Below are 144,179 nucleotides of genomic sequence, written 5' to 3'. Positions count from 1 at the left end.
CTGGTGCCCTTTACTCCCCACCCACAGCCCTCTGCTCCCCCCAGCCCTGCTGGAAGGGGGCCTCAGCTGCCAGAGCTATGGGGCCAGGGACCCAGGTCCTCAGCAGCACCTGAACCCCAGATGCTGGGGCTGGAGCACACCATGGCTCCCCCTCCCTCATGGGTGGTGTGGCTGGTGTCGAGCCCATGGTGGGGGGTGTGGGCTGGTGGCTGTGGGCTTGGGACTCCTTACGCTGCTGCACTCCCTCTGGGGCCACCACAGACCAGTGAGTGAGATACAGGGGCAGAGCAGAGCAGAGCAGGCCTGGGTGAGGAAGCTCATTGCCACCACTGGCAGCTCTGCACCACCGCAGCAAAGTGCCTCCTGCCTGCCTAGCAGCAGTGAGAGGCACAACTCCATGCTTCCACCCCCGCTACAACTAGATAGGCAGGGGGTGCCTTGCCATGGTGGTCCAGGGCTTGCAGTGGCAGCACCGAGCTTCCCCTCCCCACTCTGCCCTGCCACACCAGGTCCTGCCTGCTGGGCTGTGGAGGTCCTGAGAGAGGGCAGCAGGGCAGGGAGCCTGAGCTCGCAGCCACCAGCCTGCCCCCACACCATGCACAGATCTTGGTGGAATGTATAACCCCTTCCCCCACCCCCAGGAGTGCAAACAGTGGCAGGGAGCCAGTCCCCCACCCCCAGCTTCCCTGGACAAGCTGCCCATAGCCCCATCCCACTCCCCACCTGGGCCCTGTGGCCTCACATTCTAGCCCCAGGCCCCAATCCCATGTACCACCCCAGCCCCAGCCCTGCCCAACTCCCTCCCTTCCTCATTATGGCGACTTCAACCCCCCCCCCCCCAACTTACCTGTGGGGAGCTGCTCTCCAGGTTGCCTAGCAGCCATGTGCATGTGTACATGTACACATGAACACGGTACCCCCTGCTGACCTCCCTTTTTTCACTCCCCCAAGCCTCTTGCAGGCTGGAACTCTGCCAGCCTAAAAGGGGAAACCCACTGTTTGCCACATTTTTCTCCTTTAAAAGGAGAAAATCCAGAAAATGAGAACATCCAAGTTCTGCTGCATTTTTCTATGGGGAATGGAAAACCTGGATCCCTGGTTATATGCTTAAAATGCGAGCATTCACACACTGAAGCAGGAAAATACATGTTAAGTATGACTCTACTGTAGCAAAGTTAAGACTTTGTGGAAGATGCATCTCCAGGGTGTATTAAATAACATGCATTTAACTATCGTCAGACTGCTCCACAGAAATGAGACGAGCACAGCTGTTGCTCCCTGCCTGGTACCACATCTGAGTCTGGAATCTGCCTCAGTGTATTGCTAGGGCTGGGACTGACAATCAGCTAATTGCAATGCACCAGAGACTTGAACCAACTCTGTTATAGTGCCAGGGGTCAGACCTGCAATCAGCTGACTATCAGTCCCAGGCCCTATATCACACCAGTCTGAAACTGGCCCCAGAGTCTCTCTGACAGAAGCAGAGACCCAGCTCTCTTTTCAGATCCAGTGGCATGTGTGGATCCAGCAGCAGAAGCATAACTCTCTCATGGGTTTGGCTTCCCATGCCTCCCTCCCATTGTCGCCAGCAGCAGAGACTTAGCTCACCCCTGAATGCTCGGAGCAGGCTCTCCTGGGCTGGGAAGTACTGGGTGCATAGTGGGGAGGGAATGGGTTCTGGGGGGGTGCACATCCTCATGAGTGCAAGCTGTGGTACCTGGTGTAGAGACAGTGTCTGGGTGGGAGGGGGCACAGCCAGCTCCAGCCTTCTCCAGTGTGGGCTGAGATTGTAGTAAGCAGTCCAGCATGACTGCTCAGAACACATTCTAACTTTTAATATGGCATGATAATGCTTACTGCATCTCAGATAAAACTTGTACTAAGTGTCCCATGCAATTTGCCCTTAAAGCTCTGTGCCTCCTAACCACATGTAAGATACTCAGCTCTGAGCCCTTTGTGAAACACCGAGAGAAACCACAGCAAGAATGACAGACCCCCTCTTCATTGTAGCCAGCAGCTCAAAGGCTTGGTCACTAACTTGGTAGGGGAAAGAACATTTAGTTCAAATTCAACACCCCTATCCTCTCTGTCACCCAGCTTGGAGCAGGGATTTGAACCCACACCCCAGAAGAAAGCTCTAGTTATCCTGCTCTTGAGTTTCCTAAGACTGAAACTATTGAAACACTTTCACTTTTAAACATTATTAAAATATCTACTAGAGTATAGATTTCAACTTGACTCTCCCACATCCCATGCACTAACTGTAGCCCAGTGATTAGGGCAATATCTCTTTCTGTCCATTTTCCTCTGGACCAATGAATATTTATGTATTTATGCAAATTGGAACACCGCCAACAGGAGAGACTGAGAGACTTGTGACTGCAAAATCCTGAATGCATATGGATCAATGTCAAGCAAAGCTCAGGAGGAGGGAACTTGTAGGAGCCTGTTATAGACCACTGAATCAAAGAAGAGAATAAGATGAGATGCTCATTAAGCACCTGTCTGCAATGAGTGGCTAGAATGTGTGGTTATTGGGCAGGACTTCAATTTGGGAAATGAATGCTGAAATCCCATGCATAATTAGAATTCCTAAACAGTATAGATGATAATTTTCTAAGACCCAACAGAAGGCAACTCTATCATGGATCTCATTATGATGGATAAAGACAATGCAATCACTGGACTGAAAACTGGTGGTTCCACAGAGACTAGTTCAATAAAGAAGACAAAAGACAGTCCTGACCAGGAAGGTCTATGTAGTGCTTCATAAAGTCTAATTGTCCAAATCTGAGAAAAATGGTAATAGGTTTGATGTTTTTTAACAATTTAACTGATGAGCTGGAAGTCAGTATATAATTGTTCCTGGTAACATCTGCATATTACACAAACTGTGGTGGAATGGTAAATAGTGATAAGGACAAAGCAGCTAAAACAAGGCATCTGGATCTCTTACTAGGTTGAGCTTATTCAAACAATGTGCATTTTATCAAATATTAAGTTCTACATCTGGGAATGAGGAATGTAGGCCATGCCTACATAATAAGAGACTATCCTATAAATAGATGTAGGAATCATAATGCATTAGCAACAGCTCATCTTAATGTGATGCTGTAAAAAAAAAAAAAAAGGGTTAATGCAATCCTTGGATACATAAACAGGGGAGTAGCAAGGGGTAGTTCTATCTCCACATAAAGGATTAGTGAGACTGTTTTTAGAAGACTACTTTGGTGTCCACATTTTTAAAAGATTGTTTAAAAATTGGAGAAGGTACAGAGAAGGACCACAAAAAGATTCAAGGGACAAAACATGCCTTCACAGTGAGAAGATAAATCGGCTATTTAGCTTATCAAAAATGGAGGTGTGACATAATTACAGTAGCAAAGTATTTTCTTTAGGAGAACAACTATTGGGCTGTTTAACTTAGTGCAAAAAACATAAAAATCAATGTCTGGAAGCTGAAAGCAGCTATATTCAAATTAGAAACAAAGAACATTTTTACACAGTTTTTAGCCGTTGGGGTAGATCTCCATTTCCATGTTGTCCAATCAATATTGGGAGCCTTTCTGGTTGCTAGTACAGGGTTAATTGGGTAAAATTCATAGGTCTATGACATATAGGAGGTCATAAAAGATGATCCAATAGTCCTTTTTTGGTTTTAAAATTTTAAGTGTTAGGTGATATACCCAGTATGTCCATATAACAATCTTCATTAGTAATATGTTTACTTTAAAGCACGTGAAAATCCTGCCAACTCCAATGGGACCTACATACATGTAACAGGAGGAGTGTCCTAAGGTCACCGAGCTCTACCCCAGCAGCTCCCTACCGTGCCCAGTTCATCACTAAAGCACCCTCAATTCTCTCCTGCCACATCTTTGATGTCACATATATAATAGGGAGGCTGCCTCTTCGTCTCCCTGGACATGGTTTTCCTCCTGTACAATGTCCCCGCTTCTGTAATGGGTGCTTCTGTGCACCCCAACCTTATGGGCTATGCATGGCTCCAACCACCCCTTTACCACACCCCAAGCCTCACTGATATACTGGACGTTGTTTGGTCTTACACTCTCTCTGACACACGGGCTTTCTGCCGTCCTGTCTCGTTCCGCGCCTCACCGGCACTTGGGCTCTCCACAGCCCTGCCTGGCACTCAGGGCTGCGGAGAGCCTGGGTGCCAGTGAGGCGCAGAGTGAGACAAGGCCGCAGAGAACCTAGCTTGCACTGCGCCCTGCTGAGCGCTTGGGATTGCCACACTCCCAATGTTGCCCTTTTCTGGGGCCTCTCAATTTGCAGCCCCCTTTTCTGGGGCTGGGGTCCCCACTCTACTGTGAGTTCCCTATGAGGCCTCCTCCATCCCCTTATAGCCTCACCCAAGCCACTGGTTTAACAGCAAACAAAACACAAGCCCCTGGGCTATAACATAAGCTCAAGCCACCCAGCTATAACAACATTCGAGCCACCCAAGTGTTCTCCATCTCTCACCAGTCGAGCTGCTTGTGCATTCAGGCCTCTTCTCTTTCCTCACTCAGGCAGAGCTCCTTCCCCCTTGCCTGCCAGCAGGGAACTGCCTCCTGGCCTCCGCCAGGCCCTGCCTCTTCCGGTCAGCTGACCAGGCAGGTGTGGGTCATTAGCCCCCTCTGGTTACCCTAGCAACCTGCACCTGCGTGGTTACCCCAGGTCTCCATGTAGCAGGGACCTTAGTTCCCTGCTACAGTACATATTTGAAGATAAACACTAATTTAAGGATTTGCTTAATTGGGGCTTGCGTGGTGTTTTAGCTAGATGAGTGTTCCCTACTGAAATATTTAGGTATATGCTGCTTATGTTCTCTATGATTCTTTCTTTCACCAGTTTATACTAATTATACTTCATTTTTACTGATAAGAGAGCGGAGAATGAGGCCCCAACTCCGTTTTAAGCATAAAAGGGATCCCAGTCATTAAGCATATCTATAGCAGGTAGCAGAAAGGATGCAAAAGAGGTTTGCAGCAGCAGGTAAGAGATAAGCAACAATAGAAGGATAAAACAGTTATAAATACTACAAATATCCTGTTTTTACACCACTTGCCACAGAAAAGAAACCAGGCAAGAGATTAGAGTGGGAGGTTAACCTTATATAAGATGTTGTAAAACAACAACAACAAAAACATAAAAACCAGGAAAACAAAAAAATCCTTATTTCAGCACTGGTAGCTGGAACATGGAAAGTTTGAAGCATCATGCTTAATACTGAGATTTCAATATGTCTTATTTCTCCAAGATGTAGCATTACTACCTCTTACCGTTACATCTAGTCAGTGATAAAAAACCAAGTCCCACCAGATCAGCCAAATGATCAACATTCTAGTCCCTTGATTTAATTACACACAGAGCCCGTCTACACATGTTGCTATGGCACTATTGTTACTCAGCCATCATTTAGTAATTCCTTAAGGAAGTACTAAAAGATAGCTCAATAACAGCCTGTAGTGTGTTGTGTGCACCATGTGTGGTTATTTTTAGGCACTATGTCGCTATAATGAGGTAGTGTGTCACTACAGTGACGTACCTGCAGTGTCACGGTTCTTGCCTGCAGATGCTACATAGTGTCACAGGTAAATGTGACCCCCTTGCCCCACTTTACAGAAATTACATTGTGCCAGCAAAAACTCACTGAAGTCAATCAAGTATACCCATGTAAGCTGAGGATGTTGGCTACCACTGTAAAAGTTATGGACAGGAGTTTTAAATGTTGTCAACATTGTCTTAAATATATGACTGGTATCAAACAAAAGTCTATAAATTCAGGAAAAGTTAAATTTAGTTTGAATCTGTAAAATTTCCTGTGAAGAATTAATCTATTAGAATTTCAGTTATATTTGTATGGTGATGATACACAACAACAAATGAAATAGCAAGAATGTTTCTTAAAATGTGGTATCTTTGTTTCTCACCATTTCTGACTCTCTTTTGGATTCTTCGACTTAATCCCAAGATTTTTCTGTATGTTTCCTAGCTATTGTTTGCAAACAACCTCTACATGTCCTTCAGTTCCTTATATTTTGTCACAAGTAATGTCACTAGCATGTCACAAGTAAAGTCTTAGCATGCCATAAAGTCTCTTCTTCACCCAGATAGGTGTCAATTTAATGGATTAAAGGTGTGATAAAAATCTACCTTGGTAAGATATGGAGGGTACATCTACATATGTGCTTTATGGCCAAATTGACTAATTAGCTCCACAGTAAAGTGTCACTGTCTACATGTGTGCCTGTATTAGGGCATAGTAAACTAATTAACTCCACTGTAGTCCCTGCCATTACTATTCTACAGTGGTGTACTTTACTCAGGGTTTGAATTACATGTTGACTGTTGAGGGAGTCTGCAAAAAAAATTAGGCTGCCCATCATGATGCCTCAGGTTATGATTTTCAAATCTTACAGGGAGCCTTTTGTCTCTAATGGGGAGAGAGCAGCTCCTCTGAGCTCCCTTGTAATTTAAACCTTGACTTTACTGTGCAGAAACACATGCTGAGATGCTGACTGGGCATGTTATTTGCACCTGGTCAGCCCAGCCAGCCAGGGGCTTGTTCTACCTCTGCTCTAATTGCTGTGGTCCTTGGTGCACATGAAGATGCTGCACCCAAGAGTTGATGCTGGCATCAACTGTGTCAGAGTTTATTGCATCACCTTAGTGGCATATGTAGATGCATCCAGATAGATTAATTGTTGGAAGTAGGAGGATAACTGCAGAGAACTAGAAAAGTCAGGGAAAGGTTCTTTCATGCTTTTCAAGTTTACCATTCTGCAAATGATATATGGTCTCTATTGTCTCTAATTAGATATTTCTAAACATATTTAGAAAACCAAGGGCATTACTTATAGTGAAACAAAATCCATTACAAGATTGCAAGACTCTGATGAAGTTGCAAAGGATCTTTTTACAGCTACACTTCAATCATTTTGTCAGAATTAATTTTCCACTTGTTTAATATTTCTGCCATTTAATTAACAGCGCTATTCAGCAAATGAGGCTTTTGCTAAACAGGAACTTTCTTTTGCAGATTTGAACTAAGGCCTGCTTTGTTTATGTAGGAAGGAATCCCTATATATCAGAGATAATGAAAGATGTATAAGTTTTATTGCATTTAGATAAGAACTTTTTCTTGTTGTGTGTACAGACACAAAGTAAGTGTCAACAGGTACATCTACATGTGCACTTTACTGTGGAGCTGACTAATTAGCTCTGCACTAAAGTGTCACCATCTACACATACACAGTATTAGGGCATAGTAAAGTAATTCACTCCGTTATAAGCTAGTTGATATTGGGGATAGTATAGCTTCCTGTGGAGTCATTAAATATAATCAAACACACATGAAGACAGTGAACACTGGGTGCAAATTGCACCTGGTGAGCCCAGCCAGCTAGGGGCCAGACCCCCAGTTCTTGCCAGCCCCTCTGCCTCCCAGAGCACAGGGCTGACCCCCCTGTACTCCCTGTAAGCCCAGGGCTGCTCTACTTCAGCTCAAATTCCTGCGGTCCCAGGTTTACGTGCAGATACTGTGACTGGGAGCTATTGACTGCAGCACGAACTGCTTCAGAGCCTATTGTTGCACATTAATAGCACATGTAGATGCATCCATTGATTCATAGATGTTGTGAACTGTCCCAAAAAGTTATTTGCAATTACAGTAGGTGGCATTGCTTGCTTCTGACAATTTAAGAGATATTAAGAATACAGAATATTCCTCTTCTTGTTAAACATAAGACTTATATTTTAAAGCAGTACCTAATGCTTTATGTTAAAAACAAGATTTCATGAGTACCTGCAATTTTGGGTGCTCAACTTAAGACAAGTTAAAGGGGCCTAGTTTTCAAAAGGTAGTACCTTTTGAAAATCAGGTTCCAAGGCATATTAATGTAGCTATTCCATAATCACCAGACACTCTTGTAAATCTTGGTCATATTCATAACTTTGAGATAAATACTCTCTTTTCCTGTGAACCTTAAACACTAAGGCTCTACATACAGTGAAAAATCTTGATCCCTTAACATTGGGGATGAGGTTCTAGTCCAAATATCTGATGGGGATCAGATGTCTCATTGCATGGCAACAATTTATACGATGAAGCAGCTATATGAAGAAGGCAGGCATGAACATTAACTCCATGCATTTTGCTAATAGCTAATTGAGAAGTCTTTGAGAGAAAAACTCTATAAACATGTCATTTTCCCATTAAGGTTAATGGGAAGAGGCATACCATGGTCTCTTACTGTCTGCTAATTACATTGATCTCTCTGGCTTTACTCCAGGGGCCAATATTTAGGTTATAAAACACATGGGTAAATGAAGCATCCTGACTGTCAGCAAAATCAATGAGCAAGTCATAGTCTGTTCAAATAGTGTCCTGTTAAACACCATGAAGGAAAAAAAGAATGAGTAGAATCTATTTACAACTGCCATGCACATTCTCTATAGAAATAGCTGTTTTGAAAGGAACCATTTAAGTTTTCAGCAATTTAGAATAGTTTATTAATTGTAGTATTTAAGCATTTTGCTATGCTAACTGCCTCTGTAGGATCATTATGTGAGAAATGATTTATTCCCGTTAAGGCCAACTAAAACCATCTTGTCTGAAACAGCATGCTTAATGTTGGAAAACATTACAGTAGAAATGAAAGTAAGCTTAAAAGACTGTTAAGACTCCCATCCCACAGTGAGTGCCATACACTGCAAGCCTCCACCTACCCACACTGACCTTATTATAGACCAGGGCTAAATTCACTCTTGCTCCTGAAGCGGGGACAAATACACGTCAGCTCCAGACTACTTAGAGCAGCTCCTGGCCTACCTGAAAGGTACCCGTGGAAGATGAACTTCGAGTCTGTTCTGCCACCTCTCTTCCACATCCAACACACTCCCTATGTTAGCAACTTGGGGAAGGAGATTGCAGTCTTCACAGAATATCTGTCCAGCCCACATACTCAGGTACAGAGTGCTCCTTCACCCTCTGGCAGTTTGAAGACACAGTGTCTGGCTCTTCTATATACTATGTGAATTGTGAAAAGGGACTCAGTGTTAATGAAAATCATTCCTTACTGCTTCACAAGACAAAACCATTTTTAAAAAAATCATTACACAAAAATGATCTTGGGATCATTTTGGACTAGAGCATTTGTTTTAAAAAAAAAAAAAAAAATTCATATTTAAAAAGCCTGTTATATCTTTTGTACTTTGGCCATTGGCAAAGCCCCCTTTGGCTTTGATGGAAAATTAAAATGATTTTAACTTAAGTATAGCTTGATAAAGCTTGAAAAAAGTCTAAAACTATACCAATCTTAGTTTACAAATTGCTCATGCGTACCAGAAGTGTGTACAACATCACCTTTGGGAGAGGTTTCTAAAAGCTTTAATGTGTCTCTTTTTAACATTACAAAGCAGCTGATTTCTACTTAAAGGGAAAAAGTACCAATTCAAATATTTTAGTGACTGATTATTTTAGTTCTAGGGCACTAAAGTAGCCAATGAAAGTGATTAAAATGTTAAGAAAGTGTAATGCCTATACATCAGTGGTTCCCAACCTTTTTTTGCCGTGACCTGCTGCTGAGAGCAGAGTGCAGTGGTGGCAGTAGTGGCGGCCTGCAGGCAGGTACAGGGAAGCTCCCAGCACATGGCATGGCTCATCCTTTGCGTGCAGTACCACTGGCATTGCTCCCACGACCCTCATTTGGGTCTCACAACCCAAGGTTGGGAACCACTGCTATACATAATAATTCAGTAACATGTTGAGCTGATCCTGATAAAGATCAAGATCTATTCCCCTGGAGATGGAAGCAGCAAGCCCACCAGTTAAGAACTTCCTAAATGGTACAGTTACCTAAGACAAAAAATTATATGACACTTAGTGGATTTGTGAAAGAAATAAAGATTTTTCATTTGTGGTCATGGGATCCAGCCTTTTTACAGAATTAAAGATATTATTATCATAAGTACCAAAACACAAGAATAGAGTGATAAAGATAGCACTCATCTAGGCTCAAAGAGGCAACTCCTATGGAAATAAGATAAATCTAGTGTTGAAGCTTTCAACACAGATTTTCCACCTAATACCTACCTACATTATAGCTGCAATTGTCTGGTAGTGATGTAGTACTTAACACTAGAGTTCACTGTTCATTTTGGTAAGGGAGAATTTGGGATTGTGGAGTGCTGTAGGCTGCATACTGACCTGTTACTGGAAGACCCTATCTATAGATAGGTAGCCTCTGGTTAACCTTTATAACAGCTCAAGCACCACACTCCTTTTTTTAATTTAAGAGCTATGTAATTTTAAATTATACGAGTTTAAACACTAAATACAACCTTGCCATGACTTAATAGGGTGAACAGCACTGAAAGCACTTCACATTTCCACTGCTATCAATCTGGCATTTTTCAGAAGTACTAAAGTCACATAAAATGTCATTAGAAGAGGGTCTCCTATGAGCAACCTCTCTCTGGAACTGACAGGTGTAAGATTGAATTCAGCTTCCTCAAAAATCAAGAGAAATTCTATATTACTTCTTTTAAAAAGTGGGAGGTTTTTTTCCTACATAATAGTGATGACTAGCGTGAACCATTTAAGCAGCTTATAATGGAAAAAGATAAATTTTGAGAACAGTTAACTTTGTCAACAATATTTGCCACTGTATTCTAGATTTATAGTTTTAAGAATTTCAGTACAATACTGTGACAGGTAATAGTTCAAATTTAATTTTATTCTACCTTGGGCATTTGTCAGTGTAGCTTGTTCATATTCAGTTTTCCTCCTATTGACTTCTGCAATCAAAAAATTCAGTACTTTTGGAACACAGTGAAACCACCAACACGAATTCTTAACTGATACAATAAAAGGATTGCTCCCACAATGTTGGAGAAAGTAGGAGTAAGTAATCTTTATGAAAGACATTTTTGCAACCCGTTCAGGAAGAACTCAAGGATAACTTGTTCTACATGATCAAAGGACTTACTTAGATACAGTAGGCAAACAAATATGAAGAGACACTTTTAGAACAAATCTATTTTAAAGAAGGAAATTAATTGTAAATGAGATACCTGCCTAGTGAGCTACTTCTACAGCCTCATCTCTAGAGAAGATGATGCAATCAAAGTAATCTTGTGACTAAAAGCTGTCAATGTGATTTCGGATGGAAGATGAAACAGTAATCCATAATGCACAATACAGTGAACAGCATTTGCTTCAAATCCCCAAATGCCTTGACATCTATAATTAGAAGGGCTCTCAAAGGACACAGACACAATCATTCTAGTAGGACTGGTGACACTTGAAATGGGGGACTGGAAAAAGACTTTTTTTACCCTGTAAGGACAGAAAGTAAAAGATAGCCAAATTCTACCTTGGATTTCACACTTTGAGATGGCACAGGCAAATCTAATGATCCTTTCTGCATCTAATGATCCTTTCTGCCGTAGCTTAATAGTTCTGATCTAAGGAGACTTCCTACACCTATTAATTCAGTATGTGACTTTACCATCCTCTTCGCAATATTCTAATAAATATTTCATTTTTCTCAAAATGAAATACAGTCTTTCAGTGAGAAACGTATGGTAGCTACTGACCAATACAGAATAAAAGAATGGAACCCTGACCTTAGGGAAGTTGCTTGCTGAATGAAATCATCTGCTTATTAGGTCTAAGGAAGAGAAGAGGGTATGGTCTTCCTCTTTGATGCTATTGTTGAGTGGCACCAGGAGACCAAATAGTATAGTGAGATTAGAAATGCATGATGGAGGTTTTTCCTTGTATCACTGGCATTTTAAACTATTTCTGCATGCAACTGGTATCTCATCCAATTCAGAAACCAAAGCATTTTCTCTCGAAGTTTATTTTGGTGCCCATAGCCTCAGATGTTATGCTGAACAGTTTTGTAGTTAAACAAAATAACCTTAATTTAGGGATATTAGAGCTTTGAAATATGCGTTTTATCCCAGGCAAAAGTAAAATTGCAGCACAGTTGAAGCAGAAAGGAAAACAAAAACTTCAAATACAACGGACATTTTATGCTAAAAGGTGAAATGAAGCCTAATAAGGAGTAGTTTCTACAAACACAAAGGAACACTTTCTCATTTTTTGGAGTGATACCAGTTTTAAAATATCATATGACTACAGTTGTTTGATTATTAAACACTCTTATGCTTCTACTGGTTAGACTTGTGCTATGACTTCAAGTTAATAAAATAATGTATTTTGATTTTATGAATTAATCCTTTCTGAAGCTTTTTGTGTTCCTGCATACTGATAAAACAGAGTCACTTTTGGCCGGAAACCAGCAGCCTGCAATCTTCCAAAATGTTTTTCCTGGTGAGAATCAGTAAAAAACAGATACTGTCTGTCACAGGTATTAGAGACACAGATAGAAGTAAAAATATATTTCAAATCACAGCAATTACTAAAGCTTGTAGATATCAAATTATAATAAATAGAAACCAATGGAATTATCATATGAATAATATTATCATATGAATCACAGAATAAGTTCTAACTATGCTGTAAACTTCTTGAACAAGAACAAAAACTTCTTGAACAAGAACAAAAACACCAGTACCACCTGACATGCACTATTCTTTTACCTGTGCAGACAGTAAAAACCTTGGCAATTAAACTAATACAATTGTTTGGTTTTTAACCTATTGCATCAAAAGGGTCCTACCTTTTATCTGTGGCTTGGTTCCCTTCTCTCTTAAGTCTTCCTGATGGGTATAAGATTCTCTGAGTCTCTTGAGTGATCCTTTCACTCCGAATAGCACCATGGTATTGCACTTTACTCATAATAAGGAAAAAAGTTATTACTTCCTAACCCAAGAACTTCAATATTTTTTGACCAAAACAATCAAAAAAGATTTGCACTTGCAGGAGGGACATTGCCTAGGCAAGCAGTTTTTGCTCATTCTGTCTCTTCTTCCTGCTCATCAATAGATGGCAGCAGAGAGCTCCTTCACATATGATACCAAGAGCACAGAACCACAATTAACCATGACGGAATGAATGGTCACCCTCAATTAAATTATTCCAAATTCCTTAGGGAGAGGTAGTTAGCTATGGTAGTCTCAAGTCAGGTTGAAGGCAGAGGTTTGTGGCATCTTAATTGATATGTAAGGGGCCACCCTGGCCTCCAAATTCTCTGTTAACAATGAGGAAAGAAGAGATTCTTGTTTTTTCTTTTGGTATTTAGTATGCATACTAGAAAGTATTAATAGTAGTCATCAATAAGAGAAGTGATAGAGATTGATGGGTCTACTAAGTATCTTTCATTCAGGCTAAATGAGGGAGCAATTAAATGACCATTGGCTTAGTGATAGAGGAAACAATAAAAAACTTCTTCCCAAGGCAGCCTAAGTAGGTCTATTTAGGCAAGATCTAAGTAGAAGTGAAGCTAAGCATTCTATTGGGTTTCCTACAGGATTCCTGGCAAAGGAAGGGTGTGTAGGGCAGGGGGAAGGGGTGGTAATTTTGTTCAAGCTGCCTAAGTGTGTCTATGTGCCTCAAAGAAGGCACTAAGCAGGCAGAAAGTTAGAACATGGTGTAAGTTGTAGTACATAACCCTAGGAAACAAAGAAAGACTGCTTCTCATTGGGTGCATCTACATGTTTTATTAGTGCAATGCAATAAAATTTCAGTGCAGTTCATGCCAGAGTCAGCTGCTCCTGGGTGCAGCATTTACATATGCGCCTAGGACCATAGGAGTCTGAACCAGGGTAGAGCAGCTCTGGCCTAGCAGGGGGACAGAAGGGTCAGCTCCTGGATCTGAGTGGCAGCATTGGCTGATGGAGGGACTGGCTGGAGCATGGGGGGGCTACAGTGTGGGGGTAGGTGGCAGGCAGCCCCTGTGCTTTAGTACCCTCATGCCCCAACCAGCCCGTCACCATCTACTGTGCATTTTGGCAGAGTAAATGACTGCACCATAGGATAGTACTGTTGGGAACAATACATTAATTTATGGAGTTAATTTACTGCACCCTAATACCAGCGCACATGTAAACTGTGATGCTTTACTGCAGAGCTAACTAGTCAGCTCTACAGTAAAGCACATGTGTAGATGCACCCAATGAGGACTCTTTCCTCAAAGGAAGAAGATGGATTTCTGAACATAGACTGCCTTCTGGATTGGTCTCCATTGTGTTCAAGGAAACAAGGCTTATAAATATTTCTTAGAAGTGTACAAAATTGTACCAAATACTAGGGCTGTGTGAAGCTTTAGTCTCAGATTTGATTTGATGGAGATTCAGCCTGATTCAGTGGCCAAATCTCTGAATCTGAATTGAAATCAGAGGAGCCTTTAAGTTTCCAAATTGAATCAAAACCCTTCAAATCAATTTGGAAAGATTCGGAGATTCGGACATAGACACAGCTTTAAATGTTTTTTCTATATACCTCTAGGTAGCAGGAGGCTCGTGAATGCTGAGATGTGGGGTGCATGGAATGTCCCACAGAAGTGCAGGGGGGTCCCCAGTGTGCTTGGCAGCAAACCTGGAAATGGACCAGAAGCGCTTCCAGTCCTTTTCCAGATCAGCTGGGGAGCACACTGGGGGCCCCTCAGCACCCCCTCTGGCTTGGCAACTGGTGCCTCCTGGGTCTGGGGGGACACCCAGGGTCCCCCCATGGCTGATTGCCAAGCCAGGAGGGTGCAGGAGGCCCCCCTCAGTGTGCTCCCCCGTGGACCCGGAAGTGGACCAGAAGTATTTCTGGTCCACTTCTGGGTTCACCACTGACTATGTGGGGAGGCCCTCTCCTCCACGCTCCGGTTGGATGCTCCATCCACCCCAGCATTGCAGCAATCACGAGCTGTGCTGGTACCTCGAGATATGTAGAAAAAAACATTTAAAACTGTGTCTATGTCTGAATCACTGGTTCTCTGAATCAGCATCAAATCTTCAGATTCAGATTTGGCTTAATCAAATCAGAGACAGTGAGCTGAATCAATGGATCAAATCACTGTCCCCGATTTGGGCTGAATCTGAATCAGATAGGGCCCACTTTGCACATCCCTACCAAATACCTGAGTCTTATCATCTTTTTTTCCTAAGAGCAGAAATAATATGATAAGACACCCAGTACTAGATACCACGTGGGCTAAAAGTGGCATTATCTAGGTAAAATGTAAGAAGTATTTTTCTTTCTATTAAAACTACCTACATTAATATATTGATAGACCCAAGATTAAAGCATCTCAGAGTACATTCTCAAGAAAATATTCAAATACTGAAAAATATATAAAGGTATTATAATTATTATAATATTATAATTTTATGAAAAACACTAAACATAATGTTTGCATAACTTTATTGCAATTCTCTAGAAGTCACTGAAAAAATATTGAGCACATTATTTTTGACACGACAAAGTATCATGATAAACTCAATATATAAAAATTTATGCTGCAGTGGTTCTCAAACTAAATCGGGGAGAGCTGGTTTGTCATCATGATTGACATGCCACAATTCTTTGTGGCCATTTCCTACAATCTCATGGGGTAATGAATGAAAAAAAAATTAACTGACTGATTATGTGAGACAGGTCGCAAGAGGTTGCTTCTACTGTGAAAGAGGATTGGATCCTTAGTGCTGCTGGAATGCAATAGATGGATTAGTTGGTGCTGGTGTAAGTGTCAGACAGGATCCTGAACATTTCCTGTGGCTTGTCCTGGCTGGGGCCTTTAAAAAGGATTGAGATAGTTCTTGGGTTAAGGATGCTTTTTCTTACTGTTCTTTAGGGCGCAGACAGAAGTGATAATTTTTGCCCAATCTGGCCACAGAATGCTAACTGTAGCTATGTTGCAGTGCACAGCTGCAAACCACTTTAAAAATGGCTGATCAGGCAAAAATATGAATGCTTATTGTATGAAGGTTCAGATGAAAATATTAATTCTTCCGTCTTAGTTGTGTCTGCCTGCCAGTCTCTAAGCTGTTTTCAGAACGGGAGGAGGGAAAAGGAATAGAGGGAATCCAGTTTGGGGTTTTTTCAGCCCCCACTGGAGGGTGGAGTGGGTTTATTGAATTCCTAGAATGAGCTCCTTCTGCTCCGGTTCCCTCCTCCCATTCTGAAAACAGAGCCAGGCTGGGAGGGAGGGAGGAGGCGCCGTCACTAGGGGAAACTGGCTTCGGGCTCCCAGCCAGCAGGTAGATTCCCCTCCCCCCTGGAACCAACAGTGAACTTCTGATTGGTCCTGGGGATTGTTGCAACTCAGAGCGCTTCCTGCAAAGCCTCCTCAGTTACAGCGGAGACCTGCACTTCTGTCTGCACCCTGCATGCTGACAAACTCTGCTCCGAGGGACACTAGTGTGAACACAGTGAGGAATTTGTTTAATGTTGTTAAAAGTAAAGCTAGCCAAAAGACACCTCCCACCTTAAGCAGAGCTTTTCAGGGATAAAACATGCAAGTGGGAAGAAAGGGAAAGGGACATGGGATAGAAACTTGCTGTCCATTGGTCTTCACAATCTCTACATTTTGCAGATTTCACTGTAGATCCATCCCTTCCTTGAAAAAAAAACCTCTTTGTCATCTGCTCAGAATTTTGAAATAGTGGTTGTGAAGAAAAGCTTGAAGATATTTAACCCTAACTGCTAAAAAGACAGAAGGCAGAGAGAAAGAACCCAATGTTTCTCATTTTAAAATCTCGTGATTTTTAAACCACTCACATGACTTTAGGGGGAGAAAGGGAGGCTCATGATCTCTGACAGCTTAGGGTGAGCTTCATTGCTAAACTAACACAACTACAGGATATAAACAGCACCCAAGTCCATTAGGTATATGATCAAGATCAGACATTTTTTAATGTGTGTATATGCAATTTAAATAGGCTGTAACTCAGGCATGAGAGACATGTTCAGAAAATGCCTGTATATATTTTCCCTCTCAGTTTGATACATAAATTTTGTCAAAAGCAACTTTATTCAGAGATGAAGGGAAAAAGCCAAGGCTCTCCCACATGTGGTGGGGTGGAGCATGATGCATGTGGTATTTTGACTCAAGACTAAAGAATGATGAAATTTTCCTTCTTTTGTGGCTGGTTGTGATTTTTTTATGGCTACAGTGAAGCTACTGGTACAATTTATATAGAACTGTATTTCTCAAATTAATTCATTTCAAACTTCCTTAGTTTTATATTTCTGCATTTAGTTCGTCATTTCTGTCCTAAGGTATTGTGCACCTTTGCTAGATTGTTTGTATTTCATGTCACACGTGGTATATTTAAGCAACGACTTTATATAAAGTATACACACCCCCATATAAAATGTCCATTGGGTTCAGTGGGTGTTACATTTGTGGAAGGTGACAAGATTGGGTTCCAGCTAACTGTAAACTATACTGGGTTTCTTTCTAGATCTAAATTCATCTTTCAAAAATATAATCATTGGGAAATGTGGACATATTTCAAATTGTCACTTATTTTTCATGTAATCTGATTTGATAAATATACACACCTTTAATTAAACAATTTCAGCTGGAAACATATTTCCATCTGGATTCTACAGCAGCAGGAAGAGTGAAGTAGTAAGTTATGCAGATAAAGACAATAAAAGGAGAGGAAAAAGGACAAAACCTTAAAATCCCTCACATTTTGCAGGACCTGGCTTAGAGGCCACTGAAATAAGTGAGATTTTTTCCAGTGATTTCAATACGATTTGGATCAGGCCTCTTGTCACTGCTTTCCCTAAAATAAGTTAGCACAGTATACCATGCTCTTTTTTGTTACTGCCTTCCTATCTCTCCTCACATCTTCATTCGCCCTTTAAAGCCACTCCCTAAATGCTGTTGTCTACACATTGACCCTCATCCCTTATCTTTCATCTACCATCTCTATTTGCTTTCATTTCCCTCTACCACCCCCAACACTATCTACTCCTTATCCTTACACTGTCCTTATGTTACTCTTCCTCCTACAAGTGTAGAGTCTCTACTTTGAAATCTTTCCGGTCCCCCCCGCCCAACCACTAATGTCCATTGTACCACTAATGTCTATCAACACGTAGGTAGAACATACTTATTATAGGCCATGTCTGAACCATAATGTTACCATGGCCAGCATCAGTGCCTTGTACTATGCTTTGCTCTTCCATGTGTGCTACCCTCTGACTAAAAACAATGAAGCCACACCCCCATGGCTCTGAGTTTGGGACAATTAGTATTGCTGCATTAAAGTACAGATTACCTGTTCCTGACACTGCACAGATGTGGCTATACTACTGATTGGAAGCATAGTGCATGGATAATAACATAGCTCCACGTGGTAAGTTTGTACATTGCATTGCAAATAGTAAAGATTAGGATGGATAAGACCTAATATATACAGTAGCTTTGCTGTTCCAAGGAAACAAAAGTAAAGGAGATAAAGAATAATGCTAATACTTGGTTCTTACATAGTGCGTCTTTGCATCCAGAGATCCCAAAGTATTTTGCAAAAGGCGATAAAACAATCCTCAGAATAAACCATCTTTTCAGGTTTGTCTGGAAGATACAGAGATGGCCTGAACACCAAAGGAATGTTATGGTCAATCACTTGTTCAATATAGTTAGATAAATTCACAAAGGAGAGATTGATTAAAACCCCATGTGTATTAATCATTAGAATCTCTGAAGGTCACTACTTGTCTATTCCTGCAAAGGAACAAAGAATTCCTATTGAACTAAAATAAAGACAAGTCCAAAGTTGCAGCATACAGAGGAACGTTAATTAGCAGCCAAAGTGACCTCTCTACCAAAGACAAAATGGGCTTGATAACCAATGTAACAATATATAACTAGTTTTACTGTCTCTGGGATGACCTATTGTACATGACAGCTAACATTTTCAGGAAAAAATATGAGACAGAATATTCTTTTTACCAGATAAGCACCTCTTATTCATGGTGTGAACAAACCACTGCAGGCGGGAAAATGCATATGCTTTGCCAGTGATTCACACACTGATTTGCTAAACTATAAATGAATGTTAAAACTTAAAATTCATGGGTTCTCTTCTAGACCTGGGAAAAAAGGAGGTTTGGTGGTTACAAATAGTACATCCAAGACCACAAATGTGGCACATTTATTCCTAAAATCAGGATGCCTAAGTAAGTCAAGTCAGCCACATTCCCAGTGCTACTAAAAGTTATTTTTAAGATAAATGTGGGGCCTTGTACTTCACAGCTGTTAACACTAATAAGTGGACAGTCTCCTGGTGGTTTCTAACCAAATACATCTGTCTTTAAATTAAATAGAAGGCAAGTCATGCATACAGTTCTAGCTCTCTGTCTACCATGTAGGAGGCTGAGCAGTTATGGAAGTGGGCATGTAGGAGCTGGGTTTACCTGGAGCAAGCTAAGTTTAGATGGAAAGTTCAGAGATTTTAGCAGTCAGCTTTGAAATTGAGCATATATAAACTTTCAGAAGATAATAATTTGACTAAGCCTGTAATTATTGTACCTGGCATTACTGCTGGATCGTTACATGGCACTGTGTTAACACCCAGTTAAACATTCAACTAATATAGGGGAAAGGGCTCCATAACTCCTTCAGTATATGAAAGGATATCAGGGGCTTATACAGACAAAGATTCCAGAAGTAGCATGTAACAGTAAGTAGAAACTCAAGGTTGGAGATTACAATTTAGGAGTCGGCTGGAGATAAGAGGCTGAGAGATCTCAGTTAAAGACTGTAAAGTGACTTGATGCTAGGAAAAGGCTTACAACAATTTAGTATTTAGTAATGGCTTCCAAAAACTGTCACATGGATGGGTCTGTCTGAACTAGAGAAAGAATGGATAGGACCCTGACTAGGAGATTTTCAGTCCAATGCATGTTTTTCCCTCCCCGAAAGTGACGTCTGGAGTGAAATTCCCTAGAACCTCAGAAGTGTCATTTTTTTTATCTCTGTTCTAGACTGCATTTTGGGGTGAGTGTGGGCCTCTTGGTTTATCTTTTATTTGGAATTTTTAAGCTATCATGGCAAAGATAGTTACACTGTTTGGGTGCGTTGTGGCAAGCGCATGTGTGGTTTATGGAGCTTCAAAGCCACTGAGGTGCTGCAAACTGCACGCGGTACATGTGCACCTGTTCGCTGCACTGCTAATCTGCAGTGTGGTGAGGGTTTTTTTTGACACTTGGAGATCCTGGTGTCAAAAAAACTGCTACTAAAAAAAGGCATGGCATGGCACAGCACAGCACATGCCGCAGCAGCATGCACCACCAGAGACAGAGACTGGCCATCCAGAGCCATGCTCTGGCTGCCACCCTAGCTCTGAGCAGCTGGCTTGGCTCTACTGCTGCCCTGAGAGGCCCTCAGGCACGGGCAACTTGTGCCACCTTAGTCGGGGGGGGGGGGCACATGCCCCCTCAGCAACCAGTCAGCAACTAGGGTGGGGGGTCAGACACATAAAACAAATATATGCCACTGCTATTTGTTCCACAGGAAATGTGTGCTCCTGCATGTGCATGCTCATTGGGACATGCTCTTTATTTCTGACAGTCCTTGTAAAGCAATCCATGTTAGTAAATCACACTCTGAGTGTTTACTGGAACCCGCTGAAGGCTAGAGACTGAAAGATCTAGTCCAGGGGTAATCAAAATATGGCCTGGGGGCCATATCTAGACCATCAGGCCATTCTATGTGGCCCACAAGGCCCCTAAAAAATATAGAAAATTAATATTTATCTGCCCCTGGCTGCCTGTCAAAGATGACAAGGCATCAGCAGCAGCAGGACCCAAGAGAAGCTGGTGGCAGGACCCAGCAGCAACAGTAGCAAGGCCTGCCCAGCCCTGCTCCAACCCCAACCCCAACCCCAACCCCTTCTGGTCTGGGGACCCTGGGCTGTTCCTCTGCCCTCCCTCCATCCGAGAGTGGAGAATCAGATAAGAACAAGTGGAGGGACTGGGAGAATCACTAAGACAGCAGCAGCCAGCCCAACCAGCACCTTGCACTTCCCAGCTGGCTTCTGTTGTGCTGTGAGGTCTTGGCTATGCAGTTGGGAACTGTGTGCTGCCAAAGTGGCAGGAGGGAAGCAGGGGTAGGGAACAGCAGGCAGGTAGGAGAGGTAGGAGGGGAAAGGGAGCAGGTGGAGGGTGGGGAGCAGGGGTGGGTGGGGAAGGAAGGGAAACAGCAGGGGAAAGGCAGTGATAGAAAGTGCAGGAGGGAAAATGACAGCGGGTGAGAGAGCAAGGCCCAGGGGTCACGCCCGGCAGCAGCAGGAGCCAGATGGAACCGCAGGGGCTAGGCTGACTCCTGCTGTGTTCTTCAGTCTTGGCACTGTAGCCGGGAACTGTGCACTGCCGGCTCTGTGCCATGCTGTGTAGTTCCCAGCTGCAAGTCTGGAACTGCAGAATGCAGCAGGAGCCAGCCCGGCCCCCACGGTTCCCAGCTGGCTCTGACTGCTGCCTCTATCATGGGGGCTCATGCACCACGTGCCTGCAGCTCCCACCCTGCACCAGGGGAAGCCCCATGCTGGAGCTGGCTGCCTTCCCTGCCCCCTGCTGCAGGTCTGTGGACTCTACCAGGAGTGGAGGGAGCCCCGCCCCCTACATCCCTGCAGAGTCCAGCTCAGGACTTCCCCCTGCACAAATGTCAGAGCTCAGAGTCACAGCACAGAGCCCCCATGACAGAGTGCAGCTGGAGAGGCTGCCCTCACTCTCCGCTGTGCACAGCACTGGCCAGAGCCATGCCCTGCCAAGCCAGTGCCTGTTCTGGGCATGAGCCACCTGAGCCCCCTCACCTGCTGCTGCTACTGGCAGTGGGGCTGTGCACCATGTGGGGGAGTGTGTAGGGGGCTCATACCCTCCCACCCTCCCTCACACCCCAGAAATCTTCACACACCCACACCCTGCCCTCACAACCCCCACCCACATATACACACACTCCAACATACTCTATGCCACCACACAAACGTCACACCCCACCATACGTACACCCTGCCCCACCCCCCCCCATGAGACAAACCCCCACACAATATAAAAGAGAGAGATTTTATTTTTAGTTATTATACAATCCCTTCTACATACAGTACACAAACACAAATCATGACAAATAGTTTTTTGTAATAAAATTAAAATGTTTTAGTAGGTGTTTGTTTCTAGTGTATGATTTGTTTTTTTTTCTGGTTCTAAGATGGCAAGCCCCCCCCCCAAAAAAGGAGTATTTCTGGGGGGCAAGGGGAGGGACTTCTGGTGGCAAAGGTCAGGGGTTAGGGGGTGGGAATTCTGGTCCCAATATGGTGACTAGGAGACTAAGTAACTGTCAAGGGGTGGGGCTACCCGTGCAGCCTTCAACAGCTCACCAAAACTCGTTAAGCAGCCCTCCAGCCAAAATAGTTGCCTGCTTCTGATCTAGTCCTTGGTGTCCCCACAGTGCTTGTCTTTGAGCTTGATATACACAAGGATTTTGGTGTAACACAGCACCCCGATGAAAAGAAAACATCATGAATGATAACAGTATTTCACAGGGACAGCAAAACAAACTATTCTCCCCCTGTAAGATTTCCAGATTTTGCTCAAAAGCTTGGAGAACTGGGACACTTAAAAATAAATTATTTACTTCCCTTAACTTTCCTCTTTGAAATGACCAAACATTTTTTACCAAAGATCCAGCCTGCGAGCAAACTATAAGCAACTGAAAATCAGGGTAATGGTATATGTTATGTTGCCTTTGTTACAGGCATTGCTACTAGCTCCAACTATAATTCTAGGTATTTTTCCCCACAAATGCTACACTAAAGTGCTGTTTCATCCAATATATATGATACTTTATTCAGCTGGTACTGAAACCAGTTTCAAACTTACACATTTCCAACACGAACTGAAAGCTTGATTGACAAGGAAGTAAATTCAAAGCCGTGCCAATGACAACTTACACTTGGTGCTTTTTTACTGTAAAAAGAAGCAACGTTTCTCAGTTTTTCCCCTGCTGTCTGTAGCTGCAGAAAGCATCTTTACATTTATTTCCCATGAAATCATTTGGCATTCCCCAAATAAGCAATACATATGAAACGTGCTAAACAACATACTGAATGTAATTTTGCTGCTGAGGCACTGATATAAAAGGGGAGTAAAAGAAATGGTATTTTGGTTTCCCTTTGGTGTTTTTGCTTTAATCTCACTCCTGGTGCAGTTGATTTGCAGGGCTTCAGTGTAATAATTTTCACAATTTCAGACAAATGCAAATGAAGAGGAGACATGGGGATGTATATAGAGTTCAATAAATAATTTGTAGGGAACATATTTCACAAATGAAGCTTCTTTTTCTACTTGCAAACTGTAAGAATAGTTTGTGATTTGAGTTAAGTCATTCCCTGAATATTTTAGATAATTTCTATGAATAACCTTCTGTACAGATTTTAGAAGTGATTAGTAGAAGATATCCTGTATTTGAATTTTAATCAGTGTAGATAATTTTTATTTGAGACATATAAGATGAACTGTGTTTCTATTTCAGTACTGCCAACCGCAAGTATTTAAAAAATCATGAATCTGGCACCAAAAGAAGAAAAAAGAGAATTGATTTAAAAGCATGAAATTTTAACTCAGATAAAGCTTGGATATTGTAGTAAGAAAAAATGTGACTGAGCCAATGAGACACAAATGCAAAAATTCTTACTCTAAGTCAACCCAATATTAATTTTCTTCCTTTTTTTTGATGCTATAGAATAGGGTCAGGGGAAGCTGTTCAGGTAAAATTAAGAATAGATTAAATTCAGGAATATTGAAATGTTGACCATTTTAACATTTCACAAATTAAAATATACTGTTTCACTTGGTTGAATTTTTGATTCAGTTTAATACTAAACTGCATTTTCCCCATAATGGGTACATTACCAAATGGGAGCTCTAGTTAGGCACTTGTATATGCATAGTTAGAGTTATTTATTAATGTGCTATTTTGCACTTATCAAATGCTAAAGTCTATCTACCACTTTCTTGCCCTTTCATTTAGTTTTGTGAGATATTCCTGAAACTCTTCATAAAGGAGCTTCACCCAGAATAATTTCATATTGCATGAAACTTTTGCCGCCTCACTATTTACTCCCTTTTTCAGATCCCAACAACAGGTTGAATAACACAGGTCCCAAACCAAATTCTCCACTGTGAAAAAATTACATTTAGTCCTACTTTTTTGTTTCATATCTTTTAACCAGTTTTCAGCCCATGAAAGAACCTTCCCTCCAATTGCATAACAGCTTACATTGTCAAAAATGTTTTGAAAAACCAAGTATACTGCATTGCTGAAATACCTTTTATCCACGTTTTTGCTGATACTTCCAGAGAACTCAAGCAGATTTGTGAGATGTGATCTCCCTTCACAAAAGCCATTTTAACTCCTCCCCAAAATATATTTACTTGGGTTATGTGAGAGAGTGCTTATGCTAAGCAAGGCCTAGCATTAAAAAAAAGCACTAAAACTCCCAGAATGCTTCAAGGAGGTTGAGGAGTCAGCGATTGACATTCTGGTAATCACTTTCTGACCCTTAGATGAAAATACTGAACTTCTGACCTTTAAACAATGATAAAAATAGCAGACATGCCGCTTACATTGTTAAGAATAGGAAACTGCATGGCTAAACTGCAATGACGAAAAAACAACCGCATATTATGTCAGTTTTGACATTTTAACCCTGCAAAAACAAGCAAAACATATAGATGAATAATGTATTTAGGTTATAGAAAATTAGCCTAAGAAATATAAAGGTCATTAAGAATTAACGTAAGAAGCGTAATGATTATAATACAAAGCGTATCACCTGATATTATAATATAGATAAGTTAACTAAATAACCAATAGAAGTAAGAATTAAAAAATGCATATGTATAAGTGTTATCATATATAACTAATAGTAAAGTTATGTTAGATGCCTCACTTCCACCATGGGGACAGTTTTGTATCTTTTGCCTAAAAAAAGATAAGGGACTCCTTTTAAAAGAGCTGTTGACCAGTTCTGAGACTACTGAATCAGGCAGCCGCACCTAGCCTCCGGGTTAGAGAGCAAGGGCTTGATCTGGGAACCTCGTGAACCTCCATTAGTTTATGACTTTGTGAAACAATAAATGTTTTAAATTGAACAGGTCTGAGCCTGTGCTTAATTCAGTCCTATATAATTCGGCATCGAGCTCCCACAGGTTACTACTAATTCAATTGTTTATAATATGTGCCATCATTGCCTATTCACGGGAGTGTGAGTAGGGTTACCTATTGTAGGGACTACAATAGAGTAATTACGGAGAATTAGAATTTTATAAGAGGACTAAGATAGTCAGAATTTAGGAAACCCGGGAATTGGCAAGAGAGGCTTGCCATTCAGTATTAAGTACTAGTGGATGGGGGTCCACGCAGAAGAGAAGTTGTGATAGGATACAGTTATACCCTTTAGGGAAAAGAGTATAGCAGGCCTAGATGACTAATTGGCCTTTCAGAATCCTGGAGAGGAGAGATTAGAAAGCCTAGGGAAAAAAGGCAAATAGGAAAGCCTATGGAAAAAGGGCAAGATTAGAAAGCCTTACAGAAGGCAGGCACAATACCGGGGTAGAGACAACATAGAGCTCTTCTGTAGGCTGTATGTTGTTAATGCTAATTGTGATAGGAGTTTTACCTCTGACTAGCTCCTACATGTTAGCATTGGCACTGTATAATGCCTCTTATCCATAGCTACAGGATCAGAAGCAGATGGTTTCTGAAATAGCGGTCTCTGGATAAAATCCGAAGGTATAAATTCCTCTTAATCATAGGGGGAACCGGGAGCAGAGAGCCACAAAAGGAAATCAGTTCCTATTTTTTGGGGGTGATTAGTTTTCACTCGAATTATAGTTTTGGGGACAGTTTAATTTTCCATATTGGTATCCACAGGACAATATAGGATAGTCTGGCTGAAAAATAACAATCCCGCTCTAGTAAAAAATTATTTATTACCAGGTGAATGGTGTGTTGCCACAGTGTATAGACCTCAAGGAGAAGGAGAATACCAATTGTGGAAGAAGGAGAAAAAGGGTTGATAATATAAGAACCTAGTTGTGTTAGGATTGCTTAGATTGATAAAATAAGAATCTAGAGCCCTAAGGAAGCTAAATGGTACAAATTTTGGGAGAAGTCATTAAAGCAAAGATTCCGAACCCATATGGAGATTTAGGAGAGGAAATTCAGTGTTGTTGTCATAATCCTGATGATCCTGATTGTCCTTTAAATGGACAAAGGACCCGGTGGGATACACAAGATTGGTTTTGTGGGGTGCGGTTGTGTATTCATCTAATAATCAGGATCTTTGCTGTGGGCATGATACTTTGGTTAGGTCTCATTTACTGGGAACGAGATGGTTATTATTGTTACCAATTATTAAAGATTTCATATTATAATTCGACTACTCAGGCGTATTCAGGCAACGCTCAATGTTCCGACGATTACTTAAAGTGTCGTAAATTCATTGAGTGGTTGGGACAGACACAATTAGGCTGGAGGTAGAAGATCAAGGCCTGTGAGAAACCTATTTACAGATGTAGGCGATGAATACAAAATAACTTAAAGAAATTCTTATGGGTCTCGTGGGAAAAAATGTAAATTGGAAGGGGGACAAAGAAAAAGATTGTCTACATTGTCAGTTAATTGACAAGTGGGAAAAACAAAGACAATGGGAAAATTGAGAGCGAAATAAACTTTGTGTAGGGATAGGTATCATTAGTGGCATAGGAATTGGGATAGTTATAGGTATCATTTTTTACTTTGAGTATGGACGAGGGGAATAATTTTCCTTGAGATTTAGGGTATAAATTCAGGGACCATTGGGAAATGATTGTGATCTGACAGGTTTATAGGCACTCTCCTATGTTAAATGGCCCAGGTAAGTGAGTGGGGACCTTCTTTTCCGGTACTCCAGGTAGGAGATTACCCCAAATTACGCATTCAAAATTATTTTAGCCCTTATCCCCATTTACCTTTCCCCTTGATAGAACCTTTGGCCGAACCAAGTTTTATGGGAAAGATCGTTTATAAACATTACTTGATAGATTCAACTTGTTTTAAATTAATAGTACAAAAAGAGAATGAAACTCTTGATATGGATGTCGCAGCGCGATGTTGAGACTTTAGTTTGTTATTCCCTGCATGGAAAAATGAGGGATGGAGGACTAAGTTGTGGGTGTGTGCTTCTTCACGACATGTATTTAACTCATGCATAACTACCAATTTTGATCAAGTTATTAGTAGTCAAAATGAGCTTCATGTGTTAATATGGGTGGCCTCCCAAGATAAAGTAATAAAATTTCTTAGATGGTGGCCCGAACAAAAGAGTAGGGTATATTATTTAGCACCTACACCGGGTTGCTATGGAAAAATAATTGGTACACCTTTTTCCAGAGGCCGTTTCCATCGCTAAATCTGGAACAGGAGCCCTTTCCTTCCTGTTTGATCTGTTGGCTTCGATTGAATCAGGTGTGTGACCTTTGTCTTTTTTCCTTGCTTCCCATCAAACCTCCACCCAATACTGTTTGTTGCCTTATCAGGGATATTAGGATTGATGGCTGGGTAAGCGGCTCTTTATGGGCTTGTGAAAAACATAATGTAGAAATCTTACAAAAGAAAATTATTATTGTTTGGAGGGACTATTAGAGCAGTACTTCCTGCTGTACAATCTTGGATTCTACTTTTAATAGGGTCTCAGCAGTACCCTTGGTGTAAGATAAGAATCCCCAGGATTTTTTGCATCTTACACCCTTTGAATTTCATCCCACAAATTCATTATGAATATGAAATAATTCATATTTTGAATAATTGTAAGAAGATCGGGCATCTAAGCACTGATTTTAAAGTGCTTAGTCCTTTGGCTACCCAAGAGCTTCTGTCTTTATCATTCTTATCCAAGTTTGTACTTTTGAAACATTTTCGTTTCAAAGATCTTGTTTTTTTTAGAGAGAATCCTTTCGGGCCTAGATAGCCTTAAATATAAAGAGAGAGTAGAGTATGGCTTGTTCGAACCCCAATTCCATTCACGGACATCAGCCTTTACAAGATCTAATGGAAGCATTACAAAATCAGATGCCTCCTGATACCTCCTTTAGTCAATGTGAATTTTTATGGAGTAATGCTGATCATTTTGCCAATAATTTAATTGGAGTACTGCAAGTGGTAGGGAATGATATAAAGTTAAATCATATAGTTTTCCATCATAGAGCTATCCCTAGTGGTAACCCGATTTTGACAGACTTGCGTTGCAGAATAGTATATCTGCAACAAACAGGGACAGCAGCGGGCAATAACCCATCCCAGATATATGTCACTCTTAGCCCCCCAGGACTATCTGTGTTGTCAGCTAAATGGATGCTTTGATGACCCCAGTATTTTACTGGTAGCTACTCAAAAGGCCAATTGGGATGACCCAGCAACAGGAAATATTCATGGAGGATCGGGCGGAGCGCCAGCTTTAGAAGTAATAGTAAAGGATGAAAAAAAATAAAGGGGAAATATTTTTGTTACTAAAAGGACAATTGTTGAATGAAGTATAAGCTAGTGGGTAGTCCTATACTGCCTCCAAAGGATATGGAAGGCCACAAACGCATAGTAATTGCCATGTTTAAGGTTGCGGAAAAACGCCCAGACGTACCTCCTTTGATTAAAGAGGCCAAAGGAAAATATCAGTTGGCCAAAAAGAAACTTACGACCCTTCTGTTTGAAGCGTTAAGCAATCAGATAGTCAAGGATGTAAGTGATACTAAAAAAGCCCTGATATCCATGACTAAAAAAATTGTTACAATTATCAAAAATGCCAGAAAAACTAATGGTAACTAAACCACACTATTAGCCAGCCAGCTACAACATAACACAAGCCCCAGGCTTATCATACAAATCCTGCTCCATGCTGGCTCACAACCATACCTCCCTCAGGGTCCTCTCTACCCCTGCATCATTGCAGCCAGTCAGCATGGTCAGGCAGCAACCATCCACTCAGGCTGCTCAGCTCTCCCACAGAGCTCCTGCTCCTGCAGCTGCCAGAACAGAACTGCTACTTAGGCTCCAGCCTGGGCTGTTTATAAAGGCCTGGCCCTGCCCCCTTCAGGTCACATGACCTGCCTGGTTGCCCCAGCAACTGGCACCTGAGCTGCCCTGGTGATTGGCAGCTCTCTTTATTTCCTTCAAGGCACGGGGCACCCAAGTGCCCCCATGACACATGTAATGGAAGGAATTTGGGACTTGTTCTCAAAAAAGAACAAGTCGCATAAGTCCTCCAGACAAGTAATGGTCTTTAGCAATATGGGGAAAAGAGAACACACATTTAACTCATATAGAAGCAACGTGACAGTTACCCCATTTAAAAAGATTGATCCCAGACGAAATATATGGAGGAAATTTCTTAAAGGAAAAGGGGATGACATGACCACCTGGGATGGAAAAGCAGATTGGCTGCTTGAGTGCAGAACGCGACAGTTAGGGTATAAGGATATTTCTCAGGGGCCAAATCCTAAAGGTCTGCCTAAGGAAAACAGAAAAGTTGACCAATTAGATAGCCAGGAAGCCATGGATTTATTGTAATAGGATAGCCAGGAGGGGTGTTGTTGCACCTCACGCTGGATGGAGCAACTTTCTCTGGCTATAGAACCCGGCAATGATGGTGATTTTAGACCTTTTGCTTTTTTACAATGGGAAGGAAAAAGTAAATTATTCTTATTAGACACAGGCGCACAAATTATGGCAGTCACTGAAAGAGGAGTAGAAACACGGAAAGTTAGCGGAATCCCAGGCATGACAGGCCATAGAATAGCATATGAAGTTCTCGGCAATCTAGAAGGGCGACGAGTTAAAGCTTATAGGGTAAAGGGACTCAAACACTGTATTTTAGGAATAGATAATATGTAATATAATTTTTCAGCTTTTGATTTAAGACCTTTGCAGAAAAGTCAAAATGTCGCCAATGCCCCTGTTATCCCGTTATCCCATTAAAAAAGGGACCTATCTATACGCCTCAGTTTCCAATTAAGAAAGATTCACATAAAATAATAGATCAATGGTTATTGGATTTACAAGAAAAAGGAATACTCTGTACTGAGTGGAAAGAAGAATGCTTGAAATTAATTGATCAAGTTGAGAGAATTTTAAATGCCCATAACTTTCAAATCAATCTAGAGAAAAAACAAGGACCGGCCCAGATGGTGCAATGGTTAAGGAAAATATGGACAGTAGAACAAATTAAAGCGGATTTAGCATGGCAGGCTAAGTATCAATGGCAAATGGAATTACAAGTTCCAACTACTAAAAGAGAATGCCAAAAAATTAGAGGGATACTCAATCAATTGCGAGATCAACATCATGAAGTTCCCATGGCCGTTAAGTTATTATCTGCCAGAATTCATAAAACTGCAGATTTTTCAAAGTTAGCTTTACAAGAAAAATTACGAGAGGGAACTCGATTGGCCAACTGCATCTTACATTCTGCTCTAGAATTAACACATCCACAGCCTCTTGTTTTGGCTGATGTTTACATTTTGGTATTTCAAGGTATATACCAAATTAAAGTTTTTCAAAAGGGAAAGTTGGTCTGGATAACAGGTGCCAACATTCTGCCTGTCTGGAAAATCCTTACTTATGCAGAACAAGAAGCTTGTGTTTTGACAAAACATGGCAGTGGCTTATTAGAATTAGAAATTTGCCAATATCAAATATTTACTCAATATTTAGATTTACAATTAATCTGGAATTCAGAATGAAATTATATTTGGCCTTGTTTTTCCAAATTAAAGATAGCTCGGCAATTAGAAATGTTAATAATTTAATCTTGTTTCGGTAGATACTTTTTTGTCAGGTTTTGTGGAATGGCAATGGGCCAGGATGGTTAATGATATGGATCCACCTTCATGGATTTTTTTCAGATGGAAGTAATAACGAGTGTGTGACAATTTGTCAAAGATGTCAACTACAAGCCCGAAAATATAACAATGAAAACGCACAGTACAATGAGGGATTCGGTATCCTGTGCACCTTACAACACTGCACAATTAATCATTCTTCAGAACAGGTTGTTCTAGGAGTAGATACCCAATATGGGATCAACAGATTGTTGATTATCCATAAACCAGAATTCTCTGAAATTGCACATAATCATCAGAAATTATGAATGAATATTAAAACTCAAATACAAGGATTAGATAAAGTTTTGTAATTATGTAAATTTATCTCACACAAAGATAAGGCCTTTGATCAGGTAATAGAACCAGCCTGGGACATGATGACACTAGACTCTGATATTGAATTAGCCAGTAGAATTATGGATATTCATGAAAGATTGGGACATCTAAGACCAGTAAGATCATATAATTTAATAAAAAAATATGAAACTGGAAAACCAGTACCTACGGTTCAACAGGTAAAAAATGTACTAAAATGGTGTAATATTTGTAATAAATGGAATATACAAGGAACCTACAGTAACTGGCAAAAAGGGGCTTATGACCCAGCTAAATATATTTTAAATTAAGTATGGCAAATAGACCACATAGGGCCGTTACAAGGAGCAAATGACTATAAATATGCCTTAACATGTATCGACTTAGCTACACATACCCTAATGGTAGTGCCTCAAAGAAATTTGAGTTCTTCTAATACTATTAAAGCATTACAACTGTGTTTAGCTAGCAAAGGACAACCTGGGCAGAATTTATGTGATAATAGCTCAGCTTTCACTTCTAGGAAACTTCAAAATTATTGTGATAACATTTATCCTCGAATCCAACTACAATATGTTGCACCATATACTCCTCAAAGTAATAGGGTAATAGACAGAGCTAATAGAATCTTTAAAACCTTACTTCAAAAAGAATTAAATTCGGAAAATTTTAAAGGGTAAACCAAAATTTATTTACAGTGTGTAATCATTTATAATCTAAGTTATGGTTTAAACCATGTACCTTTTCCTGAGACGATAGCACAAAAACATAAAAATCAGGTAAAATTTCCTCCTGGTACTGAGACTTGGTTTCGAATTCCTCAGTCAAAGGCAAGACAATTGGGAAAAGTCTTGAATGGCTGTCACCTACTATTGTGCAGCTCAAAGATTATGCAGGAAAGGAACATATTGTACATATTACAAAATGTAAGTTCATCCAAAAGTAATCGAGAAGTGAGCACTTCCCTTGTGTTTAAATTGCAGGAAGAAGAAAAGATATCGTCATTATGGAAGGCATCAAGATATTTCTATGTATCCTGGGACTGTTTGTCCTAATGAATGCTGAAGATAAGTGTACAGATTGCACACAAGATTTGATATGTTGGGTTAATACGACATGTTTTATAGTACTCAACGGAACTAACTTTACTGCTGACCTCTGTACTCAATGGGTTAATGATTCAGGCATTCCTGCTGGATGTTTTGAACATTTCTACTGTAAGTTGGACGGGAATAAAACTCGAATTTATAATCTTACTGGAATGGATGGACTGACTTTAAATACACCCAATGGAAAGCTTACAGTTTTTTGGACTATGAACCAATGTAATACAACCGATGCAATTCTTCAGAATTAGAAGATTCCTTGGACATTTTCAATGTTCAGTCCCAGTGATTCAGCACCAAAATAACCCTATGCAAAGATACTGTAATAGTACTTGGAACCCTTTATGCTCCTATAATGTTACTAACTGTAGGGAAGGAGAGGAGTTAGGCACACGTGTGTCCCGCACGCACGTGTGCCCCATAACTAACTTTTGACCCGAGGCAGTGGCGGCGGCGGCAGCAGCAGCAGCAGAGGAATCGGCAGCGGGGGCAGCAGCAGCTGATCCCCCGAAGGTAAGTGGGGCGGAGGGCCTCGGCACAGCTGAGCCGGATCCGGAGGGGAAGCCCTCCGGGTCCCATATAGCTGAGCCGGTAGGGAGCCGCGCTCCCGAGCCGCGCAGCGCGAACAGAGCGCGCAAACAGGCGCGCTCTGTAAGAGCGCGCCGGCGTTTGCGCAGGCGTTCGCGCCGGCGGGCGGGCTGGGAGGGCCAGGAGTGGGACTCCTGTACGGGTAGGACGTAGACACCACACAGGTCTACAAACAGCAGCTTAGAATGGTGTCTACGAGGAGTGCTGCTAGGGCCTCTGCCCAGGGGGACAAGGCTAACCGGGGCTGGTCTGAGGCCTCCACCCAGACCGAGCCCATGGGGAAGCTGATGTCCCCCTACCTCCCGGCTTGCGGGGGATCCCCAGCAGGGCCGGGGGGGGGCAGAGATTGGGAGCCCCCACACCTGTCCGGCAGGTGCCCGGCTTAGGGCTCTGGAGGCACAGGTGAGGGAGCTCCGGGAGGAGGTTAGCAGGCTGAGGGGGATCAGGAAGGCGGAGGAGGAAATTGACAGTTATTTCCTTTCCCTGCAGGACCAGGCACCCAAGGAAGAAGCAGCCCAGGGAAGGACCTCCACGGCAGAGTGGCAGACGGTCACAGCCAGGACCGGAGCGGCTCGCAGCGAGCAGGTACAAGCTTCTCCAGTCCGACTGGAGAACAGGTACGAGGCCTTGGCGACTCTGCAGGAGATGGAAAGGGAGGAGGAAACCCTTGGGCAGGAAGAAATGCCACATTCTTCACATTCCAAACAGATCAAGAGATCTGAGAGGACCCAGAAGAGGAGGAGACGCGTGCTCGTCATAGGCGATTCCATCCTGAGAGGTATGGAAGGGCCCATTTGTCGCCAGGACCCTTCAGCACGAGAGGTCTACTGCCTGCCTGGAGCTAAGATTCAGGATGTGACGGAGGTAATCCAGGCCAGGATCAAGCCCACCGATTACTACCCCATGGTCCTTGTCCATGTGGGTACTAATGATGCGGCCAGGAGAACCCCCGATCACCTGATGGCGGACTACCAGGCTCTCGGCAGCGTGCTGAGGGAATTTGGTGCACAGGTGGTATTCTCTTCCATCCTACCAGTGAACGGACGTGGAAGACGGCATGAGAACTGCATCCGAGAGACCAACTGGCGGCTTTGGCAGTGGTGTCTCGAGGCAGGCTTCGGCTTCCTGGACAATGACCCACACATTACAACGAGGGACATGCTCAGCTGGGATGGGCTTCACCTGTCCCCCAAAGGTAAGCGTGTGTTTTCTTCCAGGTTGGCGGATCTCCTCCGGCGGGCTTTAAACTAGGCTCGTCGGGGGGAGGGGAAGATGAGGGTGGGGGAGGCTGTGGACCACCAAACCAGGTGGCACCCACAAGGACAGCCCAGCCTGAAGAAAGAGAGCTTTGGGAACGTGAAAGGCAGGGGGTGGACAGCAATACGGCACAGGTAAGGAACGGGAAGGTTAGGGACAAAAAGCCCTTTAGGACTTGGAGCGAGGGGGTAGCAAAAGCACCAGTCACAGGGCTCAAGTGCCTATATACTAATGCTAGGAGCATGGGGAACAAGCAGGATGAACTAGCGCTCCTGGTTGCACTAAACGACTACGACTTAGTGGGGCTGACGGAAACCTGGTGGGATCCATCCCACGACTGGGCGGTACATATTGAGGGCTATAGATTGTACAGAAAGGACAGAGTGGGGAAAAGGGGGGGAGGGGTTGCGCTCTATGTTAAGGAGCAATATACATCAACCCTCATCAAGACAGAATCAAAGGATGAGGAAGTAGAAGGACTGTGGGTTAGGCTACATGGGGGGCAAGGAGAAAAGGATTTGGTGGTAGGGGTCTGCTACAGACCCCCACATCAAGGGGAAGAAATAGATTTGGGGCTCCTGAGGCAACTCTCAGAGACCATAAAAGCTAAAGAGGCGGTGGTCATGGGGGACCTAAACTACCCGGACATCTGCTGGGAGACACAGACAGCAAAGTCCCACCGCTCACGCAGGTTTCTAACCTGTGTACAGGACCTCCACCTGACGCAGGAGGTACATGGTCCCACTAGGGGGAATGCCTTACTGGATCTGGTATTGGCAACGGGGGATGACATAGTAGGGGACCTACAGATCGGTAGCCATCTGGGGGACAGTGATCACCTAAAAGTACAATTCAACATAAGGCGTCGAGTGGGTAAGGTAACCAGTAGGGTGAACGTGCTGGACTTTAGGAAAGCTGATTTCAGCAAACTCAGGCGATTAGTGAAGGATGCACTGCAGAGTAGTAGTTTTGAAACGATGGGAGCCCAAGAAGGGTGGCTGTGCCTTAAGGAAACTATCCTTCTCGCACAAAGCGAGACGATCCCCGTGCGAGGTAAAAGAGGGAAAGGGGCCAGGAGGCTTCCCTGGCTGACCAGAGAAATCCTGGGGAGACTAAGGGCCAAAAGGGGAGCACATAAAAAGTGGAAACAGGGAGAGATCACCAAAGAGGAATATACCTCTTCTGCTCGTGCTTGTAGGGAGGCAGTTAGACAGGCCAAAGCTACCATGGAGCTGAGGATGGCAACCCAAGTAAAAGACAATAAGAAATTGTTTTTTAGATATATAGGGAGTAAAAGGAAGGCCCAGGGAGGAATAGGACCCCTGCTAAATGGGCAGAAACAATTGGTGACGGACAGAGGGGACAAGGCTGAACTCCTCAACGAGTTCTTCGCCTCAGTGTTCCTAAGCGAGAGGCATGACAAGTCTCTCACTGGGAGTGTAGGGAGGCAGCAGCAAGGCACCAGACTTCCATGCGTGGACCCTGAGGTGGTGCAGGGTCACTTGGAGGAACTGAATGCCTTTAAGTCGGCAGGCCCGGATGAGCTCCATCCGAGGGTACTGAAGGCACTGGCCGACATCGTTGCAGAGCCACTGGCGGGAATATTTGAATGCTCGTGGCGCACGGGTCAAGTCCCGGAGGACTGGAAAAGGGCCAATGTGGTTCCCATTTTCAAGAAGGGGAGGAAGGAGGACCCGGGTAACTATAGGCCAGTCAGTCTCACCTCCATCCTTGGCAAAATCTTTGAGAAAATCATCAAGGCTCACATTTGTGAGAGCCTGGCAGGACAAATTATGCTGAGGGGAAACCAGCACGGGTTCGTGGCAGGTAGATCGTGCCTGACCAATCTAGTCTCTTTTTATGACCAGGTCACAAAACGCCTCGACGCAGGAGGAGGGGTGGATGTCGTATACTTGGACTTCAGGAAGGCCTTTGACACGGTATCCCACCCCATACTGGTGAACAAGTTAAGGGGCTGTGACTTGGATGACTGCACAGTCCGGTGGGTGGAGAATTGGCTGGAGGGTCGCACCCAGAGAGTTGTGGTGGATGGGTCGGTTTCGACCTGGAAGAGTGTGGGCAGTGGGGTCCCGCAGGGCTCGGTGCTTGGACCGATACTCTTTAATGTCTTCATCAGCGACTTGGACGAGGGGGTGAAATGTACTCTGTCCAAGTTTGCAGATGACACTAAGCTATGGGGCGAAGTGGACACGCCGGAGGGCAGGGAACAGCTGCAAGCAGACCTGGACAGGTTAGACAAGTGGGCAGAAAACAACAGAATGCAGTTCAACAAGGAGAAATGCAAAGTGCTGCATCTAGGGAGGAAAAATGTCCAGCACACCTACAGCCTAGGAAATGACCTGCTGGGTGGCACGGAAGTGGAAAGGGATCTTGGAGTCCTAGTAGACTCCAAGATGAACATGAGTCGGCAGTGTGACGAAACCATCAGAAAAGCCAATGGCACTTTATCGTGCATCAGCAGATGCATGACAAATAGGTCCAAGGAGGTGATACTTCCCCTCTATTGGGCGCTGGTCAGACCGCAGCTGGAGTACTGCGTGCAATTCTGGGCGCCGCACTTCAAGAAAGATGCGGATAATCTGGAGAGGGTCCAGAGAAGGGCCACTCGTATGGTTAAGGGCCTGCAGGCCAAGCCCTATGAGGAGAGATTAGAGAAACTGGACCTTTTCAGCCTCCGCAAGAGAAGGTTGAGAGGCGACCTGGTGGCTGCCTATAAGTTCGTCAGGGGGGCACAGAAGGGAATTGGTGAGTATTTATTCACCAAGGCGCCCCCGGGGGTTACAAGAAATAATGGCCACAAGCTGGAGGAGAGCAGATTTAGATTAGATATTAGGAGGAACTTCTTCACAGTTCGAGTGGCCAAGGTCTGGAACGGGTTCCCAAGGGAGGTGGTGCTCTCCCCTACCCTGGGGGTATTCAAGAGAAGGTTGGATGTGTATCTAGCTGGGGTAATGTAGGCCCAGCACTCTTTCCTGCTTATGCAGGGGGTCGGACTCGATGATCTATTGAGGTCCCTTCCGACCCTAGCATCTATGAATCTATGAATCTATGAACTATGTAAATACTACAGGTACTTTTGTTGAATTACCTAAAACCTGTTATTCAACCTTTGAACAGGTATTATCTCATAAATGGTGTCAAAAGGCCAATATTACTGTTAAAGTAGTTAATTTACCATTAGGAAAAAGGTGTCAGATACATAACTTTTCTCTTATTGCAGGAACTTCTAAGTATGAACAGAGTAAAAACTATTCAGGTAGTTTTCCTGTAGTAAATAGTACAGACTCATCATGGGTCTGGTATAAATCTAGTTGTTGGGAACTAAATAGAAATAACTGTTCACGATATAAAAATTGTTCCCCATGCTTTTACTTAAATGATTTTACGTATGTGCATGGAGCTACTGGTATGGTATTAGAAGCAGATCAACCATATCAAATAAGACAAATGGAAGGATATTATGTTAAAGAACCCAATACATGGCAGATAGATTCAGCTGTTGATGGATGGAGTACTACCCAAAATGAGACATCTTTGAATGCTTCATTATGGTATGCTCAACAACATTGGAAATTAAATTTAACGTTAATCTTGCCTCATAATAATTTGGCAGAACTACATTCCATTGCAGATTGCTACCGAAGTTCTATGAACCCCCCGCAAAGAATTACATTAAAAGTGGTCTGTAAACAAAAAACATCACTCGCTCGAATAAGCCAATTGGCAACGACTAAAAATAATGTTGAGTTATTACAGAGCATTGTTACATATACCCAGAACTTAGGCAGAAAGGTTCAACAATTTAGATTTAGATCAAGCTAATCGAACTTCAATATATGGAAGGGCATTGTGAAAAATAATTCAGGAACAACCTTGTAATCAATTAGTTAAAAATATTACAGTTTGCAAACTGTTATTAACGGCTGTTATGGCAAGAACCCCCAGAATAGATTAATTAAATCCATTAAGAATTTGTACACTGCCAGGAAGTATCTTAGAAGAATCAGCAGGTCAAATAACCACTGAGTGTATTCCTGATGGAATAATGTGTCGCTTATTTACTCCTCAAATGATACAACCAGTATTAGTTCTATGTAATCAGGATAGTAAAGCCAGGTGTTTAATCAACACCACTTATACCTTATGTGTACATCAAGATCTGAGATGGACAGCAGATGTCGCTTCCATATCAGCAGTAGAAGCTTGTCAGATACCTCTAAATTTAAAACAAAGAGAGGTACGTACATGGAAATTTACTTCAGGTATAGTCCTATGCCTGGATTTTAATTGTTCTGTTATTCAAGGGAGTTCCTTAATTACATATCAAAGACAAAGTATTTATATTCATCATGGAAAAGCACATATGCTAATACAAGAACCTAATTCCATTCAAGCAGATTTTTGGCAAATTTTATTGAAGGATTTAGATTTAACTTTACATAAACAAGGAATTAATGTTTTAAGACTCCAAAGGTTGGGCAATGAAATAGAAATATAGCTCTCTTCCAAAGAATACATCAAAAAAGACTTGACTAAGTTTATTTCTGTAGTTTATCAGAATCTTTCAACAACTGGTCAAGCTCCCGACTACTTGACAGCTGTCCTGGAAGGACTTAGTAAACCTTTGAATTGGCTATGTGATATTGCCCAACAGGCTAAAGAAACAATTATCAAACATATGCAGACCTCAAATAGAGTTACAGAAGGAATGTCTAATATTATTTGGCAACTGGGAGATAGTGTGTGGATTTTTGTTATCTTTCTAAGTCTTCTCATAGCTTGCATTACAGTTGGAGTTTTGTTGAAATATTGTTATCCATATTTGAAAGGATATATTAAGCTTTCTGAGTCGGAAATAGCAATTTTTATCAAGGAGGAAGAGGTGATGTGAGATAGTGCTTATGCTAAGCAAGGCCTAGCATTAAGAACAATGCACTAAAACTCCCAGAATGCTTCAAGGAGGTTGAGGAGTCAGCGATTGACATTCTGGTGATCACCTTCTGACCCTTAGATGAAAATGCTGACAATGATAAAAATTGCAAGCAAGCAGCTTATACTGTTAAAACAGGAAACCACATGCCTAAACCGCAGAGAAAATGATATATTTAAGGTCAAGCACAGTCTAGAAAATGTTATATTTAAGGTTATTAAGAATTAGCATAAGAAGCATAAAAATTATAATACAGAGTGTATCACCTGATATTATAATAAAGATAAGTTAACTAAGTAACCCATAGAAGTAAAAATTAAAAATACATATGTATATGTATTATCATATATAAGTAATAGTAAAGTTATGTTAGATGCCTCACTCAGGTCGAAGTGGGGACAGTTTTGTATCTTTTGTCTAAAAAAAGATAAGGGACTCCTTTTAAATGAGCTGTTGACCAGCTCTGAGACTACTGAATCAGGCAGCCACACCTAGCCTTCGGGTTAGAAACCAAGGGCTTGATTTGGGAACCTCGTGAACCAACAGACCTCCTTAGTTTATGACTTTGTGAAAAAATAAAAGTTTTAAATTGAACATCCAGGTCTGAGTCTGTGCTTAATTCAGTCCTTACATAATTCAGCACAAACTCACACAGTCATGTCAGACCAACCTGATTGCCTTTTATGATCAGGTCACAAAAGCCTTGGATGCAGGTGTTGCCGTGGATGTAGTCTTTCTGGACTTCAGCAAGGCCTCTGACACCGTCTCCCACCCCATCCTCATTAAAAAATTGGGCGACTGTGGCATTGATGCCTACACAGTCAGATGGATAGCAGATTGGCTCAAGGGTCGCACTCAGAGGGTGGTGGTGGACGGGTCATATTTGACCTGGGGGGAAGTGGGCAGTAGAGTCCCCCAGGGCTTGGTCCTTGGGCCTGCACTATTCAATTTCTTTATCAGTGATTTGTACAATGGGGTGAAAAGCACCCTGTTTAAATTCACCTATGATACCAAAATTTGGGGTGAGGTGAGCATGATACTAGGGAGGGAAAGACTGTAGCAAGACCTGGATAGGTTACAGGGGTGGGCTGGCAAAAACAGGATGCGCTTCAACACTGACAAGTGCAGGGGGCTGCCCTTAGGCAGTAGAAACCAGCACTTATAAGATGGGAAACTCCCTTTCTGAGAGCACAGAGGCAGAAAGAGAACTTGGAGTCATTATTGACTCCAAGATGAACATGGGCCGGCAATGCGAGGTCACGGTTGGCAGGGCTAACCGGACCTTGTTGTGCATCCACAGGTGCATCTCAAGTAGGGCCAAGGAGGTGATCCTCCCCCTCTATGCGATGCTGGTCAGGCCACAGCTGGAGTACTGTGTCCAGTTCTGTGCACCCCACTTTAGGAGGGATGTGGACAACATTGAGAGGGTCCAGAGGAGGGCCACCCACATGATCTGGGGACAGCAGGGCAGACCCTATGAGAGACTGTGGGACTTGAATCTGTTCAGCCTTCACAAGAGAAGGCTGAGGGGGGACCTGGTGACTGTCTATAAACTCACTAGGGGGGACCAGAAGGGTTTGGGAGATACCTTGTTTCCCCTAGCGCACCTTGGCATAACAAGGAATAACGGCCACAAGTTGTTGGAGAGTAGGTTTAGATTAGACATCCGTAAGAACTACTTCACAGTTAGGGCGGCTAGGATCTGGAACCAACTTCCAAGGGAAGTGGTGCTGGCTTCTACCCTGGGGGTCTTTAAGAGGAGGCTTGATGCCTACCTAGCTGGGATCATTTGAGCCCAGTTTTTTCTCCTGCCCAGGCAGGGGGTTGGACTTGAAGATCTACAAGGTCCCTTCTGACCCTACTTCTATGATTCTATGATTTTGGTCATTATTCCAGACTATATGTATAGATTTGGTTTGAACCAGATCCTGTGTGCTACTCAAAAATAAATAAGAAGTTTCGTCTCTATTCATTGGTTCCAGGAGTAGTTGCTTTACAAAGCAGTCGTTTATACTGTATAGACCAGTGATCCTCATTCAGGGTACTGGGCTACCTTGGAGTGCTGCCATATACTTTGAAGGGTGCTGCAGGGTACGAAGAGATAAGCTAGATATGAAGAGATAAGCAGAGAAGCTAAGTAAATAAATGAAGTCTCAGGCTTATCCCTGCCTGATTGATTCACTGCCCCAAGTGCCTAGCCCTTTTGCATGGAGGTAAGCTATGTAATACATAAATTAGCTTTTGAAACTAGGTGCCACGCAATTTACAAAAGTTATGGAAGGCTGCCTGGAGTCGAAAAAGGTTGAGAACCACAGATATAGATGCTTTGTCTCTGCATCACACCCTGATGAAACATTTATCCAATGTCTATGAGACTAATAGAAGTTACCCAGTATTACTGTGGATCCTGCTTCTGTAGCTTCTTTAAGCTCCCCTAGCATTTCAGCATTACTTTTTCTGTCTTAATCAGATGGTCAAATTCATAGCTCTAATTCTACTGTCTTCTTATTTAAGCACAGAGTTTCTATCCATAGTACAGTATCTTTTATTTAAATTATAATATTGATGCTGTTTGAGCCTATACTTTCTTTCTGTATAGCACTACCACTTCCACCCTCCTGGCACATCTTATTTTGTCATTCCAATATGCCTGGTACCCTGGTATTAATATGTCCCACTGATTTCCATCCTTCCATCAAGTTTCTGAAATACCTATTACATCAATGTCATCATTTAATAATAGGCATTCTTGTTCACTCATCTTATGTTTTAGCATTTGTACAGAAGCACTAATACATTTTGTCCTTGTCTAGTTGCCTATTCTTGTGTGTCAAGTTTACCTCTATTTGTTTTGACTGTTTCTTTGTATCTCCTGTATGTTTTCTACTTTCCTATCCTCTTTAATAGGATACATAGTTTTTATGACATCTCTCCAAGGGATGTGTCAATCAGAACCATGTGCTCTTCCACACTTGTCAGCTCTTCTCCAGTCTAAATTGCAAAATCTTCCCAATAACCTTCTCCTGTCCCCATGGGTTTTCTAGTTCCTAATAAACCTAAATCTCTCCTCCTCATACCATCTACACACTGAGATTGCTCCTCTACCCTTCTGGTCCTGTGCACGGAAGTAGAAGAATTTGAAAGAATGCAACCACAGAAATCCTGGATTTTAACCTCTTAAATGACAGCCTGCATGGTCACTTGGAGAACCACCCCAATCTGAAAAGCTAAGACACTAGCTTGAATCTAAAATGCATTTCAATCCAGAATGAAGGTGCATGGTTCCTAATCTCTGTCCAAATTTTCTGAAGAAACCCAATCTCTTAGCCATGATCTACTGTACACTGAGCATTTTCTGGTATACTACATGGCAGCCATGGTCATTTTCACTCAAGAACATAGAATCATAGAAAATTAAGGTTGGAAGGGACCTCAGGAGTTCATTTAGTCCAGCCCCCTGCTCAAAGCAGGATCATCCCAGCCAAAGCTTTGTTTAGCTAGGTCTTAAAAACCTCCAAAGATGGAGATTCCACAACTTCTCTGGATAACCTTTTCTAGTGCTTTACTACCCTCCTAGTGAAAACCTTTTTTCCTAATGTCTAACCTAAACTTCCCTTGCTGCAACTTGAGAACACTGTTCCTTGTTCTGTCATCTGCCACCACTGAAAACAGTCTACCATCCTCTTTGGAACCACCCTTCAGATAGTTAAAGGCTGCTATTAAATCCCCTCTCAGTCTTCTCTTCTCTAAACTAAATAAATCAAGTTCCCTCAGGCTCTCCTCAAAAGTCATGTGCTCTAGCCCACTAACCAATTTCATTTCCCTCCCCTGAACTCTCAACTTTCAATGATTTGTCCACATTTCTTCTGTTGGGGAAGGAGGGAGACCCAAAACCGGACACAGGACACTAGATGTGGCCTCACCAGTGCCAAATAGATGGAAACAATCACTTCCCTTGATCTTCTGGCAATGCTCCTACTAATGCAGCCCAGTATGCCTTTAGCCTTTGCAACAAGGGCACGCTGTTGGCTCATCTTGAGCTTATTGTCCACTCTAGCCCCAAGGTCCATGGGATTCTTTCATCCTAAGTACAAGACTTTGTACTACCCTTTATTGAATCTCAGGCGATTTCGTTTGGTCTAATCCTCCAATTAGTCAAGGTCTCTTTGAATCCTAACCTCCAGCATACCTAATGCTTCCCCCAGCTTGGTGTCATCTGCAAACGTGCTTAGGGAGCACTCCATCCCATCTTCCAGGTCATTGATGAAGATATTGAACAAAACCATCTCCAGGACCAAACCAACGGCACTCCACTTGAGACCTTAAATGGCCAACTAAAATGGCCAACTAAAAATCCAGCCATTGTCTACCCTCTGAGCCCAATGCTTCAGCCAGTTTTCTATTCACCTTCACAGTCGATTCACTCAACCTGTAATTCCTTAGCTTGTTTGCAAGAATGTTGTGTGATAATGTGCCAAAAGCCTTGCTAAAGTCAAGGTATATCACATCCACTGCTCTTCCCATATCCACAAAGACAGTCATCTCATCATAGAAGGAAATCAGGTTAGTGAGGCATGACTTGCCCTTGATGAAGCCATACTGACTATTCCTAATTACCTCCTCCAGGTGCTTAGAAAAGGATTCCTTGAGGAACTATTCCATGATTTTTCCAGGAACTGTAGTGAGGCTGACTGGTCTGTAGTTCTCTGGATGCTCCTTCTTCTCTTTTTTTAAGGTGGTCACTATATTTGCCTTTTTCCCAAACATATGGTACCTCTCCCAATCACCACAAGTTTTCAAAGATAATGGTTAGTGGCTCTGAAGTTACATTGGCCAAATCCTCCAGGACCCTTGGGTGCATTATGTCTGGACTTGTATACATCCAGCTTTTCTAAATAGTCCCTAAGCTTTTCTTTTGCCACTGTTGGCAGCTCACCTCCTCCCCAAACTGTGATGCCAGGTTCAGTAGTCTGAGCTTGCCTGTGAAGACTGAGGTGAAAAAGGCATTGAATACTTCAGCCTTTTCCACATCATCTATCACTAGGTTTGCCTCCTCCATTCACTGAAAGACCCACACTTTCCCTGATCATCTTCTCCCTCTGATCTTCCACAGCTGAGGAAGTGCCACCCATTTCTTATGAAATGGCTCAGTGGTTAGAGAAAAGAGAAGACCTGAGAGGATTTAAATCCATGTCTCCAACTTTCAAAGAAAGAGGCTTACTTTCCAGGCTATAGACTACTTTGCATCCTTTTCTCCTTCCATGACATCATATAAAAAGGAATGCAAAATTCACACACTCTGTGTGTGTGTGTGTGTGTGTGTGTGTGTGTGTGAGAGAGAGAGAGAGAGAGAGAGAGAGAGGGGAAAGAGAGAGAGAGAGAGAGAGCGCGCACAAGAGCACTAAGCGGGACTACAGCAAGGTGATGAGGGCTTTCCCCTCACCTTGGTCTTAGAAGTCAGTTCCTACTCTAAGTACTGTTTAATAATTTTACATTATTTCCCTGGACATATAAGAGAAGGAATCCTGAGCCCAAGGATCAGAATCCAATGGTTTCCCTTACTGAAGGAATAACCTAATCTATGGGCCATAGAGTCATGTCTCCTCTTGTTTGCTTGCTCTCTCTCTTTCTCTCTCTCTCTCCCCCTGGCCACCTGAACCCTGTTTTCTTTACTACACAGTGGCATAGATTCAGTAGGATAGGTAAGGAATACTCACACCCAGGACAACTTCCTTGGCAATGGCAGCTGTGGATATTAGTCCTTTCATTTGAGAAGGGCCTAAGAGCCCATGTTCAGCCTTGCTGAATGATGAGTGTTAGCTGAGTGTTCTAATTTCATAGATTTCATAGACATTAGGGCTGGAAGGGACCTCACAAGATCATCGAGTCCAACCCCCACCTGAAGGGCAGGAAGTCAGCTGGGGTCATAGGATCCCAGCAAGATAAGCATCCAATTTACTCTTGAAGGTGTTCAGTGTAGGTGCTTGAGCCACCTCCCATGGCAGGCTGTTACAGACCTTGGGGGCTCAGACAGTAAAGAAATTTTTCCTTATGTCTAGCCTGAAATGGTCTTGCAGCAGTTTATAACCATTTGACCTGGTCATCCCTTGGGGAGCTCTGGTGAACAAACATTTCCCCCAGATACTGCTGGTCACCCCTGATAAACTTATAGGTGGCCATCAGATCACCCCTGAGCCTGCGCTTTTCCAGGCTAGAGTCCCATGGCTCTCAGCCTGTCATCGTAAGGTCTGTTTTCCTGACCTCTGATCATGTGCATGGCTCTTCTCTGGCCTCTCTCAAGCTTCTCCACATCCTTTTTGAATTGTGGAGCCCAAAACTGGATGCAGTACTCCAGCTGCGGCCTCACCAAGGCTGAGTACAAGGGGAGAATGATGTCGTGGGATTTGCTTGAGAGGCATCTATGGATGCACGCCAGCGTTTTGGTCGCTTTACTGGCCGCAGCATCGCATTGCAGGCTCATGTTCATTTTGTGGTCAATGATGACCCCCAAGTTTCTTTCTTCCCTAGTACTAGCCAGCATAGCACTTCCGAGCCTATAAGGATGCTGCAGGTTTTTCCTCCCAAGGTGGAGAACCTTGCATTTTTCAGTGTTAAACAACATCAGGTTCTCATCCACCCATTTGCTGAGCCTGTCCAGGTTAGCCTGGATCGCCCTCCTGTCTTCAGGAGTAAATGCTTTACCCCAAAGTTTGGTGTCATTGGTGAACTTGGCTAGTCCGCTTCTGACTCCAATGTCCACATCATTAATGAAGATGTTGAACAATATGGGTCCAAGGACAGAGCCTTGGGGTACCCCACTGGTCACAGGGCACCATGATGATTGACTTCCGTCAATTACCAGCCTCTGGGTCTGACCACGGTGCCAATTTCCCAGCCAGCAGATCATGGTGTACTCAAGGCCATAATTGGCCAGTTTCACCAAGAGGTGATCATGGCCCCAGATTGAAGGCTTTTTTGAAGTCAAGTTATATGACATCAATCTCTTCTCCCTTGTCCAGGTGATAGGTCACCTGGTCATAAAAGGAAATGAGATTGGTCAAGCAAGACCTACCAGCAACACACCCGTGTGGCTATCCCTCAGGATGTTGGCGTCGGCCAGTCCATTAAGGATGGCCTCTTTAATAAACTTTTCTAAGACCTTTCCTGGGATAGAAGTCAGGCTGATGGGCCTATAGTTAGCCAGATCCACTTTCCTCCCTTTCTTGAAGAGAGGCACCACATTGGCCTTCTTTCACTCTTCGGGCACTACACCAGAGTGCCAGGAGTTTTCAAAGATCCATGCCAGAGGCTGGGCTATGATGCTCGCCAGCTCCTTGAGTACCCTGAGGTGTCAGGGCTGGTTGACTTGAAGGTATACAGCTTCTTAAGGTGTTCCTTCATGAGGTCAGCATTTATGGAGGGTAGGGGACCCCCATCACCCGGATCTCCCGGATCTCCCTGTCCGGCAGGCATGGGCGTCCCATGGGACTGATGAAAGACTGACGCAAAGTACCTATTTAATAGGTTGGCTTTTTCCTGGGCGTCAGTTGTCCCATCTGGTTCAGCAGGGGTTCAATGTTGCCCTTACTTTTCCTCTGGCTCCCCACATATCTGAAAAAGGACTTTTTGTGGTCATTGAAGCTCAAAGCTAGTTGGAGTTCAGTTGCAGCCTTGGCTTTCCTGGTTTGATCCGTGCAGGACTGGACCAGTGCAGGATATTTCTCCTTGGAGGAGAATCCCATCCTCCATCCTTTGTAGGGCTTTCTTTCTAGCCTCAGGAGGTCTGCTAGATCCCTGGAGAGCCAGGGAGGCTGCTGTGCCCTTTTGCTGCATTTCCTCTGAGATGGAATAGAGGAGCAACCACTCTTCCTGAACTCCCCTCCCCCTGGGGTCATGGTCCTTTAGGGCCTCACTGACAAGCCTCCTGAGCTTGTCAAAGTTGGATTTCCTGAAGTCAAGGACTTCTGTGTTGGTGACCAACTTGCCAGCTTCATGGCAGGTGATGAAAGTGATCAGCTTGTGGTCACTGTCACCCAGCTTCCCATCGATCACTAGGACGCCTATTAGGTCATCCCCAGTAACCAGTACCAGGTCAAGCAGCGTTTTACCTCTCATTGGCCCATACACTTCTTGAGTCAGGTAGAGGTCATCCATGTATGATAAGAAGCTTTGTGACCGCTCGGATTTTGCTGAGTGATCCTCTCATGAGATGTCTGGGTAGTTGAAGTCATGCATGACAACCATGGTGTGTGTGATGAGTGATGCTGTTACATCAAAGATGGGCATGACCAGTGAGTTCTGCTTCTTTATGTGTCTACCTTCAAAAGAAGGCACAGCACTCTGAATCCCAACTGGACAGAAGCTTGTGCCCATGATTTGGGTTGCTAAACTCCGGAGAGGTGTGGGGGTTCAGACACCCTGTTGTACTTAATGTTTCCTATTGGCAGCTCCCTGTTCAATGTGCAGGAACGCTGAACTAGACTTTGGAGGTGCCTACTCCTCTGCATTGACTAAAGATGAAGTCCACATACCCAGCCATGTTTCTTTGAATTGCCAAGCTGGGCCAAATGTCTAATTGTAAGGTGCTATAACACCTAAATTGGAGGTGCTTATGGGATCAAACTGGATTTTGTTCTTGGACACTTGTGACCCAGATTTATGAAGGTATTCAGGCACCTAATGGTAGCAGCATAACTAGAGGTGGAAAGGGGGAACCAGAACAATAGCCTTTGGGGTGTCTGCACTGGAGCAGTAACAGCCAGGGTTTTGAGTCTCTCTATTTCCTAGTTCTCTGGTGCTCAGTATTCTCTCCCCTGCCAACTCTCTGGCATCTCTGCCTAGGACACCAACATTCCCTACTTATGCCTTTGCCCAATGTCAAGCCTTGTGCAATTTATAAATATGGCAAGGCAGATGAGATGCTAACCTCCATCGAATTGCATGGGAATAAGGTCGTGTCTAAATGACAAACTTACCCTGTAAAGCAATGGTGCCCTCAAACACACCATGCCTTCCACGTGTCATCTCCTGGACCAAAAGTTTTGTCATTTCAATGGTGTGTTACTGAGTGGGAGCAAACTCCCCTAAATCTCAGCCGTTAACACTGCTTCTAGTCCAGAGAGCTGTCACATGTTTTTAGGGTGGTGCCTGAACATAATTTGATAGCACTCTAGACCTGGTTTTTGGGACCTATACATTTAAAGATCTGGGATCTCATACTTACATTATTTCTGAAGCTTTTAAGTTATTAAGATGCTTTTGATAATGTTACCCAACATCTACACTAATTTAGAGAAAACACATTGCAAAATCAGTTCTTGGCATTTTACCTCAGTAGCTGAATGTCATTTGGGATAAGAAAAAAGGAGTTATAAATATAAACCAGTGAAGAATAAAGATTCTGTTAGGTACTAGATGATCATAAGCAGTAATAGTTACTTGTTTTAGGCTTTTTTTAATAACATTTTTCCTTTTCAGTTTCCATTAGTTAATTTAAAACAAGCTTACATTTTCTCTAAGCTATTTTCTTTAAGCTATAATGGTTACCATGGTTATCAGGGAGGCATTTTAAATTGAGAGAAGTACAACATTGATTTTTTTAGGCTAAATTTGAAAATGCCAAATTTTTAGAGCCAGTAGATTATAGCCGTAACTAATAAAAACTGGCTCTGTTCAGATGTATTTCATCTTTTTTTTTCACAGAGACTGAGTAATGAAATCTACCAACTGCAGATTTACAGGATCTTGGTGAATGCTCAATTCAGTGCAAAATTCAAATATGATCATAAGAAACTATATTTTTTTGCCCATTGCAGATAGTGACCACTCACCTAGGATGAAGCAGCACAGTTCTTTTTGTAGACTGCATGACCAAAATTCTTGTTTATTATTTGTGTTGCAGAAGCACCTTGTGACAGACCAAAGCCCCATTTTGTTCGGTGCTATACACATAACTACAACTCAACATCTGCCCTAATGAGCTTACAATTTAATATTTCAGCTAACCTTGCAGTTCTAGGAACAGATGCCAAAGAAAAGTAAGCTTTGGGTTTAGCTGCAAAACTGGTGGACCATGAATTTATTTATATAAATACATTCAAACCTTAAAAATGTATATTTTCTAACTAAAATGTATGTAAAGTATGGCTATCAAATGATTAAAAGTTTTGATTATGATTAGTTGTGCGATTAAAACAATTAGTTGCAATTAATCACAATTTTAATTGCACAGCTAAAAACTCAAAATTATGTGCATGAAAACTTCAAAATTATGCAAAATTATGCAGGTACTTTGTATGATTGGGGGGTAGGTGTGGGGTGTGCGTGGGGAGGGAATTTGTGAAGTTATGGGGGGCTGTTGGTATCTGTGGGTTTTGGAGCCCGGGGAAGAGGGGGTCCTCACACACCCTGGCAGGCTGATGGGTATTATGGGTCAGGAGTGAGGGGCAGCAGCAGGGCTGAAGGGGCTGTGGCTTGGGAGTGAGGGACAGATGTGTGTGCACACACACACACACGCACGCGCGCGCACACACACACACACATAGAGTGCCCAGCAGGTGAGTCCGTGGGGTGTAGGGCAGATTGAGGTCCCACAGTGAGGGAGGGAGAGGAGCAGGGGCTGGGGTGAATGGGGCCCCAAGGCCAGGGCGCGATGGAGCCATGGGATAGAGCCATAGGCGGCTCATTCAGGGGGGTGGGGGGGTGGCTCTCTGCCACTGTGCGAAACCTTTAGAGGAATCATGGGTGGCTTTTGCCCCCTGGATTTGTGTACAGGGCAGAGGCAGGATGCCTGCTGTGGTCTGGGGCTCTGTGCCCTGCTGCCTTTGCCGCAGGAGCTGCTTGATATTATATTGTGCCTCCCACTTCTGGGTGGGCAGGGGATGCATAGCACAGCCAACACATGGATCCCAGGGCAAAGGAAGCAGGGTGTAGAGCCCCAGCCTGCAGTGGGCAGCCCGCCTCCATCCCACACACAAATCTGGGGGGGGCACATACCCCCCATTATTTCTCTGGGAGTTCACACTGCAGCAAGGGGGCACACCCTCCTACGCCTAGGACAAGTCACCCATGGCTGTCCCATGACCCACCCCAGCCCCAGGGCCCCATTCACCCTAGCCCATGCCCCTCTCCCTCCCTCACTGTGGGGACCTCCCTCACTGCCCCCACCCCATTTCTGACTTCACCATGGGGGCCTCAATCTGCCCCCTAACCCCTTCTCTCTCCCCCACCTCTCTACAGACTTACCTGCTGGGCACTGTTCTACATGCAGCCATGCTGTGTTCCTGACCATGTGCAGGCTGCAGCTGTTCATCTTTGCCTGTGCCTGTGCAAGCACCACCCCTGCTGCAGCTGCTCAGAGCCTGCACCGGGGTGCCTTGTGGTCTTCTACACTGCAAGTGCTGCCCTGCTGGCAGCAGAGTGGAGCCCAGGTGCAGGCTCCGAAACCACATGAGTGATTAAGGTGGTCAAAGAAATACTGCAAGATCCGATTAACATATTAATCACATATGTTAACTGAGATTAATTGACAGCCGTAATATAAGTGAGTTATATGGTCATATCACTACAGAACATTGAAACAATCACCACTGTGTCACACTGTCACCATATTACAGCATATATTCTGGGAAGAGTACTAGAAACTAGCAAGGTCTGGGGGGGCAGGGACTGGGGACTCCTGCACCTGTCCTGTAGGTATCCGCCTTAGGACCCTGGAGAAACGGGTGTGGGGGCTCCTGGAGGAGGTTAGCAGGCTGAGGGGAATCCGTGAGGCAGAGGAGGAAATTGATAGGTATTTTCTTTCTCTGCAGGGTGGTACGACTGAGGAGAGGGCAGCCCGGGATGAGCCCTCCACTGCTGAGTGGCAGACGGTCTCCCGTGCCAGGGCTATTAACCATGTTGCGGCACCAGTTCCTCCTGTCCATCTGGAGAACAGGTACGAGGCCCTGGCAGCCCTGGAGGAGGAGGGAGCAGTGGAAGATACCAGGGAGGAGACTCTGCGCACACAATGTCCTGTGCGGGCGGCGGGAGTCAAGAGGCCTAAGAGGAGGAAGCGTCGCGTCATCGTGATTGGTGACTCCATCCTGAGAGGTACGGAGGGCCTCATCTGTCACCAGGATCCCTCAGCACGTGAGGTCTACTGCCTGCCTGGAGCGAAGATTCAGGATGTGAAGGGGATGCTCCAGTCCATCATCCAGCCCACCGATTATTACCCCATGGTCCTTGTCCATGTGGGTACTAATGATGCGGCCAGGAGAGCCCCTGATCGCCTGATGGAGGACTACCATGCTCTGGGAGGCGTGCTGAGGGAGATGGGCGCACAAGCGGTCTTCTCTTCCATCCTGCCAGTGAGCGGTCGAGGCAGACGCCACGAGATGTGCATAGCGGAGACCAACTGGAGGCTACAGGAATGGTGCTTCGAGGCGGGCTTTGGCTTCCTCAGCCATGACCGGCACATCGTGATGAGAGACATGCTGGGATGGGATGGGCTCCACCTTTCCCCTAAAGGTAAGCGTGTGTTCTCTTCCAGGTTGGTGAACCTCCTTCGGCGGGCTTTAAACTAGGTTCGTCGGGGGAGGGGGAAGATGAGGGCGGAGGAGACGATGAACTACCAGGCCCAGCAACAGCCAGCGAGCCCAGACCAATGGTCAAAAGGGAGAAACAGGTAAGTGATGGGGGACGGGGCATTGCTGAGACTAGGGGGTCAGTGGGCACAACCGTTGGAGGCCTCAAATGCCTCTACACGAATGCTCGAAGTATGGGGAAGAAGCAGGAGGAACTTGCCCTCCTCCTAGCTGTCACCAGCCCTGACATAGTGGGGATCACAGAAACGTGGTGGGACTCATCGCATGACTGGGCGGTGAGTGTCAAGGGCTATAGGCTATACAGGAGGGACAGGATAGGAAGGAAAGGTGGAGGAGTAGCACTCTACATCAAGGAGGAATATACTTCCTCGTTAATTAGCAAGGGGGTAGAGGGGGGGCACTCTGAGGTGCTCTGGGTTAGAGTAAAAGGCAGTCCAGGGGATAGAGACTTAACGGTGGGAGTCTACTATAGACCTCCCAACCAGGGAGAAGAGCTCGACCAGGAATTCTTAGGTCAGCTCGCAGAGGCAGTGAGGGCTAAGGATGTGGTCATCATGGGGGACCTGAACTTCCCAGACATCTGCTGGGAAGAGCAGTCAGCCAAGTCTGATCGCTCACGTCGGTTCTTAGCCAGAGTGCAGGACCTCCATCTAACCCAGGAGGTGCACAGCCCCACCAGGGGAGACGCCTTGTTGGACCTGGTGCTGGCCACGGGTGATGACCTGGTGAGGGGGCTGCGGGTGATGGGCCACCTGGGAGACAGTGATCATCGCTTGCTGGAATTCACCATCCAGCGTAAGGTGGCAAAGGGCTGCAGCAAGGCAACAGCCCTAGACTTTAGGAGGGCTGACTTCAACAAGCTAAGGAGGATTGTTGGGGAAGCGCTGAGGACCCAGAGGGGAAGGGAACCAGATGTCGAAGGTGAGTGGTTGCTCCTTAAGGAGACGATCCTCCATGCCCAAAGGGAGGTAATCCCAACAAGGGTCAAAGGGAGCAGGAGGGCACATAAACCCCCATGGCTCACTAGGAGCATCCGGGAATGTCTCCTTGCTAAAAGGGAGGCATACACCCAATGGAGGGATGGGGTCATCACCAAGAAGGACTATGTTACAGTCGCCCGAGGATGTAGGGGGGCAGTCAGGAAGGCCAAGGCAGAGATGGAGATAGGACTAGCTTCCCGGATTAAGGACAATAAGAAGTCCTTCTTCAAATACATAGGGGGTAAAAAGAGGGTCCCGGGTAATGTGGGGCCCCTGCAGGACACGATGGGCAACTTAGTCATCACGCCAGATGACAAAGCTAACATATTTAACGATTTCTTTGCCTCTGTCTTCCTAAGTAGGGACCAGTTCAGCCACCTCCCTGCTGGGCCCCCCTCGGGCCCCGGGAGAGACACGCCTGGGCCAGGGGTTAGCAAGGAGTTAGTTAGGGTACTTCTGGAGAGGCTGGACGTGTTCAAGTCTGCTGGTCCGGACGATCTTCACCCTAGGGTTCTACAGGAACTGGCCGAGGTCATTGCGGGACCCCTGGCGCGGCTCTATGAGCACTCGTGGTGCTCTGGTGAGGTGCCGCAGGACTGGAAGAGGGCCAATGTGGTCCCTATCTTCAAAAAGGGAAAAAAAGAGGACCCGGGAAATTACAGGCCAGTTAGTCTTACCTCAATCCCGGGTAAGCTCTTTGAAAAAATTATCCTGGCACACATCCAGGAGGGCCTTGCGGGGGAATGCATGCTCAGGGGCAACCAACATGGGTTCATCAGTGGCAGGTCTTGTCAGACCAACCTGGTGGCCTTTTACGATCAGGTCACCAAATCATTAGACGCAGGGATTGCTGTGGATGTAGTCTTTCTGGACTTCCGGAAGGCTTTCGACACTGTCTCTCACCCTGTCCTCATCAAAAAGCTGGGAGACTGTGGTGTCGATGCCCACACAGTCAAATGGGTCGCCAACTGGTTGGAGGGCCGCACCCAGAGGGTGGTAGTGGATGGGTTCTTCTCGACCTGGAAGGACGTGGGCAGTGGGGTTCCGCAGGGCTCGGTCCTCGGGCCCGCACTGTTCAACATCTTCATCAGTGACTTGGATGAGGGGGTAGAAAGCACCCTGTTCAAGTTTGCTGATGACACTAAGATGTGGGGGGATGTGGGTGCACTAGAAGGGTGCAATAGGCTACAAGCTGACCTTGACAGGTTGCAACGGTGGGCGGATGAGAATAGGATGGGGTTTAACACTGATAAGTGCAAGGTGTTGCACATGGGGAGGAAGAACCGGCACCACACTTACAGGTTGGGGAACTCCCCTCTTGCCAGCACGGAGACGGAAAAGGATCTTGGAGTCATCATTGACTCCACGATGAACATGGGCCGGCAGTGTGGGGAGGCAGTCAAGAAGGCCAACCGTACCCTGTCATGCATCCACAGATGCATCTCGAGCAGGTCCAGGGAGGTGATCCTCCCCCTCTATGCGGCACTGGTCAGGCCGCAGCTGGAGTACTGCATCCAGTTCTGGGCGCCACACTTCAAGAGGGACGTGGACGATATGGAAAGAGTTCAGAGGAGGGCCACTCGTATGATCAGGGGTCAGCAGAGCAGGCCTTATGAGGAGAGGCTACGGGACCTGAACCTGTTTAGCCTCCACAAGAGAAGGTTAAGGGGGGACCTTGTGGCCTGTTACAAACTGGTCAGGGGGGATCAGCAGGTATTGGGGGAGTCCCTGTTCCCCCGTGCGCTGCCAGGAGTGACCAGGAATAACGGTCACAAGCTGGCGGAGGGTAAGTTTAGATTAGATATTAGGAGGCGCTACTTCACAGTCAGGGCGGCTAGGGCCTGGAACCGGCTTCCAGGGGAAGTGGTGCAGGCTCCTAGCCTGGGGATTTTTAAAAGGAAGTTAGATGAGCACCTTGCCGGGGTCATATGACCCCGGTGCTCTTTCCTGCCAGGGCAGGGGGTCGGACTAGATGATCTACCTAGGTCCCTTCCGACTCTAGCTACTATGAAACTATGAAACTATGAAACAGAAAAGATTATTCATATGGGGATATAACTGCCTTTCTTCCTCAACCCTGCCCCCCACTAGAATGGCAGGGCTCTTTCTAGCCATTCCTGCAATTTTCCTGTTCTGAAATGTTGTTTGGCTACAAGAATTTACCCCATGCTGTCATATATTTTATAATCTTGGCACCTGAATGGTGTTATGTTGCAAATCACACCTGCAGTGGTTGCCATGAAAATGCTGGCAGATGCAACCACCAATCATGCAGTGATATCTGAAAAAGGTTTTCCCCTCAGGCTCAGAAAGAAAGTAAGTACTGCTGTCTTTTTAACAGTGACCAATATAACTAAATTACTGCACTAATTGTATTAGGACCTTCTGCTGAAATCATGCTCTGTAATGTGATAACAAAATACTACAAGTGAATAGAGGGGAACAGAAGCCAGTGGAACTGGGCAAAGAGGAAGGGAAGTAGCTTGCCTGTGGAAGCTTGTACCTCCCCCCTGCTCCTGCTAAAGTCCTTTCATGGCATAGCTCTGAGACTTATACTGCACATAATAGGTAAGAGGTCACAGATGTCAGGTGGAACAGGTTCACAACATTAGATATACTATGTAGTATTATGTTATAGCAACAATGTGTATTACAGTAGCATCTGTCACTCTAATAAAGACCACATTTTCATTGTAAGAAGCCCTGCATATAGTCTAGTAAAGCAAGACAAAGTATGAAAGAAATGAAGCATCATTGCTAATGCATAAGGAAGTGAAGAAAAAAACTGAGTTTTTCAGGAAGTCAGTAAACCCAGGAATTTAACCAAGATGTCCCAAATCATAGTTCACAAGACCATCCACCCTTTTGAACCTCAATTTTTTTTGCAGTTAATTCAATGATCATTAAATTCCTCAGAGAAAAGAGGTTTGATATAGGCAGAGAGCCACATCAGTTGAGAGCTGTTGTTACCAAAGGAAACCTAGTTATCATAATGAGAACATTGCAAAAAAAAATGCAAAAGAAGTAAGGTATTCTGGGATTACTGCTGGTGAACTTCCTGTGTTGTAGACCTCCAGCATGCAAGTAAGTTCCAAACAAGCTATGGGAAGGGGTGAGCTATAAAGAAGAGGAGGGGAAAGCTTCCTGCCCAGGAAGTTCAGTATTGCTTCTAGGGTTGGGCAGGACTGCTTTCTTGGGGTTTCTTGTGTATGAAGTGGGTGTCATGTATTGACTTGACGATGACTTTAAGGCTGACCCTACCTATCAGTATAGATATGGCCTTTACCTCTTTGTGCTTCAACTTTTCCTGTGTTAAAAATGATAACTATAATTGATCAATATTTTGGACAAAAATCCTAAAATCTGATTCCTAAAACCTGACTTTTTGTGGGATAATATAGGTTTAGGAGATTTTTTTTCTCTGAAGAAAAATCAGAACAAAATGTTCAGTTTTATATTTGTCTACATTGCATTGTCAGAGATGTTTTCTGAGTTGATACAGGGGTTGATTATACAAGCCAACCTAATACAATACATTCTGTTTTGATTAAAAATTAAGAATGAAACACATGGGGTACATTTGAACTACACAATACAATGTTGTGCAGAGATATCCCAGCTAGCTCTGAATAATCTGGCTGTGTACTGAAAACAATAATGCTAAACCAGTTCAGTGTTCTTCCCATTTGCTTCTTAACAGGGCTAATTCAGAGCTAGCTCTGGTATCTCTGCACAGCCCAACATTATGTTATGTAGCCATATCCTCTAATATTCCAAAATTCATTCTGCACAGAGTTTTAATGCTTTGAATTTTCGTCTCAAATTGGGTCAAAAATAAAGCATGAAGCACTACAGTTCCCTGAGGATAAAAACAAAGCTTTTCATTTTTCACTCATCTTTTATAATACTTCTTTCTTCCCCATCCTTTGCCTGTCTTGTTTATTTAGATCATCAGCTATTTGAGACTGGGGCTGTCTCTTGGGCTAAGTACAGACAGTCAAAAAGCCAAAGCTGAATTGATTCAATCTTTGCAGGTTAGTCTAAACTGTGGAGATTGAACTGATAAGCAAGTGAACAAACATTTACTTCTGATTCTGGAAATGCATCCACATGCCTGTAGTAGCCCAGGTCAGAAACTGGGGGGCACTACAGCACACCTCCCTGCTCGGCTGGGGCAAAGAGGCTAGAGCCTGTCCACCCTGCAAGGCTAGCCTGTCCAACCTACAAGGGGAGACTCGTAGGGGGGTGCAGAGTATCCTGGGATGCTGGGGTACTATGAGTCAACTTGAATCTGGAGGGGATCTGGCATAGAAGTTCAATAAACTGATTTAACCTAATTCAGTTAAGTCTGATACTACATCCTTCCAGGTTTATCTTAAACCAGTTGCAGCTATTTTGAAAGCTATTTATGTGCACTGAACTTCTGTTTTATTACAGATTTAAACTGGTTTCTGATAACTTATACTGGTTTATAAGTAATTTCTGTCCCTAGCTTTGAAATTTGCAAGTACAGTGACTGGCATGGTCTATGACCAGAATTTCAGCTGGGGCCTGGAGGCAAAAAAACAACAAAATACAAAAATGTATTTTGAAGTGAAAATTATTATGATTATAAATTATGAGGATCAGCCAGCCAGAAGGGAAAAACAATGCATTACACATAAGAAAATGAAGGTATACAAGACAAGTATGCACTGCCTTGATTAAATACCAGAAACATTACAATTGTTACAACATGATAGAGAAACTACCAGTTCCTTAAATGAACATTTTAATAAATTACTTATATTTAATTTCTTTCTCATGCTTTTCAAAAGCATTCACTGCCTAAAAATAAAGTGCTAAAAGAAACAAAAGGATCATATTTACAAAAAAAAAATGTTGCAACAATTTAAAGTTTTCAAAATGATTTTTTAAAATTACTCATCAGCTAGATATGTAATTTGGCACAGATTTGCCTGTAGCTAGAAACAATAAGCCCATTTTCTGTAAACTCTTCTGTGTAACCAACCTTGGAAGTTATAAGAATGGATGACATGAGTGAGGGATTTAAGAGATCAAGCATGCAGAAAATGCACATTAATATAATACACATTTCTATTCAGGGCAACTCCATTAGTTTGGTATCAGAAGAACTGCCACTGATTAACTGAAATTAGTCAGTGAAATTGATTTTTATACCAGACCCACTGGGCTCACTTATCGTTAGCATATTTGACTTATGGACAGATCATTTGTGAGCAATATGGAAACTGTTGAACAGAATGAGACACTTTGTCTACCAACATTTTGAAGTGTTTGGGTCATATTTTATGTTTGAAATGGCTTTTGTGAATTAAATACATTCTGGATTTTGGTTTATTCCTGCATCTGTGTAATTATAATATGGACGATCTCGTTGGCAAAGCACTCAACAGGATCTCAGGAATTGTAAATGCAGTTCCTAGCCCAACCACATAACGTCATCAGTAGCATAATGAAGGTGGGATGTCTAGGTCTGCAGACCCAAATATTACGTTGTGTGTATGTGGAGGGTAGGGGGTATGGAGAGGTAGAGAAATAGCAGTTGCCACTGCAGCCTTATGGCTTCACCAATAACACAATAGCAGCTGTGAATCACTGGTGTCCTGGGCACCCAGCTGCCTTGTTATGCCTCTGGAGTTCACTGTCATCTTGGGTAAGTCATTTATGGCAGGATATTTTAAATACCACCTTCCCAGTAGAAGTCCATCCAACCCTTAACTTCTATCTCACCCTGTCCCCTCTCCCACACACATATATCTGTAAAGTGTGGATAATATTATATCCATTCTTGCTTAAGACATGCTCAAAAACTATGGTTATGGGGGTAGAATTAAAATAGGTAGTGATATTAGTGATTTCACTGCCACTAGCTCTTCCCTATCTCTCCTACTTATTGAGGGGTTTCTGTGGCTTTAGGAGCACTAAGCCTGAATTTTCAACCCTCTTTCCATACTGACAGAAGGGATGATTTGGGCCACTATCTATTAACATGACTTCAGTATTTTGGAAAATGTACAACCCTATACATGTAGGATATTTTAGTATTGATATTGATACTGAAAAGTAGCAAACTTCATTGTAGTTTTGATTTAATGTTATATCTCTCCTGACCTCACTGGCAAAACTCGCATTACCTTTCATGAAGCCAGGATTTTACCTATGCTTGGGCTAAGTTCAGACAGTCAAAAAGCCCAAGGCCGAATCAATTCAGTCTTCGCAGGTTAGTCTAAACTGCATAGATTAAATCAATAAGCAAGTGAAAATACATTTGCCTTTGATTCTGGAAATGCTTTCAGTGGCCCAGGTCACAAGCTGGGGGACACTAGAGCACACCTCTGTTCTGCTGGGGCAGTCAGCTTGAGCCAAGGCTAGCCTACCCATCCTGCAAAGGGGAGTTTGCAGGGGAGGTGCAAAGCATTTTGGGTTGGGGACTGAGTTAATTTGATTCTGGAGGAGATCTGGGACAGAAGTTCGATAAACCGATTTAACATAGATTTAATAGATTTCATAGACATCAGTGCTGGAAGGGACCTCCGGAGATCATCGAGTCCAGCCCCCTGCCCAAAGGGCAGGAAGTCAGCTGGGCTCATAGGATCCCAGCAAGATAAGCATCAAATTTACTCTTGAAGGTGTTCAATGTAGGTGCTTGAACCACCTCCGCTGGCAGACTGTTCCAGACCTTGGGGGCTCAGACAGTAAAGAAATTCTTCCTTATGTCCAGCTTGAAACAGTCTTGCAGGAGTTTGTGACCATTCAACCTAGTCATCCCTTGGGGCGCTCTGGTGAACAGTCGTTCTCCCAGATCCTGGTGGTCACCCTGATAAACTTATAGGTGGCCATCAGATCACCCCTGAGCCTGCGCTTTTCCAGGCTAAAGAGTCCCATGGCTCTCAGCCTGTCATCGTAAGATCTGTTTTCCTGACCTCTGATCATGCGCGTAGCTCTCCTCTGGACTCTCTCAAGCTTCTCCACATCCTTTTTGAATTGTGGAGCCCAAAACTGGATGCAGTACTCCAGCTGCGGCCTCACCAAGGCTGAGTACAAGGGGAGAATGACGTCCCGGGATTTGCTCGAGAAGCATCTATGGATGCAAGCCAGCATTTTGGTCGCTTTATTAGCCACAGCATTGCACTGCAGGCTCACGTTCATCTTGTGGTCAATGATGACCCCCAAGTCTCTTTCTTCTGTAGTGCTATCCAACGTAGCACTGTCGAGCCTACAAGGATGCTGCAGGTTTTTCCTCCCAAGGTGGAGAACCTTGCATTTTTCAGTGTTAAACACCATGAGGTTCTCGTCTGCCCATTTGCTGAGCTTGTCCACCCGCCTGCCTGGATCACCCGCCTATCTTCTGGCGTGGATGCTTTGCCCCAAAGTTTGGTGTCATCAGTGAACTTGGCTCCTGGCATTAGTGTACAGGCAGGCAAGTGTGCCCTTGGGGGCTCTTGCCTTGCCCACAGATTGTGCCAGGGCTGGGGCAGGGGTGGGCTCCCTTAATGCCTTGGTCTGCTGGCTTTGCAAGGGCCGTTCAGCGGGCCAGCAGGGGCAGTAGTCCCCCCATCCCCCAGCGGGCTTAGTTTAAAGCCCGGTGGAGCAGGTCAGCCAGCCTGGCTGAGAAGAGCCTCCTCCCCAGGGGGGAGAGGTGGAGTCCATCTCTTCCCAGCAGCTCGCTGCCTCTCTCGTCAAAGAGCGGGCTGTGGTCATGGAAGCCAAAGCCTTCCCGATGACACCAGCGCCGCAGTCTTTGGTTCACTGCGTGGATCCTCCTCTCCCTCCTCAGCCCATAGCCTGAGACTGGGAGGATCGACGAAAACACTACCTGAGCTCCCAAACCCCTCAGCCCCGCTCCCAAATCCCTGTAGCGCCTCATGACCGGGCTGGGGGTGCTCTGAGCCGTGTCATTGGTGCCCACATGAATATGGAGCATGGGATAGTGGTCTGTGGGCTGGAGGAGCTCTGGGATCCTCTCCGCAATGTCTCGGATGTGGGCCCCCGGGAAGCAGCAGACTTCCCGGGCTAAGGGGTCAGGGCGGTAGATTGCCCCCTCAGTCCCCCGCAGGATGGAGTCTCCCACAACAAACACCTTTTGTTTTGTCTTGGGGAGAGTGGGGCCAGTAGCTGTGGTTGAGCCTGGGTTGCCTGCAGGAGCTGGCAACTGAGCAGGCTCTGCTGGGGCTGCAAGAGGTGCGAACCTGTTGCTAAGCTCCGGCGAGGGAGAGGCCTTGGTGCGGCAGGCCTTAGGGCCCTTGACCACCTTGGTCCATGCCCCTGACTGGGCAGAGCGGGAGGTCCCAGAGTCCTCCTTAGTCCTGGAGGGAGACGGTGCTCTACCCTGCGGCTCCCGGGGTAGAAGGGCCTGGCAGTAGGAGTTGATCTCCTGCTCACAGTCCCTGATGGCACGCAGTCTCTGGACTGTGGCCTGGAGCTCCTCCAGCTGGCGCGCCAGAGACCCCAGTAGGGAGCAGACCCCGCAAGGGGAGGTGGCCATGCTCCTGGGCCCTAGAGCCTGAAAAAGAGACAGGCAGCCCCCACAGCCAAGAGCCAGGGACTCCATCTGCGTGGAGCCCGGAACCATGGGCTCCGTCTGGGCAGCCGTCTCTGAGGTGCCCAGTGGGGGGGCTGCAGAGCCCGAGGGAACCCTTGAGGTGCGGCGCGTGCCCATCCGTGTCATGCCTCTGATAGGCTGGCTGTGGCTGGGACTGACCACTCTGGGGGGTTTGCAGGCAGGGTCTCGTGCCCTCCCATGCCCTCTCCTGCGCTAACTCAAGCACCTGATTATGCAGTCTGTTCGCATGGCTCCCTGGGGGGGCTGGGCCAAGTAGGGGCCTGGGCGGGGGCTTGACCCGGCCCGGCTCCATGCAGCCACCTCCTCCCAGGGAGCAAGGAGTTAACCCCTTCCCACCACGAGCCCACTTACCTCCGGCTGTGCTGGGGGTCGGCAGGGGGCTCTGCGGCTGCTGAGGAGGTGTCTGGGGGGCTTCGGGGCAGCGGGGGCGCAGCGGGCTTTTACCCGCGCATCTCTCATCGCTCTGGAGCCTAACTGAGCTATATCAGTTAAGTCCGATACTACATCCAGGTTTACCTTAAACTTGTTTCAACCATTTTGAAAGCAGTTTATGTGCACTAAACTTCTGTTTTGTTAGAGTTGAACTGGTTTCTGATCACTTATACTCGTTTATGTGTAATTTCTGTCCCTAACCCTGGATTCCGATTCTGTTCCAGTAACAGAGTGGTAAGTCTGGAGTAAATCTATTAAGGCTATACACTTTATATCATTATTCCCTCATGTAACTGGAAACAAAATTTAACACGCTTTCTTTTTATAAACCTAACCAAGTTGTTTGATTTACACCAGAATAAAACTGGATAGTGCGGTAGACAAAGAGAGCCCTTAATTTTATCATGAAATGCATGATCAGTTTAGTGCCAGATTCTATTCCACCTATTTGGTGTCTAAATGGACTTAAGGGTGATTCTATTTCATCCTGTTCAAGTGCTGAAAATCCATTAACACATCTATTGGTGTTACATAACATTACCATACCCATAAGACTGCCCCACAAGAGACCTAAGGAGGGCCCATACACCTTTTGTATTAATATTTTTCAGAGTCCCAAACAAAGTGGATTAGATTCATACCTGGGTGCCTAAGGTCCTTGGCATATGTTCATTTAAGGTGCCATGGGATCTGAGCCCTGATCCCAACAATCACATCTCCTGCCATGTTATGTATTTTGTTTTAAATCCTCAATTTTCGGTTAAAAAAACTAACCCCAAATCCACATTTTTTCCATGAATAAAATGAAACACCACTATATACGTATCTATATATTAGTAGTGTGTCATTTAAATCACAGAAAAATGTGGATTTGGGGTAACTTTTTTTTAATAAAAAATTGGGGATTTTTTAAATCAGAGAAAACTAGGCTCCCTAGTGATCATCATGACTCTTCTGCACTGGCAAGCCAAAAGCCTGGTGCCTGCAGTCCTGGGGCTGTGACTGACAATCAGCTGATTACAGGACTGAGCCCTGAGGCAGCCCAGGACATGTTCAGTTAAAAGCATGATATAAACTAATTATAAACATGTTCTATATTGTGTGTGTGACACTTTTCTGGCTGGTTGATATTTCATGATGCCTTAAATTTGATGCATATGTAGCACCCTTGCCATTTATGCTGTGATTAGCACATTAATTGAAGCATCAATGTAATGTGTAAAGGGTCCCTAAGTCACTTAGGTGCTTAACAAGTGAACTAGAATCTGGGTCTCAGTCTTAGATGTTGGAACTAATCCTAGTATCGTTTAATATTCCCATGCACTGGACTGAAAAAAGTACAGCAGAAACATAGTAAAGATTAAATATTATAGTCCATTCTATTACATCACTTTTATTAATACAAAACTAGATTAGAGCTATCCTGTATTCAGCTAATATTGTAGAGCAACATTTCATGCAGTAGCATTGTATTATGTGCTGCCTTAAATTATATGACTCGAATCAAAGCTTTGTGCTATGTTTTTAGTAAATGGGGCAATTATGTCTATGCAAGTGGTTTATGCAAATGTAATATATTATAAAAAATAAAAACATTTTAGCTTTCTACTTTTGGATTTACACAAGTGTTCTTTTATGTTATGAATAGGAGTTTATCTCTTCAACTAATAATTTCATAGATTTCATAGACATTAGGGCTGGAAGGGACCTCGGGAGATCATCGAGTCCAGCCCCCTGCCCAAAGGGCAGGAAGTCAGCTGGGCTCATAGGATCCCAGCAAGATAAGCATCCAATTTACTCTTGAAGGTGTTCAATGTAGGTGCTTGAACCACCTCCGCTGGCAGACTGTTCCAGACCTTGGGGGCTCGGACAGTAAAGAAATTCTTCCTTATGTCCAGCCTGAAACGGTCTTGCAGGAGTTTGTGACCGTTCGACCTCGTCATCCCTTGGGGAGCTCTGGTGAACAGACGTTCCCCCAGATCCTGGTGGTCACCCCTGATAAACTTATAGGTGGCCATCAGATCACCCCTGAGCCTGCGCTTTTCCAGGCTAAAGAGTCCCATGGCTCTCAGCCTGTCATCATAAGATCTGTTTTCCTGACCTCTGATCATGCACGTGGCTCTCCTCTGGACTCTCTCAAGCTTCTCCACATCCTTTTTGAATTGTGGAGCCCAAAACTGGACGCAGTACTCCAGCTGCGGCCTCACCAAGGCTGAGTACAAGGGGAGAACGACGTCCCGGGATTTGCTCGAGAAGCATCTATGGATGCACGCCAGCATTTTGGTCGCTTTACTAGTCGCAGCATCGCATTGCAGGCTCTTGTTCATCTTGTGGGCAATGATGACCCCCAAGTCTTTTTCTTCGGTAGTGCTAACCAACGTAGCACTGCCGAGCCTATAAGGGTGCTGCAGGTTTTTCCTCCCAAGGTGGAGAACCTTGCATTTTTCGGCGTTAAACACCATGAGGTTCTCGTCTGCCCATTTGCTGAGCTTGTCCAGGTCAGCCTGGATCACCCGCCTATCTTCTGGCGTGGATGCTTTGCCCCAAAGTTTGGTGTCATCGGCGAACTTGGCCAGTCCACTCCTAACTCCAATGTCCACATCGTTAATGAAGATGTTGAACAGTATGGGTCCCAGGACAGAGCCTTGAGGGACCCCACTGGTTACAGGGCACCATGATGAGTGACTGCCATCAATCACAACCCTCTGGGTCCGACCACGAAGCCAATTTCCCAGCCAGCAGATAGTGGTGGAGCCAAGGCCACAACCGGCCAGTTTGGCCAAGAGGTGATCATGGGATACCAGATCAAAAGCTTTTTTGAAGTCAAGATATATGACATCAATCTCTTCTCCCTTGTCTAGGTGATAGGTCACCTGGTCATAGAAGGAAATGAGATTGGTCAAACAAGACCTACCCGCAACAAACCCGTGCTGGCTGTCCCTTAGAATGTTAGCCTGGGCCAGTCCCTCAAGGATGGCCTCCTTAATAAACTTTTCTAAGATCTAAGATCTTCCTCAGGATAGAAGTCAGGCTAATGGGCCCGTAGTTAGCCGGATCCACTCTCCTCCCTTTCTTGAAGATCGGCACCACCATGATAGTCTGGTTTTGTGACACCAGAATTATTATAGCTAGTTAAATAAAAAAGCAGTTCAACTACTATGGTGAAGTACTGAATTTGATGTTTGCACTTAGCAAACATGAACATATTACAGATCTACTATGTTTATGTGCTAATATGCTAACACACTATTTCTGCACTTGGGGTCCAGAAAACACCAAATAAGTGTGAGCCTTAGATGAGAAAGATTATGGACAGACCTCTAATGAGAAGTAAGTTTGTATGGGGACAGTCCCTGGAAAGCTAGACCTAGGTCCTGACTTGAAACCATTAGAGGCATACTCTTGCTCACAGGTGACCCCTTTTCTCATACCGAGCTCCAATGAATTCAGACACATACAGTCTTTAAAAATCTCAGCACAAAGCCCCTGTAAGTAGATTCAGGTTTGAAAAGGGACTTAAGTGTGATCTAAGCTCAACATCACCATGCCTAACTTTTAAGTACCTGGCTCCAGAAGTGGACTTCATAAACCCACATTAGTCAGCACTGCACCTTTACAGCAAATAAGGAAAGTAAGAATTTGTCAACCCCACAGCTGTAGCAGGTCCTGGCAAGAGCAGAGCCATGCTAGCTCTCTACCCATGTTCTGTCCACCCACTGTGACACTCCAAAGCCAGAACTATATCAGTGAGGTTGCATCATGCTAATACCTTTGTGCTCTTTCTTGTGGCCTCAGTGGTTGGTGTGCCTGAGAGCACTGATTTGGGACAATTCTAGAGCAACTGCCCTGGTGAATTTTCAGGTATGGAGGCATGTGTGAATGGGAGATGGGAAAGGCATTCTTGGCCCTATCCTCACTAGGATATACCAGCAACACAACATAGACAAGACCTGTACCTTGTACCGGCATAGTCTAGCAAAGCAAAACAAAGTGCAGAAAAAAAAATTAATCAACTTTGCTGGTGCATAAGAATTGAGGGAGAGACAAGCTAATTGAGTTTCTCAGGAAGTCTAGAAAGCCAGAAATTTAAACAAGGTGTTGTAAAACATGAGTCCACAAGACCTCATTTTGTTTTGCAATTAATGCAATGATAATTAAATTCTTTATCTCAAAGAGAAGATGTTTGACACACAGGCAGAGGGCCATATCAGTTGAGCTGTTTTATGCAAAGGAAACCCAGTCGTCATAGCGAGGACATTATGCGTAAGCTTCCTAAGAAGTGGATGCTGAATCGATAGTATACTGAATGGGGGGTACACCTAAGGTGGACATATGAAAATGCTAATGAGAAGAGTGTTTCTGAAATCCCACCTTTCCCACACCCGACTGCACATCTGACTTGGGCTTCATGTGAGACTGGGATTCACATCCCCAAACTGCTTCCTAAACATGGGCACCTAAGCCACCCCCTGGGCAGGTGGTGATATTGCCTGTTTCAAACAGAATCAGAAGGGACCTCCAGGAGATTACGCCCTACTCAGAGCAGGACCATCCCTGTCTAAACCATCCCAGTCAAGTGTCTGTCTAACCTGCTTTTAAAAACTTCCAAAGATGGACATTTTACAGCTTTCCTGGGTAGCCAGTTCAGATACTTAACCACCCTTGTGGTGAGACAGTTCTTAATATCCAACCTAAATTTCCCTTACTGCAATTTGCTACCATTGTTCCTTGTCTTGTACCCTGCAGCTACAGAAAAGGATATCACCCTCCTATTTATAACCACCCTTTGGGTATGATCATAAAGACTATCAAAACTCCCCTCAGTCCTCTTTTCTCCAGATTAAATAATGCCACTTCTTTTACCCTTTCCTTGTAAATCATGTTTCCCCTAGCTCTGATGATATAATATCCTAATGGTTGGAGCACTTGCCCAGAGGACAGACCTAGTTTTAGGTTCAAACGTTTTAGTCCAGACCTAGTTTTAGGCTCAAACTCGCATCTGCCACCTCTCAGAAAAGAGTCCTATCACCAGCAGATAGACAAAGGTTGTATAGGTGCACTCTATACCCCTCCTGTTGAGGCTGAGCTGTTCTGTGGCAAGAATCATAGGGCCAAAGAATGACTAAGCTAGAGAGTCCTGAGAGCAAATATGACTTTGTAGTCTAAGCAATGCAAGCACCATTTTGGGAGGAAAGGAATACTGCTTTTTGATCCTTGCCCAGGGACTCCTCAAACATTTTGTAATTAAAGAATCAGAATAAAATACAGAAGCAGTGGTGCAAGTGCCTCATTATCTCTCCCTGGCTTTCCTTTTGCACTCTCAGATCCAGCTCTCCAGCAAAACAGGAGCCAGCAAGCTACCCTCTCTGCTGTCCTCCTTCTCCTAAGCATTTTCCTGCCCTTCAGCTTTAGCTCTTAGCAGCCTGGGGAAGCCACCAAGCCAACCCTTCTGCTGTTTGCCTAAGTGTCCTCTGGCTCTCCAGCCCAGAAAGCTCTATGAGAAACTTTATCTACTGCTGTCTCAATCCTCTCAGGAACTTCCATGAGATCCCAGTTGCCCACAAGGATTCCTAACTGATTCTGCTTGGAAACCCTTGCAAAATTGTTCCAAATAGTTGTTTCCTTAGGGAACACTTAGAGATATCCAGTTCCACCCCTTCCTTCCTTTTTTGATTTATTATTCCCAATCTCCTTGCAAGATTCAGTAGGAGTACACCTGCTCCCTGAGTTGAGAGACCTGTACTTACTTTAGTTACTGGATTCAGTGACCCTGTGATGGAATATTACAGTTTTTGCACAGGTATAAATTAAACACAGTACTTACAGGTGTAGCAGGCATACCTTTTTGGGGCTTGGGTTGAGTCCCAGGCTTGAGAGGCTGCTGTTTGATTGGTGGAGCCCACCCACCAACCCAGAGGCAGAACAATGAAAGCAATGCCCTGCTGTTTCCAAAGGGAGGGGGCAAGGAGCAGTTGGACCTGAATCAGAACTGCACCAGCCAGGTCCAGAGAACTTCAGGGGTGGAGGCCCTGAAGAGTATGAAAGGGGAGCATGCTTGGCACACTGGGGAGAGACAATGACGGATAGCGAGGAGATAGGAGCTCTGGAAATGGCCGTCCTCGGGACCCCGCCTGAGCTTCAGCGTTGCTCAAATTGGTGCACGCGGAGCAGGCTCTAGGACCATTTGAGGTGGCTTGAGCCTGTGAACCTGGAAAGTGGCTGGGCAGTCAGCACGCAGATCGGCACACAGAGAGCTGGCCCTGGGAGCAGCTTGAGGCTGCTTGGGCCCCACACGGTGTGCAGATCAACCTATAGGTCTATATTGCTATGGGTATTCTTTAAGGGAGTTTATATGGTTCATGTGTTCTTAAGGTATTAATATGTATATTTGTATTTGTACTTGGTAGGTCTAGGGAATATTATTATTAACTTATTTGGGTTATATAAGTTGATTCCCCATATGAGTTTATCATGTAACCTTAACTATCTTGTTTAATGTGTTAATTATTATATATACTGTAAGTTATATGGTTTACATGGATTGTGGGATATTATATGTAGTGTTGTATGCTAAGCTTTATTGTAAATATTTCATGGTTTATCTTAAGTATATGCATTTATTATAGTAATAATTTGTATATAGTCAAGCACTTGGTCTCGGTCTGGCTCTGTAGAGAGGAGAGGGAAGTGCTCTAGTAGCCAGCCCCTCCATCAGCACACTGCCTGACCCCCAGCACAGTCATTGGGGGACAGGGCACACCCAGGCTACACAAGCAAGGGTGGATCAAGGGGAATGTAGTACTGCCCTTCTGCCATTGCTGCTCCCAGCTGACCTGGGCACAGGGGAAGCCCCAGAGCTGCTCCTGCCCTTCTCCATCTGTGGGCTGCAGGAAGCAGCTGTGTGAGCTTCCTTCCACAGGATTGTTGTTCCACAATCGGCCAGGAACAACAAAGGCAGCAGACATAGGAGGTTTCCTCCCTCTGTACTTGCTTCCTGCTGCTGCCTCTCTGTGATCACTCCTGGTCAAGAGCAGGTGTTGGAAGGAAGAACTTGGACTCTTCTGCTGCCACTGTCCCCAGGTAACACAGGCAAGGGGGGAACACCAGAACCACAGCTATGCGATGCGTAGCACACCAGTGGCTGCACACAGGTTCACCCTTCCAGCACCTACTCCCAGCCAGCAGGAGACACCCTGGAACGGGGTGTGCAAGCAGCAGACACTGGAAGGAGCAACCTATGTCACACTGCAGTATCCCTAGTGTGGGCCAGGAGTGGCACCTTGCTGCAGCTGCCTCCCCAGTGTGGGCCAGGAGTGGCTCTGCAGCTTCCCTGCATGCTGCTCATGCCTGGGTCAGCCAGGGATTGTGGCAGCGGAAGCAGCAACAGCAGTGTGCACTTTCTTTCTTCATGTGCCTGTTCCCTGCCTACCTCCCTGGTGTGCCCCCTTGGCCTGGAGGCTCCAGCTATGCCCGATCTGAGGAGTGGTGTGCTGCACAGCTCCTTCAAAAAGTCCTAGATCAGGCATGTTATTCAGGGCATTATAAAAATATACAAGATGCTATAAATTACCAATGTTTCATTTTCTAAGGAAACATTACATTCTGTCTTTTACGAAAAGATGCAACAAATAAAACCAGATAAACTCAAGGCAAGATATAGATTAATAATTTGAAAGAGGGTGAGAAGAATATTGATTTTAAAAAGTGGTTTCTTGGAGGCACAGATTTTAAGAAATGATTACAAGCATGAAAGAAGGCACAAACATGGAAGTGAGAAAAAAGAGCTTTTGCCAGTCAATTTTTGCAGCAGATTCTCTAACCAAAACAGAATATGTGGTCAAGCAACTAATGTTGCCCAGTCAAGCAACTCATGTTGCACAGTGCTCCCGGTACAGCTACTTGGAATATGTATGGTGCTTTACTCATATAATAACGGGCATATCCATGTGAACGTAGCATCCCCATCAATCTACCCTTGCCTGTAAGTGTCATGTTTAATCTATACTTGGGTATCAGCAAAGATCGAAACATATGATAATGATGATACACTGATTTCATCCCCTGTTTGTTATTTTGTTATGTGATTGTAGTTTCAATCCATTTAAGAGTAGCGTATGTTACTACAGCTGACATTACTAAAAAACACACATCTTTCCTACCAGAGAAATAGAATTGCAGATATACATTAATGCTGTACATTGCTAGCAGTAAAAACAATGTTTCAAATACAAGTTTCATGCATCACAAACATAACAGTTTATGCACCGCATCCTGCGCTTTTAAACTGGTGAAACACCATTGCCTTTAGCAGAGCTACACCAATGGAAGATCTGACAAGAAAGGTATATTATAATTTTTGTAAGTGAACATGAAATGCCCATTAATAGGGTAAATGGAACTATGCCAATATGTAGTAGCTGAAGAAGTGACCCATTATGTGGGTAGATGTAATGACCAGATCATTAATAATGTAGACAAATCTGCAAAATCCTCAGGCTCATCCTGGATCATCTCTTTATCCCTCTCCACTTACACAATTTTTCTCTCTGCTTCATTTAATCCTTAAAAAAAGCAGTTTAGAGCTAATGGCATTTCAAAATTTTGAATTTTCTAAATGATACATCGTGATTTGATTTTATAGGGACTTTTTTCTGTTACACTTTTGCTGATTAAGGTCTGTTGAATAATGAACTGTGGGTCTCAAACATTATTCCAGTACTGTCTCTGGTTCTTATAAAAGTTACAACACATGAGGTACATGCAAACATTTGCCACAACCGGCCTAAGATTATGCAGCTTATTTTAAGGTTAACGTTACTAGTTAGGCCAACTTAAATGTAATATCTGTATGTACTCATTTGTGGACAGAGTTTACAAATACAGTGTGAAAAGGTCTCACTGATTGTAAAAATCACACCACAATTCTGTGTTCAAAAAGATAATTCTTTGCCTCTGGTATTAAAAATCTACACATGCCCCCAGTGCAGGAAACACATATCTCCTTGTTTACGATATGACTTTCAAAGAAAGCATAACAACACGCATCTCAAACCTCGGGGGTAAAGAAAGTTTTATATGTATAACTTTTTCTCATTGGTTTATCAGAATAACTTAGACTGCACAGTATACAAGATATCTAAGGGAAAATTTGCATGTGATAATTTAAAAGGGATGTAGTAAAAAAAGGAAAAAAATGTTTCAATTTTGCTAGATATCTGGCTGTTGTCCCCAGTCCCTTCATTTTTCATACTACCTGTATACTAGTCTTTTTTTAAAAATATGACGGAGGCAATGCTCTTAAGTTGAGCTCATGAAAGGCAATTTAATGTTGTTTTTATTGGTTTTAAATCAAAGCTGTATGCAACAGTAAGCCAACCTCAAAGAATTTATTTCAGGTAAGACCACAAAGTTTATTTATATTACTTTAGCTTTCAAACAGACCTTTTAAATATGCTCTTTATGTAGGAACTATAAGAACTGTACGTGCTTCCATCGTTCAGAAAAAATGTGTATTTATACAGTATGATGAAAAAAAATTCCCAAGAGAGGAGACATTTTCTCTCTTGATCCAAATCTAAGGTCCATCCCTGAACACCTGAGACACACAAATAATTTTACCCACATGAATATTCTCAGCTAATTCAGCACAGAGCCTGGCACCTGCAGAGCTACAAAGATAACTAACATGAAACTTGTCAAAGTCATGGAGATCTCTGAAAGTGATGACAAGGAACTTGTAATTGGGTACAGGGTCTGGACACAGCTCGCAGAGAAATTCAGAGAAGGGAAGTGATCTGACTGATCTAACTGACAAAGATGACTTTTTGTGTACTGAAGGGAGACCAGAGGAGGACACTGTAGTAGTCTAGGCAGTGTATAACGAGGGCCTGAATTAGACAGTTAAGATTGCTTAGTTTTAAATGATCTCACACCCATCATTCAGAATAATGTTCTTGGAACACCTGAAATTATATTTTAAAAATGTAAACAGCATTTCATAAACATTGCTACTCCCTCCCTTTCTGATCCTACATTTCACAGTTTAATAACTTGTTTGGAGTGCAGAAAAAGCCTACAGCTATATTTATAACAGTGAGTAGCTGGTACATTTAAACAGCAGGTGCAACGAAACAACCAGGCTTGAATTTTTATACTCCATTAGCCTTGCCAGTAAACATAATCTGTTTCGGCCTAGAATTATGCTTGGCTGTGGGATGGTAGGTGGAGTAGAGGTCTTAACAGAGAAGGTAAAAAATGATTATAGACTTTGGATCTGGGCAAATGCTTAAAATGCTTATATTGACAATGGGAGAACCAGTTTGGCTAATACTTATTTCTTTTACTTAAACTAAGCCTGTGGAAAGATGTAACTTTCAGAAGGAAAGGGGGAGTTGCTGCTCAGCTGCACACATTTGCTGTTTCGGTGCAACTGTAACTGTGCATGCTCCTAGAGTGCTATGTATGAGCAAAACACAGGGCTAATGGTATGGTAAGGCAAGACATTACATATACACTGGTATAAATTATTGCAAACCAGTTCAAATCTGTAACACAACAGAAGTTCAGTGCATATAAACTGCTTTAAAACTGGCCCAAACCTGTTTAAGATATACCTGGATGGATGTGGTACTAGACTTAACTGATTTAGGTTGAGTTGCTTTATTGAACTCCTATCCCAGATCTCCTCCAGATTCAAGTTAACTCACAGTCCCCCAGCATCCTAGGATGCTTTGCATCTCCCCCACAAATCTCCCTTGCATGGTGGGTGGACTAGCCTTGGTAAAAGCTGTCTGCTCCAGCTTTTCAGAGAGGTGTGTTTTAGTGGCCCCTCCCCGCCACCTCTGGCTTCTGACCTGGGCCACTGCAAGCACATGGCTGCATTTCTGGAATTAAGAGTGAATGTCTGTTCACTTGTTTATTCATTCAATCTCTGCAGATTCAAGGCACCCCTTGGAAACTGCCAGAGCTTAGTTTTCACTCTTTTTGCCTACAAAAAAATATGAAAAATAAAAGAACAGGTTTTTTGTTGCAAGGAACTCAGAAAGAACACAGCTATGGATTTCTATTTTAAATCTCTGGGTTTCATCTTGTGAATCATGTTTATTAACCTAACAGTGCTGGCACCCTACAGCACCCTTGAAAGGATCTCAAGACACCTCAGGGTGCCATGACACCCCAGGGAGAATCCCCACGGCACGGGGTCAGACTCGATCTGCTCAGGTCCCTTCTGACCCTAGAAACTATGAAACCAATTTATAATCTAATTAGGTGATTCTCAAGCCTTCTTAGACTCAAGCCTTTTTAGACTCAGGCACCTAACCTTAGATTCAAGACACCCCACAGAAAATGCCAGCTCTTAATTGTAACTCATTTTTTACTATGGGAAAAACTTTGTCTTTTCTTGCATGCTACATGAGTCCAAATAAGACATGCATCTTTTTTTATGGAAGACAGAATAAAGAAAAAGTTATGGTTGCACAGATCAGAGACAGAGACTAATCTTCAGCTCACTCACCCTCCCTTTCCTGCTTAGCCAGAAGATGAAACCATAGCTGCTACTGAAGAATGGTCTTCGTAGGTGGATCTATGAATTTGAAAAGAGATAAAAACAGTCTGCAGGGTTGTGAAATAGAAGAGAGACCAGGAGTAGCTAAAAGACAAAAAAAAAATGCTAGAAAAAGATGTTTATCTGGATTACTGGAACATCATGACCATTAAAAGGGAAAGGTGGCCATTAACACCTGTGGAGTAAAGAGCAATAAGCCATTAAATCAACTGACTCTATTCAGTTTTCTGAATAGAAATGCCACTGCTGCTGCCAGTCAGTTGGTTTTAAACTTTGGGTTTAAACCAAGGAAGCTAGGAAGCTTTTTTTAAAGCAAGAAACACTATATACTTAAATTTGGGGCAGGAAATCGGCTTCTCTTTAAAACATACTTCCCAGTTTTGGAAGACTAATTTTTAGGGAAAGAGCGGTATGTGTTGTGTGAGTAAATACAGCAATAGAGCAGTTTCTCTGTTGCAAAGAAGGACTACAACAGATCTGACTGTTTTTGACACTATGAATTTTTTTCTGAAACCTCTGGGTTTTTCTTGTGAGTTACATGTAGATGCGTACATGTAGATATGTAACCATGCACATATTGCATAGCACCCCTTAAAGGATCTCAAGGATCTCGCCATAAAGAAATAAGGAGTGTATTTTATAAATAGGCTTTAAAGCTATTTGCTGACTGCAGAGGAATGTAGAGTCTCAGTACTCCTGGTTTCAGATCAAGGTCTGGAAGGAAGTGTTCTAGATTCATTGTCCCCGTACCTTCACCCTGTTTCCCTCTCCACTTTCCACTCTTTTTCCAGTCTTTCCCACTTTTTCCTCAGTGTCTTTCTAACCCCCATAATGTTTCCTTAATCCTAAATTCTCTGCTTCTTAGTGTCTATCAGTTCTCCTTAATCCTCTACCCAGACACCTCTTCCCCTTGTGTTCTTACATAGACTCCATCCAGGTCCTGTCTGATCTCCCACTCTGCAACTACGGTTTCCCAACACATTCTCTTCTCCACCCTCTAGCCTGTTTCAGTTCTCCACCCTCTTTCCCCTTCTCCAATTCTGATTTCTTACCATTGTACATTGAACGAAGTAAGTTTTGACTTCCTCCACTCTGCCTTGACTTCAGCCGTGAGGCATTAAAGGAAAGCAAAGAATCTTTCTGCTTGAATTTCCTATGAACATTTCACAATTGCCCTTGGCAGCAGGGAAGGTTAATAGCTAAAATGTCCTGCTTGGTCCCTGCATTTGCAGGCTACCACTGTCATACCGGTGCATACACAATCCAATCAGCATGTAAGAAACAAGAAGAGATGGGGCAGGCTCAGTCCTCAGAATTCAGTTGCCGATCTCAAGCAGATTCTGTACTGAGCAGGTACAAACTGATCTTTTCCGAAGCTCATGGTTTGATGGAATCAGGATAATTTTTCACAGGGAAGGAACATTGCATCCTGAATAGATAAAATTTGGCAAAACTATAATCCACTGGTTTTATTTTAAGGAAAATATTCATACAACCTCGATGTTTTACAGTATTTGCACTCCTATGCCTGATGTGCCTGTGCCTGAAAGCTTGCAAATAAAGACATTTTCTTGTAAATACCTAGTTGGTCTAATAAAAGTTATCATCTCTACCACGAGTTTTGATTCCTTCATACATCCTTAACATCTGACAGCAGTACAAAGCTCAGCTGGTATTATAATACTCCTCACCTTCTTGACAATTGAAATCCAAACGTCTCTGCTGAAAAGTTAAAACTGAGTAGCACCTAGCATTGTGTAGTGCCAAACCTAGCATTGTGTAGTGCCAAAGCGGATGGAGATAATAATGTTTTAACACAATGAATTAAAACACCTCTCTAATTAAAGGTGACAAGTCCTTCTGCTCACATAGAATGGACAAGACTTTATTTCCTTCTCTACTGAAAGAATAAAATAAGAGCAGATCTTGACTGAAAATAGTGCCCAGTATCAGGACTCCTGGCTGTGGCATTTTTGGGTCTTGCAAAGCTGTGAAATCAAGGCTTTGTTGTCTTAAGTTGGGTACTCAAAAGCTGAAGAGCCAGAAATCAGAGGCCACTTTTCAAATGTTGGTTATAATAAGCTAAATTTGATGTCTGAAGAATAAATTATTTTTTATTTTTAGTCTGTGCAAAAGGGTGATAGACATTAAGACACAGTACTGGAATTCAGGGTAATCACTTGTAGTAAAATTCAGAGTTATTACTAGCAACTGCGTACAATTCTAACCCGGAGAGGGCAAAATGGCAGATCCACCTGCAGCCAGACTCCATTTCCCGGCAGCCCTGGCTCCTTTGGCTTCCATTGCAGGACCCAGCCCTGCTGACTAGGCACCCCAGCCTGTCTGCCCTACACCCACTTCTGGGGGTGGGACCCACATGGGCAGGGCATGCAGCTGGCAGCTAGGATGGGGCCATGGCCAGGAGCAAGATAGTCAGGCAAGGCCAAGTAAACCACAGGATCTTGGGGTGGTGACAGTGCAGGGATGAGGCAGAGCCGTGATCCACTGCCCATGTGTCCCTGCAACAGGCATAGGTTCCATTGGCAGGGGCATTGAGGGAGCATATCATGGCTCTGCCCCATGCTCTCACTGCCCTAAGATCCCAGCTCTGGCCCCAGGCATGGCTCCCAGTCAGTCTCCGTGGAGACCTCAGGATCTTGGGGCAGTGACAGTGTGGAGCCAGAACCTGCACTTGTCACTGGGATATGTGGGCAGCAGATCATAGCTCTGCCATGGCCCCATGCTCTTACTGCCCCCAGATCCTTGAGTCCATGGAGGCTGGCCAGAAGCTGCACGGGCAGGGCACATGGCTGGGTGGGGATCTGTCCAGGGTTGGGGCTGGGGCCATGGCCAGGATCCTGGGGCAGTGACAGTGTGGGGCTGGGGCAGACCCGGGGCAGATCTGCTTCCTGCATGCCTGTGCATGCAGAGCCCACTTATCTCGCTCCCAGACATGGCCCCATTCCAGCCACCCGGCTGTGCACCCTGTCCATGCACATCCCTCCCCCAGCAGTGGGTGTGGGGCAGAAAGGGCCAAGGTGCCTGGAAAGTGGGGTTTGGTCTGGTGGCAGCAGAAGAACCTGCCACTGCAGGGGTTGCTTGAAATGGAGTCCACTGAAGATCTGATTTTGCCCACCCCTGTTCTAACTAGAGACAAAGACACTGAAATGTCCATTTGGGCCTAAGGAACAAATGTCAGGAAGGAAGTATGATCTGAGCTTTTCTGTTGCACAACTGTGGAAGAAGTTAAGGTTTAAACCCCAATTCTGGGTATAGATGCACTCTTGAGAAAGTGACAGTGACTAGGCCCATTCTTAGTTAGTTTGCTTCTATAATTTTCTGGTTTCAGCAATTCTAGAAATGCTACTAGGACCCTGTATTAGCAGCAAAGGACATCAGGAAAGGTTTATCTCATGAAACTTCAGCTAAATTTATGGTTCATGGAGGTTTTGTAATAGTTCGTCTAAGCTCATGCCAAACCTACAAGCGTTTTGAAGTTTCATCATCAGAAATTTATATATTAAAATAGAAATGATCTGGAAAGCTCTGTATGTTCTAGGGCATTTGTAAAGCAACTGGCATAGTGGGACCCTGATTGCAATTAGGCTCTTTCTGTGCTACTGCAATCCAATAATTATATCATTCTTGCAGACTGTCTCCACTGTCCTTTCTTCCCAGCAGCCAGTAAGGAACACTGCTGTATTATCTTCAAGGAACTTAATTTTTTTTACAACACTGGAAGCCAGTAAGGACTTTTAACAGCCTTTGAATTCAATTAAGGTTATGCTCATCTTGTTCTTCTCATTACTATATATTTGAATAATGGGAAGGTACCAGCTGCTTTTCCTTCAATCCTGATGTGATACTTTGACAACCTGAGTAGGATATAAGACAGCCAAAGATTTATACATAGAAAAAACATTTTCCTCGAATCTAAGATGCTAAACCATCATTGAGATCAAATTATTCTCTGACAGAGCAAACCATCAAGTAACCATATTTCAGCTTGGAAAAACAATTCTACCTGAAATGGAAAAGAAGAAGTTTTGCTAACACTGTGAAGCATGTGTTGGTGACAAATCAATGGCCTTCAGGTTATACTGTACAGGTGACTATGATCTGTAGAAACTTTCCTAGTGGTTTGTAGCATCAAGCTTCTTGCAGGACATGGCCTGCTAGAAGATCTGTTTACAAAATTGTCCAAAGAATGAAAATTTCAGAGATCCATCCTTTACTTAACCAAGAACCTGAGTGTAAAAACTGAAAGGCTTGCTTAAAACTTTTTGCAGAAGAAGCAATCTTGGAAATTAGGTGCAGTTGCTAACCATCAGTAGGGCTTTGGAAGAAATTAATAACAGGGGTAGTGGGTGTAAACAGCTAACATATTTTATGAAAAAAACTTAATCAGGTTATAAACAGGATTATAGAATTAGGTTGCCTGCAGCAAGCACAGGACTGGACTCAATGGAATAGGAGGGCTCTTCCCCAAAAAATTACAGGGTAAGCACTCAAATGGATTGTAACTGAATTCATTTGGGCAATACTGCTTGCTGGAATTCAACGCATTGAAAACAGCCTGTGCTAGGTCATACATGCTATATAGCTGTGTTGATATGACACTGTGCAATATAGTGCAGAGCCACCCAAGCAGCTGTGAATGGATAAAGGAGATCTGCATTAGTGTGGCATTTTGCCTTGGCTAAGGTGTCATGTTTCTCAAACAGAATGATTAACCCAGGCAGAGTTTTTCACTATTGCATCTGTATTGCTTCCAGGTGAATTTGAACATTGTTACACCATCACTTATTTAGGAGTCAAGTTGGGCCTGGCTTTGTATCACCAGCATTTGGAAGGGGTCCAGCATAAGGTTAACAACAGGGGAGCTTTTATCCATCAACTTGCTGGCACCAACTGGGCTGCTGCAAATTTTCAAGCACTTCACACCGCCACTTCAGCATTTGCGTATAATCTAGGGCTGCGCGAAACAGCACTGTTCTGTTTTGACTTCCGTTTTGATGTTTTGACAGGACAGTGGGTTTTTCTGAGTTTTGTTTCATTTTGAAACCGCTGTTCCGTTTTGTTTCGTCAAAGCTATTTCGATGCTGTTTCGACGTTTCGCCCATAAGCTATAATGGGGAAGCACAAAACTGTCTATAACATTGTCATTTCTTGCCTGATTCACATGAAACTTGCAGAGATGGTAGCCCCTTCTGAAGCCATGAAGCCTGCCAGGGTTCAAGGAGATAGGTGCAGGAGTTTCTGTAAAACTGCACCACAGGCTGCTGACAAGCAAAACTCATGATGTGGGTGACACTGTGTGCGTGTTAAGGCACAGTGGGGTGAAAACTGCAGACATGCTAGGCCCTGCTGAAGCCATGGAGCCTGCCACGTTTCAAGGAGATAGCTGAAGGGGTTTCTGGGAAACTGCACTTCAGGCTGCTGACAAGCAAAACTTGTGACATGAGTGACACTGTGCATGTGTTAAAGCATGCACTCACTGGTGCTGGGGCCTCTACATGATACAGTAATGGGTCTCTTCCTCCCCTACAGCCTCATCTCAGTCCACCACTCTCCCTGCCAGCCTTAGCCCTGGGGCTTAGTTGTGCCCAGGGCCTTGCGTCCTTCCGGTCAGGTCCTAGAGGTGTTGGTCTAAGGACATGACATTGGCAGACAAGGTCCTTTCCTTTGGGTCAATCTAATTTGGTATGTTTTAGCAGACCAACTGACTAATTAGTTACAGAAATATATCTTAGCAAGCTTTTGGGTTGAAAAACCTTTTGTCAGGCTGAGGAAGCACCTGCAGTTGGTGTGAGTGTGCATTCCTGGATGGAAGGAATAGTAAAGAAGCCAGAGGCTGGCATGCAATGCAGGCAAGAAAGCCAGTCAGTGAAAAGGAAATGGAGGCGTCAGGGGGTGGGGGACAGGCTGGGGTGGGAGGGAAAGGGGGATGTAGCAGCACAAATAAAAGTGGAAAGGTACCAGGGGAGTCAGATGTCCGGCAAGTTGTATGTGTCAGAATTCTAATGTCTGGGCTTTCCTCAACCAGGACTGTGTGCATGTGGTAGCTGGAGGTTATGGCACCTCCTACCTGCTTTTCACCAGGGGAATCCTCGGTCCTGGCATTTCCTGGGGCTGCTGCATCACCAGCAGTCCCACCAGGCCTCTCCAACCCTGGCAGAGTGCAGTTTTAGTGGTCATGCCCAGGAACCTCCTTCCCCATAGCACCAGCCCATACTTCCAAGTTTGTCTTGGCACGGAAGCTCAGCAGGAATATGTTCTTCCCCTGCTGGCTGCTGATGCAGTGAGTGCCCCCTCCAGCTCTGAGAGTGGGGCATTAAATAACTTTTAAATAATGAAAAAAGGAAATAGGTATGGATGGAGTGAGGACGGTGGCATTCACTTCGTCTGCACCTGGAGCTTGGGGAACTGAAGCAGTGGGAGGTTCAGCTTGAGGAACACCAGCTGCTCCACCAAACCAGGATCCAAGCAGGTGTGGTGGGGTGTCACTACATCCCCAGTGATGCTGAACACCCTCTCACTTGGAACACTAGTCGGTGGATAGGACAGGTGTTCATGGGCAACTATGGCCAGATTCAGCCACATTTGGTTGCACATTGCCCAGTAGGCCAGGGGGTCACACAGCAGCAGCGTCACATCTTCGGCAAGATAGGTAGCCATCAAGACCTGAATGCTACCTGCCTGATGGTAGGGTCATAGTTTCATAGTTTCATAGTTGGTAGGGTGGGAAGGAACCTGAGCAGATCATCAAGTCCAATACCCTGCCACGGGCAGGAAAGAATTCTGCGGTCAAATGAGCCCAGCTAGGTGATTATCTAGCTTCCTTTTAAAGACCCCCAGGGTAGGAGTGAGAACCACTTCTCTCAGAAGTTGGTTCCAGATCCCAGCTGCCCTGACTGTGAAGTAGTGCTTCCTGATGTCCAGCCTGAACCTACTCTCAGTCAACTTATGGCCATTATTCCTAATTACTTCTGGTAGTGCTTGGGGGAGCAGGGTTTCTCCTGTTCCCTGCTGGTCCCCCTTGATAAGTTTATAGACAGCCACCAGATATCCTCTCAGCCTTCTCTTGTAGAGGCTGAACAGGTTCAGGTCCTGTAGCTTCTCCTCACAGGGCCTGCCCTGCTGCCCCCTGATCATGTGAGTGGCCCTCCTTTGGACCTTCTCAATGCTGTTCACATCCCTCCTGAAATGCGGTGCCCAGAAGGTGCCTCTGGTTTGGTGCCTCTGGACCCCACCATAGAAGCCATGCCTTTGGCCAGATTGGTAGTATCTGTGGTGGAGGAGGAGACTGGATGGTAGATGAAGTGCTAGCATAGAACAGTGGATCTCCCTCTTCCATGTATCCCCTCCACCTCTGCCATTCTGCCTCCATGACTATCTTCATCAGCACCCCCATCCACTGATTCAAGCTTTGGCTACTGCATACACTGCTCTTCACCCTCACGTCACACCATACTGGACTGCAAGGGATCAAGCTGTTTCCTGATGTCCTCCTTCAGCTGCCTCACCAGTGCTTGGAAGTCTGGTGACAGAGGCTTGCCCTAGCTAGTAACATTGATCCCTTGGAAACTCTCCATTTGGCTCTGAAGCACCCTCACTATGGGGATCACCTGGCTATGGAGGGCATTGGCAGCTCTGAAGGTCTTGGTGGTCTTGAGGAAGGGCTTAAGGACCACCAAGATCTAGGAGATGGTATCCCACACAGCTCTGTTAAGGGGGCCATTGATCCCAATCTGTCCAAGCAAGGCCATCTCATGGATGGCCTTCTGTTGCTCCACCAGCCTCTCAAGATCAGGTATGTGGAGTTCCACCAAGACTCCACATCCTGCATGATTTTGTGCTGCAGGATGTTCAGCTCTGCTCGTTTGTCCCACAGCATCTTTCCCCCCCTTGATGCTCTGGTGGAAGTAGCCTGCCATCTTCCTGCATTTGAAAATGAGCTTGCTGGTGGTGGTCGCACCACCACCATGAACCCTGGCTCCCCTCCAAGGCATCCTTGACAATGAGGTGGAACTGGTGGGCCACACAATGGATGCCAACAAAGTTGACATCACAGACCACCTTGACCATATTGGCCCCATTGTCAGCAAGCATGAACCTGAGGGTGCCCAATGAGCCAACCCTGCACCAAGCGGTTCATGGCCTACATGATCTCTGTTGCCATGTAGGACTCTTCTGTCACCTTGGCTTGAAGGAGAGCCCACCAATGGCCTGACTGGTTGCACCAGTGCCCTGTGAGGGAGAGATAGGTGTGATCTCCACCCTGGCTGCTCTAGATATTCGAGATGAATTGTAAGGCCACCTGCAGACCTGCCTTGCACAGCTTCTCCCTCAAGTACTCCTTCCATGTCTCCTACAGGGAAGGCAACACCCTCCTAATGAAGGTGGTGCATGCAGGCACTTGGTAGGGTGGGTCCATGAGTGCCATGAGCCACCTGAATCCTGGCCACTCAACTAAGGAGAAGAGCTGGCCATCCACAGCAAGCATCTCCCTAGTGCTCTTGGTGATCTTGCTTGCCCTTGCAATGCACCGTGCTTTCTGTCCACCTTTCCCCCACTGTTCCAGGGTGGACTACCTCTGCTTCTTGGGGATGGTGGCTTTGGAGTGAAAGAGGGACCTCCCTTTGGGCACACTTCCACTGGTGCCAGGCTGAGGAGGAGCAAGGGCTGTCAGATGGACCCAAGTCTTTTTCACCTTGTTTTTTACTTTGTTTCTTAGCACGGTCTGTTTGCTTATAACAGCATTGGCATGGTTTCTCAAAATTTCAGGGTGTATGCACACAAAAGTGTCACATTAACTATGAGTGCAATTTATTCTATAGGGGACAAATAGCTCTAAAAGTTAATGACATACTCAAGGTATACAAGAGTTCCTAATGGGAAACAATACGGAATGACATTTACTGGGGAGGAGAAACAAGGGAAAACTATGTAATCAATATGGTAAATGGAACATCAAATGAATTGCTCAGCAAATAATGATAAATAGTTTTAACACCACTCATAATATTAGCCAGCTTTTAAAGTTACTACAACCATGGAGTGCAAGCGCTGTTATCGTTCCAGCTAGTAAATGGGCTCAGCTATTCTATCCATTCTTTCTATTCTTCTCATGGTCTTATGCTGCACTCATCACTACTACTTGGATATTTTCCGATAGTTTATTATGTGACATATTACGTGTCATGCTGAGTATTTTCTGGCAAATATTTTTTTCACCAAAAACTGCAATTTAGCTTTTCTGAACCTGTTTGCACATTCTAGTTAAAGTTATTTTTTTCTGCTGAAAAAAAACAGATTGAGCTAGATTCAAAAAAACAGAAAAAGAAGGGCAGGAACAATGAAGCGTGCATTCACCAATTACATTGAAGGCTCAGATTCAAGTCCCTTCTCTAACTGATGAGATTGGAACCCACATTTCTCACCTTACAAGACTGTAATCTACTATACCTTAGGACAGGACTGTCCAACTGCTGTGTTCAGGGGACTACATGTTGCACTTGTACATGGCCCCCAGGCCACACACCATGTGGGGAAAGCCTCTTGGGATACCTTCAGTGTGTAGGCTGTGGCAGTGGCACATGTCCCCCTTCCCCCCCCAGTCCCCCACCACGTAGGCAGCACAAGCAGAGTGTGAACCCCAGGGCCTTTCCCTGCTGCATGGAAGTGGGGGACACAGCCACTGGGGCACACAGACCACGTGTTAACTGCTCACAGGTTGCATGTGGCCCACAAGCTGCTGCTTGGACAGCCTTGTTATTTGGTGTTCGGGAATGAGAAGCTCTCACTTTCCTCTTCATGCTGTTCTGCTTCTCAAAATATTTATTTATTTGCAGCAAGAGTTGAACCCAACTTGTCTTTCATCCCAGGTAAGCGACTAGACCAACTGACTATAGAAACAGTCTCATTCTGTCTCTGGTTGAATTAACTAATAAAGTATTTCATTCAAAGCTGAGCAGCATCAAAAGAAGATATTGAGAGCAACCTATTCTAGAATATCCTGTAGTTTATAGACACTTACCTATAGGGTAGAGAATATGAGTTCAAATTTCCTTAGCCAGAGGAAGGACATTGCACAATATATCTGGAACAATCTGGAATAGAAGACCTTCTGGAGTCTGAATTGTAGTGAAGAAGATATTGTATAAAATTAAAACTGCAAGAGGAATTTAATAAGACAGAATGTGGTTATCTGTCTCAGTAGGGATGAAGTGTTGTTGTAGCTGTGATGGTCCAATAAACGTGGCTAGATACAGAGAGTCAAAAAGCTTGCGGCTGAATTGATTTAGTCTTTGTAGGTTAGTCTAAACTGCACAGATTAAATTGAAATACAAGGGAATGGACATTTACCTTTGATTCAAGAAATGCAGCCACCTGCCTGCAGTGGCTCAGGCTAGAAGCTAGGGGGTGCTAGAGCACAACTCTTGGGCTGTGTGTTGATTTCCTTTTCCTGTGACTCACAAGGTCTCCAGGATTTGTAGTCCAGCATCACAGCAGCAGGTCTCTGCAGGGTTGCTCATCCTGCTTCTAGGTTCCTCTGGGATTGTAGTCCACAGTTGCAGCCAAAAATAAGTTTGAGTGGGGGAAGAAATGTTTAACCCCCCACCCTGGCCCCAGGCACCAGCTGGGGTTTGACTGGGAGGAGCAGTCCTCCCCCTCTCCCCCATAGACTGAGCTGCATCCCCAGCCAGGCTTTCCCCACCTCCCCTTGTCAGGCAGCCCTCACTGCTCCAGCCAGGTAGTAGAGGGGTGCAGCCTGCCCTGCTTTTTGAAGCAGACAGCACAGCTCAGCTCAGGGATGGAAAGCATGCTGGGATGCTGGAGGACTGTGATTTAACCTGAACCAGGAAGGGCTCTGGGACAGAAGGCTCATAAACCGGTTTAACCCAAATCAGTTAAGTGTGATATTACATTCACTCAAATTTATCTTAAACCAGTTTCAGTCAATTTATGTCAAGGTCAGCTTGGACTACTCCCCTGTCCTCGGTGTGGATGCTTTACCACAAAGTTTGGTATCATCAGTGAACTTGGCCAGTCTGCTTTTGACTCCAATGTCCACATCATTAATGAAGAGGTTGAACAAAATAGGTCCAAGGACAGAGCCCTGAGGGACCCCACTGGTCACAGGGCACCATGACAATTGACTTGTGTCAACCACCACCCTCTGGGTCCAACCATGGACCAATTCTCCAGCCAGTGGATCATGGTGGACCAGAGGCCACAGTTGGCCAATTTTGCCAAAAGGTGATCATGGGATACCAGGTTGAAGGCTTTATTAAAGTCAAGATATATGACATCAATCTCTTCCCCCTTGTCAGGGTGATAGGTCACCTGGTTGTAAAAGGAAATGAGATTGGTCAAGCACAACTTACTTGCAACAAACCTGTGCTGGCTATTCTTCTGGATGTTGCCATTGTCCAGTCCATTAAGAATGGCCTCTTTGATAGTTTTTTTTTAAGACCTTCCCCAGGATAAAGGTCAGTCTGATGGGCCTGTAGTTTGCCAGATCTACTTTCCTCCCTTTCCTGAAGATAGGCACCACATTGGCCTTCTTCCAATCATCGGGCACTTCACTCGAAGCTCCATGCCAGGGGCTGGGCTATGATACAGGCCAGGTCCTTGAGTACTCTGGGGTGTAAATTGTCAGGGCTGGCTGACTCAAAGGTGTCCAGGCTCTCAAGCTTTTCCTTTATGTAATCAGCATTGATGGAGGGCAAGGAACCACCCTCACTCAGGTGTTCCTGTCCCGTAATGGGCAGGGGCATCCATGGGACTTGTGAAAGACCGATGCAAAGTACCCATTTAGTAAGTTGGCTTTTTCCTGGGCATCAGTCATCAGTTCTCCCTTCTGGTTTATCAGGGGTCCAATGTTGCCCTTGCTTTTCCTCCAGCTCCCCACATATCTAAAAAGAACTTTTCATTGTCCTTGATACTTGTAGCCAGTTGGAGTTCAATGGCAGCCTTGGCTTTCCTGGTTTTCTTCCTGCTGGTCCAGGCCAGTGCAGTATATTCCTCCTTGTAGGTGGATCCCATCCTCCATCCTTTGTAGGTCTGTCTTTTTAGATGCAAGAGAATGGCCACTTCCCTGGACAGCCAATGGGGCTGCTGTGCCCTCCTGCTGCCTTTCCTCCAAGATGCAATAGACTTAGCTTGCGCATCTAGGATTGCTCCCTTGAAGAGCAACCGCTCTTCTTTGATTTCCCTCCCTTTGGGGTCATGGTCCCTTAGGACCTCACCAAAAAGTCTCCTGAGTTTTTCAAAGTCAGCCCTCCTGAAGTCGAGGACCTCTGTACTGCTGACTGACTTTCATAGATTCATAGATTCATAGATTCATAGATGCTAGGGTCGGAAGGGACCTCAATAGATCATCGAGTCCGACCCCCTGCATAAGCAGGAAAGAGTGCTGGGCCTACATTACCCCAGCTAGATACACATCCAACCTTCTCTTGAATACCCCCAGGGTAGGGGAGAGCACCACCTCCCTTGGGAGCCCGTTCCAGACCTTGGCCACTCGAACTGTGAAGAAGTTCCTCCTAATATCCAATCTAAATCTGCTCTCCTCTAGCTTGTGGCCATTATTTCTTGTAACCCCCGGGGGCGCCTTGGTGAATAAATACTCACCAATTCCCTTCTGTGCCCCCCTGACGAACTTACAGGCAGCCACCAGGTCGCCTCTCAACCTTCTCTTGCGGAGGCTGAAAAGGTCCAGTTTCTCTAATCTCTCCTCGTAGGGCTTGGCCTACAGGCCCTTAACCATACGAGTGGCCCTTCTCTGGACCCTCTCCAGGTTATCCGCATCTTTCTTGAAGTGCGGCGCCCAGAATTGCACGCAGTACTCCAGCTGCAGTCTGACCAGCGCCCGATAGAGGGGAAGTATCACCTCCTTGGACCTATTTGTCATGCATCTGCTGATGCACGATAAAGTGCCATTGGCTTTTCTGATGGTTTTGTCACACTGCCGACTCATGTTCATCTTGGAGTCCACTAGGACTCCAAGATCCCTTTCCACTTCCGTGCCACCCAGCAGGTCATTTCCTAGGCTGTAGGTGTGCTGGACATTTTTCCTCCCTAGATGCAGCACTTTGCATTTCTCCTTGTTGAACTGCATTCTGTTGTTTTCTGCCCACTTGTCTAACCTGTCCAGGTCTGCTTGCAGCTGTTCCCTGCCCTCCTTGACAGCTTTTGGGAGGATGGTGAAGGTGATCAGCCCATGGTTGCTGTCACCCAGCTTCACTTTGATCATTAGGTCTCTGATTAGGTCATCCCTGGTTGCCAGGACCAAATCAAGCAGCGCTTTGCCTCTTGTTGGCCTGTAGATTTCTTGAGTCAGATAGAGCTTATTCACGCACATGAGGAAGCTATGCGACCATTCAGATTTGGCCGAGCGCTCTTCCCACAAGATGTCTGAGTAGTTGAAGTCCCCCATGACAACCATGGACCAGGAGCACGCAGCCTCAGCCAATTCCCTGGCAAAGTCCTGGTCAATCTCTTGATTCTGGGAGGGAGGTCTGTAGTAGACTCCCACCATTGTATCTCCTGTGTTGTGTTCCCTATGTATTTTAATCCAGAGGATCTCTAGTCATCCACCCTGGGTGCTTATGTCAGCGTGTAGGAATGCATAACTCTCCTTGACATAGAATGCTACACCTCCACCCCTTTTGTTCACTTGACCCTTCCTGTACAGGGTATAGCCATCTATACCTGTGGTCCAGTCATGGGTGGAGTCAAGTTCCTCCTGTTTATTTCCCAAGCTCCTGGCATTGGTGTACAGGCATGCAAGTGTCCCCTTGAGGGCCCTTGCCTTGCCTGCAGCTCTAGAGCTGGGGCAAGGGTGGGCTCCCTTAAGTGCCTTGGCCTGCTGGCTTTGGAAGCATTGCTAAGCAGGCCAGCAGGGGCAGTAGTTCCCCCCATCCCCTGGAGAGCTTAGTTTAAGAAATATTGTTCAAATAAAAGCTCTGCTTCAGCAGTATTTAGATAAAAATTTAACTACCTTAAGCACATGCTTAAGTGATTTGCAGATTCAGGACCTAAAAAAAAGTTCCAGAACTATTCCAAAATGCATTTTTCATTTAAAGAAAACTAATATTAAGTAGAAGGGCAAGGCCAGCCTTTGAACATTATAGTATCAGTTTCTGCTAAAAGCATTAGATCTTATAATTATTATATGATACCACTTTATATTACCAAAAAGAAGGCTTGATGCTTTATGGTACAAAGAGAGGGCACGTCATGACAAACTTACTGTGCCCAGAATCACCGCTCTCTAATCAAGTGCATTACCCCATATAGACTGCTTCTTAAAACAGACACAGTGTAGCTACCTTCATTTGGTATTTGGACATAATGTAGCTACCTGCATTTGGTGAGCTAATTAACTCTGTTGAATAACATTTCCAATTAGCATGCTCCCATATTAATATGCCCACCATGGCTATACCGCAGCATATTTAAGAGGCTCCCCACACAGAGCAGTATAGTATGTTTGAACATGCTATTGAAAATGGCAATTTTTCTCTGTGTATGTAGCTAGAAAGCATGATACTTCTCTGAAGAGTTCACTCTCTCTTTTCAGATGCTACATGTAACAGCAAAGAAGACAGAGGGAAGAAGGACAAAGAACAGATATTTGACCTGAATGAATTAGAAGTCTAATTGTATTCCAAAGCATTTCAGTATTAGCTTGAGTTTCAAACCTTCTTTCTACCCAGCTGAATGATCCTCTTTGTATTTCAAAACCAGAAACTCACAAAAAATTCCTTCTGGAAATTTTAAAACACTCTAACATAAACTGTCTACACATAATACACTCAAATAAAAATAAGAGCATTGCTGGTAATTTTAAAAGTAAGTTTGTTGTAAATTAGAAGGATGAATAAAAATGTGTTTTAGCAAGTACTGAGTACCTCCTTCATCCTAGAAAGTACAGTCATTTTTGTCAAATTAAGTCATTGCTACAGAGAAAGAAAAGTTCAGTTTTTGTTCTTGCAGAAACAATTTATAAAAGCTGAAGAATATCTTTGGAATCAGAAGGGTTTTTTCTGAGGAGGGGAAGAATTTAGAAAAAAAGAAGGTAACTTAATTATTCTACTTGAATGCCTTCTCCCAACTATATAACTTACACATATTACTGTTTTATATTTTAGCTTCAATGCTATACAGCCATTTAATATAATGTTGAAAGCAAGAGACTGGACAATACCTGTTCCTAGCTTTTATAGTAGGCCAGACATGAAAGAAAAGAATGCCCCAAAATGCTGAATCATATAACATGAAAAATGGACTGGTCTTTAGCCCCTTTCTTGCCTTTCTGCATTGTTTTCCTGGTGTAATGGGATGAGAAAAGCTTCCTTAAAACAACAGCTGGGGATTCACCATAGTGGGGAAAACCTTGGATTGTGTAGAGTTGGCAGGACCCTACACCCACTTCCTGAGTTCACACCAGCTCCTACGAGCTCACGTGATGGGTGGTATATTCTAGTCCAGTGCTTCCCAAACTTTTCCTTAGCATGACTCCATTTCCTCAGCATGATCTCATTTTCTCAGCATGGCTCTTCACTCTCAATCCACAGACCCTGAAACCCCAGGTGCCACTCACTCCCCACACATAGTCCCCTGCGCCCCCACCAGCAGTGCCCAAACACCTGCTGCTGCCCACCGGAGGCAGCACCTGCTGCAGCCAGAGTGGAGTGTAGAGCCTGGCTTCCCACACCCCTGCCCTGTCCCCTCCCTCATGGGCAGCACTGCTAGAGCACAGCCCATTGGGAGAGGAGGATGTAGGCTGCATGCTGCAGGCTTGGGGCTCCCTGCCATGCTGCCCTCCCACTAGGGGCTCTGTGGCCCAGTGAGCAGTACCCAGTGTGGGAGGGAGGGAGAGCCATGTTGTGCCACCATGGCTGCCAAGCTGAGTTGCTCTCTGTTCACCTGGCAGCAGCAGGGGCACAATTCCATGCTGTCACTGCTGCCATGCCTCACTTTGGTGGCCATGGTGGTGCAGCACTCCTCCTCACAATAGGTCCCACCTGCTGGACTGCAGAGGTGGCTCCTGCTCAGATCTGGTCCAGCCCGGCTGCAGCCCCACATCCTGCTGTAGGCACAGAAATCTCAGAGGGCGTGTTTATTGCAACCCCATCTGCTGATGTTGTGACCCCATTTGGGGACATGACCTACAGTTTGGCAACCACTGTTCTGCTTCCTCAAAGGATTCAGCTGTAAAACAGTACCTCCAGAAGCACTGTGGGACAATACAATTTAAAACATCTTGTAACTACTGTTATCTCTGGTGCTGCAGTAGCTTGGTCAGAAATGTACTAGCGCTGAGATTCACAAAGACGTTACAAACTTTTGAAACACTAGGGAATTTTCAGATGCTCCACAAAATTTCACAACTTCTTTCATTATCAAATGCAATTCTTCCTATGTTTAGAAAAGTGAGTTAACTATCCAACTTCAGCCATGGTAGAATTCAAATCAAATAGGAGCAGAAAACAGTACACACCATTGAAAAACCTAGTAGACCAGCCAGAACATTTGCTTAGTTAGAGTGGGTCATTTCTGGTAAATACATTATGTTGCTCAAACAGGCAGTGGGCAGTCTTGCCTGACATTTAAACTTCTTGGAGGAAAGATAGAAGAACGGTGGGAATAGTTTAAAAATGTTTTGATTAGTGAATCCATAGGATACACACATACACCCTACAAAAGAACAACAACTCAAATTGTTCCTCAAAAACTTCCAAGAAAAGGCTGTGAAAAATACTTATATAAGCCACCTCTATGGAAATGTAATGCAGGGCACAGATGAACAGTCCAGCTTCTGCCACTCAAAGTTGAAAAGAAGCATTTGAAGGCTCCGGTATTTTATCTAACCTCCTCAAGTCCCATGACCTACAGATCTCCCATGGGTTCTACATTCTTTTATTTTGCTCCTAAACTTCCACATCTTCTATGAAATCTGGCAACAGGAATCCATTATAATTCATTTACCTTTGAAGATAATCTGATTTTTGTTAAATCCATTTAGTATCAATCGAAAACCCAAGGGAAATTACCTGTATTAATATATACGACTGATACCATCTTTTTTTTTAACCAGTTGAATGTCATTTTGTCAATTTGGAAAAGACCAGTCAGACAGTGGGGTGAAAGGAGAATTTCTGTTTTACCCAAACTGGGAGTATGATGACACAGACAACGAGTGAGAAAGGCTGTTGGATAAAATTGTTAATACTTGAAGGCCCTGATTTCTCTACAAATATAAATAGTTACAGAACAAGAAATAATTCTGTTTGGTCCAGTGAGGTCTTTCATGACTACTCCACTGAATGAGACATGTCTTTATGAGTCAGACACAACAGGTATTCAATCAAATACCTTGATGCTGAAAGTTTTTGGGTACTATAGAATGAAAACAGAAATAAGCCAGAGCTCTTTAGAAGTAGGCAGTATAGACAACTGTATATTCTTGTGGTTAAGTAATCTGTGTTCAAGTCTAACACTACAGGTAAATTAACCCCAGTAATACTGGTAAAGGCTATGTGAAATGCCAGAACATTCTACTCAGGCTAGGGATGGAAAATACACATAAACCAATATAAGTAATCAGAAACTGGTTCAAATCTGTAACACAACAGAAGTTCAGTGCACATAAACTACTTTCAAAATGGCCAAAACTGGTTTAAAATAAACCTGGATGGATGTAGTATCAGACTTAACTGATTTAGGTTAAAACTTTTGTCCCAAACCCTCACAAGATTCAAGTGAACTCACAATCCCACATCATCCCCCAGGATGTTTTATACCTCTCCTGAAAACCCCACCTCACAGGGTGGGCAGGCTAGCCTTGGCCCAAGCTGTCTGCTCCAGCCCAGCAAAGAGGTGTGCTACTGCAGGCATGTGACTGCTTTTCCAGAATCAAAAGTGAATGTCTGTTCACTTGCCCATTGGCTCAACCTATATAGCCTAGACTAATCTGGAACCAACTTCCAAGCGAACTGGTGCTGGCTCCTACCCTGGGGGTCTTTAAGACAAGGCGAGATGACACTTTGCTGCGGTCGTTTGACCCCAGTACTTTTTCCTGCCAAGGCAGGGCATCAGACTTGAAGATCTGGTCAGGTCCCTTCCGACCCTACATATTATGAAATTTGTGAAGATTGAATCGATTCACAATCAGGCTTTTTTACTTTCTGTACTTAGCCCCTCTGTTCTACTGATCTTGAATCATAATTACAATGCAGTTTTTCCTGATGTTATTTTGTGAATTATTTCTCATCTTTCCTTTCTCTGATGCTTATGAATACATGTTTGATATACCATAAATATTTTTATAGCACAAGAAATTTTCATGTTGCTCTAATTCATTGCTTTTCATGACCCCAATTCTCTTTTGTGGCAAGACTCACTTGGTGCTAAGAGTGACGTGTGGGCTGTCACGGAACATGAAACTTTGATTGTCAACCTCACCTCAACCCAGCACAGGCAGCACTCTTAATTTTGTGTGCATTGTCTCTGAGAGATACTATACAAGTTGAAAATTAGCAAAGTGCAGTAGCGTATGGAAGATATTGGGAGGCATATGACTTATGGGCTTATTTTTCAGCTTTACAACATTTGTGGGTTCCCATATTCTGGAATTCTCAGCTGGCTGGCTAAGGGAAGACTTTACCATTTTGTACTACCCGAGCAGCACAGAGTAGCTGGAACAAAGGGAGAAAGACTTTAAAACTAACTTTAAAGTAGCACATGCTTTACTTCATATTTTACTACTTCAATATTTTAAAAGGACAATATCTTTGCTGTGCTGTACTATTATACACAATCCTCTTGTACTGCAGACTAATAACAAATGTCACTCACTTCACACAGGGAAATAAAGATTACAGGAAATTGTATGCCTAGTACATGTAAAATGTAATTTAAAATATAAGCATTGGAGAGAAGGCATCATATGCAAACTCCTTAAAAATAAAAGTATTTTATAAATAAAAGGTACTTAAAATATAAAGTAGTGTATATTTTTTAAATATAAAAAGCCAGCACTACCACAAGCAAAAGTGCTGGAGAAATCTGTAACAAAACTGGTAACTTTTTAAATAAATAAGAGTTACAGTCGTCAATACAAAATAAGTTTGAATATTGTGGTTCTTGGAACAACTGCGTATTTATGGCAGTCGTTCTCAACCTAGTTTGACTCAGGCCCTCTTCGTTAGAGTCAAGGCACCTCTCATAAAATACCAACTCTTAGTTTTTACTAATTTCTTGACTATAGAAAAATAATAAAACAATTCTCCTGTTGCAAAGAACTCCAAAAGCCTATGGCAGGTCAGAATGTTTTTAATGCTATGAATTCCTATTTGAAGTCATGAATTCAACTGTAGCACCCTATTGGTCAATCACTGCTCTATGGTTTACAACACCACATTAGCATACACGATAAGGAATCGATTTGGCAAGGGCTATTTTCTTCTTAGAAGGCTTATAACAATCTAATCATAAACATCATTTTAAAGATCACGTGGCATTGTACTCTTGACCAATCTGCAAAACTCTTGTTAACATAACTGAAAGCTGAATAAACACAGCATCAAACCCAAAGGTTGCATGTCATAACAAATAGCATCTGCAAAACATTTAGCACGGCACTATGTTCTACAGTGATATTATATGATTAAAGATCACAGTAAGTAGGACACACATCCTCCAACATTCCCTTTCTTGAGCTATTGACTATGTTCCAGAAGAATGCCACAGGCTCTTGTGACATAGGTTACCTGTGTTATTTGAAGAATCCCATTATGAAGCAATAGTTTTGCTGCAGACCCTGTGTGAAATTTCAGCTCATCCTCCTCTCCACTGATGTGAAATTCTACAGTTTAGGATTCTCAACTCAGAACGCACTGCTTCTATTCAGTACCCAATTTGTCTGACTCTAGGCTATGTCAAAGGTAAAGCTGAGTTCAATGCAGGGGGAGAAACTTCTCTGAAGACAGTTGCCTCCTGGATTAATGAGGGCTTTAAAGGCCCTTGATATCAATGAAGTATCTATTTATTTATCTCTGTGCTTAGTCTTTAAGTCTGCCAACATATTTCCCAAATGAGTTAGTTATTCAGGGCAAGGTCTCTAAGTATACATCATTAAGCTTCCACATTTTCCCCTTTCCTGGCACAGAAAGTTCTGCTTGGGACATACCTCTAAAATACATTTCTCCTGTTTTCCTTCTTTCCCTTATCATTCTGCTAATGGTGAAAAAGCTTTTTAAAGGAAGAAGTCCACATGCCATGGATAAGGGGTAGCTTGAAAGAAGACACAGAGACAGTTAAGGGAAGAAACAAACATACAGTGTGCTGCAAACGACATAGCTAGTACAGACAAGGAGATGGGGGACAGTGTAGAAAGCAGAATAACACGCTTAGAAACATTATTAACAGTAATATTTTCTCAGTAAAGTCTCTTGTGCAGAGCATATTTCACATACCATATGACAGCTTGATGCAGTATATTATCTAATTAATAGTATGCATTACATACAACAGGAGTAAATCAGCAGAAATGCATTAATCTGCTTTGTACACAGCAAGAATCTGGTTCACTAATTCTAAATCTACTTTCTGCGAAGGTTATGACATTTGCTTCCAATTAACCTTTTTAGTCTCTTTGGTTTGTGGAGTTTTAATAGTATGTTTTATGTTTTTACAGTATACAATGAACAGTAGCAGCAGGTACTTTTATAGAGCTGACCAAAAGAGATCACCATGCAATTTTCTTGGCCTATACAAATGAACTGAATCACTACAGGAAAAGGTCATTTAGAAAAAAAATCAAGCACTATTAATCCGGGTAATAGGTGGTTAGCCATGCTAGTCTGAGGACAAGCAGAAGGCAGAAGAGGGAAAAACCTAGAATCTGGTTCAGAGAGGCATAATTTTTATAGGCAACAAACTATGCCATATACTAGGAATGGAACACAAAGACTATGGTTTCTTTAACTGTGTTTTCTAAAGCTTTTTCCCTCCATTTCTTTACCAGATTCAGGGATTCATGCCTTTGTGTATGAAATTTTTCATCTTTCCTTGGATTTTGCTGTTGTTTTTTCTCACGTTCTTGTTTACAGGAATTCCAAATAGTTTCATGAATATCTGGATATTTCATGGGAGGCTGTGATTTGTAAGTACATCCAGATGTCAAGGCTGGAAAATTGCCTTGCCTGTCTTCAGAACAGGTATGAACGTTCCCAGGCTCGCTTTCAGCTTGACATTCTTTCCCTCTGAGAATACTTTAACTTAATTCTATGATTTCCAGTGAGATGACAAAATTCAATTTAATACTTTTACTTCTGAAATTATACTGAGATTAAAGCAAAGCTCTGTTTATTGCACTGTTCAGAAAGGGCATCTTACAGTATTTTATTATATCATTTCATTTTTTTAGTACATACTATTTTTTAAAGTAAGTACAGCAAACAGCAAAACAAGAGTTACTGGATTTGCTTTGACAAAGGTTGTGAAAACTGTATTACAAGATATATATTCCCTTTTAGTCTGAGTACTATTTCTTTCTTTCTTTCACTCATTCATATCTTTTTCTTATAGCTCTCAGTTCTAAGTGTTGCCTGCTCTGGGGGAGGAGAACAACTTTAAAAAAAGTAATGGCATGAAGTCAGTATGTTGAGTTCTCTGTTTCTGTCTTCTTTCATTCTTTTCCCCTGATATTTCTGAGTGAAGCAATATCATCATGGAGATGCCAGCCAAAACTGAAATATTATGCTTGTTCTCTGGTGTTTTGTGACTTATACCAAATGTATTCCCTGCCTGTGCACTTTTACTCCTGATTCATGACGCATTGCCACACTATGATGTCTGACAAAAGAGTTCCTTTAGTGAACTTTTTTATCCCTCTTTTTCTTTCCTTAAACTCTGAGAGGCATTGTGCTTTAATAATGTTAGTGCAAATGTAAAATGTAAATTAAAGGTCCGGACCTAGTCCCTCTTCCAGCCAATTTACACTATTCCATTAAATTAGGGAAGCACTAAACTCCACATGTGTCTGTTTCTGGGGACTTTCTTTACATTTTAGGATTCAAGTATCAAAATTACTTCTATGCTGTCCTTCCTGCAGACACATGGAAAATATGTGTAGGTAAAGGGATACAGCATAGCGTTCTAAAGTTTTGGGTATTCTTTACTGTCATGATGACCCTGTGAGCAACCAGTATATATAAAAGAGGTCTCATGCTATTCTAATTTAGGATGAGGTATGCACTCCAAGTCCAGGCAGTCCAGAATTGGAAATGCATTCAAAGGTATCTCAAAATATCCTTCTGCCACAACACAAATTTTGCTGTGTGCTCACTGGCTATAGGTGAATATAAGGACTAGCCGCTTAAACTTAGTTATAAAGGGCTGTAAAATGTATTTTTAATGCAAAGCAAAATATCCTAAATGAACATAAGGGAAACACATCTATTACCTACATATGAATAAGACTAAAACAACATTTCTTTTTTTATTGATAGTAGAATGAAATATGCAGATCAAAGAGCAGGACATGCAGCATTTATAGAAATATAGCAGCTCAATAGCTCAGCTATGGTCTGCTGCCACAATATATGGCTAAACGGTTAATTCCAATGAAACTGAATATACTTTGAAATTAGGCAGCTCTCCCAACAGCTACTGTGAACCATTACAGATATTTACCAACCCAAATAGCAAATTTCATTGTGTATAACAACCCCCCCCAATCCTTTATTCTAAGAAAAGCAGCTACTTTCTAAAAAACAAGGTTTAACTGAAACAGCAATAGAACGGGACAAAACCCCACAATATACATGCTCAGTAAGAAAATCATGTTGTGGGTATTTTATTTTTGTAAATGATGTTGGTTTGACTTGTGAAATAGAAATACCTACTTATGAAAATGAAAAATCACTGCTCCTTTTCTAAAAGTAAGCCCTACAAATATTGCAAGTACAGTATTTTGTATGTTTTTGGGGTATATAACTAAGGCAAGAGTCAGTAAAAGAAGGCTAAGCTACCCCAGGATACCATGGGGCAAGCACACACACCTGGACAGTTCGCACAGAACTACAGCAGGTGACATGATGTAGATCACAGCTTTACAGTAACTTGTCCCTTTTCACTGCTATAGCACCAATGGGATCATACAGATACAGCTTGGCTAACAAGAGTCCTACAGTTAACAGTGAGGATCTAAACCAGGGATGGGCAAAATATGGCCCACGGGTCACATCCAGCCTGCCAGCTGATTGGATTTGGCCTGCAGGCAGGCACCCACCAGCTGCCCCGATGTGCTCTGCATGGGGCCCAAGTCCTGCCTGCTCCAGCCTGGGGCAGTGCCTGCTGTGCTCTCAGCCTTCCCTGCCAAAGAGAGTCAGCCCTGGCCAGCAGGCACAGCTTCTGGGCAGGGCTGCTGCCACCATTGCTCAGAGAACTTCTGGGCTGCTTCAGCTTTCAATGACTCCTCTTCCTGTTCCTGCTGCTGTGCTCTGGGCAGTAGGTAGGAAGGGGATGCTGCATCATTGAGGGAAGTAGGGCTCTGCCTGCAGCTCACTCTGGTCCTGCTTGTGCATGGCTGGGTAGGGAAGCATGTAGACGTGGGATGGTAAAGGATCTCAGTGGCTCAGAAAGCCCCACCGGGTAGGCATAGGACAGGCAGGTGAGAGGGGAGCAGCAGCAGCAGCAGAAGCCAGCATGGGCTTGGTTCAGCCCTTCTGGGCAGGCATGGGACAGGCAGGTAGGGTGGAAGTAGCACCAGCAGCCAGCATGAGCTTGGTGCAGCCCTGCTGGGCAGGTGTGGGACAGAGACCAAGGGTGCCAGGCTCAGCTCCTTGTCCTTCACTCCCCTCTCCTAGCAGCTCTTCTTGTTATTCACTAGCATCAGCTGCTGTCCTTCCCTTTGCAGTACTCTGCAAATTAGGCAGGCAGTGCCAATCTCCCTTCCTTTCCCCCTGCCTGTGGAGGGGCTGGGATCAGCCACCTCACAAAGCGTGGGCAGGGAGCAAGCCAGGTGGGGAAAGGGGAAAAGTGGGTGAGAAGCCACCCACATGCACACACCCAACCCACCCTAACCCCAATCACACCCCACATATGTACCCACATCCCCACAAACACCCCACCATCACCACATGCACGCCCAACACTGTCCCACTATACCCACCATGTACACCCCATATGCATCCTACAGACCCACCCCCACAATACTCACACCTCCCATACACCCCACCCCCACCATACCCACACACACCCAAACCTCAACCATAACCCTCACCCCTACCCCCTACCACCATACCCATACATACATCCCATACCCATACACATCCATACTTATACCCACACCCCCTCACACACACCACCCCGCCACCATACCCACCCACACTTCCAACACACCCCACCCACACATCCCACAGCCCTCCACACATGGATCCCTCTACCTACCCCATACCCCCACACACAACAGTTTTACACACTCCACCCCACAACTCAACCAAACTCATAACTATCACATGAATATCACAGCAATACTGTCTTTATGTTACACTGTTTGAGAGAAACCCTTACATTTAGTACTAGTTGTCTGGGTAGAACATTCTCCTTTGACAGGGTAAGATAAAAATACAGCCTACTACCTCTAAAGCAGGTATTGCTGCATGTCTAGTTTATTATTTAGCACCTATCACCATACTATCTATGCAAAAAATGTACTTGCCAAAATAATAAAGTTTAAAAAAGGTGTTATAGTGTATAATTGATTATACTTTAGAAGATCAGCTTCAGATGCTCCTTTTTAGTGTGTTGTCACTGTGAGTCAGAAGAGAATCACTTCTAAAATGGGTTGGCCAAATTTGTGTGAACTGAAATTGCTGAAGTGTAGATCCACAAAAGCTAGTATGCAGCTACTTAAGTATGTATATACCTAAATAGGAGTTAAGCACCTGAATTCCTAAAGGTCAAATTGTACTAAAATTTTAAAATGATTCTTCATTAGGACAGCTAGATGCCAGAGGGACATCTTGCTTGTTATTAATCAATGAAACTCCTTTATAAGTACTGTGGCTTTCTTCTAACCCCCAAAAGAAGCATAAAAATAGCACTCCAGATGTGGCCTCCGTAGTGCTGAGTAGAGGATAGTGGTGACATGTAGAGGGTGCAGGGGTGGGGGGTGCACGTGCACCCCTTGAGAGAACTGCTGCACCCCCTGACAGGCAGCATTCCCTACTTAGGCAATGGGCAGGGGAGGCAGGTGGGAGTGCTGGTGCCCTCCCTGAGAGCACCAGCCAGGGAGTGGGGTGCCAGGAGAAGTACTGTTGGCAATTTTGGGTGCATCCCTGGCTTTTCCAGGCATGTTCCCCCCCCCCCCCCACGGTCAGTGTGATCAGCCAAAGGGCCCTCCTCCCCACCCCCCTAGTTGCTGACTGTCCACTGGTGGGGAGCAAGTTCCTCCCCTGACTCAGGAGGCATCAGTGGCCCATGGTAGAGGGGAATAATCACTTCCCTTTATCTGCTGGAAATACTCCTACCAATGCAGCCCAGTATGTCATTAACCTTCTTCTCAACAAGGGCACACAATTGGCTCGTACTCAGCAAATTGTCCACTGTAACCCTCAGCTCCTTTTCTGCAGAGCTGCTCCCCAGCCAGTCATCTTCCAGCCTGTACCAGTGCATGGGATTATTCCATCCTAAATGCAAGACTCTGCACTCATCCTTATTGAACCTCATGAGATTCCTTGTGGTCCAATCCTCCAATTAATCTAGGTGTCTCTGAATCTTAACCCTATTCTTCAACATATTTACTACTCTCCCACCCACCCCTCCCACCTTAGTGTCATCTGCAAACTTGCTGAGGCACCCTATGCCATCTTCCAAGTCGTTGATCAAGATATTGAACAAAACTGGACCCAGACTGACCCCTGGGGCATACCACTTGATACTTCCTGCCAACTAGACATTGAGCAATTGATTACTAACTGCTGAGCCTGATGCCCCAGTCAGTTTTCTATCTATCTTACAGTGTATTCATCCAGCCCATACTTCTTTAGTTTGCCTATGAGAATGTTGTGGCAGACCATATCAAAAGCCTTGATAAAATCAAGGTATACCACATCCACTGGTCTCCCCATGTCCACAGAGCCAGTCATCTCATCATAGAAGGCAATCAAGTTGGTCAGACATGACTTGCCCTTGAGGAAAACAGACCTTATGAAGAGAGGTTGAGAGCCGTGGGACTCTTCAGCCTGGAAAAACACAGGCTCAGAGGTGATTTGGTGGCTGCCTACAAGTTTATCAAGGGTGCTCACCAGGATCTTGGGGAATGTCTGTTCACCAGAGCACCCCAAGGGATGACGAGATCAGTTACAAACTCCTCCATGACATGTTTCAGGGTGGACACAAGGAAGAACTCCTTTACTATCCCAGCCCCCAAGGTCTGGAATAGACTGCTGCCGGAGGTGGTTCAAGCACCTACTTCGAATGCCTTCAAGAGCAAATTGGATGCTTATCTTGCTGGGATCCTATGATCCCTGCTGACTTCCAGCCTCTGAGGCAGGGGGCTGGACTCGATGATCTTCTGAGGTCCCTTCCAGCCCTAATGTCTATGAAATCTATTATTCCATGCTGACTGTTCCTAATCACCTTTTCCACCATGTGCTTAGAAATGGATTCCTTGAGGAACTGCTGCATGATTTTTCCAGGGACTGAGGTAAGGCTGAGGTTGACACAAGTAAACCCCACTTAGTGCTCTTAATTGGTTCCTGAAAAACCAACCATTAAGCAACATGAACATTAAGTGAAACCAAAAGTATTTGACGATCCAAGATGGTGACCGTGAGTGGTATAACAAAACTTGCTGAGCGCTAAGTGAAATCAGGTATCAATTCAAAATGAGCGTTATAGCAAAATAGTGCTCAGTGAAACAGTGTTAAATGGGAGATGGCTGTAGTTTCCTGGATCCTCCTTTTTCCCTTTCTTAAATACAGGCACTATAGTTGAACTTTTCAAATCATCCTGGACCTCTCCCAATTGCCATGAGTTTTCAAAGATGACGGCTAGTAGCTCTGCAATCACATCAGTCAATTCCATCAGCACCCTCAGGTGCATCCCATCTAACCCCACAGACTTTTATATGTTCAGCTTCTCTAAATAGTTCCTAACCTGCTCTTTTGCCACTGTTGGCTGCTCACCTCCAGAAGACTGAGGTAAAAAAGGCATTGAGCACTTCAGCCTTTTGTGCATCCTCTGTCACTAGGTTGCCTCCCCCATTCAGTAAGGGACCCACATTTTCCCTGATCCTCCTCTTGTTACTGACATACTTGTAGAAACCCTTCTTGTTACCCTTCATACACCTTGCCAGCTGTAACTCCAATTGCACTTTGGCCTTCCTGACTTCATGCTGCATAGCCAAGCAATAATTTTATGCTCCCCCTGACCTGTTTGTCCAAGTTTCCACTTACAAGCTTCTTTTTTGTGATTTAGTTTACTGAAGAGTCATGTAAGCCAAGCCATATTTGCTAGTCTTCCTGCATATTGGGATGGTTTGTTCCTGGACTCTCAGTAAGGCTTCTTTAAAGTACAGCCAGCTTTGTTGGACTCCTCTTCCCCTCAGACTGGCTTCCCTTGGGAACCTGCCCACCAGTTTTTTGAGCGAGTCAAAGTCTGCTTTTATGAAGTCTAGGGTCCTTACTCTTCTGCTCTCTGTCCTTCCTTTCCTCAGAATCCTTAACTCAATCATCTCATGATCACTGCTGCCCAAGTTGCCATCTAGTAGTACATTCTCCACCAATTTTTCCCTGTTTATGAGCAGCAGAACAAGAAGAGCATGACCCCTAGTTGCCTGCTCCAGCACTTGTACCAGAAAGTTGTCCCAACACTCTTCAAAAGCTTCGTGGATTGCCTGCACACTGCTGTATTGCCCTCCCAGCAGACGTAAGAATGATTGAAATCCTCCATGAGAACCAGTGCCTGGGATTGGAAAACTTCTGCTGTCCATTTGAAGAAAGCCTCATCTACTACATAGTCCTGGTCTGGTGGTCTATAGAAGACCCCCACCACATCACTCTTGTTGCTCTTTCCTCTGACCCTAACCCAGAGACTCCAGTTTCATACTGGAGTTCTGAGCAATCATATGGCTCTTTTATATAAAGTGCAACTCCTTTTCTCCCCTGCCTGTCCTTCCTGAATAGTTTGTATGTATCCATGACAGTGCTTCAACCATGAGAGCTATCTTACCAAGGCCAAATAAAGTGGGAGGATGACTTCCCGAGTCTTGTTTGAGTCAGAAGATGCAGGCCAGAGTTCTGTTCACTTTTCTGGCTGTGGGGACACATCGGTGGCTCATGTTCATCTTGTGGTCAATCATGACCCCCAAGTCTTTTTCGGACACAGTGCTAGCTAATGTACCACTGCCAAGCCTATAAGTGTGGTGTGGGTTCTTTCTCCCTAGGTTGAGCACCCTGCATTTCTTGGCATTGAATGCCATCAGGTTTTGATCTGCATGCTTTGTAAGCCTGTTAAGGTTGGCCTAGATTGCCAGCCTATCCTCTAGGGTGGTTGCACTTCCCCATAGTTTGGTGTCATCAGCAAACTTAGCCAGTACACTTGTAACACCCGAGTCCAGATTATTTATAAACACATCAAAGAGTACAGGTCTGAGAATTGAGCTCTGGGGGACATCACTGGTTGATTTGGTTCCATCAGCTATCACTCTCTGGGTCCATCCATGGTGCCAGTTCCCCAGTCATTGGACCATGAAATTGTCTAGGCTGCAATTCCCCAAATTTTCCATGAGAACATCATGGGACACTTGGGTCAAAGGATTTCTTGAATTCCAAGAATAGGATATCCACCTCTTCTCCTCTGTCCAGATGATGCATCACTTGGTCATAGAAGGAGATCAGGTTGGTCAGACAAGATCTACCTGCCACAAAGCCACGTTATCTATGTCTCAGAATATTACCTTCTGTTAGGATGTTGGTAATGGTTTCCTTAATGATTTTTTCCAGGATCTTTCCAAGGACTGAGGTCAAGCTAATTGGCCTGTCGTTCCTTGGATCTTCCCTTCTCCTTTTCTTGAAGATAGGCACCATATTGGCCCTCTTCCAATTGTCAGGCACCTTGCCCAAGCACCATGAGTTCTTGAATATCCTTGCCAAAGGCTGTGCTCTAATGTCAGTTAGTTTCTTTAGCACTCTTGGGTGCATTCCATCTGGCAGGTTGATTTGTGGATGCCCAGCCTCTTAAGATGTTCCCTTACAAGATCAGTGGTAATGGTGGGTGCAGATTCACTCTTCCCTTGGTGCCTTTTGTCAGGCAGGGTGATCCCGTTGGGCTGATGGAAGGCCTTTAAGAGGAGACTAGACAAGCACCTAGCTGAGGTCATCTGAGCTCAGTGCTCTTTCCTGCCCAGGGCAGGGAGTTGGGACTTGATGATCTACTTGCTCTCTTCTGACTCTAAAAATCTATTGGGTCTCATTTAATTGATTTAATCTCACTTATACTTCATACCTCACTATACATAGGACTTGAAGTGAAATTGTAAAAAAAAAAAAATTATTTACTGGGTGCTGAGTTACTCTTAAAATTACTGACACTTCACTGAGATGCTTAAATGGGAGCTGAGGCTCTTTTGAAAACTTGGGTTCTTATCCTCTACTCATTTGTTTTCTTTAGTGTTTCTTTTCTGTAGGAGGTTCCATACCTACAGATATTGATGAACTGTGATGATTACATTTCTTCTGGACCAGAATTTTGTCTACTTGATTCACATATTTGTGAGAGTAAGGACAATATTGCATCTGGTATCATTCCCAGAAGCAGTGACTCTGGAAAATGGCATATTTGAAAATGACATTACTTCACAGTGCCATCATATCAGCATTTCTCCATTGTCTCTCCATGATGAAACTTAAATAGAATGAAACACTGGCAGATGCCCACAAAAAGAAAAGGGTAATTAAATAGTATCCCCTTTTTCCTTCTGCTCCTCCCTGTACTCTAATTCAGAAGAAGGCATTTTGTATCACACTCCACCTAATATATTATAAAAATGTTGGATGTTTAAACAGGAAAAAAATGAATGCCCTTCCCTCAGCCATGGTATTTTTTTTACAAAGATTGGTGATGCAGCTGAATGGTGACTCAGCCACTGACAAATTATCCCTGTCAGCTTCAGTGCATAAAAAGATCCTTTGCTAAAAAGTATGATATGTACAAGCTAATATGGGTTTTCCAGCTAAAATACATACATATCTTTTTATCTTTTTAAACCTAAGCATGTCAAAATCTCAATGCATTTCAAGGAGGAAATGAGCTGAATAGTAGAGCCACAACAGAGAGTGAGGAAGTGCAAAGTAGTCATTGTACATAAGATAGTACCTATGAGTTACATATCAGTTGAATGCATCTTTTGGGAAGATGAAACATTTATATATTAGTATTAAATTTAAGGAGGGAAAGGACTACCTAGTAGTTATAACACTGGTCTGGAGTTCAACAAGAGACTAAGATGCAATTCCTTGCTCCTCCTCTCCCATTTTGAGAAGTTCTATTCCTAGATGTGCAGACCCATGTGCTTGGACAAACTATGTAATGCATGGACTAGCAATAAGATATCAGAGAAAAAGAAAAAGTGTCAGAGTTCCTGTTTAGGAACAGGAAGCACTGTGCAGCAGACCACATGGTAACATGACACCATAATACTTTTATAACAGGACCCTCAGTGTCTCAGATTTGGTCCCTCCTCCTTCCTTAAGACTCAGCCAATCAAAATGAAGTTCAGGACAAGCACAGTTTCATTTGGACACTGATAGTTTAATTTAGTATTTGGAATTCTGTGGGGAGATCAATTGGATTACAAGGATCAAAGTGAAAAAATGTATTCTAATAACTTTCTGCTCATGACCTGTTGTTGGTTTGGAGTCTAGCAAATCAGTTGTAAGGCCTTTATAGAAAGATACATTTGTGAAGCTCTATACTAATGTGGTTAGACTGTGTCTGATATCAGACAAGCTTTCAAATGCATGGTATTATTCATTTGAATGCCTCGTTCAAAAGCTTGTCTAACTCTAACCCAACTATTCAGTTGTGTCAATAAAAGTTATCAACCTAAAAAATCCTTGCCTCTTGAATGTTCCTATGGAAATATTTTGTTTGAATGAAATACATTTTCTGACACGAAATGCTTCAAAATATTTATTTTTTATAAACTATAGTAATGAACTTGTATGTCTTACAGGAAATTACATAAGTTAAACTGATTTTACCTCAGGCTTTCTGAATCTTTGTACCTAGCCCATACAGATTATTTTATACACCCACCCACACACACATAATATATATATATATATATATATATATATATAAAAATAATCTGTGTGTATATGTATACACACACACACATACACACACACATGAATACATACATACATATATGTTCATACTGTGTTGTAAAATTTCTCTCAGCAGTTAGCAAATGGAAAACATAAGGTTCTCTCTCTTCCTCTTTTACCTCCCCCCTCACCTCCGCTACTACCCTCACCTCCTCTTTACGAACATAAACAATGGACATTAAGGCCATACCCATAGGGAAAAAAAAAGAGAAGTGCATGTGGTGGCAGTGTGAGCCATTCAAGAGCAGAGCTGGGCTGTGGTTACTGGCCAGGCTCTGTGCAGCAGAACTGCCAGTGCTGCAGCTGTGGGGTGCCCCCAAGACCCCTTGTAAGGCTACTGTGGCCAGTCCAGTGCTGGTCCCAGCCTTCCCTAACCCAACCAGGGCAACTTGCTTTGTGCCAGAATGCACATGGCACAGTTGTTCCCTGGGGACAACTAGCAGCAGCACAAGGTGCACCACTGCTAGTAGTCCCCAGGGAACCAAACATCCACATGATGTATGAACATGGCCTAATATGGCATTTACCAAAATTCCAGCCTGGGAAGTATTACAGAACCATAGAATTGCAGGGACTGCAAACAGGGTAAGTAGTCTGCAGGCAGTTGCTGAGTGCAAGAGGAGGAAGGGGGAGAGAAGCTAAGCACTAGGCACCAGATCCTGCCCAAGGAAGGTAAGTGATCCAGCTTCCTGTGCCTTTGGTTTGCAGAGTGTTTGTTTTGTGGGCTGTGTATGTTTGGGGCATGTGCTCTGAGAAGCTGGGAGTATTGCTGACTGAACCTGACAGAAGCCCTAACTAGGGGGTAGAGCCAGTCCAGGCCCAGCAGGGTTTAAAAGAGGACTCCTCAAGTGACCAGGGAACCAGCAAACAGGGCTTCAAACAGGGTAAGCCATCTTGGGTAAGGCAGTTTCCAGGCCAGTTCCTAAGCCAGTTCGTGCCCTCCACTCCCCCCCTCACCCCCAACTTTTAGAGGGGCAATACTTCAGCTTGGAATGAGGAAGCAGAAAATGGGCCAATGAGAAGTAAACAGGCCAGTTCCAGGTGAGTTCACTAGGGAAGGTCTGCTTTGAAGAAAAGCAGTAAGAGAGAGATAAGGCAGATTAAGAGATCCAGGGAAATGGCTGAAGGATGTCACAATGCCAGAGCCACTGCCACTACCTCTGCTTGCACCTCTGAGACTTCTGTCCAGGCAGGACTGCCCACCATTGATGCTTCCACTCAGGTCCAGGTTTGGCTCTGTGCGGATTGTAGCTTGCAGGTCCTTTCAGTGGGGGCCAGGTTGGGGAATGCCTGCAGTGTAAGTGGTGCCTCCTGGTGGTGTATTTCAGGGAACAGGCAAGAGAACTACAGGAGGAGGTGGTGAGGCTCTGAAGCATACTCTGCCATGAGGCATTCATTGATTTGATTCTGGAAGAGCCCTCTGGGATTGTAGAGGAAGAAATGCCAGATGTAGCTCTACAGAAAAGAAAGGAAATGGAAGCCGGAGGGGTGGAAGCTGGAGGCATGAGACTTCTGGCAGCAAACAGAAATCTTCACCTCTACCTGAACTCATTCATCCGGAGACCACTGGCAGCAGTGATCATGAGATGATTGCATTAAGGATCCTGAGGAAAGGAAGGATGGAGAACTGCAGAGTAGGGATCCTGGACTTCAGAAAAGCAGACTTTGACTTGCTTAGGGAACTAATGGACAGCGTTCCATGGGAAGCCAGTTTGAGGGGGAGAGGAGTCCAGGAGAGCTGTCTGTACTTCAAAGAAACCTTACTGAAACTGCAGAAACAAACCATCCTGATGCTTAGGAAGACTAGCAAGTATAGCAGAACATCAACTTGGCTTAGCAGGGAACTCCTCAGGAAGCTAAATCACAAAAAAGAATCTTATAAAAGGTGGAAACTTAGACAAACAACTAAGGAAGAGTATAAGATCATTACTTGGGCATGAAGGGATGCAGTCAGGAAGGCCACAGCACTATTGGAGTTACAGCTAGCAAGGGATGTAAAGTGTAACAAGAAGGGTTTCTACAAGTATGTCAGTAACAAGAGGAGGATCAGGGAAAGTGTGGATCCCTTACTGAATGGGGGAGGCAACCTAGTGACAGAGGATGCACAAAAGGCTGAAGTTATCAATGCCTTTTTCAGTTCAGTCTTCACAGACAAGGTCAGCTCCCAGACAACTGCAGCAGGCAGCACAGTTTGGGGAGCATGTGAGCAGCCATCAGTGGTGAAAGAACAGGTAAGGGATTATTTAGAAAAGCTGAACGTATAGAAGTCCATGGGACCAGATGGGATGCATCCTGAGGGTGCTGAAAGAGTTGGCTGCTGTGATTGCAGAGGTACTGGCTACTTCTTTGAAAATTCATGGCAATAAGGAGAGGTCCTGGATGATTTGAAAAGGGCAAACATAGTGCCCATTTTTAAGAAAGGAAAAAGGAGAATTCAGGGAACTACAGACCAGTCAGCCTCCCTCAGTCCCTGGAAAAACCATGGAACAGATCCTCAAGGAAGCAATTTCTAAGCACCTGGAGGAGAAGGTGACTAGGACGTGTCAGCATGGATTCACCAAGGGCAAGTCATGTCTCAACAATCTGATTGCCTTCTATGATGAGATGACTGGGATGTGGATGAGGATGTGGGGAGACTGGTGGCTGTGGTATACCTTGATTTTACCGAAGCTTTTGATATGGTCTTTCGCAACATTCTTGCAGGTAAATTATGGAAGTACAGGCTGGATGAATGGATTGTAATGTGGACAGAAAACTGGCTGGGTCATTGGGCTCAGAGAGTAGTAATCAATCGTTTGATGTCTTCTTGGCAGCTGGTATCAAGTGGTGTGCCCCAGGGGTTGGTCCTGGGACTAGTTCTGTTCAATGTCTTCATCAATGACCTAGAAGATGGCATAGAGTGAACCCTCAGCAAGTTGGCAGATGACACCAAGCTAGAGGAATAGTGATACGCTGGAGAGTAGATCTAGGATTCAGAATGACCTAGACAAATTGGAGGATTGGGCAAAAGAAGTATCATAAGGTTCAGCAAGGACAAGTGCAAAGTCCTGTATTTAACACAGAACAATACCATGCACCAGTACAGGCTGGTGGCTGACTGGCTGGTCAGCAACTCTGCAGAAAAGGAGCTGGGGGTTACAGTGAACAATAAGCTGAATACGAGTCAACAGTGTGCCCTTGTTGCCAAGAAGGCTAATGGCATACTGGGCTGCATCAGTAGAAGTGTTACTAGGATGTCAAGGTAAGTGATTATTCCCTTTGATTCAGCACTGGGGAGGCCACATATGGAGTACTGTGTTTGGTTTTGGACCCTACACTACAGAAAGGATGTGGACAAAATGGAGAGTCCAGTGGAGGGCAACAAAACTGGTTCAGGGGCTGGGGTACATGTCTTCTGAGGACAGGCTGAGGGAGCTGGGCTTATTTAGTTTAGACAAAAGAAGACTGAGAGGGGATTTAATAGAAGCCTTCAACTACCTGAAGAGGGGTTCGAAAGAGGATGGAGCTAGACTGTTCTCAGTGGTGGCAGATGACAGAACAAAGAGCAATGGTCTCAAGTTGCAGCAACTAAATTTCAGGTTAGATATTAGAAAGAGTTTTCTCACTGGGAGGGTAGTAAAACACTGGAACAGTTTACCCAGAGAAGTTGTGGAATCTCCATCCTTGGAGGCTTTTAAGACCCGGCTAGACAAAGTTTTGGCAGGGATGATCTAGTTGGGGATGCTCCTACCTTGAGCAGGGGTGTGGACTAGATGATGTCCTGAGGTCACTTCCAACCCTAATCGTCTATGATTCTATGATTTTATCACCATTGTTGTGGAGTGAAAGGCCCCTGGATGACATCAGTATAATTGTGGGATCAGGATATGGCAACTTTTATCTCTAATCTGGAAAATACATATGTCCTGCCATACCACACATGCACTGCAGGACATGAGCCTTTGGGATCCAGGATAAAATGTGTCAGATGCAGGCAGGAAGATGTTCAAATGGTGCTGTGGGAAGCACAGTACCAGAGACCAGTTTCTGATACTGTGCTTCCTGTGGCACCCTTTCCACCTGCCAACATGCATAATGGGTATCCTATGGGTCATGTCATCCTGCTGAAAACTACCCAGTGCTGCCCCATATAGGGCTTCACTGTACCACTGTCGACCTGCACATGCATAGGGAGACCATCAAAGAAGAAGTCCTCATGCTCTGACTTCTAATGTCTCCTCATTCCCAGCTGCTAGTGTAGTGGACTCCGGGTATAGACATCTGGCCATCAGGGACGTCCTCATATCTGCTGTTAAACTCAAAGCCAGACAGGCAGACAGCACCAGGCTTCATGGGAGGGTCTTTCCCTGCCACAGATTCCATTTAAGGCAAGACAAAACCCAGTGAGACAAGGGCAAGCTCCCAGGCCTGATGCTTACATATTGGTCTGCCTCCTGTCTACTGGGCAAACTGCCTACCTTGCTCTTCTGCCATACCTTGTTGTAATTTAATTATTATGTTAATAAGGCAGGAGGCTACCCTTTGAGTGTTGTAATGGGCGGTACAGACACGCTCCAACCTCCTTTTACATATGTGCCATGCCTTGCAGATGTCTCACTGTTTGTTACAACTCCAGTTCAAAACCAGGTCAAACTGAGGACACTGCTGGTCTCTCACATGCTGCCCTCTTGGGCTGCACACACACTGCCCTGCTCTCACCGGGGCCTCTGACACTCCACCTGCTGCCACCAGGCTTCTTTCATACATGCCCCCTTTGGGCCTCAATCATCCTGCTCTGCTCCTTTGAGCAGCTCCCTTGGCCATCAGGCTTTTCTCCTCTCTCTTTGGCCAGCTCTTGTGCAGCCTTTTGGGTCCCTTGACCCTCATCTGAACTAGGCTGGGTGATTATCCAGCTATGGGCCAACTTCACCACCTAGCCCCTCACATTGCCTCTTTCCCAGGCCACTACTTCAGCCCTATGCTGGGGCCTGGGGTCTTTTACCCCTACAGGCTCAGGCACTCCTCTCTAAGCAGACCTGGCCCCATTCCACCCTGTCTCTAAGACCCAGGGTTTTATACTCCTACAGGCTCAGGTGTTCTCTCTGAGCTGTCCTGGCCCCACTCCACCCTTTCTCTAGGGCACAGGGTCTTACACACCTTAGGGCTTAGGTGCCTCTTGATAGGTGGGCCTGGACCCACTACTCCCCTCCAGTAACCCACCAAATAATGGGGCTGGGACTACTCAGGCACCCCGACCTGCTTTTCACTGGGAAGGTTAGCAGTTTTGGTATTTACATGGGGCTGCCAGCAGTCCCACCAGGTCTCCCTTCCCCTGCAGGGTAAAGTTTCAGGTCATGCCCGGAACCAGGGTCCTCCACCTTCCCCATAACCCCTTCCCTTACCTCTGAGGTGTTCCTGGAGCAGTAGCTCAGCAGGGTGATGTTCCTCCCATCCTGCCAGACAGCAGACTGCTTCCACTAAAGTTGCTCCATCACACCCAGCCACAAGAATGTTCCATATATAATATAGTCTGCCTGACTTCATGCACTATACTGTGCTACTCAGCTCTGTCAAGAAGATTTGTTGTTAACTGACATGAGATGCATAGTCAAATTAAAAGTATACCGTACATGCATGATCTGATTGAGATAAGTAGTTTTGCATGTGCATTGAAGATTTCTATATGCAGTTCAACAACCTACATCAAAACATTTTTATTTTAGGAAAGTTATTATGTTTCATTTATATTTAAAATGGTGAAATGAAATGTTTTAGTAGTTCCAGATTCAGTTTTTCCAGAGTTTCTATATTGCTGAAAATGCTGACATTTAAACTGTTTATCAAGTTTTGGTTAAAAAACATTATTAAAGTGTCAGAATTTCCCATGGAATAGAAATTCTCAATTTCATTCAAGTGCAGTGTTGTGAAAATACAATTATTAAGATTAATCACTACCTAGGACTTGTGTTGCATATGAATCAAAATAACAAAAATCAAATTATTTCATTCAGCAATTTTCATGGGAAAACATACCATTAAAGACATTTACTATTGTTTTTTGTTTATCCATTTTATCAAATTCCTGCAGTCAACTTTGGCCTCTATGAACTTCATCTAAAGTTCTCTTTATTGCATTACTGGTATTCTTTTGACTAAAGTTTCCTTATTACATTATTTTTTACTCATGAAAATGCACATACATTCTCTACCCTTCATCATTATACACTGAGGAGTAAAGTACATGTTGATAGGGACTAATGGACTTGCAAAGATTCTTATAATGAACACACATTAAATGTGCATAAGGGACCTTCCTAACAGTAGTCGTAAATTAGAGAAACATTCACGTTAGGAGAAAAATATATTCACTTCTTCAAGGCACCCTACAGAGTTAATGCCTCAACATGCACTAGACTCTCTTTAAAATTCATTATATCAACCTAAAGTTTAAACCACCTGGATGACTCAAGGATAAATTGACAGGAAAGAGAGAAAAGTGTGAGGTATTGTCATATATGCTCTCCACTCTCCTTTTGCTAAAAAACGCATTATGTAAATGTATGAAAAGCTTCCATCATTAAATATTATGAACAAATTTGTGCTTAATATGGCCAGCAGGTCTTATAGACATGCTTGGTCTAGAAAAAAACCTTATTAGTTCATTATCTACTCCTTCAAAACAAACAAAAAAAGGCATGTCATAACACAGACTTCAAAATGGTTTTACTCCTCTCTTGGATTTTCATATAGGGTAAGATTTATATTTATTAAACTAGAACATGAAAAAGAAAGAGACACAATGCAAACACTGAAACATTTTCTCTCATATATAAACTTGTTTTCTCAAATCAAAATCAAGAGTATGAGGTGATACATGGGGTGAGAGATACATAGGGTGAGCATATGTCCTGGATTGGCTGGAACAGTCCTGAATTTCACAGACTGTTTCACCGTCCCAGCAACTGGAGAAAATTGAAGCAGAATTCCTGGATTGGGACCAAGGTGCAACACACTGGCTGGGAGAAAACTGAAGCAAAAGTCCTGGACTGATGTGAACCCACCCAGCTCTGGACTGACTCTACTTGGCAAGTAACTTGAAGCTTGCAGCCCAGCAGAGCTGGGACCGGAGAGCAGCTGCCACCGCTGCCTGAAGCCCAGGTAAGGATGAGGCTCCTCAGGGCAGTGGAGGGATGTGTGAGAGGAGAAGAGTGGGGCAAGAAGCAAGCCCTTAAAGACCCATGTTATTTGAATTGGTGAGTATTTATTCACTAAGGCCCCCCCGGGGGTTACAAGAAATAATGGCCACAAGCTAGAAGAGAGCAGATTTAGATTGGATATTAGGAGGAACTTCTTCACAGTTCGAGTGGCCAAGGTCTGGAACGGGCTCCCAAGGGAGGTGGTGCTCTCCCCTACCCTGGGGGTCTTCAAGCGAAGGTTAGATGTGTATCTAGCTGGGGTAATGTAGGCCCAGCACTCTTTCCTGCTTATGCAGGGGGTCGGACTCGATGATCTATTGAGGTCCCTTCCGACCCTAGTATCTATGAATCTATGTGGAGAAAACTCACCTCAGGTATAGCAAGAGGTCTGGCTGGAGCAGGGAACACACTCTACATTTCTGCATCATGTGCTTCCTACAGATAGAGCCAGGAAGGTATTTCTGACCCCAGAGAAGGTCAGCCAGAGAGGAACTGCATCCAGCAGACTGAGACCTCCTCCGCTGGGCAGTGGATCCATTGGTCTGAGTGGGCAGAGGATACCTGACAAACCTCGAGGAGGTGCCAAGGGAGAGAATTTCCCAAGGATAGCTGGACAAAGACTAAAGCAGCTGAAGCAATGAGAGCTGGTATGTGAGTTTAGGGGCACTGCCCTGTTGCTTCCTTTTTTCTTTCTTTCCTTCTGGGTGGTTTGTTTTTTCTTTTTTTGGATCATGCATCCCTCCCACCGTACCAGGGCAAATGGCTGGAAGGAAAATTTCCCTCCTGGAAGGTGCTCAACAACCCTGAGGAGCATCGGGCAGGATAGTAACCCAAAGGAAAGCTTCTTCACTTTGTTTTGTTGAGTTGATGTTTTATTTCTTAAAGGGCCAAATTGGATTAACCCAGAAAATGAGAAGGCATTAAGTTAGTTTCTTTTGTTTTTTAACTTGAGTATTTGATTGGGTCCTGTAACAGGTTGCCATCCCCAGTGGCATCCTAGCAGCCTGTGAGGGGCACCCTTGAAATCATAGTTTCATAGATGTTAGGGTCAGAAGGAACCTATTAGATCATCGAGTCTGACCCCCTGCCCTGGACAGGAATGAGTGCTGGGGTCAGATGGCCAAGTGTCTGTTGAATCTCCTTTTAAACACCTCCAAGAAAGGGGACAGCACCACCTCCCTTGGAAGCTTATTCCATATTTTGGCAACCCTCACTATAAGACATTTTTTCCTGATGTCCAATCTGCATTTGCTCTCTTCCAGTTTGTGGCCATTATTTCTAGTTACCCTGACAGGTGCCCTGGTAAATACTGTATCCCATATTTCTTGCTGTCCCCCCTACCCCCCCCCCGATGAGTTTATAGGTGGTCATGAGATCACCTCTCAGCCTCCTCTTGCGGAGACTGAAGAGGTTCAGGTCTCCCAACCAGTCCACAAAGGGTTTTTTCTGTAGGCCTTTATTCAGACGAGTGGCCCTCCTCTGAACCGTCTCCAGGACATCCACATCCCTCCTAAAGTGTGATGCTCAAAACTGGATATAGTACTTCCAGCTGTGGCCTGATCACTGCTGCATCGAGGGGAAGTATCAACTCCCTAGACCTGTTTGTGATGCACCTACTTATACAAGAAATAATGCAGTTAGCTTTACTTATTACCTCATCACACTGGTTCATTTTGGAGTCAACTATGACTCTGAGATCCCTTTCCACAGTTGTGCTACTTAGAGTGGTACCTCCCAGGCTGTAGAAGTGTTGATGATTCTTCTTCCCCAGATGCAATACATGACACATATCCTTGTTAATCTGCATCCTATTCTGTTTCCCCAGCCTGTGCAAATCAGCCTGGATTTGCTCCCTGCTGTCTAGTTTATGTACCTCCTCCCATAGTTTGGTGTTGTCAGCAAACTTGGACAGACTGCTTTCTACTCCCTTGCCCAAGTCACTAATGAAGATATTGAATAGTACCAGTCCCAGGACAGGCCCTTGGGGGAACTTTGCTGCCCACATTTCTCTAGATAGAAACCAACCCGTCCACCACCACTCTCTGGGTGCATCCCATAAGCCAATTTTCTACCCACTGGACTGTGTAATAATCTACATTGTAACTGTTTATTTATAAGAATTGGGTGTGACACTGTTTCAAAGGTTTTTAAAATCTAAGTAAATAACATCTACCTCTATTCCTTCATCCAAGCATTTTGTGACCTGGTTGTAAAATGAAAACAGGTTAGTGAGGCACGGTCTGCCTGATCTGAACCCGTGCTGATTGACCCTTAGCATCATTTTACCTGCTGGTCCCCCACCTATGTGATCCTTAACAATTTTCTCAAAAGTCTTGCCAAGGATAGAGGTGAGACTAACTCCCTTTCTTGAAAATAGGGACCACACTGGCCCTTTTCCAATCCTCTGAGACTGGTCCTGAGTGCCACAAGTGCTCAAAGTTGTGCCAGTGGCTGCGCTATGACTCCAGATAATTCCCTAAGTACCCTAGGATGAAGATCATTAGGACCTGTTGACTTAAATACATTCAACCCTTCCTGGTTCCCCTTTACTAAGCATTAACAGTTGGTGGGTTGGTATCTATACTTGGCTTACCTAAGGTCCCAATGGGATGCGTATTTGTATTGGTGTCCAGAAACACGGATACAAAGAAATCATTTAGAAGCTCCACTTTGGCCATCCTATCTGTTACCAGTTGCCCCAGTTCATCCTGAAGGGGCCCTAAGTCCTTTAATACTTCACTCCTGTATTTTGTCCTGTAGCCCACCTTTACTCGCTTGCCCATCTTGATGTAAATATTGTTAAGTTGTTCTTACAAACAGGAGACTGCATATTGTGCGTCCTCATGACTAGGGCTGTCCTTGCACACTCCGACCATCCCTATACATACCCTGTGCCTCAGAGATGTTGCTTGTACTTCTATGTTGGGTTACTATGTTGGCGTTTTCACCTGCATGTTTTTCTAGCTAGGCCTACCAGCCTAAACCCACCAGGTAGGGTTTGACTCTGAGGCTCTAGCTCCTTAATACTCTCCAGGCCCATGGCCCTCCTTTTGTGCTCACTGTGGCACCAGGCCTTTGGACCCCTTTCACACTGTGCTCCTGGGCATCAAGTTGTTGGGTCTTCTGCCTCTTCTGGCTTGGCCCCTTTCTTATAGCTTGGGCTACTAGCCTAGATCCACCCACTCAGATCCAGCTTCAAAGTCCTATCTTCCTGCAGCCAGCTGTGGGCCCCTGGACCTGTACAGCTGTACTGAATAGTACACTGGTCTCTTTAGCCATTTATGACAGTGCCCATGGTGCTAATGAGGCCTCCTTCTCCCCTACAGCCCCAACCATAAACCACTGGAGTACCAATCAAACACAAAATAGTAAGCCCCCGGGCTATAACCAAAATAAAGTTAAGGAAGGCAGTCTGCCAGCTCACATCTTCCATGGCCCTGTGCTTCTGCTTCTGCCTGTCTGCTGTGCTCCTTCTTGTGGAACTGCCACAGCTTCTCTGGGAGTCATCAGGAGTCCATCCTCTCTGCAGTTGAGTTCCTTTAGCCAGCTCAGCCCAGGGTTTTTGTAGTTCCAGCCTGCCAACTTCCAGTCACCTGACTAGCTGGCAGGGCTCAGGTTTTTACTCCTACCCTACCAGCAGGCAGTGCCTGAAAAGTTCTGGTCTTGAAGGGGATGGCCTGCTTTCTGGTAACAGGGCTAGGGTTCCCTGTTACAGGTCCTTAAAGGGTTGTCATGGATTGATTAGCCCAGCAGCCTGGGAGGAAGTGATATAGAGTCATATGCCTTATGGACTTCAAGTAGGCTGACCTCAGTTGATGGGCCAACAAACCAAGGAAACACTGATGTGAAAATGACCTTGGGAGCCCAAAGAAATAGGTTTAAACCCCCAGATAATCATTTGACAAGCCAGTGCCTAGCTGCCAGTGACAGTGTTGTGATACAAGATCCAGAACCCAAGGGGTACCATCCAGGATGTCGTAACTGTGGTGTATGAGGGGAGGTGGAGCCCCACAAAGAACCCCCTCCAAGAAGACCTACCAGAATCACCACCATCCTATACATCCAATTTCTGAAAGTTAAAGACCATCAAGTCATGGCAGGAGAGAGAGGACTAGCAGAGTGTGGGGACAGCAGTGCTGTCCAGTTCCCCAATGGTGTATGTCCTTCCTCCCTTCTTCTCACCTGGCTGCCAGGGACCCATATTTGTGGGAGGGATGGCTCCAGGCTCTGCACTGGAACTGCACCCTTGCCAGCTGCTGGTAGCAGGGGAGGCACCATGTGGCCACACAACAGGGGTTATGGGCTTCCACACTGTCTCACCCCGCCCTTCTCCTGGGAGCCACGAGGTCAGTGTGTGTGTGGGTGTGTGTGTTTGTGTGTGCGCATGCACATGTGCGCACGTGCATGTGCTGTGCTGTTCCACGCAGCCCTGCTCCTGGGAGCCAGGGGATCAATGCTGTGTGTGTGCATGCATGTACATACATGTGCACTGTCACTCCTGGTACCCCCTGTCCTGAATTTCCTTACGCTGTCCCAGATTTCCCTAAAATTATTATGGTCACCCTAGTTATACAACTAAATCTACATCAAATATACAGCATAGGTAATCAAGAGATCAATTATGTGATGCATCCTATATGAAGTACTAGGTTGGATGTGTTCTTTGAACAATGTGGTAATAGCTAAGTATTGGATTTCCAATTATTTGCAGACTTAGCTCTCTTTAGAGAATAGAAAGGGCATTAATGGTGCCATGATATTGCAGTGAAAAGGAGTCAGTCTGTGAACAAAAGGACAAATAATGTCTGTGCATAAGATTTGCCATAGGTTCTAGTGAACAAACAGCTACTTCTACTGCATGACAAATAACACTGCTATACAGCAGGTATGATGCAGATTTTCATAGTGTAAATTAGGGCTGTGAGAAACAGCACAATTTTGTTTCGACTTGTGTTTTGCTGTTTCAACAGGACAGTATTTAGTTTCGAGTTTCATTTAGTTTCCAAACCACTGTTCCATTTTGTTGAAACTGTTTTGCTGTTTTGATGTTTTGCCCCTAGGCTATAGTGGGGAATCGTGAAACTGCCTGTAACTTTGTCATTTTTTGCCTGATATGAATGAAAACAGCAGGAATGGTAGCCCCTGCTGAGGACACAAAGCCTGCACAGTTTAAAGAAGAGATGGGTGCAGGGGTTTTTGGGAAACTGTACCTCAAGCTGCTGACAAGCAAAACTTGTGTCACATGTGTGTGTTAAGTGAAAACTACAGCATGGTGAAAACTACAAGTATGGTAGCCCCTACTGAGTCCATGAAGCCCATCAGGTTTCAAGGAGACAGGTGCAGGGGTTTGTGGGAAACAACACCTCAGACTTTTGACAAGCAAAACTCATGACGTGTGATGTGTTAAGGCCCAGCTCTTTTTCCATCCCTCCCCCAGAGCACTGGGATTGGAAAGGACCTCAGGAAAGGATGACAGTCACTGGCCAGCTACTCATGCCAATATCACAGCAGCCCTTCCCCCCTCTTCCCCCTCCCTCTCCTTACTTTGTTTTCCTGCAAGCAAACCCAGATTTCAAAAAAAGGCTTTGTGCCCTCGTTTCATTTTGAGGCTGTTTTGAAACCTTTCATTTCATTTTAATTTTGCTGTTTCGAGTTTGAAATGAGTCAAAACATTGTTGAAATTAAACACCCAGCAAAATGTTGCAGAGCCCTAGTGTACATCACTGCTCCAAAGAGAGAAATCATCTATGTTATTATACAATAGATTAGTTGCAGAGGACTCTCAAGTAGAAATTGCAATTAAAACACCAGAAACTATATACCAGCTAGGTAAAAAAACAAAGTCATGGTTAGGTGTAAAAGGAAAAAGCAGTGCTTTTTGGGATCACAGTTTGAACCTGGATTGTAGTTCTAGAAATGGAAAGGCTTTCATTTCTATCTACAATACTGCACTCTTTTTTAAAGATGTTAATTCTACTAAACAGATTAATCAAATGCTTCAAATTAATTTACAGACTCAAAATTATAAATCTAGTTTATGGTTTAACTATTTTGCATTTTTATTTTGCTTTTCAAAGTCCTTCTGATAGTTTCTGTGTAGCTGCACAGGTCCATAGAGAAAATACAGTGAATATAAAAATGTGTATATGTTTCTCTACAAATACTTTCTTTGGAGTCCTCATAAAGAGTCTTGGTTTGAGGCTACAGGATTGCAAGGCAATGCTTTTCCTCAGAGCTCTGGCAGACTGCATGTAATAAGTAAATCAGTGTTGTGATTGGTTTTAAAAGATGCATTTTAGGAAGTCAAATTAGAGCCCTTCATATAATTTTTATTCTTGTCATTTAAATTACCTCTGAGCAGCATGGTGATTTGAAACACATCCTTATAGCATGAAAAAGATCATTTGGCAACTTTTCTGAGAAAGAAAGAGAGAGAAAGAGAGAGGCTCTTTTCTGTTTGGATGGCTGAATTTCAGTACTATACACACACACATCCCCACACACCCCTATATATATATAGATATAGGTATAAATGTAGATATAGATATCTCACACACATACATATAATATTGAAATTCAGCCAACCAAAGAGTAGTCACAGGTCATCAATAAATCCATTAATGTTATACAACAAAGACAGAAAGCAATCGTGACCCACTGTGCAAACTCTCCCTCTGAAGCCAAGTATTCATTACTGGTTTGTTAGAAAATACCAGCCTAGATCACACAAAGGAAGCCAAACAAATCTCTTGGGAAAAATTCAAACCCCAAGAATATCCAAGTATAATAAGCAATGCCTATATTTAAATGACAATATTGCTCAAGACATGAGTAAATATTACTCATGGGAATAAACCATACCTTACAGGATAAACAATGCAAATTGCAATTTCAACTTGAATTATAAAAGGGAAAAAAATCCCAATAATATTTTCTATGGAACACTTAAACTAGTTCAGTTAGAATATGCAATAAATGTATCAAACATTTTAAAATAAGATAAATCTTGGTTTTATTGTGCCAAGTGGGGAAGCTGGGAATGGGGGCAGCTGATCCCACAGCACCAGCAGCTGATCCTGCACCCCTCTTTTACAAAATCCTAGATTTGCACATGGATATCAGTACCAACTTGTATGACTACTGTGAACCTCTCTTCACCTACAGGTTATTACTACAAGGAGTCACATGAAAAGAGGTTGTTCAAGCATACAGGAAATAAAACAATTACTAGATGTAAAATAGCCTCTACAAAAATAACCCATCAACATGCCTTACAAAAAATAACATGTGGCATCAAAAGAAGCACAAGGTATAAGACATAGGAGGTGATAGCGCCTCTTTATTTGGCCCTTTACTTGGCCTCATCTACAGTATTATGGGCAGTTTGGGGTTACACATTTTTAAAAGGATGTGGAAAAGTTACAGAGGGTCTAGAGACTGAGGAAAAATGATAAAGGGCTTGGAAGGCAAGTCCTACAAGGAAAGGCTGAAGGAAACAGGCATGTTATCCTTGCAGAAAAGGAACTTAAAGTGGGAGATGATAGAAGTTTTCAAATATCTGAAGGACTACTACAAAGATGACAGAAAACACCTTTTCTCTCTTGCTGCAAAGAGCAGAACGTGGACCAATGGCTTGAAGCTGCAGCAAAGTAGGTTTTAACTGGACATCAGGAAAAAAGGTCATAAGTGTTGGAACAGTGACGCAATGGAATAGACTGCCTAGAGAAGTGTGGAATCTCCCCCACTGGAGGTGTTCACAAAAAAGCTTGGATAGGCATTAATCAGGGATGATCTACCAGTAACTACTAGGGTTGTGCGAAATTTCACCGGCAGTTTCATTTTGACGCTGTTTCGACTTGTTTCAAAATCGAAACAACAAAATCAAAAGGAAACAGAGAGCTTTGAAATAGCCTCAAAACTAAATGAAGCAAGTCGAAACATTTCAATTTTTTTTTAATGTTTTGAGTTTCAAAGCTCAAGCTGGGCTTGCCTGCAGGGAGATAGAAACTAAAGGAAAGGGAGGGGCAAGAGGAGGGAAGGGGGCAAGGGGGAAGAAGTGCTCTCATTATTGACTGTGTAGCTGGCCAGTGACTGTCATCCTTCCCTGAGGTCCCTTCCAATCCCAGTGCTCTGGGGGAGGGATGGAAAAACTGCATAAAAGGCAGCATTGCTTGAACTGCCCTGCTTTCTGCCTTGGTGTCAGTTGAGTGAGGGCACACCTTACCACACACACACACACACACACACACGCACAGTGTCGCCCACCCATGTCACAAGTTTTGCCTGTCAGCAGCTAGAGGTGCAGGGCCCCAGAACCCAGACTCCCCCTGCACCGATCTCCTTGACAGCTGGCAGGCTTCGTGGCTGCAGCAGACCCTAGCAGGCCTGCAGTTTTCACCCCCCTCTGCCCCAAGACAGACATGGTCAGTTGTACAAGCACCCATGTCATGAGTTGCCTGTCAGCAGCTAGGGGTGCAGGGCCCCAGAACCCAGAAACCCCTGCCCTTATCTCCTTGAAAGCTGGCAAGCTTCCTGGTTTCAGCTAGCCTGTCTGCAGCTTTCACCCTGCTGCACCTTAACACAAACACAGTGTCACCCATGTCATGAGTTTTGCTTGTCCGCAGCTTGAGGTGCAGTTTCCCCCAAACCCCTGCACTTACCTCCTTGAAACTTGGCAGGCTTCATGGCCTCAGCAGGGGGCTAGCAAGCCTGTAGTTTTGACCCTGCTGTGGCTTAACACATACACATGACTTTTTGCTTTCAAGATTTTGAGGTGCAGTTGCCCTGAAACCCCTGCACCTATCTCACTGAAACTTAGCAGGCTTCATTCCCTCAGAAGCGGCTACCATTCCTGCAAGTTTCATCTAAATCACACCAGAAATGACAAAGTTATAGGCTGTCTTGAGCTTCCCCATTAGTCTATAGGTGAAATGTCAAAACAGCATTGAAACAGCAAAACTGTTTTGATTAAACAAAACGGAACAGCAGTTTTGAATCAAAATGAAATTCAAAATGTAATGCTGTTCCGCCGAAATGCAATTTCACACAGCCCTAGTAACTATGAGCAAGAACCTGGAGAGACAAATTCAGGAAGGCAAAGATAAAGAATGAGCTGAACCTGGCAAAGGAGATTAATGACAACAAGAAGAGGTTCTGTAAGTATGCTGGCCAGAAAAGAAGGACCAAAGCAGCTGTGGGTCCTCTGTTAAGCCATAGAGAACTCCTAGCTGAAGATACAAAGGAGTAGTGTACTCAACAGCTACTTTGCCTTTATCTTGACAAAAAAATTAAGCTGCCAGACACCTAATAGGGTGTATCTGGATAAGGAAGGGGGAAAGCTGAAGATGGTGATAACAAAAGGAGACTGTCAGAGAGCTTTTGTTGGGCCTGAATAAATTCAAGTCAGCTGGGCCAGATGAACTTTATCTTAGGATTCTGAAAGAACTGGCACAGGAGATCTCAGAGCCCTTGGCAATGATCTTTGTGAAGTTGTGGGAGATGGGCCAGGTACCAGAGGACTGAAAAGGGCCAATGTAGTGCTTCTCTTTAAAAAAGGCAAGAAGTAGGAGCTGGAGAACTACAGATCAGTTAGCCTCACCTCAATACCTGGAAAGTTACTGGAGCATATTCTAAGAAAGGCCATTTGCAAGCATCTGGAGGAAGAAAGGCTGATCACAAGCAGCCAGCATGGATTTACGAGAAACAAGGCATGTAAAACAAACCTGATCTTCTCCTTTGACAAAGTAACTACATGGGTAGATGAAGGGAATGCTGTGGATATAGTGTATCTGGACTTCAGCAAGGCTTTTGACAAGGTCCCACATGACATAAACAAATTGGAAAAATGTGGGCTGGACAAAACTACTACAAGACGGATCAATCATGGGCTCAATAGCTATAAGCAAAGGGTAATTTTTAGCCAACTGGTCCATACTGGAATGGCAGGAAGTTTCAAATGGAGTCCCATAGGGGTCTATCCTGGGCCCAGTGCTGTTCAATGTCTTTATTAACAATTTGGATGCTGGCATAGAAAGCTTCTTGAACACATTTGTGGATGACAAAACTGGGAAGGATTATGAACACATTGGAGGATGGGAGCACAACTCAGAAGGATCTCAACAGACTGGAAAGTTGGACTACAGCCAACAGGATGAAGTTCATTGAGGACAAATGAGAGGTTCTTCACATTTGGAAGGATAATGAAAAACACAACTACAAAATAGGGGTCACCTAGGGAGATAGCAGTTTTATGGAAAAGGACTTGTGGTCTACCAAGACTCCTAGAATCAATATAGGTCTGCAGTGTGATGCAGATGCACAACAGGTGAATGTAGTTTTAGGCTGCATCAGTAGAAGCATCAGCAGTAGAAGCAAGACACAGGAGGTGATAGTGACTCTCCAGTTGGCACTGGTTAGGCCTCATCTGGAATACTGTGGCCAGTTCTGGACTTCACATTTTAAAAAGGACATGGAGAAGTTAGAGAGGGTCCAGAGGTGGGCAACAAAGATGATAAAGGGCTTGGAAAGCAAGTCACATGAAGAGAGACTGTAGGAATTAGACATGTTCAACTTGAACAAAAGGCACTTACGAGAGGACACAATAGAAATCCTTAAATACTTGAAGGGCTACCATAAATAAAATGGAAAGCACCTTTTCTCTCTTGCTGTGGAGAAGAGGATACAGATCAGTCATCTGAAGTTGCAGCAAATCAAATTTAGATTGATAGCAGAAAAAAACTTTGCTGTGAGAATAGTGAAGCAGTGGAATAGACTGCTTAGGGAAGTTATGGACTCTCCACCACTAGACGTGTTTGAGAAGAGGTTGGACAGCCACTGGTCAGGGATGATCTAGGTGTAGCTATGCCTATTTTCTACTGTAGGTATTTCCCAAGCTTCTTCTCCCTGTCCCTTGCTCCCCGTCCCTTCCTTTTTTTCTGCTATAAGTGTTAGGGTGTTTTTAAGCCTCCCCAGAGGCTGGGGACTTCCACTGTAGTGTGCTGATTCTCCTACTCAGAGCAAAGCTGGAGGTCCCTTGCTGTTTTGCTTAGGGAAAGACCAGTCACCATATTTGGGGTCAAGAAGAAATTATACCCCATGGTCAGATTGGTATGGCCCTCTCCCTGGACTTCTTGAGCATATATTAACAACATTTTATAGAAGCGGGATGTGGTTTCCATGCTTTACCTGTAGCAGGCTAGGGTGTTAGGTTTATGCTGTGTCAGGTTTGACGGTAGTCTTATGCAGAGTTTAGATTATGATTTGTATGGGATAGCTTGGATAGGGTTGATCCTGCCTCAGGCAGAGGGTCTAGATGACCTCTGAAGGTCCCTTCCAGTCCTATTTCTCTATGACTTCCATAATTATGGCTATGTTCTACTATGTGTATGCCCCATACTTCTGGGTTTTGCTGATCATCATATGGGTCTAGGAATGAATTTTTCCATCTCCTGCTGTGTTGGGGGTGTGTGTGTGTGTGTGTGTGTGTGTGTGTGTGTGTGTGGTGGGGGGGGTCACCTACCTCACAAGCATTGGGGGTTGGCTGTAGCCAAGGCTGGGGATTGTGACTGGGGTGTGCTAATGCTCTGCTGGGACTTAAACTCAGAGGTTCCTGGGTATAGGGACCCAAAATCAATTGCCATATTGATTTGGCTGGGAAGGAATTTTATCCTGTGGTCACATTGGTATGGACTGTGATGGTTTTTGCCTTCCTCTGTAGCAGGGGATGTGGCCCTCTTTGGTTCTCCTTGAATCTGTTCAGCAGCAGGATATTGGCCACTGTAGCCCCCTTGCTTTACTTGTGGTAGGTTAAGATGTTCTGGTGGTGTTGGGGTTGACTATTTAATTGTGTCATAGGTTAGGCAATAGATTGGTTTAGGATGGTTTAGATAGGGATGATCCTGCTCCAGGCACAAGGTTGGACTAGATGACCTCTGGAACTCAAGAAACCCTGTGACAGATGCACTGGTGGGGGTGGGGTACAGAGTACAGGTGGATGGTAATATGGAGACAGGGGCTCTGTAGGATGTGTCTGAGACAGCTGGGCTCACCTACATTTTGTGAGCAGTTAGAAGGTGTAGGCAAGACCTTGGAAAGCAAAACCCTTTTGGTTTTAACCCTCTACTCTTTTTAATGTCTCTTTTGGATAAAGGGACAATGTTATTTTTTGGAAGAAGCTGCTTTGAGTCACTTTCATCTGCCACTGGTCACAGACAGCGAGAAGTATCCAGCACTAATGACAGTTTTAACCTGTCATGTTAAATTAGATTAAAATAGGTCATTAAGGAAAATGAAATGATGCCTAGATGTAAGACAGCCTCTGCAAACACCCCATCCCATCACCATGCCTTATAAAAATAATGTACAGCATCAATAGAAGCAGAAAGTGCAAGACACAAGAGGTGATAGGTAATAGTGCCATCTCAGGAGCTAGTCCAAGAATAGTTGCACTGTAGAGTTCAATCTAGGATGGTGGTTTTCAATCTTTCTGGAAGTAAGGCACCCTCTAACTTTTCTGAATTTTGTGGCACCTCAACTGAGAGGAACTGTTGTCCTGCCTGAGCTTACCTCAGTGGTTCTCAACCAGGGTACTGCCACTGCCACCATGGCCAACTGGAATTGCCCCATGTGCCTTGTGCAGAGCCGGATTGGAAAACAGCTGTGGCAGAACTGGATGCTCCTGCTTGCATTATATTTGTCAGGTTGTGCAGTGACAGCAGCACTCTTGTAGCAAGAAACCTTTTTTTTGCCTGCCCCCCCCTCCAATGTGAAGCCCCTCCATATGGCAAAAAGCCTCTTTTGCAGTATTTGCCCCCTCTTGGGGATACTTTCTCTTTTCTGCCTTTTATTCCTTCCTCCATCTTCTTCTTTTATTATATTATTATTATTTTTATAGAATATAAGGTGTACTTGTAATAAAAATATAGTTTGTAGATGCTTTTATGGGTATAAAATAGTATTCTGCATCGGTATGTGTATGCCTCCTCCCCCCATTGTATTTGGTCTATTTGTTGTATGTGCCATGACTTTTCACCCTTTTATGTTTTATATTCTATGCTTTTTAACTTCATAACAAATGTACTTTAAGTTTAAAAGTAAGTTATACCATGTAACAATGTTAGCAAGGGCAGGAATCAAACCACAGCTTCTCTGTATGGAGCAGGTCCCTGAATGAATCTTGATTGAACGCATAACACAGTAGCTAGACAGGATAACAAGTTAATGAGTGGCAATTAACACCTGTGAAACCACAGGCTAAGGAGAGGAAAGGATCAATACAGAACCAGGAACTCCTTGAAACTTCACTGTTAAAGGTACAGAAGCCCCGGTTTGAACTAATCAATCCCGAAGACTGACTCTTGGGACTGAATACCCCCACCCCAATCAACTGCCCCCAGAGCCCTATTCATCACATCAGTGAATTAATCAGATTTCATCAACGGACTCCCAAGACTGTGGATGTGACCCCTGGGGCTGACAGCTGCCATCCAGCAACCACCAAGGGAGATGTCCCATGAGGTCAATGACCCCTGGACTGGGTAAGCCTGAAAATTGGGGAGTCACCAAAGTGTGCCAGAGAAGGATAAAAGGCAGTGAAGAATGACCCCCAATGGTGCCCTCTTTGACCTGATCAGCACCCTGCCTGCCCAGCCAGAAGGACCAGCCAGCAACCTGCTTCTGAAGCAACATTGCTCTGAAAGAAGCCTCAACTGGCCATCAATGGAAGACTCCAGTGCTTAGGGATAGTTATATCTTGACACTGGTGCTTATTGTTCATAGCTAACTATTGTGGGTTTGTTGTGTGTGTGTGTGTGTGTGTGTGTGTGTGAATGTGTGCGTCTTTGAGGGGATCAGCCACAAGGTTTATGATCTGACTTTTGCATCCATCTAATAAACTAGAATTTTATAGTGATCCTGTGAGTTGGTCCTTTGTAGCCAACACCCTGATCTAGAACCGTGTCACATGCATCAGCATTCCCAGACTGAAAAATGGGCAGTGGGAGTGCTTTAACTAAAGCTCATTCATTGAGTTTTAGTTAAAATGTTCACACCAGCATTTTTTAAGCACAGGGATGCTGATAATGTGACACTCCAGGCACTTTAATTAGAGCAGCTCCAAGAGCCTGTCTAATTAAAACACCCCCACCCCACCCACACACACAGTCCTGGAGCATGTGTATAAACACGCACTGAGGTTATTCAAACCAATACAACAATGCTTCTCAACTTGAGTGCTGCTAAATTCAGAAAAGTTACGGAAGGGTACCTTGAGTCTAAAAAGATTATCCTAATGCAGGCAGGAGTGCCCACTTTTACCACAGTCACTTCTCAATCTAGCTCTGCACAAGGCACATGAGGCAGCTTTATCTGATATGGGGTCTTGTTCACGCTGGTTGAGAAAAGAGGCAAAGGGAGTGCACCATTTCTTGAGGCATAAGCTAAGAAGGATCTGCAAAGGGGCGGGTCTCACATTGAATCTGATTGCAGTCAAGTTTTCTGTGGTGTACTGTTCTGCAGTTCAGTGCTCTCAGAATCCTTTTATGCCAGTTTTCCCTTGGGTTCAGTCAAGTCCAATTTCTCCACCGAGTTCATGTTCATTAGTGAATTACAGCTGAAGGAACAGAGTTTTTTATAATGCTTTAGAGATCAGTCCTAGAGTAGCTGGATAATAAGTTTGCATTCTGTGAAGAAGATTATTTTTCACAAATATTTCACAATGTTTTATTTAAATTAAAAATGAGATGCAGAGAGGACAGAAAGCCCAGAATCATCAATATCTTAGTGGTTGGGGCATTTGCTGTGATATGAGAGACTTAGGTTCAAGTCTCATAAGTGCCTGATTCAGAACAGCAACAAGCTTGGCTACAATATAACCATGGCATGGTTCCCTCTCTGGTTGACCACTCTCCAGGCTCTTTTAGAGATCCATCTAAGCAGGCCTCTTTCATTGCCCATGATTTGGGGTCTCTTGCATTTTATCTTGTGGTTCCACGGATTCTTCAAAGCTTCAACATAATCTCTCCCAGAACTCATGTGCTTATAGGCTTTTAGTCCACATATGCAGGGCAGGCAATTAAAGGAAACTTCAGGTAGGATTTCTGTAGAATGCAAACACTCCTTAGATATTAGGGTTATTAATTGACTTAAGGTCAAGGGAAGTGTTTTGTGAAGAAATAGGAAGGCTATGTAGAGTGTCTCAAATTATTACCCAACAAGCAAAAAATTAGAATCAAGTCCCAAACTCTTCCATTCTCCTTAACAAAAGATTTAAATCCATGGTCAGCTGACTGCCTTTCTGATCATGAGTGATTAAACTTAGAAGTTAAAATAGTAAGGGTTTTTTATTATTATTATTTAATACTACAGAAAAATTGTTCTAACTTGTTTTTTGGCAAACGCGAGTGCACTACATTTGGAACTATTATCCCCTAAAATCAGATTGGTTCAATACCAAGGCAGCAGAAAAGCTGCCATTTTTTGACTCGTTACTGCTTCCTGCAGCCAGCAACTGTGTTTTCTTTGGGACCTTTTTTCTATGAGTAGGCCCAACAGTGCTTAGTTTATAAAATCTGATACATTCTTAGCCCAAGGTTGTAAGGTACTGAATATTTATAAACCCTTTTTCCAGACATACTTAAAGGTGTCTCACAGCATGGCTTCACATTAAAGCTGTCCCACCTGTGGGGATCATTCAAAAAGCAGAGATTACTTGCAGAGTAAGGTCAGTATCCAAGTTCATTATCTTAAATTACTGAAATTACCACCCCTACAAATATATACTGCCTGGAGTGGCATCAGAGCAGATTTACAGGTGCTGCAAAATTTGTTCCATTAGTATTGCTGTCCCAGGTGACAATAACATTTCAATTATAAAGTCACACCATGATTAGTTCTCAGATACATTGTTTTACATTGAAAATTGAACTGTGTGGAAATTGTTTTAGGTGAAACTTCTGTGAACTTCCAAAACTCTGTTATTTCATGCAAAAAATAGTTCACCGTTTAATAAATGCCACATTTTCAAAATCTAGATTTTTTTAAAGATTTAGAAGTTAGAAGAGGGGAAGCTCTTCCACTCTGCAAGTTAAATTAAATGGCTATAGAACAGACTGTCTGGTGTGTTTATATAAACCTCTTCCACCTAGCTTAACTCAAATTGGCTGATGTCTACCTAAATTCAACCAATTTTCCTGTTTATCCATTCCTGGGCACATTGTTTGCTCTATAGAATAACTCTGTAAAATCTAGGACCTTGAATTCATGGACTTTGAATGCATTGATATGTATAGGATCAGTCTCAACATGACTGCTCCTTTTCTATAGTTAGGAAATTGAGTCTCAGTAGCAGGCATGTGGATTAGAATTAAAGAGTGAAATTTGGCTCCACTGAAGTCAATTGGAGGTTTGGTTTCCAATTTTTATCTTTCCCTTCTTCCAGATTTTCCTTCTTTCTCTGGCAAAATGGAAAAAGAGGCAAAAAGGAAAATCTCAACGATTTCTGGAAAAGTTAAAAAATTACCAATTTTAACTTTTCTTAAAATTATTTCAATTTTTTCCAGATTCCCCTCTCTCCCCATGCCTTTTATAAATCTGATCTGTGCTGGACTTTCAATATGTGTATGCTGTAGTGCATGCTGTTAAAGCAGGTTGGGAATACTTTCAACAAAATGTTGTTGTTGTTGTTATAAAATTCCAGTTCTTCAAAGCAGAAATATTTCTTGAAAAATTGGTTTAAACAAAAATGACACTTAATCCTGTACACCAGGGTTTGACAACCTTTTTCAGGCACAGGCCAGAACTTACAACCAAGCTGTGGCTGCCAGCCCGAAGTCTCCACACTCCAGAGTGATCAGCTCTCTGCACTTACTCTCATTGCAAATTCTTCCATGGTGGGGGAAGTGCAGGCATGATAAAGCAGCTTGGTGCCACTGATTACCCATGCTAAATCAAACCTTCACAAGTCAGACCTGACAGATAGGCCATAGGTTGCCAACCCTTGCTCTACTCAAACTGACCAAAATCCATTTTAAAACCACTGAGGAGTTTTGCTCCTAATACATCTATCAAAAGGCTATTTCAGAACCTCCCTCCTCTGAGAGTTAAAATCCTTCTTATAATTACCAGCCTAACTACACTTATCCCAGTTTTGTTATTAATGTCAACCTTCTCTTTTATTTTACCCTTTTCCCTCCCTGTTGTTTATCACTTCATGTGTCTTTAAAAAGGAACTGGAATCCATCTCAGCTCTCACTTTTCTAGATGTGTACATGAATAAAGCTCTTTTAGTCTCCTCTCATAAGAAAGATGCTCCAGCAGAATATAAATCAAGATATCGTAGTGAAAACAGAAACTTGGTGGAATACCAGTCATCACTGGAACAGGTATATTGTAGGTTATCAAACAAATAAAGAACAGGTAGAACTTAGCATATTTGTTGTAAGGAATTGTAAAGAAAAAAAAAGGTGGCATGAATGCAAAAGAGAAATTGTTTGGACCAATCCACAGATCGGTCCAAACAATTCTGTCAAATGTTCTGATCTCTCAAATTATGTGATCATGCCAGTAGCCTTCGTTTTCACCTGGCCAAATATGAGCTTTTATTCTCTCAAGAAGTTTAACCAGAGTTACACCAATTATTCTAGATGAAGACTCAGTGTCTTGTACAATGATATCCATATACCTTTTCTCTACTAGAAATACTTCATCTGATATGGCTTAGCATTCTTCCAGATGCTTCACAATAGTGGCTCATAGTCATCACTGGGGATTTGCGTTTTCTGTGTCCCATAGAAAAATGGTAAAAATGTGGATTTTCCTTTTTAACTCAGAAAAATGTGGTTTTCTCATTTTAATGGAGAAACACATAGATTTTCCACTTTTGCAAAGAGCTCTCTGCAGACTGGCAGAGTTCCAGCCTGCAAACGGCTGGGGGGGGAGGGGGAGGAGCATGGTCACACAGGGATGCCATTGAATATATATATATACAGACACACACACACACACACACACACACACGCACACACGGCCTCCAGACAGCCTGGAGAGCAGCTCCTGCAGGTAAGTCTCGCAGGGGGTGGGGATTGAGGCCTCCATAGGAAGGAAGGGACTGAGTTGGATAGGGCTGGTGCTGTTGCCCAGCTGGGTAGTTCATGGGACTTTGGGGCCCAGGGCAAGAATGCATAGCTGCATTCTTCCAGCAAGGCCCAGGCAGGGAGTGGGACAGAGCTGCAGGTGGCTCATGCAGGGGGTGGGGCTTGCTCCCTGCTGCTGGGGCTTAGGTGCTGCTGTGGTGGGGGCAGGGGGCTGCAGGCTTAGGTCCTGGCCCTGTAGACTTGGCAGCTGGGGGGGCCCCCTCTGGAGAGGCGGGGTAGAGGGCAAGAGTCACCAGCAGGGCCAGGGGTGTGGGTGGGGAATGAGGGGCACCCACAGGGCTGGGCTCTGTGACTTCAGAGTGAGGGGCCTGGATCTGTGTCCTGGTGAGTGATGGGGGAGCTCTGATTTTCCATGATAAAAAATCCAAAATCAAACACCAAAATTTGTAGTATTTAGTTTTTATTTTATTGTAGTGATTGAGGCACTGTTAGGCTTCCGAATTGCTTTAAAATTGTAAATATATCAATAAAACATTGTGTTCAACTGATACATACATAACACACACACATATTATATATATAAATATTATTATATATATATGAGTGACGTTTCATTGTAATTGCCAATTTTGTGTTTCTTTAACAGGGAAAACTAGGATCCCTGGTCATCACAAAGTACACATAGGTCCTTCTTTCTTGTGATACAAATTCTAGTTAGTTTTTGTACCTTTGACTTAAATAAATTCAAGGCCTTCTCTACATTTAAGCCCCAAAGCCACTCACTGTAGCTGACATCAGTAACTAGCTCCCTTAAAAGTCTGCCATTTTGATGTAGTTACTTTTTACTTTAGTTACTTTGATTTGTTTTATTTATCCATTTACTTAATATAATGAGAATCAACTCATGATTGCTCAATCCAGGATTATTTTTAGGAAGAGTTCTCTTTCTCTAAAACAAATCTAAAATAATTTATTCCACAGACAGTTTTGAGAAGAGATAGCCAACAGATACAGGAAAATCTGCGCCTTATCATTATTTGTCCTTTAATTTATACCTGGAATGTTAAAGTCTACCATAATGACACCGTAACTATGGTACTTTGATGTCTATCCAGATCCAAATTTGATAGAGGTGTGGGTTTATAGCAGTCCTCCACCAGTACCCCAACAAAACCTTTTTTCCAAGTGGATTGGTCCAAACAAATTCTCTTTTGCATTCATGCTACCTTTTTTTCTTTATAATTCCTCACATTAAATATGCTAAGTTCCACCTTTTCTTTATTTGTTTGATAACCTACAATATACCTGTTCCAGTGATGATAGGTTTTCCACCAAGTTTCTGTTTTCAGTATGATATCTAGATTCATGCTCTGCTGGAGTAGTTCAAGCTCCTCCACTTCATTGTCTAGGCTTCTTGCATTAGTATAGAAACATTTCAGCTGTTCCTTAACAATCCAACCAACTTTCCTAGCCAGATTTGACACAGATCTTTTACTAACTGTATCACCTACTGGGCACTTGCTGTCATCATTTTTATTATTTTCTCTCTCTATTCATCCACCGATATCCATGTATCCATTATCATGCCCTTTTTTATTCAATTTTCCATTCTCTGTATACAAAACTGAGGCATAGAGACTACATGAGAGCCTCCCAAATTTCCTTATTTTTTATGTAATGCTTTGTTTATAGACATGCCAATATTGTTCCCAGAAAGCTATTTCCTCAGATATTCTGGTAGTGTCCATCTTTTGAAAAAAAAATCCTTCTTTCTGTATATGTATCCCACTACCTCCTTAGAGCACAAATGCTTGATCCCTTCTTTTGTTATGACTTTGAGTTCCTTCTCTATGGACCAGAAGAATTTCACTGAGGACATCACAGCTTCCAGATTTTTGAGCATCTTTCCCAGCTTAGTATAGTCATTCTGAATCCATTCCAAAAGAGATTCTTGAGTAGCCTTCATTGAACTATAAGATGATCAGTAAATTCTTTCCTGGTCACATCAAGATCCTTTATAATCTCAGGCACATATCTTGTATCTATTTTATTGACAAATAGCACACTGACACCATTCTAATCTCTGGACCTACTCAGGTGACAGTGTTGTCAATTCTTTGTAGCTGGGAGTCTCCAGCCCCCCCTGACCCTCTATCTTCTGTTCTGCCTTCCACTACAGATTCTCTTACTTTCTGTCCTCCCACAATCTTCCCCTCATTCCTTCATATCTCTCTCTACTATCACTTCTTCTGTTTGAAGTGTTCTCCTCTTCTTGCATCTCTACCTGTTCTGTATCTGTACCCCTCAGATCTTCCTTTCCAGGAGTTCCTTCAGGTAATGCATCATTTATAAAGCGCTACAGACAGGGGCAAATGTAGGGGGATGCAGTGGTATAGTGGTCACACCCACTTTGATTCCTTTTCCACTTAAAGTTTAAAACAAACTGCAGAGCAGTGGCAGTAGCATTTCTAGTCAGGCAGTACTGTGGACAGATCCAAGATCATGGCAATGGGGGTACAGCCCTACTCCCTTCAGCCGTGTGGCACATGTGCAGTGAAGAGTGGGGATTCCCTGCTTTCAGCTCCATAGCCTGCTGCTATTTTCTCTTCCCTTTCTTTCTCATCTCCTCTTCCCCCTTCCCCCCCACCCCATTCAGCAGCATGGGAAAGGCTGCATTGTGGCATGCAGTAATACAGTACCTGGGCTCCATGAAAGCAGGGGTCATGCTGCCACTGGTCATCCCCTCCTTTCTCCTGATGATGAATTCAGTGAAGAGGGAAGGAGAGAAAGAACAGTAAACAGCAGCAGGCTCTGGAGCTGCTGGAAAGCAAGGATTCTGGGCAAACTGGCCAATGAGTTCCCAGGGCATGTGGACTTCCCAGTAAGAGCTGTACTGACATACTGGTGATCTTTGAGAGTAGCCCAACCCCAAAACCCCTCTGGATCCACCCCTGAGCATCACTGAGATACTCAAGTGATTTCATGGCTCATTATAATCTGCCTGATAACTATTAATCTTTCCTTACTCCACAGGTGTTAATGCCCCCCTCTTCTTTTTAATGGCCTTGATCCATTAATCAACGTATCTCTCTTTTGTGATGTGATTTTGCCATATGGTAGCTACTCTAGGTAATGTCTGTCTATTCCCATTTCACAGCCCTGCATACTGTTTTTAGCTATAGCTAAAAACATTAACTCAGGTGTGGAAATAATAATCAATGAAGAGTTGGATAATAATCAATGAAGAAACTCAAGAAGGATCTGAATAAAAGATGTACATTTAATTCGAATGACTACAAACCTAATAAAAGAATATCTTGTGGGATTTTTGCCTGGTTTACTATGTTTTTCATTCTTAATCTATAATATGACAAATTCATGTACATTCATGTCCAATAAAGTTATATTTGATTTTATCTCAATCTTAAAATGAATTATATAACTCTAACCTTCTAGGATATTAGTAAAGTTCCTAGTTTCTTTTTAACTGGAGAAAAATGTGTTGTGTTATATGTGATGATACACCATACCACCTGGATCTCCCTTTTCAAAATCCTAGGCCTGCCCATGGCTACAGTCAAATAGTGTTGAAGTGATGCTGTACCTTTCAAAGGTCCAGAAACTATTCAAGAAGCAATATTTTTTGTGGGTGATCTCTTTTATTGGACCAACTGCCTGGTTGGGATACGCTTCGACAAGCTTTCAGATGCAGTGGCTTCTTCTTCAGTTCTTAGGAAAAAAATCCTTGCCTTACTGTCAAGTACTTAAGGATAATATACAACCCAGAGCTTCTGCAATTCAGTCTTCCTACACTGCTTTCTCAGTTGCCATCATTGTTTTTTTCTTAAGGATAAGGAAATAGAATAAAAAAATTAACTCCTGATACAAACTTACACACAGACTCCCCTAACTATTGCTCTCTGTTCTTTGGCTCCTGGGTCAATAGACTTCTCAGCAGTATAAATTAGTCTAGTCTGAGCAACGTGCTACCAAAGCTAGACTGCTTCCCTACACTTCCAGTCTGTACATTTGACATACCCTAGCTCAATAATAAAGTGAGAAAGCTATACAAGTAGGCCTCTCAATTACTCCAAGTTCTCTTTATAACAAAAAAGGAAGAGATATTTCAAAGACTAAAAGTAGCATTAAAAAAAAAAACAGCCCATAAAACTGGTACAAGTATGGCTTCTGTGTGAGGTCTCAATATTGGAGTATCTGTAGACTGAGCAGAACCTATCATTAAATGATTGGGACCCAAACTAATCAGCATAAACTGATCAAGGAAAATCTAGATGAAGAAATGTAGACTTCAGGTTGCAAATTTAATTTAATAATTGTGTAATGAACAATAAAATCACCTTACCTGAGAGAACAAGGTCCCAGGGTGAACTCAGCCTGGGTAGTAACATTGGACAGCATGGCTCCTCAGAGAACATGTGAAACAGGCAGATGGAGCCCATTCTGGAGGCAACCATTTTGGAAAGGGGAAAATGGCTCCCCAGAGATCATGTGACATGGGCAGGTGAAGCCTGGTCTGGAGGGAGCCATCTTGGGAAAGGAAGAGGTGTTAGAGAAGCCTAGGAAAACTCTCAGCTGGCGATTGGCTGAAAGAGATGATATATAAAAAGGTTGGTCCCTGGGGGAGAGAGGAATGAACATTGTACACAGGAGGCTGAGGGAGAGTTTCAGCATGGCGTCCTGTCCCCAGAGCTGCTAGAGCCTGAGGAAAGCATGGGCTATGCTGTGAACTGTTAGGGTTAGGAAGCCCCACTGCAGTACCTCACTTGCTCCTTTCCTGTGGAGAGCCCTGCCTGGCTGCTTGGAGGAGCACCCGTCCCTTCTGGAGACCCCCCCAGCAAAGAGGACTCTTCTCCCAGCCACTGTGTGGCATAATGGGCACTAGAGGGAGGGCAGGACTGAAGAGAGATTGATCCAGGTCATCATGAGCTCTTGGTGGGAGGCAGAGCTAGGGGATGTTAGCCTGCATAGTGCACATCCAGACGAGCGCGCATGTGCCTCTTGCCCCATCACAACCCCCTTTGAGATGGAGCAAGAGGCATGTGCGGGAATGAAAAAAATGTTAGACCCCTGAATATCCAAGGGTCTAAAAAAAATTAAGTTAAAAAAGTGGGGCAGGGCACAGTCCCAGCCCGTGCCCTGAGGCAACTGGAGGCTGAGTCCTCCACAGAGAGCAGCTGCTTCAGCACCAGGGCTCCAGTGCTGGTAAGGGGTTGTGGGGGCTGGACAAGGGGGGAGGGGACTATGGGGGGACCCCCGCTGGCCTTGTCTGCTCCCCCAGCCCCCCAGTCCTGCTCTGCCTGGCCCCACCCCCTGCCTGCCCCCCCCAAGGTCCCCAATCCTGGCGGTAGCCAGCCCCTCCCTGAGGCCCCTGATCACGGTGGTGCCTTTTCTTTAACCTTTGTAAATAAAGTGTACATAGTTGTAAATTGTGTTGTCTAATTGAAAGTTCCCTAGGTGCCTTCCTGTGAATGGAACCTGCCCTTCAGAAGGGCAGGCAGTTCCAGGCTGTGGGCACCTCCAGGGATCTGGAGTTTGGCTGGACTTTGCGGGTAGCCCCGCAGCCAGGGTTACAATTGGAACATCATTTTTCCCTGACCTATGTGACATATCTTTGAATAGCTCCTTTGTCATATGCAAGTCTAAGCCACTCTGTCTTTCAAATGTTACTAGTCTGCTAAGGGATACATTGTGTGTGTTTTTAATTCTTCAGTTTTCAGCTAAAAATGAAGTCACAGTACTAAAATACAGACTCTGCTTCTCTGTGTGCTCATATTTTTTTCACCTGAGCTTACACAAAAGTGATGAATTGACATTTGCAAATCCCATTTGCTCAATATCCTTCCCCACAGACTTAAGTTGATGTAGAAAATGATTAACAGTAATTGCCCTCAGAGATGTATTTCTCCATTACTAGGTATATGATACATTTAGTTTGATTATGAATGAGGCTATGGAATTAAGACTTACTTATCGATGGCTTTGGTCCTTATGCCAAGCAGCCACTGAAATTAAACAGGAAACTTTTACCCCCAAGTGAATAAAAAGCCTGGGCCTGATCTCTCAGTATCTGTGAAAACTCCTTAAATATTAACCTGCAAATAAGTATTGTGTTGGGGTTTTTTAGTAATTTATTCAGTACAAGAAAATGACCAGTAAGGGACACCTGGATTTTTTTTCAATTATAATTTTACTTCTCTCTGCTTGTCAGCCTGGCAGAAGCAAACAGTGTTCTTCAAGGGTTACTGTTTTGCTAAACAGATCCCCAAGGTCACACACTACATCCAGCAAATGGCAGAAACATCACTTCTATGGAACAAGCAGAGGACCATGCTCCCTACTGCCATAATCTATGTGTTGTTCACACTAGTCTGGTCCCCATTACCACATCAGCTCCCTACTTGTACAACTAGTGGAAAGGTATACTGACGTAGCTCAGAGGTGCTTAAACGCAGCCTGTAGGCCAGACACTGCATGCAGAGCTGTGTCATCTGCTCCCCACTGGTAAGAAAATTTGGTAGCAGAAGAATGGTGGCAGTGTTAGTTGCCATTCCTCTTGTTATGTCAGTAACAACAGGAAGATCAGGGAAAGTGTGAGTACCTTACTGAATGGGGGAGGCAACCTTGTGATGGAGGTTGCAGAAAAGGCTGAAATATTCAATGCCTTTTTCACCTCAGTCTTCACAGACAAAGTCTGACACCAGACTATGGCACCTGGCGGCACAGTTTGGGGAGAAAGTGAGCAGCCAACAGTGGTGAAAGAACAGATTAGAGACTATTTAAAAAAGCTGGACATATACAGCTCCATGGGGCTGGATGGGATGCACCCAAGGGTGCTGAGGGAGTTGGATGATGTGATTGCAAAGCCACTGGCCATCATCTTTTAAAACTCATGGCAATCAGGATATGTCCCAGATGATTGTAAAAGTGCAAACATAATGCCCATATAAGAAAGGAAAGAAGGAGTGTCCAGGGAACTATAGACCTGTCAGCCTCACCTCAGTCTCTGGAAATATCATGAAGCAGATCCTCAAGGAATCCACTTATAAGCACTTGGAGGAGAAGAAGGTGATTAGGAACAGTCAGCATAGATTCACCAAGGGCAAGTCGTGAAAGTCAAACCTGACTGCCTTCTATGATGAGATGACTGGGTCTGGGGAGACCAGTGGATGTGATACACCTAGATTTTAGCAAGGCTTTTGATACAGTCTCCCACAACATTCTCACAGGCAAGTTAAGGAAGTACAGGCTGTATGAATGGACTGTAAGGTGGATAGAAAACTGGCTGGAGCATCTGGTTCAGAGGGTAGTAATCAATGACTCAATGTCTAGTTGGAAGCCGGTATCAAGTGGTGTGCCACAGGAGTCGGCCCCAGGGCTGGTTTTGTTCAATATCTTCAACAACCTGGAAGATGGCATAGAGCACATCATCACCATGTTTGCAGATGACACCAAGCTGGGGGGAGTAGTAAATATGCTGGATGGTAAGGCTAGGACAAATTGGAGGATTGGGATTGGGCCAAAAGCCATCTCATGTGGTTCACCAAGGACAAGTTCAAAGTCCTGCACTGAGGACAGGATAATCCCATGCACTGGTACAGGCTGGGGGCTGACTGGCTGAGCAGTAGCTCTGCAGGAAAGGACCTGGGGGTCACAGTGGACCATAAGCTGAATATGACCCAGCAGTGTGCCCTTGTTGCCAAGAAGGCAAACGGTATATTGTGCTGGCTGCATTGGTAGGAGTGCTGCCAGAAGATCAAGGGAAGTGATTATTCCCCTCTATTCAGCACTGGTCAGGCCATATCTGGAGTACTGGGTTCAGTTTTGGGCCCTGTACTACAGAAAGGATGTGGACAAATTGGAGAGAGTCTAGTGGAGGGCAACAAAAATGGTGAGGGGACTGGGGAACATGACTTCTGAGGAGGGGCTGAGTGAATTGGGCTTATTTAGTCTAGAGAAGAGAAGACAGAGGGGATTTAATAGCAGCCTTCAACTACCTGAAAGGGTGGGGGGGAGAGGGTTCAAAAGAGGATGGAGCTAGATTGTTCTAAGTGGTGGCAGATGACAGAACAAGGAGCAGAAATCTTAAGTTGCAGCAAGGGAAGTTTAGGTTAGATATTAGGAAGAACTGTCTCACTAGGTTAGCAAAGCACTAAAACAGGTTACCCAGAGAAGCTGTGGACTCTTCATCCTTGGAGGGTTTTAAGACTTGGCTAGATAAAGCTTTGGGTGGGATGATCTAGTTGGGGATAGTCCTGCTTTGAGCAGGGGGTTGGACTTAGATGACCCCCTGAGGTCTCTTCCAAACCTAATTTTCTATGATCCTATGAACACTAGTTTAGGCACGTGGAGTCAGGGTGGCCCAGGCCCTAATCCGGGCAGCGTGACACCAGATCTGGGCATGTAAGGCCCATCCCACATGGGATCTGGCCCATTCCCACACTACTCATCCATCCCACAGGGCCAAAACATTGAGTACTGCAACTGCACCTGTACTGAGATAGCACTGGGTAAAGAAATTTTAAAAAGACCAGCCCCATATGGTATTTTCTCTTGGCCTATGTACACAAACCTAGAGATGGGAAGATGTAAATAACCTTGATCCATCCTAACATTTCCCAGTCTATGCAGTTAATCCCTGCTCCTTCCTACAGACTCTAAAATTTCAGAGGGTTTTGTGAGGTCTAGAAGAGAGGATGGTATCATGAATGCAATGCACTATTCCCACCCTCTGCAGGTAGAAAAATTTCTCCATTTGTGAATGGGAAGTAGCTGGAAAATGATCCCACCTAGATATGGGACACCTATCAAGGAGAAATGCAGGAAACTCCAATGCTGATATGGTACGAAATGAGGGTCCCAGCTATAAGATTACTGACTTTCATACTCATGAAAAACAATTGATCAATCCCATAATACAAGCCTTACATCTCTACACAACTGAAAAAGCTAGCTTCTTCCAAAGTATCATGTTTACAGCTGACTGCTTTAGAATTGCAGCTGAAGGTCAAGAATTGGTGACTCTCTTAGTAGCGAAGAGAAGAAAATGAAGTTAATTAATCTGTCCTCCAGCAGGAACTTGAAAATCCTTTAGTCTAGGGAACACATCTTAGATTGGCTCTTCCCACTTACTGAGGTGGCACGCAGAAGCTGCCACAGATTTAATCAAAGCCTTGAGTAATCTTTAATTAATAGCCTGCACTTGATTCAGTAATGTTCAATGGATTTTTAGAGAACCGGCTCTATCATGTTTAAACACAAAAGTACTTTGCTCTATTGTGGCATCACACATTCATTTTATTTTACTGAAGGGAGCAAGTTTTAATGTATAAATCATGGAAAAACAAAGTACATAAATATGGGCCAGCTGGTAGAAATCAGCATCATTCTATTGATTACAAAGATGGTAAGCTCAAGATCTGGTCTCAGTGTAACCAATTTGTATGGAATCCAAACAAAGAAGTCCAAATGAAAAAAATGGCAGAGAGGGCTTACTGTGCTGTTTAATCAAAATATTACTCAGATCCTTCATAAGTATTACAGATGTGATTCTGTGGTTCTTAGAGATCAATTTCACTGTACCAATGTACTTCATTATAATATCTTAGTAGTTATCTCCCTGCCCAGAGATACCAGAATGTAACTAAAAAAAAAACCCTTCCAAAATTAACATCCCTCATTCACCGCAAAGGCAATATCTCAGAATAAATGGTCTCATGGGCCACAGTAGCAGTAAATTTCAAAACCAATATTCTTTACATATGACTGTACAATATTGAGATGGTGTTTTTCTCTAATAGTTTCCTTGGCATATATGGAAGCACACACTTGTAATTCATGGCTAGATCACTGTTAGTGACATGACATAGTCTTATATTCAAAACTGAATCATGACAAGGAATGTTTTCTCCTCTGAGTTGATGCACTGAGATTCATTTTTGCAAATTGAAAAGAAATTTCATTGGTATGAATGAGTGGACTTACAAAAAGGAATTATTTTATTCCAGCTAACTGTTAAATGGATGGACAGCTAGGGTACATCCACACATTCAGGCACGTGCACTTGCAACAGCTCAAACCGGAGTGGCATATATTTGTGCCCAGTGTTTTCACCTCAGTGCACATGCTTGGACATACACTTAGGTGTGGGGCAAGTTGTGCCACTTGGGGCAAAATAACCCTGATCAGATCTGCAGCCAGGGAGAGCTAGAGCCTGGGCCCAGCACCTGTGCTGGCCTCATCAATATAAAAACCTGCCCAGGTGAGTAGCTCAGATCTACTTGCCTTCAGGAGCTTCTGAGGTCCAGCCAGTTGGCATCTGGGGACAGTACCCCTTGTGCTAGCTGGACTGCTGAAGCAGCCCTAACCTAGAGTGTCTCCTGCCCCCTCTACTCACTGCAGCAGTGCCTGGCTGTGACCTGCTGCCATCTGTGACAGCATCTGCCTGAGGCCCCATGGCTGCACTCCTGCCAGACCTGGATGGGGTGCCCCCCCTCTGCCATCTGGGAAACTATCACCAAGAAGATGTGCTCTTTGTGGTGGCCCACTTTGAATTGTCAAAGTGTGTCCACTTGGCCCCAAATGGCCAGGTCAGTCATCTCATCTGCCTTCCAGCTGGGTCCCTACTGTTGGCCCTGGACAGGCTCCTCTGCTTAGGTCTCTTCACTTGTCTCACCAGCAGACATTCCTGGTGATCCTGGTTCTCTGTTTAAAAATTGCAAATTCTCTGATAAGAAACCCAGATTCTCTCATTAAAATACCCACAATAGTGTTTAAAATGAAATGCCACTATAAAGGGAAATCAGTTGGGCAATGTTTTATTGATATATTTACAAGTTTAAAGCAATTTGGAAGCCCACCAGTGCTTCTATCATCATAATAAAATACACTCTAAATATCTATACACTTTGGCACTTACTTTTGGATTTTTTGTCATAGAAAAATCAGAGTTGCCCCTACACTCTTTGCTCACCAGGATGTGTGGTGCTGAGAAGCAGTGATGTGCCAGTGCTCTGGCCCTAGCCTTGCCTTTCACTCTCAACCCACAGTCCACACCCCACCCCCCAGTCCCCTCACTCCTGCCCCACAGGGCCAGGTATGTGGGTGACAGGTTTGTGTGACTGGCTTGGGGGTGTGCGGTTTCTGGGTGGATTGTGGTGGGGACTGTGGCGGAGGCATGTGAGGGAGGCTGCTCAGGAGGGCTGGGTCCCTTGTCCCCCCACAGCGTGCAGCCCCCTCATGCACAGCTCACACACTGCCCCACACCCAAAGGGCCCACAGCTCCCTTCCCTCCCAGAGGGCCACAGCTCCCACCTGCAGGGGCCACAACTCCCTTCCTGGAGGGGCCACAGCCTGCACCCCTCTGTAGGGCCCACAGCCCCCTGGATTTCCAGATATTAAATTTTGAGCCCATGCTGCAAATATGCAGCATGGGGAATGTATTTTTTGTACCCAGAGTGGTTCTTGTGGCATCTTAAACTGCTTTGAGATGCTGCAAGAGGCACGTGTGGGCTCATCTGGATGCACCCCTAAACATCCATGCTTTGCCACATTTCTTCAATCAGATATGGGTTTGGGTCAGTAGTATATGTTATACAGCAACACATCTTTAAAATAAAATGTAGGAAGCTCCCTACCTGAACTTGACTAGAAAAAGCTTTGAACCAGCAAATAGAGCGGTCATGGTGATCCATGGAATAATAATTTAGGACCCAGTTCTGTCACTATTACAGTATGTCTACATTGGTGTCAAAGGCCCAATTAGTTTCAATTTAACAAATATAGTTAATCTTAGCAATAAAGACAATATGACTTGGGCTTTAGCCTGGGCTGTACAAGTATGAGGAGGACTGGAGGTATTTATTTGTTTTGACAGCCTATGCTGAAATCTGTGTTTCCATATTTTTGCTGCAATTATTACCTAGACAGCGATATCTATGTATGCTGAAATTATGCATGTGGTTGTAGTATAGATGTATCTATATTCACACAAGGTAATCCACCATTGCAAAAAGTAGTCCCACTGTATTTCATCATTAAGGTACAAGAAGAAACACATTTTAGCAAGCAACTTCATAATAAGAATATAAGGAATAAAAGGAATCTCAGTTCTACTGGAACACAGCAGTTCTTATTATAATCTAATTTCCTCCGGTATATATCAAGAATAAATCTACTGAAGCTAATAGAATTAAACTGGCACAAAACTGGTATAAATGATACTGGAATCAAAGCCTCTGTACATAGAGAAACTCATAGTCTGTGCAAAAAATAGCACAAGGGGATCATTTTAAATAGACTGCATTCAATATGAAAAACTTAATAGTACAGGTAATACTATCACCCAGGGAAGCAAATATGTCAAAATCACATAACCTTGACCAATCCCTATTTAGTGGCCTTTTAAATGGGGGAAAATGGAAACTGGTGTTTGTACATGCTAGTTCTCTATATAGTTATCTTGTATTACCTTGACTGTGCCTTTAGTGAAAGTAATAAACAGGAAAAAATAAATCCAAAGGTTGGTAAAATTTAAAGGAAGTTTTCCTCTTGTTAGTGATGTGGTAAAAAAGAAGAAAGGTACTACCAGAAATCCCTGTGACTTGTAAAAAAAATTCTGTATGATTCTAAAACTACATTTGAAAAGAGACTTTCTATTTTTCTAATGAATAGGATTTTATTATCCTTATTTATTTATCATCGTATCGTACCCTTTACTTTTCGAAAAAATATAATCAGACTTTCCTTAAATAAAAGAAAATCCAACATGGATGAGTTTTATTTTGCAGACAGGTTTTCATAATGAATAAACATATTTCATGAATGAGTTAAATGATCTCTGAAGTATATGTAAAAAGATGTCAATAAATACTTTGAAAACATTTAACTGGGTTTATATCATGTTGATACTGTTTTATTATTTTGGAAAAACCTTTCAAAATAGCAACTACCAACTGAAGTCTCATTCATTCCTTAAAAAAAAATTTGGAGAAGGAGGAAGAGAAGGAAGGTACGGCATTTTGAGAAATCTGTTAAGCTAAGCTCAGTAGTTCAACACTGGGTGGGCAATTCAGGGCACCAGGTCCAGCATTCACTTAGATGGGGTGCAAGAAGGGCAGCTGCCATCATTGCTGGCCCAGCTGCCACCACTACTATAGCTAGCCTTGCCTCTGCTGCTGCTCAGGGCACAGACCTTAGTAGTTACGATTCTGGTTAGACTTTAGAGTTTTCCCATGGACCCAAAAATTATAGAGCCAATTTTACTCTGATTTACTTCAGCATCAATCCACTTTAATTCCATTATTTCAGGTCCTAGGAATTTGCAATCATAAAATAAACCAAAATTTAATTCACAGCATTCAAAGAAACCTAATTTCCATACCACCATCCTAAAGGAACTCCAGTAAGAATGAAGGCCTGTTAGGGTAGCTTGTCCAATTAAGCTTTAGTTGCACCTTCTTGAGTGGTGAATTACAGTATTATTTAAACTTTTCTTTTATATTTAGCCTTCTGTAACTATTGCTTAAGTTTTTGTATAGCCTCATTATTATTTGAACTTTTTTTTTGCATTTTGTACCTGCACTATCAGCTAATAGCCTTGAGCTTGCTTTCTTAGGTGTGTGAAATGTAAGCCTTGTTACTAACTCAAATTAACTGAACTTGGCACTAACCAACTAAATCAAAGGGATGACATAATTGGACATGTTAATGAAGAGTGATAGGAGGGGACCTGTTGGACAATGTCTAACTGCAGAGCCCTTGGAATTTCCAGAGTTGGTGGACACAGAATATTAGGAGTCTAGGGCATGCCCAAATTAAAACACTGGCAAAAGACCAAATTAAGATGTACACATGTGATGGGTTTGTTGGAACAAAGGAATATGCTGCCAACATAAAAATATGAACAGTATGATGATCACAGGGAAACCAATCAATGGTACCTGAAAACGAAAAATCATCAAAGGAGTAAAGTTAAAGAAAAAGCATTAAAGTGGGCAACAAGGAAGTTGGGTGTGTCATCATCCAGCAACATCTAGACTGAACTACAGCCAAAAAGACTACCCACAGATTACCACTCTCTACTTGCATGAACTAATTGGCCACCTTTTCTATGAAGTGGAGTAACATCTGGGATTGGGAAGACAATTGGGCTTAGTGTTTTTTCTCTCTATGTAGAAACTATTCATACATTTAATTTATTAATAAAGTTAGATTTTAGTTAAGTTGAATGGTGTGAGGCATATTCCATGTTCACTCTGGGCTGATTATGCTTTAGCGATCCTTTTGTTGG

The 144,179-nt window shown here is 43.9% G+C and overlaps 1 protein-coding gene across 1 annotated transcript; it reads left to right on the top strand.

Moving 5' to 3' along the window:
• Positions 1 to 28,526: 28,526 nt before the first annotated feature.
• LOC149874480 (uncharacterized) lies at positions 28,527 to 87,865 on the top strand. Its single transcript, XM_090045272.1, has 6 exons — positions 28,527 to 28,767; positions 31,166 to 31,281; positions 32,692 to 32,763; positions 33,328 to 33,423; positions 33,547 to 33,883; positions 87,786 to 87,865. Exons 1-6 carry the CDS (start codon positions 28,527 to 28,529, stop codon positions 87,863 to 87,865), a joined length of 942 nt encoding a protein of 313 aa, XP_089901398.1.
• Positions 87,866 to 144,179: the final 56,314 nt, after the last annotated feature.

The sequence above is a fragment of the Crocodylus siamensis genome, chromosome 1, assembly GCF_052110815.1.
Source record: "Crocodylus siamensis isolate JL-2025a chromosome 1, ASM5211081v1, whole genome shotgun sequence".
NCBI classification, from domain to species: Eukaryota; Metazoa; Chordata; order Crocodylia; family Crocodylidae; genus Crocodylus; species Crocodylus siamensis.
This window is presented reverse-complemented; position numbering and strand designations above follow the sequence as displayed.

What these genes read in the sequence shown, in the direction of transcription:
- LOC149874480 (XM_090045272.1), top strand. Translation starts at nt 28,527, where the DNA reads ATGGAAGGCCACAAACGCATAGTAATTGCCATGTTTAAGGTTGCGGAA. An exon ending in GATTGGGACATCTAAGACCA is followed by an intron (nt 31,282 to 32,691) that starts GTAAGATCATAT and finishes TTTTGACCCGAG; the next exon opens with GCAGTGGCGGCGGCGGCAGC. An exon ending in GAGCGGCTCGCAGCGAGCAG is followed by an intron (nt 33,424 to 33,546) that starts GTACAAGCTTCT and finishes CATTCCAAACAG; the next exon opens with ATCAAGAGATCTGAGAGGAC.